Here is a 144,179-nt window from a genome sequence, read left to right on the forward strand (position 1 = left end):
ATTACTATATCAATTATTCTGATATTAAGATCTTTTCTTTTGATAAACAATAATTTTGTATTGAGAAAGAATTTTTTTTCCCCCTAAATAGATGAAATAAGAAAAAGCATAATAATAATAATGCAAGTTACACTTAACAAGTTGCAAGACAACTCCACAGCCCCAAAGACCAACCATTGAAAAGTTAGTCTACAGGAGATAAGGAAACAACACATGCAACCAATTCTATCGTAACCATCAGAAAACTTCTCTTTTCTTTCTAATGATCATACAAATGAAAGATGTTATTTCACATGCATAGACAGCAAATGCAATGTAAACTTGTTCATTCCCAAAAAGGAAAAGTCAGAGAAGCTTACCTTTGGGAACCCCATGGTGAAGGGAACTGTAAGAACAGCAAGACCCCTAGAGACATTTTTCATGGTACCAGCCACAGGATTTCCTTCCAAGCCTTCTTGCATATTACACTAAGGAACAACATAAATTTCACTTAAATTGCAACCTGAACAGTTTTCTTACTAACTTCATTCAAAAATTATCTTTTGCAGTTGTTTAAGTGGCCCTTTTTACTTTTTATTTCCAAGAAGAAAAGAAAGGCACACACTTACACAATTTAAGCGGTCAAACTGGAAATAGAATTAAAATGTTAGTTGCAAGAATGGTTTTTGAAAAAAAAAATGCTCACCTCAACTGTTATTAAGAACGACAATGCAGTCAAAACAGGAAGAACATATAAAGCATCTGGAGTAGTGAGATCAGTAAACCAGTAGGTTCCACCATGCTTAAATGATGGCACCTTTTCAGCCATGTTTGATATCTATCATTAAACAAGGGAATGTTAATGGATAGAATAACATAAAGGTTCCTTAGCCTTGATTAAGCAAGAGAAATCAAATCGGTAGTCACCTTACCGCAAGAAAAAAGCTAATAAAGATAGGAGCTTGAACAAAGAGTCCCATCAAAGGTGTAAACGGATTCACACCATATCTGTATCATCAAAATCAGGGAGAAAATGATATGGCATTCCATACTGAATGTAGCAACTAAGTTCAGACTGGGCCACTGGGGGAATCTAAAATGCTATTAGCAGTTATGAAAGAAACCGTGAACTGTCAATGATATCTTTCACCAACAAAATCAGAAACCACTTACTCCTTAAACAGCTGCTTCATCTTCTTTTGATTTTCAGCTGCAGCTACCGGATCCATAGCCTGAAATTAATATATGAAGGACAAAAATGTTTCTTAAAGTCAAATTCAAAGATTGAATGTTGAATCCCAATTCCACTCTGCTAATTTAGTCTTAAAGAAATAAAATTAGCTTGGGCTTTCCGACTTTCTTTAATTATTCTTGTTTTTCAATATTTTCCTCCCATTCTCTATACTATTTTAGTCTTCTGTCTAAACAAATTTAGTCAAAATATATAGTGTAAAGAGCACATGACAGGAGATAGGTTTATAAGAATTGCTTATTTCGATCCAAAAATATTCTTGCAAGACATAGTTCAGGTCAGATAATTAACGGGTGAACTAAATCTTAAGAAAATTTATCAATTCAAACTAAAACTTTCGGATACAGTTAGTAGGCAGCAGCAATTGTGGGTCTCTCATCTGCTTGACATGGCTAGATAGATATCAATATAACAGCAAAGCAGAACATCTACCATTATTGCCAATATAAAAAATAATTTGACGACATACAATACAGTTACCTTATATTCCATCTCAGCCCGTATCGCTTCCATGTGCGGCCTCAGCAACTGCAATAGACATGATATAGTAAGCTCAGGCAACCTCTTGATTAGAGTATAGAAAATTCATTACCGATAAAACAACCAGACCAAGCTTGGCAACATCTCTCAATATAACAGAGTGGAGTAGCAACAGAAATAACCCTCCACAATCTTAACTCAGATAAAAGAGAGAAAACAAGCATATTCCTTCCTCAATGCATTTAAATTTTGGCCATTCCAACTAGGACACATGGAGAGAGAGAGAGAGAGAGAGAGAGAGAGAGAGAGAGAGAGAGAGAGAGAGAGAGAGAGAGAGATTTCCATTAATCTATTTTTGCAGGAAACAAATATGTACGGATGAATGTATAAGCAGCAACAACATACTGTAAGCTTAGATGTAGCCTTAAGTTGGTAGATTAAGAACGGAACTGTTGCGCTTCGAATCACAAGGGTTGCCAAAGCAATGGCGGCCCACCTGAAAGAAAAAGGGAAATGAAATGGCAACAAATACATGTCAAAATATGGATAATCAAGCCATTGGATAGTCAATTCCCAGAGTAGGTGTCATGTACTACGGTGTAAAGTGCAAGAACAGTTTGGATTAGCGTGGTCTCAAAAACCTAATATATTCAACTAAATGTTGAACAATCATAATAGAAGCCAATTCATATATTTTTTTTGCCATGAATAAAACGCATTCCTACCTAAAATGACGATCTGTAAATCACAATGCAAGAAGAAGCTCTACCATATACACCAGAAAGTGTATTCTTCACCCAGGTAGAAAAATCTTAAAATCATAAGATTGTTTGGGTAAATCAATTACATCAGCAATTATGTGTAGCAAGTTAAACTTAGCAACCAACAAACTAAAAGAATTGACATTTCTAAGTTCAAACCTCTAACTCATGGTAAAACCCAGAAACCTACCAATGGCAACTTTAACAACAAGAGTACCAATTTTATCAGAATGTTCGGAAAGTCAAGGGATCCAATCCATTCAAGAAACTGAATTCGTCGATTCCTTGGTTTGAAACTAAATAAAAAACATGAAATTAAAATTGAAGAGGGAGTCGATTCTTGCAAATAGGGCAAAAGTAAATAAGAAAAATATGGTTCATATTTGCAAACCACACTCAATAAACTTTGGCTTAAAAATAGAAAAATCAAAATAGCATTTCACCCTAACCTTAAGAAAGGAAAAGAAAAAATGACTCAATTCATTTTTGTACACGTTCCTAACAGTATAAATTAAATTCAATTCTTTGATTCACTGGTTACTTTAAACATAGGAATTCAAATCAATTTAATTTTACCTCACCATATGATACCAAATAAGCAGTAAAATATGAACTACTTAGGAATTTGATCTGAATTCAAGAAGCGAGACAAGACAAGTACAAACTCACCAGTTTAACCCGGTATAAGTATGCACAGCATCGATCCCATACTGCAGCAACTTCACAGGCAAATACGAATCAGCAGCAGCAATGGCAACCTCGTTAACAACAGGAGCCTGAGAAGCTATGGTCTCAACGGCCTTGTCAGTAAGTACATCTGCAATGTCGGACATCAACTCAATCTTATCTGATCCATCATTCACAGTCGACATATATCGGCAGAAACTATATCCAGAGCACGGGGAAAGGAATGTGTTGGAAAGCGCTCTAGAAGAGGCACCAAACCCCATTGACCCATTAAGGGAACTCCCGAAGAACCTTGTTTGGACAAAATTACTGATTGCTGCAGAGGATGATTTTTCTTCTGGGCGCTTGTGTTTCCCATCATCGCTGTAGAGTACATAACTGAAAGACGGGTGACACTTCCAGTCTACAAGGTTCCCTCTTTTCAAGAGGCATCGTCTATAAGCCATTGGTATCCTTAGGAAGTTCTATCATGCAGCATCAAATAACCAACAAAATTCCGACAAAAAAAAAGATAGATTCAAAACGTTGAGGCTTTTCATCAAACAGGTTGCAAGCAATCACAAATATACACTGATTAACTATAATGTAACATCCCAAAGAGTGGGAGAAATAATACGCATGAAGAATAGTATAATGGGAATTACTACATGATCACCAATGTTATATACGTATACAAACATACAAGAGCACGAATTATTGATTGGAGGAAATGAGGGAAACGAAGCAGAGAAGAATACGAACCGGCGGCGGACCAACGGTGGCGGAAGAATACGACACCGATGGTGGAACAGCGATCGGAGTTGGGGCAACTGTGGGAGGTGACGGCAGTTAGGGTTGAGAGTTGGTTGGTGTGGAAGTGCCGCCGGGACCTGAAAGCGAGCTAGTGTCGAAGTAAGCTAGCTGAGAAAAGCTGACATTTGTTGCGAAGGGAACAAAACATGAAACAAGGAAACATCCAAACGACGTAGTTTTTTTACACCGCCCTTCAAGAAACCCAAAAATGAATTATGGATGCAAATCATGTCATCTTTTTTCTTTTTTGTCAGTTTTGGGCTGGAATGCAATCTAAACTGATGTCCGTTTCTTTTATATGTAATCCCAATACCTAAAAACATATATGGCCCAAATTAAAAAGACCCAAGATACTGGATGCAAATTTTTAAGAAAATAATAATACCACTTTATAGTTTAGGAAAATTTTAAGTGTATCGGGAACACCGATATTCTAATTGTTTTAACCATTGATCTGAGTTATAAAAAATATATAAAATATATATTAATTGAAATCAACGGTTAAAACAATTGGAACACCGGTGTTCCTGATATACTTGAAACTCTTCCGTTTAGTTTATACATAATTTTTTTAGTCCAGTTACACATCCAAGTAATTTTACAGTTCATCCAAGTCATTTCTTTATGCTGCAGGACTTTGTCGTCTTTTTCTTCTTCTTCTTTCTCCTCCTCCTCCTATTTCTTCTTCTTCTCCTTCTCCTTTTTCTTCATCTTTTTTTCATTTTTATTATCGTCACCACCACATCCATCTCTTCCTCCTCCTATTTCTTTTTTATTTGAATTTATTTAATCTCTTCCTTCTTTTCCTTCTTCTTCCTCCATCATCATTATCGTCATCACCAACAACACCAACATTTTACTAACATCTTTATTGATTCTGATTCTCTATGGTGATCAAATGAACCGAAAATATTATCAAAACGAAATCATTGTATAATACCAAATAAACAGAAAATTGTCCATTATATAAATTCGAATTTAGAAACATTTGTGTCTCAAATGTATCAAAAATTGGCTCAAAACGAAACCATTGTATAATACCAAATCAACCGAAAATTGTCCATTATATAAATTCAAATTCAAATATAACAATAACGACGATATGTATTAGAAGAAGACAATGACGATAACGATGATGATTATAATGATGATGATGATGGCGGAGAATGATAAAAAAAAGGAGGAGACGAAATTCCAATAGGAAGAGGAGGAGGTGGAGGTTTTGTTGTTTGCGGCGAGGAGAAGAAGAAGATGACGTAGCATCTGGAGTGAAGAAGAAGCAGCAGCACAAAGAGGAAAGAAAACAAAAAAAAATGCATAACTCAAATCACTTGGATATAAAATTGCTTGGACGTGAAAAATTAGGAAAAGTCTAGGGACCAACAACTTTGTTAAATTCTGGCCAGCATGTAACCAGTAAAGAAAAGTGGGCCATTGGATAAAATCTCACATCAATCTCACACCATTAAAACCATCATTAATAGCTATTTGATGGCTACAAATCACAAAGTTGCTGCCCCTAACACTCCTCGAAAAATTATTTTAAATTTTTTACTCTTTCACCAATTTTTACTGTAAATAAAAGGAGTTATCAGCTTGTCATAGTTCAACATTTTCTTTATCATATACATACAAGATTGGTTACAAAAGTGGGAGAAATCAAATTTAATAATTTATAAAAAATAAAAAAGACTGATTTTTAAAAAAGTTATAAAACATTGAATTTCAATATTCTGACATCCATAACATAAACAAATGGATGTTACATCTTATATATAATGTGCTCGAATAATTAATTTTAATATCTCAAAAACTATAGGGACGCGCATTTGCGAATTCGAGCCATCGCTTATTTTGCAGGGAACAACAAAGTTTTACAAAATTGGGTGTATTCTGTATAGATATTGATTATAGTTCAAACTTCCAACTTCTTTGCCAACGAGCCGTAGCAAAATTTGCATACATCCCCCTCCCTGTTTAGAGATTTTGGATTCGAGTCTCAGCTGATATAACTTAGCCTTAAAAAAAAAAAAAACTTACAACTTCCTCGGCAAAATTCCTAGACATCGTCATTCTTCGAAGAAGAAAATTTTGCTCACTTGAGGATGATAAAATGGTGTATAGATTTTCATCACCGCTTGTTTTTTACTTTCTTCCTTTCTCTTGCATTAATTCTCTAAGCTTCTAACTCTTAAGCCTTTGACTGATGGATACAGAAGAAAAAACCCTTTTATTTGAATGTTTTGATGTTCTACCGGTAAATGATCTTTGAAATATGTCGCTGATGCAGCTTGTTTTAGCGCTGGGATTCTGGAGCATCGGCAGGTGCTGAATCAACGACTATTACAGGAATACCTAAGCTTTTCTTTACGCTGGGAACTCTAATAACTGTAAAGTTCCAAGAGAGAACAAAGGGATTAGAGAATAACAAATAACAAAATAAATGAATAATAAGACCATATACTAGAAGTTTGAAAATCGAAATCAAAATCCTTATGTAGTAGTAGCATTCAGCCCCAGCAGTAAAACTTTGGGGCATATAAGACTAAGTTCGTCTTGGAGGGTTTTAGACTATCATGGGAAGATAACCAATTAAACCAACATTACAAGAATACTAAGATGCTGATGAAATCAGTTCACTTGTCGAAACACCAGTATCATTCTACAGTGCTAAATGCAATATGAATCACACAGTGGAATCAATACCCTAAGCAATATGTATTTCATGAAAGAAAATCCAACTTCTGTCAATGAAGTGGTGAATAATGGAAAAGAGAGAAGTAATATTATTATAAATGAAAATTTTGAAATGACTTACCAAGTCCATAAATAATTGAAAACAAATTTGATGTAAGCCAGAAACAAAATATAGCCTGCACAAGTACAAACACAATCAGATATTACAGAAAAACTACAAACAAATTATAAATAGAATTCGTAAGCAAAATGATAATCTATAATCTATTACCTATCCATGTCTATATTATATATAAACATGCATGGCGTAAGCTGTTGCTAAACTTTTTGCTTCAACGGAAGATACCCTAAAACATTCTCCTAAAAAAAGGCCCTTAAACTCAACAATAATTACAATATTTCTGTTCATAATTATGAAAAATCTCTTGTTGGTATAGAAAATAGAATAACACTTTTTTTCTCCTTTTAAAGTTTTCTAATGACTAGAATACAATCTTACTTTGCTTTGTTTTGACTTTTGAGTCAAGAGAACATTCTTCATGTTTCCTAGCAAGTTTCAAACATTCAATAATTATATTAATTTTCAAATTATTAGGTCATTTCAAATAAAAAGGTACTCATTAAGAAGTATAAAGGATGAGGCGCTAAAAAGATTATTTATAATTCTATGAAAGCAAGTGTGTAGTGGCATTTGAAAAAAATAGTCTGATTTACAATAATAATAATAATAAGACCACTAGTACCATTTGCCAAAAAAATTTTCAATTGATCTTCTGTCACACTAACAAAGTTGATAGTCAATTCCCTAGCACATTTCACAAGGAAAGTTCGTCAACCCAGGAAATCTCCTGTTTCTTTCCAAGTTAATATAATAAATTATCTCAAGCACAGAGATGTGTGGTGGCGTAGGGAAGTAATTCCTTCAGAAAAGAGCCAAGCCAAAAAAGTTTACCTTTGGAAGTTCCATGGCGAAAGGGACTACAAGAACAGAAGCAGCCCTAGAGAGATTTCTCATGGTAGTACTGCTCTCCACAAGCGTACCATCAGAGCCTTCTTGAATATTATGCTGAGGAACAGGATACAAGTATAAAACCAATAGAATATGAACCGGAATAAAACAAATAACAACACTCTTGGTAACTCCAAAACTACGTTTCTCATGACTTATGAAGTGACTGGTCTTAAAGTGGATTGATGGCATAGAACTTAAAACAGAAATGTAAAGCAAATATTGACAAGAATTCAAGAAGCGACAAAGAAAGACAACAGAAATGAAAGTTGAAAGAGAAGCTCTGGAAATAGGATGCTGACCTCTACTATTACCAAGAATGACAATGCAGTCAAAACAGGAAAAATGTATAAGGAATCTGGAGTTGTGAGATCAGTAAACCAGTAGGCTCCACCATGCTTGAGTGATGGCATTTTTTCTGCCATGTTTAATATCTGTCATTACACAAGATAATGTGAATCAATAGAAAAATATTAAGGATCCTGAGACTCTCATAATTAGGGAGAATATCAAATTTAAATTAAGCTTACTGCAATGAAGAAACTGATCAAGATAGGAGCTTGAATAAAGACCCCCTGCAATGATGGAAATGGACTCACACCATATCTGCATTATTAGAATCAGAGAAAAAAGGATATAAAGTGAAACAGAAGATCTAAGAAGTTTAATTTACTAGTTGGGTTCTTGATATATACCGCAGTCCAGCAGTTGTGCTTGCTAATTTATATGTTCAAAGAAGTTCTTAAATATTAATAATAACTAGTCCAACTTACATTCTGGAGAGAGGGATGGAAAAAAAAAAAGAAAAAAAAGAAAGTTTTAAAACATATACTTATCTGCAAGCAAGCCAATGATACACTTACTCCTTAAATAGCTTCTCAATTTGTTTCTGACCTTCGGCAACAGCTGCAGGATCCGATGCCTGAAATCATTATTGCAATCACTCTTTTTATCAAAAAGAGAAATGTTATGGCAATCACAACCAAAATTGTTTCTATTGTCCAATTCCATTTCCAAGGCTGAATGATGGTCGGATTCCAATCCGAAAGAACGACCATATTGCTCATTTCCATCATTTGCTCCCATTCTTTCTACACTACTTTAGTCCTTTATGACCTCTCATACAAAACACTTCAAATAGTGGTATATGGAGAAAAAGAGACTAGTTATGCAGAGTTGTTTGTTTTGATTGCCAAAGTAGCTCTCAAAAAAAACAAAAAAACAAAAAAAAAACCCGACAGAACCCTAGGACGGATACTTAATAATTGAACTAAACTAATCTTCAAAAATCTATTGATTCAAATAAAAATTTGAAGATACAAAGCAATGGAACTGTGAGGTTTCATTAACTTTAACACACTTGCATATCACACAAAAACCACCATTACCTTGTCTTCCATCTGTGCCTTTATTTCATCTACTTTAAGCCTCAATACCTGCATCAGAAATGAAAATGGTAAGCCTAGCAACACAGTTGATCAGAGCATGGAAAAAGCTAATTTTGATATAACAAATTAACAACTACAATAGCTGCAGGGATTATTCTGACTGCACCTAAAAAGAAACTGTGGGAAGCAAGGGAATTAACCCTCAAACCCATGTTAGGGGAGATCTTAAGAGGAGTAAAGAGAAGAAAAGGGAAGCTGGAAACCTCCTTCCCTCCAAATTTTTACCAAGAAATAAAGATGAATGAAAGAAGCTATGAGCAGCACAACGTACAGTGAATCTGGAATTAGCCTTAAGTTGATTTACTAAAAATGGAATTGTTGCGATTCGAACCAAGAAGGTTGTCAAAACTATGGCCGCCCACCTGAAAGGAAGAAAGAGGAAAAAAGAACCCATTCGAGAACTGAATTCCATAACATCTATCTTGTAACAATGTAATGATAAAAGAACAATCTTGCTAAGACAATCTCAAGAGCCCTAAATTACAAATAAACCTTTAATTGTCGCAAAAGCTAAAAGAGTTCCGCATAATGGCAACTTCAAATACACAATTAACCAATTCTTAACGATGAAAAACTACAAAATTTTCACAGAACTCAGCAATAATGTTTTACACTCACCAGTTCATGCCAGTGAAGGAATGCACATAGTCGATGGCATACTGCACCATCTTCGCCGGTAAAAGAGAATCAGCGGCGGCAATAGCAACTTCGTCGACGACGGAACCAGCCTGAGAAGCTACGGTATCAATGGTCGTTTCGGCGAGCACATCTGCCACGTCGATCCCGAAATTGATCTTATCGGAATCATCATTCAACGTAGACATGTATCGGCACAAACTATATCCAGAAAACGTGTTATTGAAAATCGTTCTTCGTTTAGAAGAAGCACCGAACCCCGTTGTTCCATTGAGGAAGCTCCCGAAGGACCGCGCTTGGATCAAACTAGTTATTGCCGCTGGAACCGGTTTTTCTTGTTGCCGTTGGTTGGGTTCGTCGATGGTGTGGTGGAGAACGTAGCTGAAAGAAGGATGGAAGTTGCAGTTTGAGAGGTTGGTTCTTCGCAGGAGGTAGCGTCGATAAGCCATTGGTGAGAACTGAAAGGAGGTGAGAATTAGGTTAAAGCAAGAAAAAGCGTAGAACGAAATTGGGCAATTCAGAACGTAGGAATGTTGATTTGTTTGGCATGAAACGTGATCGGTGGATGGTGGCGTTACGGCGTTACCTTGAATTTGAGTACGGTGGATCAGTGCAGCTGGGTGGCGGAAGAGCCTAATGCTGCTGGACTGCTGTTTACTGGTAGTGGTAGCTTAGCGTTTGTTTCTCCAAATCAAAAACGCTGTCGTTTCATATTTTGGAGTTTTTTTTTTTTTTTTACTTAAAAAAAAAGACATATTTTTATTATAAATAAAAAGAGTAAATAGCCAAAATCGTCCCTGAAAGATACCCGATCTTCATTTTAGTCCTCGAAAGATAAAGTTAATCAAAATCGTCTCTGAAAAATATCTCGATCTTCATTTTGGTCCTCGAAAGATAAAGTTAATCAAAATCGTCCCCGAAACATATACGATTGGTCATGTTAGTCTTTCTGTCAGTTGGATGAGGTCACATGTCACGTTAAGTGTCACGTGGCATATGATGACGTGGAGGGCTAATGCCACGTGTCACAAGATGATTGGTTGACGTGTCAGATCAGTGACACGTGGCATGCCACGTGGCACTTGAGATGTAAAAAAATTATTTATAATCAAAATAGTCCTTGAAAGTTTAAACGTAAGTCATTTTCATCTCTAAAATAGTAAAATTTTAAAAATTAATCAAATTAGTTCTTATATAATTTTTTTTATTTTTTATTTATAATATTAAATTTAAAATATTTTTTGATACTATTAATTTTAATAGAAATGTAATTGACAATCAAAAAATTAGTAATTGTATCTTTTCTTTTTAAAAATTTTTTCAATAAAAATATCTCTCTCCTTTAATTCTTGTCAAAATCTCTCTTATTTTTTTCTATTCTAAAATTTTTTTCTTATATTATTACATTTTGCTGGAATATAGGTATTTGTTAACCTAAACAAAGTTATATGCTCAAAATCAAAATTTATGTATATTAACCTAAATGAAAGTAATACCGTAATAAAAGAAAAAGATGTATAAATTTTTATTAACTTTGTTTAGGTTAACAAATACATACATTTCAATTTTGAGAATATATATATATATATATATTCCAGCAAAATGTAATAATGTAAGAAAAAAGTTTTAGAATAGAAAAGAATAAGAGAGATTTTGACAAGAATTAAAGGAGAGAGATAATTTTATTGAAAAAAATTTAAGAAAAAAAGATACAATTACTAATTTTTTGATTGTCAATTACATTTCTATTAAAATTAGTAGTATCAAAAAATATTTTAAATTTAATATTATCAAGAAAAAATAAAAAAAAAATTATATAAGGACTAATTTGATTAATTTTTAAAATTTTAGGGATGAAAATGACTTACGTCTGAACTTTCAAGGACTATTTTGATTATAAATAACTTTTTTACATGTCAAGTGTCACGTGTCACTGGCCTGACACGTGGCATGCCAGGTGTCACTGATCTGACACGTCAACAATCATCTTGTGACACGTGGCATTAGCCCTCCACGTCATCATCCAACTGACGGAAGGACTAACGTGACCAATCGTGTATCTTTCGGAGACGATTTTGATTAACTTTATCTTCCGAGAACCAAAATAAAGATCGGAGTATCTTTCAAAGATGATTTTGGCTATTTACTCTAAATAAAAAATACTTTTATATTAACATAAAAAGCTTACACAGACAAATTTTTAATTTAAAACTAATACACCAATAAATTATTAAATTTAGTTGTTGTTGTAAAATAAATAAATAAAAATAAATAAATATAAAATAAAGAGGCATAACTAGAAGATTTTAGTATTAATATTTATTATTATTATTATCTCAATATAATAGAAATGATTATATATATATATTGATTGTCGCTGGCCAATGGGTTGCTGCTTGCACAAGGCGAGATTCAAACCTCCGACACTTGTTTAAACGGACTAACAAGCTAACTATTAGATCAACCCAACTTGATTTTTGCTTCCTCTATTTATACACACAAAATTATCTCTTTCAACCATCATTAAATCTATTCTTTGTCTCCAACATTGGAAAATATGAATGGCTCATATTAAATAGATATCTATATCGTAACACTTTCTTTTTACTATTCATTTTGGATTATGCCTCGTTAAAATCTTACTAAAAAAAATCTAATGAAAAAAATTTCTGTGAAAAAAAATTTAGTGAAGAAAAAAGAGTACAATATCATTTGTGATGAAAACTGTCTCATTAAAAACTTTGTAAAAAAATCAATAAAAAAATTTTGACCAAAGAAAAAAAAGTACAGTCTCTCCCTCTTGTCAACATTATTTTATATCTCGAAATCTGATGTACCAATCTTTTAAAGGAGGATTTTAGAAGTGACTTTGTAAATAAATCTGTCAGATTATCGTTTGAGCGGATCTGTTGGACATCAATTGTTCCTTGATTTTGAATGTCATGAGTGAAAAAAAATTTGGGATAAATATACTTTGTTCTATCACATTTGATGTATCCACCCTTAAATTGAACAATACGTGCTGTATTATATTCAAACAGAACCGTTTGAGCCATTTTTCTATCGGTTAGTCCACATAATGATAGAATATATTGGATTAAACTCCTGACCTTAAAACACTCGCGACTAGCTTCATGTATCGCTAGTATTTCAACATGATTAGAAGATATTACTGCAATCGCCTGTTTTGTGGACCTCCATGATATAACTGTACCACCATATGTAAATATATATCCTGTTTTTGTGTGGATCAAACAAGTATTCTGCATCTGTATAGCCATCACGTTGTGACTTGGATTCATATGGATAAAACAATACCATATCAACCGTTCCATGAAAATATCAAAAGATTTGTTTGATTTCATTCCAATATTTTCTAATTGGAGAAAAACTATACATTGCTAGTAAATTCACAGCAGATGATATATCGGGTCGTGTATTATTAGCAAAATACATTAGCGCCCAAATGATACTGAGATATGTTACTTCAGAACCAAGAATATCTTCATTTTTTTCTTTAGGATGGTATTGATCATTTTCTACATCTAAAAACCTTATGATTATTAGGGTACTTAATAGATGTGACTTATCCATATAAAATCTCTTCAAGATCTTTTTTGTGTATGTTGTTTGATGAATAAAGATCCTATTTTTGTATGCTTGATCTGTAAGTTAAGACAAAATTTAATCTTTTCAAGATCTTTCATCTCAAACTCTTCTTTTAGAGTTTTTATAATTGTTGGAATCTCTTTAAGGGTTCCAATAATATTTAAATTATCAACGTACACAGCAATTATAATGAATCCAGATGCAGATTCTTTATGAAAACACATGGGTAGATATCTTTTTTAAATTCATTTTTTGTCAGATACTTAGTAAGACGATTATACTACATTCGTCCATATTGCTTTAGACCATCTAAAGATATTTGCAATTTACTGAGTATAACCTTGCGAATATTCATTGGATGGCTTAGTTATCTTTAATTCTTCAAGGACTTTCATATAAATATCACGACCTAATGATTCGGACAAATAGGTTGTTACTACATCCATTAGATGTATATGTAGTTTATGGTATCCGGATAAACTGACCAAATAACCCAATATTATTGCATATACTACAGAGGAATATATTTCTTCATAATCTATACAGGACTTTTGTGAAAAATCTTACGCCACAAGTCGAGCTTTGTAGCGTACAGCTTCATTTTTCTCATTTCGTTTTCTCACAAATATCCATCTATATCCAACAGGTTTTACATCTTCTGGTGTATGGACTACAGATAAAAAAACTTCACGTTTTTCAAGTAAGTCTAACTCAACCTTCATAATTTCTTCCCATTTTAGCCAACCATTCATTTGTCGACATTCTTTGGCTGTTTTTGGCTCAAGATCCTTACTTTCATGCATGATGTGTAATGTCACATTATATGCAAATATTTCATCGATAATTATTTTATTTCGATTCCATTTTCTCCTATAAATGCATAATTTATCGAGATCCTATTATTTTCACAATTTTTAGTATTTTTCAAGTACCTGAACGTCTTTTGCCGTCAAAACTATATCAGAATTTTGGACAATTGCAAGTATTTTTATTATACTTTTATCTTTTCCAACAGAAATAGTATTTACCTTTTTTCTTTTTCGAGGATTTTTGTCTTTGAAATCGACAGGCCTACTGCACTTCTGATGTGAATTTGTTTCAGTTGTCATTTGTCTGACTTGGACATCAATTCGGATTGGAGCATTTTCAGCTGGTATATAGGATTTAGTAATCCTTTTCATATCAGAAAATGCATTAGACAACTCATTTGCTATTCTTTGCAAACGTATAATCTTTTAAACTTTTAGTTCACATTGTCCTGATTGAGGATCTAAATGATGCATTTCAATTAAGTTCATTTTCAAGAGACTTATTTTTTTTTCCTAATGTTAAAAATTTTGATTCATCAAAATGATAATCTACAAATCGAGCTTTAAACACATCTCCTAATTGTATCTCAAGATACATTCCTATAAAAGGAGAATCATATCCCACGTAAATTTTTTATTTTCTTTGGGGTCCCATTTTGGTGCGAGAAGGTTGGGCAATTTGAACATATATTGCACACCCAAATATCCTCAAATGAAAAATATTTGGCTGCTAGCCAAAAGCTAATTGTAGAGGAGAGAATTGATAGTAACTTGTTGGCCTCTATCGAATAAGTACTGCAGCATGTAAAATTGTATGCCCCAAACAGAGATTGGAAGATTTGTTCTCATAAGTAAGGGTCTAGCAATCAATTGGAGACGTTTTAATAAGTGATTCTACTAACCCATTTTGCGTGTGGACATGAGCTACTGGATGTTCAACGCTTATTCTATTAGCCATATAATAAGCATCAAAGGTTTGGGAAGTGAATTCACCAGCATTATCAAGACAAATTGTTTTAATTATATTTTTTGAAAACTGTACTTTTAATCGAATAATTTGAGAAAGTAATCTCACAAATGCCAAGTTGCGAAAAGACAATAAGTACACATATGACCATCTCGAATATGCGTTTTTATTAAAACCATAAAATATCTAAAAGATCCACATGGTGGATAAATAGGTCCACATATATCGTGTTGAATCCTTTCAAGAAATTTAGGAGACTCAAATCCAATCTTTACTAATTACTAATAATGGCCTTAAAATTATTTTTCCCTTAAAACATGCAGCTCAGTAAAATTCACTAGATTTAAAAATTTTCTAGTTCTTTAGTGAATGTCCATCGAAGTTTTCAATAATTCTCTGCATCATTGTTGTTCCAGGATGCTTCAATCAATTATGTCAAATTATGAATTTATTTTGGCTTGTAAACTTCTAGTTCACAATGACATGTGATTCAATTGTACTAATTTTAGTATAATATAACCCAGATAAAAATGAGGATAACTTTTTTAATATAATATTTTTATTTGAATCAGAGTTGTGATACAAAAGTACTCATGATTTTCGTCATTCATTGTTTCAATATGATATCCATTTCGACGAATATCTTTAAAATTTAATAAGTTCCTTAGAGACTTACTAGATAATAGGCATTATTTATTATGAATTTTGTTCCTCTGAGAAACAAAATTATAGCTCTTTCGGAGCCTTCTATTATATTGTCTGAGCCAATAATGATATTAACACATTCTTCTTTTGGTACAAGATGAGTAAAATATATATTACGTTTGAGAATGGTATGCGAACTTGCACTATCCGCAAGACAAACATCTTCATTATATATCCTTATCATTTTCTTCAAAGCATAGTTGTCAGAATTGAACCGGTAATCGAACCAGTCAAGTTACTGGATCACTGGGTTACTAGTTCAATCGGTGAGTTACTGGTTGAATCGATTGACTCGGTTCTATGTAAATAAAAAATAAAAAAGAATAAAAAAATTAAAATTAAAATTAAAATTTTAAAATTTAATATACATATTTCACTAATATTTTAAGAATATCTTGCTATTCTAAAATAATATGAAACATGAACAATGAGTATTTTGTTAATTTTACACTATCATAAATATTTTTATTTTATTTTTATATTAAAATAAATATTATTTTCAAATTTTAATAATTTATTAATTAGTTTATATCTATTATACTATTATATACTACAAGTATTTATTAAAAAATAATATTAATAGATATTATATAATTATAAAAAGAAAAAAAATAAGTGAGTTTATAATTATTATTATTTTAATAAAAATATAATTAATTTAAGAATGAATGAGTTTATAACTAAAATTAAAATCTATTAAATAAAAGTAAATTATTTGATGAAAGATATTTATATGTATTATAGTTTGCATGTATATTAACAAAAAGCATGACGATTTGGTGGCTGCGAAGGATATTTCTCTTATTGAGGATAGGGATGAAGGCAATAAATTAGTTCAAAATATTTTTTAAATTCTTTTTCTTGATACTGCTGCTGCAAGAGTACGTTCGTAACATGGAAGTATCACTGTCTTTTAATAATTATATCATTCTTCAAATTTCTTCCACAGATCTGCAAGATCTTTTAGTATGAGATATTTATTTTTCAATCCTTCGCCAAGACGACAACGAAAGAAGATCATGACTTTGGTTTTATCCTTTTGAGATGCATTATTTTCAGTCTTAATGGTATTTTCAAGATCCATTGAATCAAAATAAATTTCGGCATCTAATATTCATGATAAGTAGTTGTTTCCAAATATATCAAAACTATTAAATTCAAAATGAGAGAATTTTGACATAATAAAAATTTATTACCTGAGTCTTCCTAAAACTTGATCAGAGTTTCTTGCTGATAACGTGTTATAAAATAAATAAATAAAAAAGATGAAATAAATATAAAATAAAGACGTATAGATAGAAGATTATAGTATTAATATTTACCAATATTATCATCTCGATATAATAAAAATGATTCATATATATTTATATATTGCAGCGTGCATAGAGGGACAAAGAAAGAGGAGTATTTTATATTCTTAGGGTCGTTTGAAAAGTTTCAAAAGTAATTTTTTTGAGCTTTTGACTTATAAAAAGTAGCAGTATTAATGTCTGGTGCAATTTTCAAAACCAAATTGCAGCTTTCTAAAAAGTTATTTAGGAACTTATAGAGAAGTTTAAAAAAATTGACTTCTCTCATAATACTACTACTTTTTTATCACATTTCTATAAAATAAATATTTTTAGAACTAAAAATCCAAATACAAAATAACTTATTTATAAGTTATTTTTAATATAGTCATTTATTATTTAAACTATTTTTTTAAAAGTATCTTAATTAAGTTGTTTGAAAGTAGCTTATAAATAAGTTATTTTATATTTGGATTTTTAGTTCTAAAAGTCCTTATTTTATAAAAATGTGGTAAAAAGTAGTAGTATTATGAGAGAAGTCATTTTTTTAAACTTCTTTATAAGTTCCTCAATAGCTTCTTAAAAAACCGTAATTTAATTTTAAAAATTGTATCAGACATTAATACTACTACTTTTTATAAGTCAAAAACTCAAAAAAATTACGTTTAAAACTTCCCAAACAGACCTAATGTGTGTAGTTTCAGACTTTTGCTTCATTTATTTATACACACAAAGTCTTTTCTTTCAACCATCATTAAATCCATTCTTTTTTGAATTTTGATAACTTGAACCTCCAATATTTGCACGAATTAAAAAAAAAAAGAACGATATTATAAATAAAAGAGAGACAGTATCCATTTTCAAATTTTTATTATATTTATATTAAATATTTGATTATTATAAATAAATTCTAGGCGTGTGCGAAATCTACATTTTTAAACTATAAGTAATGATATAACCTAATTTGTAAACTAGAAAAGTATTCAAATACATTTTATATCTTTAAAAAAGTTTAAAAATTTTGTTCATATTTAATTAAGAAGATTACGAAAAAAATGTTAAGAGAATATGTTATTGATTCAATAAATAAAGTTTGATCTTAAATCTAAAAGTGGTAGCTCATTTTAATTCGATATTTTTACTCTTTTACTACTTTTTACTGTAAACAAAAAGAGTTGTCAGCTTGTCATAGTTCAACATGTTCTTTATCATATACATACAAGAATGGTTATAAAAGTGGGAGAAATCAAAATTTAATAATTTATAAAAAATAAAAAAGACTGAATTTAAAAAAAGTTATAAAACACTAATTTTTAATATTCTGACGTCGAAAAGTTGGCCAATGTTACAGTGAAGAAAGTAATTTTTTTCTCACCTGCTGAAATGTATTGGAGGAAAAAGAAGAGAACATGTGAAATGTTGGTCCGTTATTGTCCAACAAATGCTATAGTGATATGAAATGGAGGTCAGATATAAGTTATAAAAGCTAATTTTTTTTCTTTCTTTATGAATATGTGGGGCTAACAAAAAAAATTAATAATAAAAATTATTACAAAAATACCATGAATAATAATAATAATAATAATAATAATAATAATAATAATAATAATAATAATAATAATAATTTCAAGCGTTTTCTCACCGTTTTCTCAATTTTTTTTAAATAAACTTTTGATACCGTGAAATTACTCCCATTGGATATATTTCATTCTTTATATATATTTTATATTAGTGTGAATAGTAAAAAATATTATATTTTTATTATTGATTTTTCAATTTCTTACGTTAAATATAATTAAAAGTCTATATGTTTAATTTTAATATTCTATTGTTATTGTATGTTGACGTAACAGAATTTTTTTTTGTATTTTTTAAATTAAAATATTCATGGTTGGTGTTATTAATAAATATATTGAGTTGTTAAGTTGATATTGTTATTGCTACTGATGCTAATAAGAACAATTTTATTTTTGCAGATAATAATAATCAAATTATTTTGGTCTATTTAATATTATGATTTTAATAATAATAATAATAATAATAATAATAATAATATATTTGATCTTTAAAAGATTAATTAAAGTCATGTTTAATGCTATAATATTTGTTAATAATAATAATAATAATAATAATAATAATTTTTGTTTTAATAATAATAAACAAGTAAGAATATTTCCAGTTTTAATAAAATTAAATATAATAATAATTCTTAAGCTCATTTTTCTGTTAAATAAAAAACTCTCATTTTTTATTTACTATTTTTGTTGTTCTATTTATTATCATGATAAATTCCATAAAATTTTGAAGCTAACACCATTTTTTATTCAAAAAATGAGTTCAAGAATTATTATTATATGCAAAATTAACTCCAATTAATAAACTACAGTTTTATCTACATTTCATATAACTCTACAAATATGACAGTAACTGCCCAGAAAGAAAAAACTAACATTCCACGTATTCCCTTCTCCTTCCTCCAACACATTTCAAATGGTGAAGAAAAAAATCACTTTCTTCACCGTAGCATTGCCCCGAAAAGTTAGCCATAACATACACAAATAGATGTTGCATCTTATATATCGTGTTTAAATAATTAATTTAAGAGAAAGTATCTCAAAAACTATAGTGACGCGCATGTGCATTCAAGCCATCGCTTATTTTAAGGGCATTCGGGCAACATCAGAGTTTTACAAAAGAGAACTTAGATTACCCATAAATAATGTGTATTCTGTACAGATATTCATTAAGCAAACTTCCAACTTCCAACTTTCCTGCCAACGAGCCGTAGCTAGGATGGCATATGTCCTCCCTCCCTACCTAGAGATTTCGGATTCGAATCTCACCTGATGTAACTTGGCCGAAAAAAAACTTCATTCTTTCGAAGAAGAAAATTTTGCTCACTTGATGATAAAATGGTGCATAGATTTTCATCACCTCTTGTTTTTACTTTCTTCCTTTCTCTTGCATTAATTCTCTAAGCTTCTGACTCTTAAGCCTTTGACTGATGGATACAGAAGAAAAATCCCTTTTATTTGAATGTTTTGATGTTCTACCGGTAAATGATCTTAGAAATATGTCGCTGATGCAGCTTGTTTTAGCGCTGGGATTTCGGAGCATCGGCAGGTGCTGAATCCACGACTATTACAGGAATACCTAAACTTTTCTTTACGCTGGGAACGCTAATAACTGTAAAGTTCCAAGAGAGAACAAAGGGATTAGAAAATAACAAATAATAAAATAAATGAATAATAAGAGCATATACTAGAAGTTCGTCTTGGAGGGTTTTAGACTATCATGGGAAGATAACCAATTAACCACCATTACAAGAATACCAAGATGCTGATGAAATCGGTTCACTTCTTGATACACCAGTATCATTCTACAGTGTCTAAATGCAATATGAATCACACAGTGGAATCAATACCCTAAGCAATATGTATTTCATGAGGAAAATCCAACTTCCGCCAATGAAGTGGTGAATAAAGGAAAAGAGAGAATTAATATTATAAAGGAAATTTTGAAATGACTTACCAAGTCCATAAATAATTAAAAACAAATTTGATGTAAGCCAGAAACATAATATAGCCTGCACAAGTAGAAACACGATCTGATATTAAAGAAAAACTACAAACAAATTATAAATAGAATTCATAAGTAAAAAGATAATCAATAATCTATTACCTATCCATGTCTATATTATATATAAACATGCATGGCATAAGCCGTTGCTAAACTTTTTGCTTCACTGAAGATACCCTAAAACATTCTCTTAAAAAAAGGCCCTTAAACTCAACAATAATTACAATATTTCTGTTCATAATTATGAAAAATCTCTTGTTGGTATAGAAAATAGAATAGCAGCTTTTTTCCCGTTTTAAAGTTTTCTAATGACTAGAATACAATCTTACTTTGCTTTGTTTTGACTTTTGAGTCAAGAGAACATTTTTTCATGTTTCCTAGTAAGTTTCAAACATTCAATAATTATATTAATTTTCAAATTATTAGGACATTTTCAATAAAAAGGTACTCATTAAGAAGTACAAAGGATGAGACGCTAAAAAGATTATTTATAATTCTATGAAAGTAAGTGTGAAGTGCCATTTGAAAAAAAGTCTGACAATAACAATAACAATAACAACAACAATAATAATAATAAAAATAGAGACCACTAGTACCATTTGCCAAAAGAAACTTTCGATTGATCTTCTGTCACACTAACAAAGTTGATAGTCTCTAGGGCTCTTTCCAAGTTCATATAATAAATTATCTCAACCACACAGATGTGTGGCGGCACAGAGACGTAATTCCTTCAAAAAAGAGCCAAGCCAAAAAAGTTTACCTTTGGAAGTTCCATGGCACAAGGGACTACAAGAACAGAAACAGCCCTAGAGAGATTTTTCATGGTAGTACTGCTCTCCACAACCGTACCATAAGAGGCTTCTTGAACAATATGCTGAGGAACAGGATAAAAGTATAAAACCAATATAATATGAACCGGAATAAAACAAAGAACAACACTCTTGGTAACTCCAAAACTACGTTTCTCATGACTTATTAAGTAACTGGTCTAAAAGTGGATTGATGGCATAGAACTTAAAACAGAAATCTAAAACAAATATTGACAAGAATTAAAGAAGCAACAAAGAAAGACAACAGAAATGAAAGTTGAAAGAGAAGCTCTGGAAACAGGATGCTGACCTCTACTATTACCAAGAATGACAATGCAGTCAAAACAGGAAAAATGTATAAGGAATCTGGAGTTGTGAGATCAGTAAACCAGTAGGCTCCACCATGCTTGAATGATGGCATTTTTTCTGCCATGTTTGATATCTGTCATTAAACAAGATAATGTGAATCAATAGAAAAATATTAAGGATCCTGAATCCTCAGACTCTTATAATTAGGGAGAATATCAAATTTAAATTCTACTTACTGCACAGAAGAAGCTGATCAAGATAGAAGCTTGAATAAAGAACCCCTGCAATGATGGAAATCGACTCGCACCAAATCTGCATTATTAGAATCAAAGAAAAAAGGATATAAAGGGAAACAGAAGATCTAAGAAGTTTAATTTACTAGTTGGGCTCTTGATATATACCGCAGTCCAGCAGTTGTGCTTGCTAGTTTATATGTTCAAAGAAGTTCTTAAATATTAATAATAACTAGTCCAACTTACATTCTGGAGAGAGGGATGGAAAAAATAGAAAACAAAAAGTTTTAAAACATATACTTATCTGCAAGCAAACCAATGATACACTTACTCCTTAAATAGCTTCGCAATTTGTTTCTGACCTTCCGCAACAGCTGCAGGATCCGATTCCTAAAATCATTATTGCAATCGCTCTTTTTATCGAAAAGAGAAATGTTATGGCAACCACAACCAAAATTGTTTCTATGGTCCAATTCCATTTCAAAGGCTGAATGATGGTCGGATTCCAATCCAAAAGAACGACCTTATTGCTCATTTTCCATCCTTTGTTCCCATTCTATCTACACCATTTTAGTCCTTTATGACCTCTTATACAAAACACTTCAAATAGTGGTAGATGGAGAAAAAGAGTCTAGTTATGCAGAGTTGTTTGTTTTGATTGCCAAAGTAGCTCTCAAAAAAAAAAAAAAATGACAGAACCCCAGGACAGATACTTAATAATTGAACTAAATCAATCTTCAGAAAGTCTATTGAGTAAAACAAATATTTGAAGATAAAAAGCAATGGAACTGTGAGGTTTCATTAACTTTAACACACTTGCATATCTCAAAAAATCCACCATTACCTTGTCTTCCATCTGTGCCTTTATTTCATCTACTTTAAGCCTCAATACCTGCATCAGAAATGAAAATGGTAAGCCTAGCAACGCAGTTGATCAGAGCACGGAGAAAGCTAATTTTGATATAACAAATTAACAACTACGATAGCTGCAGGGATTATTCTGAATGCACCTAAAAAGAAACTGTGGGAAGCAAGGGATTAATTAATCCTCAAACCCATCTGAGGAGGGATCTTATGAGGAGTAAAGAGAAGAAAAGGGAAGCTGAAACCTCCTTCCCTCCAACTGTTCAAAACTTTAAATCAAATTTATTCCAAAGAGGACATAGATGGCCATTATTTTTACCAAGAAATAAAGATGAATGAAAGAAGCTATGAGCAGCACAACGTACATGGAATCTGGAATTAGCCTTAAGTTGATTTACTAAGGATGGAATTGTTGCGATTCGAACCAAGAAGGTTGTCATAACTATGGCTGCCCACCTGAAAGGAAGAAAGAGGAAAAAAGAAGCCATTGGAGAACTGAATTCCGTAACATCTATCTAGTAACAATGTAATGATAAAAGAACAATCTTGCTAAGACAATCTCAAGAGCCCTAAATTACAAATAAACCTTTAATTCTGGCAAAAGCTAAAAAAATTCCACATAATGGCAACTTCAAATACACAATTAACCAATTCTTAACGATGAAAAACTACAAAATTTTCTCAAAACTCAGCAATAATGTTTTACACTCACCAGTTCATGCCAGTGAAGGAATGCACATAGTCGATGGCATACTGTACCATCTTCACCGGTAAAAGAGAATCAGCGGCGGCAATCGCAACTTCGTCGACGACGGAACCAGCCTGAGAAGCTACGGTATCAATGGTCGTTTCGGCGAGCACATCTGCCACGTCGATCCCGAAATTGATCTTATCGGAATCATCATTCAACGTAGACATGTATCGGCACAAACTATATCCAGAAAACGTGTTATTGAAAATCGTTCTTCGTTTAGAAGAAGCACCGAACCCCGTTGATCCCTTGAGGAAGCTCCCGAAGGACCGCGCTTGGATCAAACTAGTTATTGCCGCTGGAACCGGTTTTTCTTGTTGCCGTTGGTTGGGTTCGTCGATGGTGTGGTGGAGAACGTAGCTGAAAGAAGGGCGGAAGTTGCAGTTTGAGAGGTTGGTTCTTCGCAGGAGGTAGCGTCGATAAGCCATTGGTGAGAACTGAAAGGAGGTGAGAATTAGGTTAAAGCATGAACAAGCGTAGAACGAAATTGAGCAATTCAGAACGTAGGAATGTTGATATGTTTGGCATGAAACGTGATTGGTGGAAGGTGGCGTTACGGCGTCACTTGAATTTGAGTACGGTGGATCAGTGCAGCTGCGGGGTGGCAGAGCCTAATGCTGCTGGACTGCTGTTTACTGGTAGTGGTAGCTCAGCGTTTGTTTCTCCGGCTCAAAAACGCTATCGTTTCATATTTTGGAGGTTTTTTTTTTCTAAATTTACTTAAAAATAAAAGATGTTTTTATATTAACTTTTATATTAACGCAAAAGCTTACACAGACAAATTTTTAATTTAAAACTAATACACCAATAAATTATTAGATTTAGTTAAAAATGGGTTTTATAAGTATTTGTCACACAACAAGTAAGATTTTTTTTATATACTCAATGTATTAAACTTTTTTCTTTTAAGACATTCTTTTATCTTTTTATTGTTTTTAACTAGTATCTTCTGTTTTAATTTAAAAAAAAAAAGTATATTTTGTCAAAATAAATTGATGACCAATACTTTTCTTTTATAATCTATTTTGCATTTAAATTAATGGCAACCAAATACCTATTTTTATATTTAGAATGTTAGCTCTAGCATTTCTTAAAAAAAATAAAAATGATTATAAAAGTGGGAAAAATCAAATTTTAATATTTTATAAAAAAATAAAAAAGACTGATTTTTAAAGAGTTATAAAACACTAATTTTCAATATTCTGACGTCGAAAAGTTAGCCATAACATACACAAATCATAGATGTTGCATATAGGGATGGCAAAATTTCCCGAGATGCGGGGATCCCTGCGGGGACTGCCTCGAATGGAGATTTGATTGTGGAGAATTTTTTTCGCGAAGATGAGGATGGAGGACAAAATTCCCCCGAAGTAGGCGCGGGGACCCGAGCGGGGATCCCCACCCCGTTCCCGCTATTCCCCGAAATTTATAAACTCCTTAAATTATTCTTAATAGTTTATTTCTCATACATGTTTTTTAGTCATTTCTCACACACATATATATAGAAACACAAAACTCCTAATCTTTATTTGCATAACTCCTCTTCAATTCAGAGATCTTAAGGTTGTCCATATTCCATTCAACCTCTCTGCAGTCACCCCCTCGTCACCTTTCTCATCGCATCGTCACACCTCACCGTGTCATCAACCTTACCGCGTCGTAATTTCTATTTGCGGCGTTCCTTTTCGTAACTCTGCCATCGTGTCTATTCTCCTCTCTGTTGCCGCGTCTCCTATCTCGTCCACTGCTTTTTCCTTTGGCTCGTCGTTGCGTTCCCCGCGTTATTTCGAAAGAAGTCACCGTCGTGTCATTTAGACTTTTTGTATAAAATCTTGCAGTTTTTGTATAAGATAGATACTTGTAGCTCTATTCATATAGAAATTAATAATTAATTAGAACTATTATGTAGATGGAAAATGGGGTCCTCGCGGGGAATGGGACCCCGTGGGAAATGGGGATGGGGAACAAATATGAGGGCGGGGACGGGGAGCAGGGAGGCATCCCCCGCCCCCGCCCTGCCCGATTGACATCCCTAGTTGCATTTTATATATCGTGTTCAAATAATTAATTTAAGGACTATGTTATGTGTATATTAAAGTCAATCACCAGTATAAAATACTTGTTAGAATATAAATATACATTAAAAATAAATTAAATTACACAAATATTTATACACAAATACATTGATGACTAATTTAGTGTACAAATAGTATTTTTGTTAATTTAAATATCTCAGTGATAGGGGTGTTCGCGGTGCAGTTTGATTCGGTTTTAAGGAAAAAAGTCATCCGATCCGAACGCTTAACCTATGTGCGGTGCGGTTTGGATTGGATGGAATTTTTTTGGAATCTGATCCAATCCGATCCAATTACAAGCGGTTTGGATTGCGATTTTTAAATAAAAAAAATTAAATACATATAACAAGTCTCAATATCAAATTTTAAATAATCAACAATGACATAACAAGTCTTAACAATATCTTAAAAAGCCAACGATAACATAATAATAGAAATAAAATTATAAGTTGGTTAAAATAAATAAATAAATAAGATTTTCAACATAAAATATTTATTAAATAATAATAATACATGAATAATAGAAAAATGTATAACAAATTGAACATATTATAAGTATAATTGTAAATATAATAATAAAATAATAATATTATAGCACATTGTGCGGTTTGGATTGGATTGGATCGGTTATGAAAAGTAGATCCAAAATCCGATCCAATCCAGCTGTTTGCAAAAAATAAAATCCAATCAAATACGAATTAGTGCGGTTTTAATCGATTTTCGATTTGAATCGAATTGGATGAGCGGTTTAATTTAGATCGGTTTGAATTTGAACACCACTACTCAGTGACACACATTTGCAAATTCGAGCCATCGCTTATTTTGCGGGCATTCAGGCATCATCAAACTTAGATTATCCATAAAAAGAGTGTATTCTGTATAGATATTCATTAAGCAAAAGTTCAAACTTCCAACTTCTCCGCCAACGAGCCATAGCTCAGATGGCATATGTCCTTTCTCCCTACCTAGAAGTTTTGGATTCGAACCTAGAGGTTTTGGATTTGAATCTCACTTGGTTTAAAAAAAACTTCATTCTTCGAAGAAGAAAAATTTGCTCACTTGATGATAAAATGGAGCATAGATTTTCACTGTATTAATTCTCTAAGCTTCTGACTCTTAAGCCTTTGACTGATGGATACAGAAGAAAAAACCCTATCATTTAAATGTCTCGATGTTCTACCGGTAAATGATCTTTCAAATATGTCGCTGATGCAGCTTGTTTTAGCGCTGGGATTTTGGAGCATCGGCAGGTGCTGAATCCACGACTATTACAGGAATACCTAAACTTTTCTTTACGCTGGGAACGCTAATAACTGTAAAGTTCCAAGAGAGAACAAAGGGATTAGAAAATAACAAATAATAAACTAAATGATTAATAAGAGCATATACTAGAAGTTTGAAAATCGAAATCAAAATCCTGATGTAGGCTATTCAGCCCCAGTAAAACTTGAAGCATATAAGACTATAAGTTCGTCTTGGAGGTTTTTAGACTATCATGGGAAGATAACCAATTAACCAACATTACAAGAATACCAAGATGCTGATGAAATCGGATCACTTCTTGATACACCAGTATCATTCTACAGTGTCTAAATGCAATATGAATCACACAGTGGAATCAATATTCAAAGCAATATGTATTTCATGAGGAAAATCCAACTTCTGCCAATGAAGTGGTGAATAAAGGAAAAGAGAGAATTAATATTATAAAGGAAATTTTGAAATGACTTACCAAGTCTATAAATAATTGAAAACAAATTTGATGCAAGCCAGAAACATAATATAGCCTGCACAAGTAGAAACTCGATCAGATATTAAAGAAAAACAACTACAAACAAAATATAAATAGAATTCATAAGTAAAATGATAATCAATAATCTATTACCTATCCACGTCTATATTATATATAAACATGCATGGCATAAGCCGTTGCCAAACTTTTTGCTTCACTGAAGATACCCTAAAACATTCTCTTAAAAAAAGACCCTTAAACTCGACAATGATTACAATATTTCTGTTCATAATTATGAAAAATCTCTTCTTGGTATAGAAAATAGAATAGCAGTTTTTTTCCCCTTTTAAAATTTTCTAATGACTAGAATACAATCATACTTTGCTTTGTTTTGACTTTTGGGTCAAGAGAACATTTTTCATGATTCCTAGTAAGTTTCAAACATTCAATAATTATATTAATTTTCAAATTATTAGGACATTTTCAATAAAAAGGTACTCATTAAGAAGTACAAAGGATGAGGTGGTAAAAAGATTATTTATAATTCTATGAAAGCAAGTGTGAAGTGCCATTTGACGAACCCATTTGGCAAAAAAGTCTGATAATAATAAGACCACTAGTACCATTTGGCAAAAAAAATTTTCAATTGATCTTCTGTCTCACTAACAAAGTTGATAGTCTCTAGGTCTCTTTCCAAGTTCATATAATAAATTATCTCAAACACACAGATGTGTGGGGGCATAGGGAAGTAATTCCTTCAAAAAAGAGCCAAGCCAAAAAAGTTTACCTTTGGAAGTTCCATGGCAAAAGGGACTACAAGAACAGAAACAGCCCTAGCGAGATTTTTCATGGTAGTACGGGTCTCCACAAGCATACAATGAGAGCCTTCATGAACATTATGCTGGGGAACAGGATAAAAGTATAAACCCAATACAATATGAACGGGAATAAAACAAATAACAACACTCTTGGTGACTCCAAAACTACGTTTCTCATGACTTATTAAGTGACCGGTCATAAAGTGGATTGATGGCATAGAACTTAAAACAGAAATCTAAAACAAATATTGACAAGAATTCAAGAAGCAACAAAGAAAGACAATAGAAATGAAAGTTGAAAGAGAAGCTCTGGAAACAGGATGCTGACCTCTACTATTACCAAGAATGACAATGCAGTCAAAACAGGAAAAATGTATAAGGAATCTGGAGTTGTGAGATCAGTAAACCAGTAGGCTCCACCATGCTTGAATGATGGCATTTTTTCTGCCATGTTTGATATCTTCCATTAAACAAGATAATGTGAATCAATAGAAACAGATTAAGGATCCTGAATCCTCAGACTCTTACAATTAGGGAGAATATCAAATTTAAATTCAACTTACTGCACAGAAGAAACTGATCAAGATAGAAGCTTGAATAATTAGCCCATGAAATAATGGAAGTGGACTCACACCAAATCTGCATTATTAGATCAAAGAAAAAAGGATATAAAGTGAAACAGAAAATCTTAGAAGTTTAATTTACTAGTTGGGCTCTTGATATATACCACAGTCCAGCAGTTGTGCTTGCTAGTTTGTATGTTCAAAGAAGTTCTTAAATATTGATAATAACTAGTCCAACTTACATTCTGGAGAGAGGGATGGAAAAAAAAAAAAAGAAAACAAAGAAAGTTTTGAAACATATACTTATCTGCAAGCAAACCAATGATACACTTACTCCTTATATAGCTTTGTAATTTGTTTCTGACCTTCGGCAACAGCTGCAGGACCCGATGCCTGAAATCATTATTGCAATCACTCTTTTTATCAAAAAGAGAAATGTTATGGCAATCACAACCAAAATTGTTTCTATGGTCCAATTCCATTTCAAAGGCTGAATGATGGTCGGATTCCAATCCAAAAGAACAACCTTATTGCTCATTTCCATCCTTTGTTCCCATTCTTTCTACACTATTTAGTCCTCTATGACCTCTTATACAAATTACAAAACACTTCAAATAGTGGTAGATGGAGAAAAAGAGTCTAGTTATGCAGAGTTGTTTGTTTTGATTGCCAAAGTAGCTCTAAAAAAAAAAAAAAACATGACAGAACCCCAGGACGGATACTTAATAATTGAACTAAATCAATCTTCAGAAAGTCTATTGATTCAAACAAAAATTTGGAGATACAAAGCAATGGAACTGTGATGTTTCATTAACTTTAACACACTTGCATATCACAAAAAATCCACCATTACCTTGTCTTCCAACTGTGCGATTATTTCATCTACTTTAAGCCTCAATACCTGCATCAGAAATGAAAATGGTAAGCCTAGCAACGCAGTTGATCAGAGCACGGAGAAATCTAATTTTGATATAACAAATTAACAACTACAATAGCTGCAGGGATTATTCTGAATGCACCTAAAAAGAAACTGTGGGAAGCAAGGGAATTAACCCTCAAACCCATGTTAGAGGGGGATCTTATGAGGAGTAAAGAGAAGAAAAGGGAAGCTGAAACCTCCTTCCCTCCAACTGTTTAAATCAAATTTATTCCGAAGAGGACATAGATTGCCATTATTTTTTACCAAGAAATAAAGATGAATGAAAGAAGCTATGAGCAGCATAACGTACACGGAATCTGGAATTAGCCTTAAGTTGATTTACTAAAAATGGAACTGTTGCGATTCGAACCAAGAAGGTTGTCATAACTATGGCTGCCCACCTGAAAGGAAGAAAGAGGAAAAAAGAATCCATTGGAGAAATGAATTCCGTAACATCTATCTTGTAACAATGTAATGATAAAAGAACAATCTTGCTAAGAAAATCTCAAGAACCCTAAATTACAAATAAACCTTTAATTCTGGCAAAAGCTAAAAAAATTCCACATAATGGCAACTTCAAATACACAATTAACCAATTCTTAACGATGAAAAACTACAAAATTTTCACAGAACTCAGCAATAATGGTTTACACTCACCAGTTCATGCCAGTTAAGAAATGCACATAGTCGATGGCATACTGCACCATCTTTATCGGTAAAAGAGAATCAGCGGCGGCAATCGCAACTTCGTCGACGACGGAACCAGCCTGAGAAGCTACGGTATCAATGGTCGTTTCGGCGAGCACATCTGCCACGTCGATCCCGAAGTTGATCTTATCGGAATCATCATTCAACGTAGACAGGTATCGGCACAAACTATATCCAGAAAACGTGTTATTGAAAATCGTTCTTCGTTTAGAAGAAGCACCGAACCCCGTTGTTCCATTGAGGAAGCTCCCGAAGGACCGCGCTTGGATCAAACTAGTTATTGCCGCTGGAACCGGTTTTTCTTGTTGCCGTTGGTTGGGTTCGTCGATGGTGTGGTGGAGAACGTAGCTGAAAGAAGGGTGGAAGTTGCAGTTTGAGAGGTTGGTTCTTCGCAGGAGGTAGCGTCGATAAGCCATTGGTGAGAACTGAAAGGAGGTGAGAATTAGGTTAAAGCATGAAAATGCGTAGAACGAAATTGAGCAATTCAGAACGCAGGAACGTTGATATGTTTGGCATGAAACGTGATCGGTGGATGGTGGCGTTACGGCGTTGCCTTGAATTTGAGTACGGTGGATCAGTGCAGCTGCTGGACTGCTGTTTACTGGTAGTGGTAGCTCAGCGTTTGTTTCTCCAGCTTAAAAACGCTGTCGTTTCATATTTTGGAGGGGTTTTTTTTTTGTTTTAATTTTTAAACAAGTATATTTTGTCAAAATAAATTGATGACCAATACTTTTTTTTTTAATCTATTTTGCATTTAAATTAATGCTAGCCAAATACCTATTTTTATATTTAGAATGTTAGCTCTACCATTTCTTAAAAAAAATGAAAATAAACAAGCATATTAATATTTTACTTATTTTGATATTTGTCTTACCATTACAGATACTATTTATATTTAAATCAACAAATAATTTATTAATAAATTCTTATTATGGATAATTGATTAAAGTAAAAATAAAAATAAGCATTTTATATAAAAATAATTTAAAATTAATGTTACCCAATATGAAGTGACTTTGCGACGATACAGTATACTGGTGTGTTGAGCTACATACTGTGTGAATCAAATTGACTTTCTACATTGTATATGTTACCTCAGCCAGTTTGAATAGTTTTATAAGTGATTTTTTTTTTTAATTTTTAACTTATGAAAAGATGTAATATTAATATCTGGTATAATTTTTAAAATAAAATTATAATTTTTTAAAAAGTTATTTTAGTACTTAAAGAGAAGTTAAAAAAATAACTTCTTTTATAATAAAAAGTTTTTCTTATTATTTTTTTTTTAAAATAAATACTTTTAGAACTAAAAAACAAATACAAAATAATTTATTTATAAGTTACTTTTAATATAAATATTTATTATTTAAACTATTTTTTCAAAAATAACTTAATTAAGTTGTTTATCCAAACTAGCCGTCTTTTAAAGCATTTGGATTTTGAAGTAAATTTATTCAATTTTTTAATTTATTTTATAAACTATAAAATTTAAGTGAGACTAAGAAAAAATATAAAAATAAATATATTTTATGATACGCCTAATAATTAAAAAAAAATAAGTGCAAGTTAGCTAATAGAAAAAAATTAGGGAATTAACTACATGTGCAGTCAACTTAAATAATTTTAAAAAAATTAATTTTAAAAAAAATACTAATAAAAAAAGAAAAAAAAAGTTGTATTAGATAAAAAAGTACTAATAAAATTAATTATATGATTTTTTTTTGTGTTATTGAATTTTTTGTTGCGGCTCCTTTTATAATTAGCTGGAGTTGGCTAATACCTTAATTAATTACTTAGCAAAATGTATTTGATATGGTTTCAATTGGTCATTTGGTCCATTTAAAGTTGGTTTGAACCGACGTGTCATATGACTTTTCCTAGTGCCATATAATGCACAGATTCCCCTAGCTTTGATCTGTTACTGTTAGCAAGGTTATCCTGTGACTGGTGTCCTCTACTATCCTTCTCCTTCACATACAGGTTTTCCAATCCATGAGAAGCAAATGATTACAAACACGAAGATAAGCATTTACCTATGATCATGCACCACAGTGCTCTTACAAGTTACAACGTGTCAATCAATAGCTACTGAAAAAGATGATGGACTTATGTTTAATTAAGCCTTTGCATATTAGTTAGGGCATAGATTATTAGGTGACTAAAAAAATGTATATTAGTACCCGTAACGCAAAATTAGAGTTAATTACAATATAGGCAGCGTAAAGTTGCGGCAGCTTCAAAGTGCACTATAGAAAGAGAGCTGAGTGTGTGCCATGTGGTAATCATTTTTTTAATGCATTCCCTTCTCGTACAAGGAAAATCTCCCTCATCCAAACCAAGAGCCCTACGGCTTCTTCTGCTGTTGACTCTTCGTTCTTCGTGTTTCTTCCAATCTCTGGGCTTATTTAATTATTTATTTATTTATTAGTTTCTGTGGGTAAATATTTATACGGAGAGTAAGGAAGGTGGTGTTGTGGGGGGTTTTTACTTTTGAGCCGCTATGGCTTCGTCTCTGTTGCTCGCTGTCGTCTTTGTCTTTGATCTCATTGCTTTTGCTCTTGCTGTTGCTGCAGAACAGAGGAGGAACACTGTAAGACTCTCTCTCTCTCTCTCTCTCTCTCTCTCTCTCTCGTTGCTCTAGGGCTTATGACATAATTGAAAAATCTTGGGTTGGAAAGGTCATAAAAATTATGACTATTCTGTTGATTATTTATTTATTTATTGGCAAAATATGATTTTATTATATTCTATGTTTGCTTAATTTTCTTTGACTTCTCGTTGAAATTGAACTGACCAAATCCTAATCCTGCAAAGTAGAAGCCTCTAGGTCTTTATGTTTTGGGGAAGGGGGAATAAGATTTAGCTTTTATGTAGCTATATTAGCTTCTAGGAATCACTGTATATACTTGTGTATAGTATACAAACTTTCATAGAATCCTCATGTGCTCGTTGTAAAGATTTATCCATTATGTTGAAACATCTAAGACCTAGAGATCCTCATAAAAGACTTGATATGAAGAGATTCATAGGGAGATGCTGGGATATAAGTGTTTCAGCAAGGCAAGAAGGAACTATAGGGTTAAAAATATACAAACTTTTATTTTATTTTTAACATTTTAGGAACAAGCTTTTCAATACTTCATGATTCATCATCACATTGGAAACCATACAAATTTAGAATACTTGTTAGTAAAACCCATTAAGCTTCTATACCGTTATGCAGAACTCAATAATATTGTCATACATTACCATTTGATGGGGGAAAACATGTACATGGCATTTAAGAAGTGAATTTCAAGGAAACAAAGATACCATGGTATAGAATTATAACAGCTTATCCACAACTAGTTATACACACATGATGATGCCGTTGAAGCCTCAGAAGCAAAGCATTAAACAAATGTTTTGCGTTGCTGTAATGGATTCCTTTAATGTATGTATATGTTGATAATACAGGCCAAGCTAGTTGTTGATGCTAATGGTAGAAAGTACTGCCAATATGATTCTGACATTGCAACTGGCCTTGGCGTGGGTTCGTTCTTCATCCTAGTCGCGAGTCAAGTGATCATAATGATTGTAACTAGATGCCTCTGCTGTGGAAAAGCTATGAGACCAAGTGGTTCCAGATCTTGGGCAATTTGCTTATTCATAACTAGCTGGTACACTTGCTTCCAATTGTTTTCCTTTTCTTTTCTTATTGATTTCACCTATAAAGTTCCAAGACCAACTTTTTAACCAGGACAATGATAATTGAACAACACAGATCTAACATGATTATGCACAATAATTTCTCTTGGACTTATACTATTATTCGCCAAGTTTAACTTGGTGCATTTAAGACTTGAACTGACATGGCTATGTTGTTGATTCAGGGTAATGTTTATTATTGCTGCGGCATGCCTGCTGGCCGGTTCTGTGAGGAATGCTTACCACACCAAGTACAGAGATCTCTTGAAACAGAGTGCACCATCGTGCGAGACAATGAGGAAGGGTGTCTTTGGAGCCGGAGCTGCATTCATCGTTCTCACAGGCATAGCCTCTGAGATTTATTATGTTAGTTTTTCCAAAGCTAACAATGGTCCTCCCCCCTATGCCAGGGACACTGGTGTGAGGATGGGAAACTTATAGAACTTTTTCTTACTTAGTTAGTAGTTGGGAACATGTTTGTGTGGAAAACTGGCTAATATCATTCATGTGAAAAAAGCTATTTGTAAATTATGAAGACTGGTTGTGATTCTGATGTTTAAACTATACCACATGTCTATTGATTCTGCTGATATGCTGATCTAGGAATGAAAATGTTCTTGCTCTGTATGATTAAACAGTTAATTTTAAGTTAATAGTCATATTGATATTTAATTATTTATACATGAAGGAACTTTCTACCTTTACAAGGGATCCACATCCACTTACGTAATTACATTTGTTGTTGTTGGTAAAAGCGTAGAATTTGAAACACATTTAGTTTTAGAATAAAATCCTATTATAATTAGACTAGTCCTATCAATCCATGTCGTATTGTTGTTTCATTTTCTACCTGTGGAACTATGATTCCTATCACAAATAGTGATGTGCTTTTCCTTGAGACTGATGGAGAGAACATTCAAGTTAATAAAGTGATATGGATTCAGCCTAGTTGCTTCCAGATATCTCCTATTCATAGCTGGTGACTTCAATATATATGCAGTGTTGCAATCTGTTATTTATTTTATGCTTCAATTAATTGTATATGTTACATTACTGTACTTGAGTTTGTGTGGTTGGAGTGGTTATTGTAGTGTATTCTTTATGATACCATACACTTCTTCTGATGCATTAAAGAAAATCTGTGGCTCTCACATTTGTTCACTTAAACCTTCAAATGCCATTCCTCTACCTTCACAAGTTGCGATCTACCTTTTACTTATGTATATACAAATGTGATCAATATAAGGATATTTTTTAAGCCAATTTCTGAATTGACAAATTTACAAATATTAAGCGACTAACATTTTTTTTACATTTGAGCCAATACTAGTCTATTCTTTTTATTTTAAAACTAAAAATGTTGGTCTAGAATTTTGTCTTTTTTTATTCCTTCTTCAATTCTTTTCTTGATGATAAATAGAAATTAAAGAAGTTCATTCGCGTAGGAAGGAAGAGATGATTGACTTGTAGTTTTGTTTGCTATTGAAAGCCAACTTCTATCAAATTAGTTAACCACTTAGCCTTTTTTAATTATTTAATTAAATATTTATTAAACTAATAAAATAAAGAGTTTAATTTTGATATATTGACAGTGTAAAACATTTTATCTAGTTATGCAATCACAATCGTTTTTTTGGATGATCATTTATGCAGTGAATATAAATAATAGTTATTTTTATTAATGTGTCTGTTATGTGATTAGATGCACATGTAAAACGGTTTTATTCTAAGAGTGTATCAAAATTAAAATTAAATTCTAAAATTAAACGCTCATATCACATGATACATAATATAATTTCTTATAGGGCGAGGTGGTCTAAACCGTTGATCCTGGTCCTGCTCCCCTTATGGGACATCTTTCATATATAGCCGCAGCAACTACCATGAGAGGAACAATAATGAGAAATGGCTATGGATAAATAATAGACATCCCCAACCTCTATATCTATAATGCATGCAATTAAAGCTTCGGGACAACCTAGACTGGACACTACTACTACATTGTAAATGATGCCTTTTCTTTTCTTTTTCAGGGTTACACTAATGGTTCATCATGTTCTCAATCTCATTGTGGTCCTAACAGCTCCCCCAATTAAATACTCACTCCTATTTCTTTTATTTCTCGGTATGGTTAACATTAGATCAATAATGTATCTAAATTCATACATTGATGAGAGGGAATTGTACACTCTTACTATGTCAATGTAAGCGCATTATTTTTATTTATTAGGTACTACATAATACTGCCTCAACTTGCAAGGTGCCTCAACATTTGAGGTAGTAGGTACATAACATTTAGGTGTCAAAGTAATTTATATATGTGAAATTGTAAAACCAATGCGTACTACCTCATCACCAAAGATGATACCGATTGTGGCAGTTTGTGAATTCTGAAAGGGGGCATCCTCACATGCATAAAGGAAAGAAAAGCTGCTAGTCTCTTCAGTCTTCACCCCCATTTGCTAGGATTATTCTAATTCAAATAAGTACAGTTATTGAATAAATAATTTATTTTAAGGCAACAATTAATACTCATTTTTTTGTAATCTTGATGAAATTTAACTTAATTCCTTATATTTTCAAAGAAATGTATAATGATTAACATTATATATAATGACATTTTTTGAAATATATGATGCCCTTATAAATATAAGTATATACAATAGTAAAAACAAGTTAATATATTACTTGAACAAATAGAGAAAGTATCAATAAATTTCATTGAATTTTACATTTAAAACCTGTACTTTGACAATATATGCTAAACTTGTATAAAAGGGGCTACCGTAGGTTATAGGTTTGGTACATAAGGCTAAATGTTTTACATATGGGATATTTTTGTGTTTTGAATTGTTATGATGGTAATATAATTCTTAACTAATGTAAGATGTAATAAAAAAAATGTTACTGATATTTTATAATAAAAAAATTTTTAAGGTAATTTTTAACCAATTCTTTTTCAAATAAAAGATTAGTTACTCTCTATATATGTTTAAAGCTAATTGATAGAAATTCATTCATAATTACCACTAACCATTCCTTTAAATTAAGTTTCGCAAACCACATAAATCATCTATAATGAAACCATCTCTACAAATTTCAAGAGTTTTTGAAATAGTCTCACTTTACAATTTTCGTCATTTTTTTTTAAATAACTCAAATTTTGTTCAAGTAAAAAAAAAAAAAAATCAAAAGTTAAATAAAAATAAAGAATATTCAAAGTAAAGGTGAAGATATTTGTCTTGGTGTTCAAAAAGTACCTCTTTTTAGCTTTCATTTCATGCTTATTGGTGTGGAAATTAGCCACATAGCGACAATTTATTTAGACTTCGTTTGACGCTTACTTAGTTGTTTGCCTAAAGTGGTTGCGATGCATTCTATGTATAGATTGCTTTCGACCAAGGTCTCTAGTGCAAGTATCATGAACGAATAATAACAATTAAAAGTATAAAATTAGTCCGAGAAAATTTACACTGTTTGAGCCAATTCTGTTGATACTGAGAAAAATATTACGCTATTCATGGTGAAATGGGGTTATTATAATTCACTAACTTGGTCTGCTAAGTTCAGGTTAAAAGAATATTTTTTTTTTTTTGTGACTGGTTAAAAGAATAGTTAATGGTAATCATGATAATTCAATGAATTTCTATCAATTAGTTTTAAATATGTCATGAAAAGTAACTAATTTTTTAAGGAAAAGTATAGGTAATTAACAATATTTTTGAACATTGTGTGAACAATGTGAATTAATAGAGTTCAAAGAGTAAATTAATCTTAAATTCAATGAGACAATTCTTGTGGAAAGGCCAAGCGACTGGAAAAGGACTGCCTCTGGTCAGGTGGGAGGTCGCCATAACTCCTAAAAAGGCAGGAGGATTGGGTATTAGGGATACTTCCTGTGCTAACATGGCGCTTCTGGGAAAGTTGGTATGGGATTGTCTAAATAATAGTGAGAAGTTATGGGTGCAGGTTCTGAAGCATAAATATCTCAGGAATCAATCTGGTATGAACGGAAACAGTAGAAATTCTTCATCGGCTACCTGGAAGAACATTGTTAGTGCCTATGAGCATCTCAAGGAAGGGCTTCATTGGAATATTGGAGATGTCCACAAATCAGTTTGGTATGATGAGTGGACTCCTTTTGGTAAGCTTTGCAACCTTGTTCCTTATGTACATATTTCTGAATCAGATTTCATGGTGGCTGACTTGTGGAAAGGGGTGTCTTGGGAGGTTGATAGTCTTACCACGCCTATTCCGCATGAGATTAAGCAGTTTATTTATGGTCTGAGATATCCTAGTTTGACTGAGTTGGAGCCACAGTGGGAGTGGTGGCCTGCAGCAACAAAAAAGTATAGTGCAAGGGAGGGTTACAGATGGTTATTAAAGAAAACATTAAATTGGAATGCCAACAGTAATTGGAACTGGTTGTGGAACACAAACATTCCAGAGAAGTTCAAATTTACTATGTGGCTTAGCTTACATGATGCTCTACCAACTGAGACCTTTCGATTCAAGCGGCATTTAGCTTCTTCAGATATGTGTAAGAGATGTAACAAGGCGCAGGAGACTATGGAGCATTGCCTTAGAGACTGTGAACGATCAAAGGCAATCTGGTATATGTTGGATCCTAGTATCCTGGACTCGACGGCTGGTACTGCTCTTGAAGAGTGGTTTCGGAAAGCCTTGGCTAACAATGAGGCGTCCTTTGGTGCAGGGCTTTGGTGGGTATGGAGACATAGGTGCAATGACATATTCAACACTGACAACCCTTGGACAGACCATAAGGTTGTTGCCTTGGCCAGAATTACCGCCAAGGACTTACAGGTTTACAGGAATCGAAGCAATGCCTTTAGGTCTCTCCGAAATTGCCTGTGTTGGGAACCACCGGTAGGCAATAGTTTTAAAGTTAATTGTGATGCAAGCTTGTATATGGATTCAAATTTAGCGGGATTTGGGTGTATTATTAGAGATTCTAAGGGAGATTGGATCTCGGGCTGCTCTGGAAGCATTCCCCCTTGGTCTATAATCAGATGTGAATTATTTGCTGCTTGGAGGGGGCTGGTTTTAGCTTGAGATTGCGGTTTGAGGGATATTATATGTGAAACAGATTGCCTTGACATTCTGCCCATCATGCATGAGCTTACAAGTGGGTATCCATCTGAAGTAACAGATTTGGTTCACAAGATTCAGGAGCTTTTATCTCGTCCTTGGCTTGTTCACGTGGAATGGGTGTCCCGAGAAGCAAATAGAGCTGCGGATTGGATGGCTAAATATGGTGCCAAGAGTAACTCTAATCATGTTATTTGGTCTGAGCCTAGTGTTGATCTCCAACGAATCATCCGCTCGGATTTAGAATAGTTTTTGCTTTGTTTCTTTCCTTGTTTAGTCACCAAAAAAAAAATTAGGATGTAGTGTATTTGTATTTGATTGGTGATTGTTTATATTGTTCAAGATGGTCATTGTTTACCTAATACTCCCCATTTTTTAAAGATTAATGTTTTGTAATTAAAGACCTATGACCATGCATAGTTTAAATATTTTTTAGGAATTCTCCCATATTGACTCAATATGTGTTTGTTTGAGTCTCATTATTTTGATTAAAAAAAATTATTGAAATTTTTTATTTTTTATTTTTTAGCGTGTTTGATAATTTTTTAATAGTAAGAGTCAAAACAAAAAAAATAACTTTTTTTAAAAGATTTTTTTCTTAAAAAAAGATGTTTTTCAATGTAATAAATAAACAAAAAAGTATTTTTATATTGTTATACCCAAACATAATTGATAAATAAAAAGATCCTTTTACATGAGATACCCAGACATAAAATTACTTTTACTTTTTTATAAGATCTTTTAAAAAAAGATAACTCGAAAAAATATATTTTTCTTAGAAGTTCACCCAAATAAACCCATAGAAAAAAAGAAATTCTGATAAAACAATCATTTGTACTTATAAATTTTACCAATACTAAGAAAAGTACCTATAAAAAAAATTAACCTTATCTTCATAACAAATGGATTCTGTTCCGGCCCAGCCAACAAGCAACTCGGATTCGGGTGCTCTCCGAGAGCCGACCCGACGTGTTTTCTGACTCGCCAACTCACCTTACTCCCCTACCTCATCAGAACCCCTGGATAGCTGGAAAGGAAACTTTCAGGAAAGAGGGTCTGCACATATGGGACCCACTCTAGTACAAACTATATAAAGGGAGGGCCCCAGGGACGTCACTCACATTACCCTAATTGCCGCCTGGAGTCCTTGCAGGTGGCATCCCCCTCCTCGTCAGCTCGAAAGAGTCTCGCTCACGCCTGCCCTCCGGAGCTCGCCCAAGCCAGGCATCCAACCACCTACCAACTCTCGAATTCCGTAGAACCAGATTCACTTCGGATCCGAGCAACCAAACAGATTCTATGTGATAAAAATATGAAATTCTAAATTTTTGTTGATTTTTTAATAAAATTTATAAAGTATTCCGTCTTTTATCTTTAACTTCATCTCTACCTCTATCTCTTTTTTCTAGTATTTTAAATTTTCATAATCTTGTATTGCCATAATTTTAACTACATTTTCTCTTCTTTACTACTCCACCACTACCATCATGACGACATCAACATCAACTACATCAATTTTTTCACCTCATCAGCTCCACCTTCCTCTCTCTCTACTGTCACAATCATAATCACATCATCCTTTAACAATAACAACAAGGTGGGTACTCCCATGAAGATATTATAATTGTCTTCATGTGATGATTTTTCTTTTTGACCCTTAGATGATGGAGTGTAGGGTTAGATTTTGATATGTTATAAAAGTGTTGTTTCTATTTGAAGTGTGGCCAAATCAATAAATCACACTTTTATACAAAGCATCTTCATAAAAAGATGTTTTTTGCATCTTTATTTGAGTAGCTCCCTAACAACAATATATAACTGCAAATAATTAAACCACAAAAATATTCAAATTTTCTTCAAAAAAAAAAAATTCAAGAGAAGAATAATAGAGAGAAATCGAAGAATCTTGAATATCTTGAAGAAGGTGGTGCCATTGACGATGTTAGCGTTAATAGAGGAGGAATCGACGCCGATTGTGCCGCAAAAAACAAAAATAGTGATCATGTCACAAAAGTTAAGAGTGACAGTCCACAGCCACCGCCACTTCTCCGATCCCTCCCTCCTCCTTTGGAGTGTTCTCTCTCACACACACCCCTCCATTGTTGTCTCTCTTTCTCACTTCAATTTGGCTTTTTTTTTTATTGCTCTCATCTCTATTGTTATTGTTAGTGAATGTGTATGGACCGTAGCAATGATGAGATAGTGCGGTAGATAATAACGAACAATGTTAAGGTTGATGTAGAGATAGTTGTGGTAGAAGTGACGAAAAAAATGATAAGAACATATTGTATGGGATAATGGAAAGAAAATGAAATTTTGGTGAAAAAGAAGAGACTTGATTTAGAGCTCTAAGTAATGATAATTAAGGTGGTAATAATAGAAGAATGTAAAAACTTAAAATTTTGATAATAGAGTTGAGGTTGAAATTAGAATATGAAATAATTTAAAAATTTTATCAAAAAATTAACAAAAATTTAAAATTCAAATATTTTTATTGAGCAGAACTAATTTTTTATAAATATAATATAAATATTTTTTATTAATATTAACAAAATCTATGAGTACAAATAATTATTTTTTGGGAGAAAAAGACAAGCATAAACAAATGTTGAAAATGATGTGGAGGCAGGCCCTATACATGTGTTCCGTACACTGTTCTATTAAACAGGACCAATGAAGATGAAAAAATAAATAAATAAAAAAAGCCCCAGCAGACAAAATGATCGTAGGAATAAAAATAGATAATATGAAGGAGCAACTATACACTGAACATATACACCACAGAATTCTCAACAGTCAGTCACAGCATCAAAGAATGATTCTCAAGAAGTGGTATATAGTGGTGGTGATGAATCATGAGCAATAAAAATCAATGAGATGATATATCATTCCATAACTCCTAACATATATATATATACAAAATCTACAAGAATCTTCGATCACATTCTGTCAGTTTGGCAGTGCTGGATCAGACCCCATTTAACAACAACTATCCTTGTCACAAAGCACTCACAATTCACAAAACCTTAAAAAAGAAAAGCAAAATATCCAAAACACTGATGAATAATTCTCTATAGCTGGATTCTCTAGATACAACATCAGTATATGGCACACCATTTTATTTTATTTATTTAGAGACTAGAGAGAAAATGATAGAGATCAGATCAGAGAGATAAAGAACAAAGAGGACGAAATAATCAAAGTGGGTTACATCTAATAAATTGGGATCCAATTTTTGAAAGCCTGGAGCTGAAGCTAAAACATAACAGCTCCAAAATACTGCTCTTTGTAACAATAATAATCACTCCATCTGAAAAACAAGAACACTCACTAATCTGTAAGGAAACACAAAATTAAAAATAAAAAAAACACCCCCAATTAAATCAAATAAAACAAAACTAACTAATCTATGAACACCACTGCCATGTGTCATGTTGCTGCTTCTGTAGTTGATTTTATTTTCTTTTTTGGTCTCTCAGGGTTTGATATCAGAATCATCCCAAGGATGATTGTTGTTCGGATCAGTAGAGACCAAAGAATCAATGTCCTCCCAACCCCAATAGTTTGACATTTCCATTGTTGCTGCTGGTATCTCCCATGGTTGTGTAGAAGTAGTGGTAGCCATTATGCTGTGCATGCTTGGTTCCTCTATTGCTTTAAACTCTTCACCACCACAGTTATTATAAACATTGGTGGATTGCAAAGAGGTTGAAACTGAAACTAAACATGGGTTTGTGTCAAAATTAGAGCTTGATGCAGTTGAGAAGGGGAAAAGCAAGCCTTGATTCTGAGGAAGAGACAAAGCTGATGAACCAAGAAAGATGCCATTGGTATTATTGTTATTATTACCAATACCATAACCTTTACTTTCTGATGTTATGCCTCTGGTAATAATATTATTCATCAGATTCTGATGTAGTAGGAAAGGTGGTGGACGAATCAGACCTTGATAGAGGGAAGAAGAGGAAGAAGGAGAAGGAGAAGCTATGTTTTTGTGATCATCCATTGCAAGAGAAGGAGCTTGAATTCTGATGCTTGTGGTGCAAGTAGAGGTGGTGGCGGTGGCTGTGGCGGTTGCAGTGGCAGTTGACTTTTTTACCCTTTTGTTCTTTCTTCCACCACCAACTGGAACATTGCGCAAAGTTCCACCTTTGGTCCAGTGCCTCTTGCAAGTTCTACATAAATAGCGAGGCTGAGACTTGTTGTAATTGTTGTAGTAACAGAACTTTGTGTTGGTAGATTCACATCTTGGACACTTCATTGGCTCTGATGATGATGACGATGATTGATTATTCTGTTGTTGTTTCTTCATGATATGATGAGGCTTTGGAATTGGAAGCTCCAAGTTCTGTGATTCCAATAAGGCTTGGTTCCAATCAAGTCCACTACTACTCCTTGAAACCTGCTTGGAACTCAAACCCATAACAAAAAATAACACAATCCAATAAGATATATAATTAAAGCAGAAAAAAGGTGCAAGATTTTGATGATGATGATGAATAGCTATCAGCCCTTTGATCTAGGCGCTAGAAGAGGGATGATGAATCTGAAGGATAGCAAGAGTAACAGTATGAGATTGGTGCTGATGCTTATAGCACAAACCGCGTTTTGTAATAAAGATTTGTTTAATGGAATAAGGAAAGTCCTTGGAAATTGAGAAGAAGTGAGCATGATCTTTTATCTTCTGCTGTCTATATCTAATGACCTTTATTATCTATCTGTAAAAGGACCAATAATTATAACTATGTATAGATATAGATATATAAATTGAAGAATCTCTTGTTGAAGTTGAGCGTGGTGGTGAAGGTAGTAGTGGTTGTGATTAGTGATAGTAACAAGTAACAACTACTATACACCTTGGGATATCACTTTTAATTTCCTATGCCTTCTTTACACACAAGGAGAGTATTATAGACAACAGAAACTTAACCATGAAGTTCTATACACCTTGGGTGCTTGACACGTGGAACGTTTTTGGCCCTTGATAGTGCTCTCTAATTCTGAAATAATCAACGTAGATATATGGCCAAGCTACACATATAGACTTGACCACCAAGCAACCAATGCAAACTACAAAGTTGGCAAACTACGGTCCATAGCCTAGGTTTTTCCATTTTTCATTAAAATTGAGATCATAAAATATATTCTTAAAAAAACAATAATAATATTATAAAAAAGGAATAATCAAACGGAGTGTATATATAATAAGATTATGTGAAATTTGAATTTGAGATCATCCATTCTCAAATATATATATAATAATAGTGGGGCATAAGATTCTTAGTGAGGTTAATAACAGTTGTCAAAAGCATGGTTTGTAGTGGGACACAATTGAGGTGGTGGTGATTAGTGGTCCTATCCTATGTCATGTGATTTACATGTAGCAAGATGGGGATATCTATATGTGTTGCATGCACGTGTTAAGTTTCATCTTCTCTATGGATATACTATGTTTATGTCTCTAGATTCAATCATGCATCCACCATCTATCATACATGTAATTTAATTAACTAACATTAATTAATTTCTTTTATTCTAAACTTTTTTTTTTCCGACTCTCACGTGTATTTTTAAAGGTTTAAGATAATTTAGGGTTAGAATTTATGTTTTAGAAATATAAAAAATTAGAATTCAAAAATTTAGAATTAAAAAAATAATGAATATAAAGATAAAAACTGTAGTAGTTGATTGGATGATAGATGCACATACCTACCATAGCACAACAGAATTTGATGGTCAGACTCAAGAGACATCGCAACCACCCTTGGTCAAATAATTTAAATCTTGTGGATAATATTATACTTACATATAGCTTTTAATTAATAATAGACTCCTTTCATGATAAACTCCTTATTTGACAAATATTGAAGTTGGAAAGGTGTTAAAGAAATCATCAATATGACCTTCCTTAGCAATGAAGAGTGAAAAGGTGTGTGCTCTTTGTGTTGTTGATGGCTATGCCGGAGATGACATGAAAAGTTTTTAAGTTGTATTATTTTAGGTGTTGTTCGCCTTTTTGTCTTTAAATTTGCTCCACTCTATTGTGTTGAGCTACTTTATTTCAAAAAAAAAAAGTTGGAGCCTAATTCTCTTATTAAATTAAATGAGAGATAAATTAACTATGTTTAAGAAATTATTAATAAAAATAAATTTTAAAACTTGGATTGATGAAACTTGTACACAAGAGATAGAGAGAATATAACAAAGATATGGTTTGAGATATTGGGTAAACAATGGGATCGTTATTATAGACAATTTATATAACTAGGAGTTGTCAAATTTTGAATGTGTATATGAACACACAAATTCAGGTATAATGGATAGCAGCCAATTGGTCAAACAATAACCAAAGCGTTACAAAGAAGCATTTGATTTTGATTTTCACATGTATGATAGTAACGTTGTCAGGAATGTGAATTTCAGTATTTCAAGTTGCTCGATCTACCATAAGTGATTTAATCTAATGGAAAAGTACGAGAAGTCAATGTATGTTTTATACGATATGTACAATTGGGTTAAATTGAAATTAGAATTAAATTAGAAGTAATTAATCAATTTTGAGTAATTTTCAATTTAAAATTTGAATTAAATTATGATTCCTGTTAGTTATGGCAATTAATTAATTTTGAATAGTTTTTCATTTAAAATTTGAATTAAATCATGATTTCCGTCAGAATCAAATTAGGATTATCTCCCTCTCTAAATAGTAAATACAGTGCAAATTTTTCTCTCACAGTCTCACTCTCTCCTCAAAGCAAAAACTGGTACAATGCCGCCACAGTTACCGGTCGCCGTTGGACATCGCGCCGACATTCTTCCGACTGGTGCCGTCGTCCGCACAGGGCACCGTACATAGGGAGGACACGCATATTATGAGTCGAGCTCACAACACCGCAGCAACCCGGACGTCTAGCGCCTCCATCACAGCCGGTTTGTGCCTTCTTCCTGTCGCCGGATGTTCACTTTCTTGGGTGCTTAGTTGTAGACGATGATTGCTGGTTATGATTTATACACGTTCACATTGGATGTTCGTTTTTGTATGATTTTGGATGTTCACCTTCTCAATTTTCGTGGATATTTATTCTTCGAGTAATTCAACAAGACTCCGGCAGCAGCGCTGGGATGATGCGAGCACGGGATTCGGGGCTGCAACTCATCACCTCGACGACGCTGACAGTTGCAGGTCACAGATGTTCGGCCGCGTGAGGAGTGACGGAGGTTCTTCTGGTGAGGGCGTTGGCGCAAGGAGGCGGAGCGCGACAGTTCCGGTCGGCAGGAACGGAAGCTACACGTCACGCAGACTGCGCATACGGCAGGGCGGCGAAGAAAGGGAGTTTTTCTGTTGAACAAAAAATAGAGTTTTTTGGAGGGTAGGTAATGGTGGATGATGAAGGGTTAATGTGAAAGAATTTAGAGTAAATTGGGAGTAGAAATCATAAAAAGCAACTAAAAATTAGGAATAATGATGTTTACTTTACATTATTAATACATATTAGGCCAAATAAACAGCCCATTGTATAAATACCTCATTGTCTCTTTAGCGGGACTCTAATCTAATGACAAATTTAGAATAAAATTAAGGTAAATGTTATGGTGTCTATCATTTTGTATTTAAGTTACTAAAAAAAATAAATAATTTTGGGTAAAGTATATTTTTTGTCCCTGAAGTTTGACAAAATTTTCAAAAATATCTCTAAGTTTTATTTTGTTTCAATTTTGTCCCAAAAATTTTCGATTTGCATCAAATATACCCTGACAGCTAATTTTTCAAAAAATTAAAGACCAATTCAACAACAATTTCATAAGAACAACCCTCAACACAAAAAAATCAAGCATAATTTTCATGCATTATTGTTAGATTGATCTTAATTATTTTAAAAAATTAGCCGTCAAGAGTATATTTGATGCAAATCGAAAACTTTTGGGACAAAATTAAAACAAAATAAAACTTAAGGGTATTTTTAAAATTTTTGCCAAACTTCAAGGACAAAAAATATACTTTACCCAATAAATAAATAATATTTAATAAATTTTATATGATTTATTTTTTATTTTAAATATTTTATTTTTTATTTAAAAAAAATTAGGTAATTTAAATATTATAACAAAAACATCGTAGAACTCACCTAAAATTAGACGGTGCCATTCTTTTCATCGTTTAATTACTAATTACTATATATGTTAGCCGTCAAAAAAAAAAAAAAACTATATATTTTTCTATCTCTATTGTTCCCGAAATATCATATTGCATTAACGAAATAAAAACACACTTATTTCTACTTTTTTTTTCTTTTTGTGTGAATAGTAATTAATTCATATCCAATATAATTTGACAAATATTTAGAAAATAATAAAAAATTAATCTAAAATTATTTAAATATTTTTTTTGTATTTTTTATTTATTACTTACTTTAATTTATATTTTTAATTATAATTAAAATAATTAAATAATATTAAATATATAAAATTAAAAAATAAAATAAAATAATTCTAAATTATTATCTCTCTGACGTTATCCATAATTTGGAGAGTTGTATTCTATGATGCACGGACACGGAACACGACACGATACGGGACACGCCGACACGCGAATTTTAAAATTTTACATGACACGAGAACACGAATACATATAAAATATAAAGTATTTTTTAGAGAATTTGAATTCTCTAAAGTTTGAATTTCACTTTAGAGAGTAAGGTGTGATCTCTCACCATTTATTTTATAGGTGAAACCAAGAATAAATATGAGAGAGAAACTATTTAAGGATAGAAGATCACACTTTACCCTCTAAAGTACAAATTTAAAATTTAGAGGATCCAAATTCTTTTTAGATAAATCGTAATGATATTTTGATATTTTATTGATATTAAAATATAAATTAATTTTTTTAATTATTTTTAATGTCTTATTTTAATTATGTCAAGTATTTAAAATATTTTTTTATTTTAATAAATAATAATATATATTATATCTAAATTTATTTTAAGAATATATGTTAAGAATAAGATTGGATACGCTGACACGTGATGGTATTTAGATGTGTCCAGACGTATTCGGAGAAGAATTTTTTCTTCTTTATTAAGACACGGTTGGACACAATAGACACGCGTGTTAGACGAATATTAATGAATGTCGTGTCCAAAATGTGTCCAACACGCGAACACGGTAACTCAGCAAAGTGTCCGTACTTCATAGATTGTATTAGAAATGGATGTGTTTGACACACTACTACTTTCTCATGAATGATTAAATTCATCAATTTCATCATATATGCATTTATGTCTATATACAATGAAAATTATTTCTTGTAACCAAAATGTATAATAACCAAAAGTAGTTAGCCAAAAATAGTCAAAATTTATCTTATTTAATATTTTTATTATAATAATTAATAAATATTAAATAAGATATTTTTTTTTCTTCTTAACATTACGTCTTGTAACCAATCTTTTCTTAATTTATATATAATTACATCATATTTATACAAACTTTTAAAAATAATTTTAAAATTGTTATATTGGAAAATTAAATTGATAATTTCATTATATAAGATATTTTTTAAGTTTATTCTTAAAAAGATTACGAATTAATTATATTTGTCCTCTAGTCACTCTATTAATAATTTTTTTTAAAATTGTGTTGTAAAATATTAATTGATAACATATATAATACCTAAAATGTCTAATTGGATAATGACCAAATATGTTTATGAAAATTTATTAATTTAGTCATTTTTTTAATTACAAAATATCCTATTCTTAATAGTTAATATGATCTAGTGATTAAATTGATAGATTTTCATAAACATATTTAGTTAACGTCTAATTGAACATATTATATGTCATGTATGCTATCAGTTAACATTTTACATCATCAATCGTTAATAAAAATTGTGAGTGAAGTAAGTGAAGGACATATATGAGTAATTCATAATCTTTAAAAAACCAATTTTATTGAAAAAAAATTTTAAAGACAAATTTAAAAAATATCTTACCTTTCAAAAACTAATTTAACTATATATTAGCCCGTAGATTTATATTTAAAAGTATGACTTGAGTATTCATACAATGAACGACTTAAGAATTTGATAACATTTCTTTTAAATCATATATATATAGCGATGTATATATGACTTGAATTAGAAATTATCACGCCATAATTTCACCAACTTGACCGCTACAAGGATTAAAATTTCAGGACCACAGAAAGCACATGCAAATATATAATGAAGGCACGATTAGGATAATTAAGAACACAATTAAAAAAACATTTGATTAAACTGGAGGCCAGTTTAAAATACGTTGATATATGATATGAAGATTGAAGAGTGGAGAATGTGCATGGAAAATCAATCTTGGTCGGTTGGTTAGGTAAAGGGGTCTACTATATCAAATTGAAGAGGACAAAACAAGGAATGTTTGTTGCCAGTTTTGAAAGTGACTCATTGAATTAATTAAATAATATCCAAGTTGTATTCTCCAGTAAGGCAATATATAGTCTATTATGTCCGACTAAGATGCCACTTATGTCCATCAAATAACTTTACATTAATAATAACACTATACCACTTATTAATTAATTATTATTAGCCCTTAAAAATATCGATTAAGAATCTAAAAAACAGATTCGCGTGCTGACTCTCGCTGTTGCTGGTGGAGCCATGTATGTTTCTAATTAGTTTCATAATTAACTATTAGTCATTCCAATCAATTTATTTAATTTGTGGTGTTCAATTGTTGCCGTTGCTTAATTGGGGGTAATAAGAATCGGAATAATATTTTCATTATTACAATCACAATTCACAAGTGTACACATGTCACAGAATCACTGGATGAGTTGGGGCCCACCTGATGAACCGATTTGGCAAATGATGTTTCCAGCTTGGAGTATTGAATTGTGGCATTCATTTTTTGGTATTGATTATCTTATTGACTATTTTATTTTATTGTGTTATTTTATACTTTGCATGAGTGATAGTACTTTTTTGTGTCAAATTCTTTTATATAGGGGGCGTTTAATACTGAGTTCTTTAGAAGTTTACTAGAATATGAAAACAAATGTTAAAAAAAATCGCGGGGGCAGTTTAGAGAGATCGCTAGGTGTAATTTATGATTTTTTTTAAATAAATAATAAAAATGAGTGGGTGCGATTTCTAACTTTTTTTTTTTTTTTGAAAAAATAATTACATAATACAAATTAATGATACAATTTTTGCACATCACCATACATAGCTCAAAAAAATTGGTGTCATTAATTTTTACACATTACTATCATACTCTTGTCATATACACATGTCTTATTATATTGAAAATAATTTGCGTAAATTTATTCTCTTAATAAATAATTTTAAGTTTAGATTTCCAAAATAATAAAATCTTTGTAACCGGCACCACATGTGAAGTTGATTAAAATAATAAATATTTTACTAATTAAAAGATTTTAGATTCAGATAATAAATTTTTAATGTATTTCATATATATATACACACGTTAATAAATTGATTAAAGATTAAAATTACATAAATATTCTGAATAAAAATTAGTTATATGTCTGTCCTAAATAAATTTACATAAATCGAATTAGGTAAACTTCATATATATATATAAGCATATGCATATAAATTGAATCAACTCAATTCAATTTATGCACAAAAATAAAGAATCCATGTAAATCAAATTAGCCTACTAAATAGATTGCTTTGTTTCTGGGAATTTTTTCTTTTTTTTTTTTTTGTGATAAATCGATATAGATCAATTCGATTTATGTGTATAGAAAATATATTATAAATCGAAGCAGGTTAATTTAATTTTGTCTTGTATTATTTATTTAGGATTTGATTTTTCATCATGTAATTTATTTCATATCGTTTTAACGAGCAACAAAGAGCATATTAATACGTACTGGTTTGGATCAATTTAATAAAAATATTATTATATTTAAATAGTATTCAAAAATTAATATATTTAAATACTGGTTTGAATTAAATATGTTTATGTTTTATTCACAAATAGCTCCTTCATAATTTTAATATATATATTTAATCAGTATTCTAAATTTTTAAAATAAATTTAAACTATACTCCAAAATTTTTAAAATAGAGTATATAATATAGAATAATTAATAGGAGTAAAATATATCACTCTAATACTCTCATCAACTATATTGTATTATATATCGTATGAAAAGAATAAATAAAATTCTATAAAAATTAGGTTGGTTCAATTTATGTGTATAAATTTAAATCGAATTTGTCCATATATTTGTTTAAAATATACCAATTTCTATTTAAAATATCTACTTAATTTTGATCACCAATTAATTTATTAACCTAAACTTTATATATATACATAACAAATTAAAAAATATATATATATACATCAAATCTCTCTCCATTCTATAGGTCTCAATGAAAGCCATTATTTCTCTACATATCTAGAATAAAACTGTAGTGGGTTATATATTGATGTCATTTTCTTAGGAATCCCCATAATGTTTGTTTGGGTTAAAATAGCTGACTCTGAAAGGACCCTCCACCCAATTGAGAAGAGATGCATGCATGCCCCCCATGATGCCCCAGAGAGGGCTGCATCATGCATGTCACATTACTCATATGTGACACACAAAGCATCACCATCACCATCAGTGGCGTAACTTGAAACAAAATTTTGGGGGCCAGATAGAGGATAATTGTCAAGATGTTTTTGATATGGACTTAATTTAAGATAAGCTCGTTTAATCTTATCTCTCGGATTTGGATAATATTGCCAAATTTAAAGCCGTTTTCTAGGTTCTCGTTCCAAAAGGTTAAAGTTAAACTCATGACTTTTTTCGTGATTCATTAAAGTAGAAGAACTATCTACAGGTGTTGATATTGTAAAAGTTATATGTTCTCTTTTTTAAATATTAGTCTTCCTCTTAAAAAATGCATCAATTATTTAATTTTTCATTATTATTTTATATAAAATTTGAATATATATCCTATAAAATATTGAAAGAAGAAGTTAGAAGGATAAATATTAAAATTTATAATATTTATTAAATTTTTTTATTAATTTATACAAATATAATATTATTAATACTTATTGAATATTCTATTTTTTTTATTATATAAAAAATTAAATTAAATAAATAATAAAATATAAAATAATATTAAATTAAATAAATAAAAATATCTAATTTTTTATATTTGAACTTAAAAATAGAGAGAATATTATTTATTAAATTTATTGGATACTTTAAGTCATATTAAAGTATTTAAATCAATTAAACTATTTTTTATCTTTTAAAAAAATACTACTAATTTTTTTATAAAAAATTTGGGACCATGAACCCCCTTATCTGAACTAAGCTTCGTCCCGATCGCCATCAATTTACCCTTTATTTTGCCCCAAGATACCTTCGTTACTGCCCATTAGGGTTCACACTCAGTGCTAGATGACTCCAAATGTATCACATAAATATATGCTTTTTATTGTTGTTAAATTTATTATTGATCTCACAAATCATATTCTATTCGTTCTCAAATTAAATTTTATTTTGTATATTAAATTCTTATAGAACATTTGTTAATTAAATATATAAAATAATAATTTTATGACATGATTTAAAGAGAGAATTTTGTTATTGTACTGGTTTAAAGGATAATTATTATATAAGTTTATTTTTAATTTCAAGAATGAAAGAAGGTTCAATATGAGTGGCCGCATATTTCACACATGATACGTACCATACATGGTGGGGAAAAGGCATCAACCGATGTGGGTCTAAATGTAGAAAATTTTTGACACCACAGCATGACATGACCAATAATGGGCTAAGGCTTCCCATTTATGTCCCTTTTATAGGTTCATAATTTTGTAGGCAAGTGCAAATAAAGGAGTAACTAGTCACACCCCAAATGAGCACGAATAAATTAAATTGAAATCATCATCATCAATGCAAGTTACATGTATAATGTTACAACATGCACTACCCATTTGCGTTGTTCAAAATTAAAGGGCCGAAACCAATGAGAACCCTCCATTTGAAGTGTTGGCGGTGGTGGCGGTGGGACAAGAAAGAATATGATAGCACAAAGACGTATATATAGTTCTAACAATGGATGGAACCTAACTGAGTATAGAAGAAGTAAATTGAGATTTGATTGAAAGTGGAGCCCATAGCCTATATAGCTCGCTCACTTGCCATGAGAATAATAATAATATTGTCAAACAAAAACATGTTATACACACTCTATATATATTATATAGTATATATTTTCTTTCCCTTAAGTTGACTCATTGTATTTATTTATTATTGGATATATAGGATGAGACCTATGTTATATGAGTTTCTTTTTATTTTTTAATTCATCATTGATTATTTTTATTAAAAAAGTTCTACAACCAAACAAAATACTTAATCAATAATACCTAAAAAGTTCTCTCATTAGTAGAGAGTTGGAGTATATCTATCACGTTTTCACTAATAAAATTGATTTTTATTGAATTTAAATCAATTTAATTAGATTTAATTACCAAAAAACTTAAATGTATAACAAAATTATATTGTTGTCTCTTTATTAATTTTTATTTTTATATTTTTTATTTTTCATTTTTCATATTAGTAGTTTTAATTTATTCGTGTCTGAATATTTCAATTACAGTTTAGTTAACATTTTACTTGTAAAATACTTAAGTGTCGGTTTAAATTATATTATTTGATTGAAAGAATGATTTTTTAAATAAAATTACTTTATTAAATTTTAAACATCTTTAGATATATTCTTTTTAAAAATTATTATAAAATAAATTATATATTTTTTCTAAATATTAATAATATTTTATTTAAAAAATAGAAGTGAAAATATTTTTAATATTTAAAAATTATTTTAAAAAATACATAATAATACTTCCTGGAAGAATAATAATGAAATATGCAGAAGCCACTGTAACTGGATTGAACTTGGACGGCTAGCTTCTAAACAATTTGTAGGACGATGCCTCACCACCAATAATAAATTGTTGGAACAGAGTGTCAGAGTAATCGTTTCTTTCTCGAGAGGTGCTGTTGTTTGGTCTAGTCTAGAATCTATGCAAGAACAAATTATTTTGTACACTCATCAGATTGACATTCATCTTTCGAATTGCATTAAACTAATAATATAATCTGATACATCAATATAAACTACTAATTCAGTCCTCAAAAAATATAGTCGCTGACACAAAAAACCATTAAAAGATATTATCGATAAAATAATTTTAAATAATTTAAAAATATGATAAACATAACTAATAAATATTATATCTTTTATAAGTAATAATTTTTTTATATTTTATAAATAATTTATTTATTTAATTTAAATTTTTGTGATAATATTAAAATAAATATTTAAAATATGTATAAAAAATTTTGGAATAAAATTTTATCTTTAAATTTTTTTATTAAAAAAATATATAGTCATTCATAATAATTTTTTTAAAAAAATTCACTTTTGACATAAAATTACCAAATATTAGAGATAAAAATCTCATTTTTTAATAATAATTATAAAAATTTACATCAAATTTAATCTTTAAAGTCTTGTGTTTTTCAATATTTTAGATGCTTATTTGTCGTTAGTATTTTTTGAAATTTATTTTAAGAATTTTGTAGTACTATTTTAATAGTTTACTTTATTAATATATAGCTTATGATCTCAACCATTAGATTACAACAAGGGTATGTCTTCGTGTTTAACTGTATCTTAATAATAAATAATTTTTGTTAATACTTCATGTACAAAAATTTTGTAACAAAAATCTAATTAAGTTGGCATAAGTCTGGCAAAAAATATTATTATTTTTTCTTTTTCATGTTTTTGCAGTACAAAATTTTTTTCACATAGTACAAATTTATTGGTATAATTTTTATATTTTTACATGTAACACATAAATATTTGTACATTAATTTATTCCAACAACTTGTTGGAATAAATTAATTTTGTTAACCCAAATCATCTATATTGAGTCATCAAAAATATATCATAATGCGGAAGCGTACCTGAATTCATAAATATGAATTATATGATCGGAAGAGTTTGGATCTTGTGGTTCTTTCGATCTTCTTCAACCAAAATCTTCTGTATCCCTAGGCGGCTGAATTGTGACTCTTTTGATGGGAAAAGAGCAACAAAGGTGACTTTGGTATATTGGGGACCGAAACCCTGAATGCCTATTTATATTTGAGCATGACACCCATTAAACCCTAAAACCCAAATAAAATAGTATCTAAAGTCCAAAAGATAATATATCTAAAATCCAAAAGATAATTATCTAAAGAACAAAAGATAATATCTGGTTTTATTCTCATTTAATTCCAAATCAAAAGTAATAATGACTTATTCAATTTAGCATTTATAACAATAAATTATATCACCATTATATAAGTAATTTAATTTGAAATAGCATAATTTGTTATTATAATTAATATATGTATTGCCCACAAACAAATTAGGAAATTAAAATAATTTCCTAATAATCTCCCACTTGAGCTATACATATATTCTTTCTTGATATAATCACATCTTATAAACTTTATGTGCGCATCTGAATGCTATTTCTCTCATTACTTTAACAATCTGGTTCGTCTCATACATTAGATATGGAACTACCGCAGCTTTTATCACATTAATGTCGTGACTAAACCACGACAATCACCATCCTAACATACTTAACGACATAGATCAAATTTGGATGAGTAATATGGAAATTACATGCCAAGTGATCTCATGCATGTCTATTTCTAGTTGATCCAACTTTAAAACTTTATTGAGATCAAACACAAAATAAATGTTGCAAAATGAACATTTCACATAAAATGAAATAAACCATTAATTTAATTCTGCAGAAAAAATAACTCAATCATCTGTCATAGGACATATAGCATAAAATAAACTCCCACTAAATCAAGGCATCACAAATATTGACTCCCATCCGAGCAGTGTGCTTATGAAAGACTTTTAGGTAGCGTTTGTTTTGAGGTACTGAGACAGAGACTGAGAGACTGAGACTCAGTATCGTGTTTGTTAGTTCAGAGACTGATACTAAAATTTCTATCTCTGTCTCTAAAATTTCAGTATTTTAGTACCTCCAAAACGTAGGGACACAGGGGACTGAAATTTTTAGAGATGGAGATTGAAACTTTAATAACATTTTATACCTAAAATACTTTCATTTCAATTAAATAATTCCAATTTTACCCTTTGTGCAAATTAAATTAGAATTTCATTCTTGTTTCAATTCCTGTCTCTCATTTTGCACCAAACAGAATACTGAGATTTATTTCAATCCCTGTCTCTTAGTCTCTGTCTCTCAGTCTCAGTATTTCTGTCTCTGTCTCTCCATCAAACGCTACCTTAGGGATCAATTTATTGGTTAATGAGTCTGCTAGCATATACTCTGTTCCTATATGTCCTATGGAAATCTATTTTTCTTAACATTTCTCCTTGACAACTAAGAACTTGATCTCTGTATGCTTCGATTTTGTCAAGCTCTTATTGTTGTTGGAGTATAGTACTGCTGACTTATTGTCACAAAATATCTTCAATGACCTTTCCATGTCATCTATTATACGAAATTCAGTGACAAAGTTTCGCAACCATATGCCATGAAATTGGAATCAGAGTACCTAATGATCTCCAAATTTTTTGATCTCCGATAAATAAGCATGTAATCCTTTGTTCTCTTTAAATAACGCATTACGCGTTTAATAGCTATCCAATGGTCCATGTCCAGATTGCTCAAGTATCTACCCAACACTCCCACTATAAATGATATATCAAAATGTGTGCAGACTTGAGCATACATTAAATTCCCTAGTGTTGATGCATAAGGTTTATCATGCATTGCTGTCTTCTTAAGATCATTTTGGGGCATTGCTTGAGACTAAACTTGTCTCCTTTAGCTACGGGTATGTCCATTGGTCTACAACTTTCTATGACATATCTACTTAAAATCTTTTCAATATAGTTATTTTGTGATAATCCAAGAATACCTTGAGAATGATCTCTTAGTATCTCGATTCTTAATATAAAAGAGACATCACCAAGATCTTTCATTTCAAATTTGTTCGATAGAAATTTCTTAGTTTCATGCAACAAGCATATATCGTTAATGGCAAGTAGAATGTCATCAACATATAAGACCAAAAAGATGTATTTACTCCCACTGAACTTGCGGTATACACGCTCATCTATGATATTCACCTCAAAATCGTATGAGGTAATGACTTGATGAAACTTGTGATACCATTGACGGGAAGCTTATTTGAGACCATAGATGAATTTCTTCAACTTACAAACCATAGATTTTGAATCACTTGATACAAAATTTTCTGGTTGTACCATGTACATCGTTTTATCAATGTCACCATTGAGAAACGTTGTCTTTACATCCATCTGATGTAGCTCCAAGTCAAAATGAGCCACTAGTGCCATTATGGTTCTAAAAGAGTCTTTCGATGATACTGGAGAGAAAGTCTCTTTATAGTCTATGCCCTCTTTTTTTAGTAAAGCCTTTAGCGACTAGACGAGCTTTATATTTCTCGACATTACCCTTAGAATCCCTTTTGGTTTTAAATATCCATTTACAACCAATTAGTTTCACACCTTCAGGTAATTCTACGAGATCCTAAACGTCATTGTTTTTCATAGACTTCATCTCTTCTTTCATGGCATCGATCCACTTTTCAGAGTTCGAACTTTGCATGGCTTGAAAAAAATTGATTGGGTCATTTTTTGTCAAACCAATGCCATCCTCATGTTTTTGGAGATAGACTACATATTCATCCGAAATTGTACTTCTCCTTTCTCTTATGGATCTCCTTAATGGCACTTCTTGAGGTTGTTGAGCTTGCTGTATGGGTTGGGGTTGAGGAGGATTCTCATTGTGCTCTTGTACTATAACTGTATCTTGAACAATAATAGGCACAAGGACCTGATCATTGTCAGCTACAGAATCCTCATCAAAAGCAACATTCCTAATATTTTCTTCCCTCCAAACTCAACATCCTCAAGAAATCTCACATTTTCCATTTCAAAAATAGACCTTGATACAGGATTGTAAAACTTATATCCATGTGAACGCTCAACGTAACCAACAAAGTAGCAACTAATTGTCCTTGAGTCCAATTTTCTTTCATGCGGCCTATAAGATTGCGCCTCAGTTGGACATCCCCAAATATGCAAATGCTTTATACTAGGTATTTTTTCAGTCCAAATTTCATATGGGGTTTTGTTAACTGCTTTGCTTGGCACCCTATTAAGGATGTACACTGCGGTCTTTAAGGCTTCTCCCCAGAGTGATTCAGGCAAGGAAGAATGACTAATCATACTTCTCACCATGTCCTTAAGAGTTTAGTTCCTTCGCTCTGCAACACCATTCATGCTAGGTTTGCCTGGCATTGTGTATTGCGGAATAATACCACACTTCTCTAGAAAAAGAGCAAAAGGCCTGGGACGTTGCTCACCTGAACCATCATATCTTCCGTAGTATTCACCACCACGATCAGATTTGACAGCTTTAATTTTCTTTCCAAATTGAAGTTCAACTTCAGCCTTGAAAGACTTGAAAACATCCAAGACTTTGGACTTTTCATGAATTAAATATAGATACCCGTAACGAGAGTAATCATCTATGAACGTAATAAAGTACCATTATCCATTTCAAGAGACAGTAGGGAATGGGCCACATATATCGGTATGTATCAGTTCTAAGACATCTTTAGCTCTATTGGCACCTAATTTCCTTTCGTTTGTCCTTTTTCCCTTTATGCACTCAATGCAGACTTCAAAGTCTGCCAAATTTAGGGGTCCAAGAATTCCATCCGACACGATCCTCTGAATTCTCTGTTTAGAGATGTGACCTAGGCGTTTGTGCCATAATGATGCCGAATTCTCATTTAGTTTTCGTTTTGTACTAGTTTGCAGTATTTCATTATTATAGGAATTTAAGTCAAACCTATATAGATTATCCACCAAATGACCAGAGCAAATATTATTTGAATTATAGAAGAGATTGACTTTATTGTCTCCGAACGAACAAAAATAACCTAATTTGTCCAAATGAGAAACAGAAATCAATGTTGTCAGTATATTTTTTTAGTTTGGTGAGTCAATATTTTGGGTATGTGGTACTTCAAAAATTTTTATGCTGCATACCGAAATTTCTATGCTGTGCGTATTTTGTTAGTTGAGTGTTAATATTTTAAGCAAGTCGTCTTTCAAAAATTTTATACGGTGCACCAAAATTTCAGTATTTTACATTAAAATTTATATGTTCATATTTTTTTAATATATATACAAGAATAAGAAGATGAAGAAGACAATAAAAGAGGATGAAAAAAATTAAACTTAAAAAGAAATGAAGAGGAGAAAACACATAAAGTGAAAAAAACGTGAAGAGGAAGAAGATATTCACACATTAAAAAGCGTGGAATACACATTGGTAGAAAATTGGAGTGTGCCTAATACGTCCTCACTAATGAAATTAGTAACCTAATTGAATTTAGTTGCCAAAAAATTTTGAATGTGTAATGAGACTGTTTTTAAATAAATTTAAAAACAATATATATGCTATTATTTATTGAAGCAAATGATTATTTTAAATGTTTCATATAATTAAAAATTACATTAAAAATATTTTTTAAATGATTATTTATTTTTAATATCAATAGATACTATTATGATTTATCAAAACATATTTTATATTTTATATATGTTATATTCTTATATTTCAAAAAAGATTGAAAGTATTCTATACTTATATTTTATAATGTATAAGATGCACTCAAGCCGAAGTCGTCAATTTTAATTTGATCCAATTATATTAGTTAAATTATTAATATAGTTGAGGTCAATGCAATATAAATAGTAAATGAGAAGAAATAGAAGGAAACAAATCTTTGTAAATTAATAGTATATATCACCCAAATGAAATTATTTATTAGCATATTAAAATATTTAAAAATAATCACACGTGATGCCTTGTGCTTAATTAGATTTAGTCCTATATGGGTAATGTTAGGTAGACAAAAAAAACAGTCAGAACTTGTCTTATTTAACATAAATTAATTGTCGTAACAATTAATGAATGCTAAATAAGACAAGTTATAACTGTTTTTTTATTGATTTTTTTTCGTTACCAAACATTTCCGGTCTCATATTAGGTATTGTCTCCATGATTTCTTTAATTTTTCTCTTATTATATTCTTTTAGATTAGGAGCCCAACCCTTCTATAAACACTGCTTACGGTTTTATCATTTTCATCACATCATATCAGATATCCTATAACACAGTCTCTTACATCAAGAGATAAAAAAGAAGTCCATTATTGAAAGTTGAAACTAAAACATGAAGGGGCATATGAGGGCAATGCAATCTTTGCATGTGTTTTTGCTTATGATTATCGTTATTGTAGAAGGACAGGTTCATTCTGCTGAACCTTGTTACAATGAATGTGTAAAAGAATGTGAAGCGAATCCGTACGGGCAAGATTTCTGTCAAGAAAAATGTTGTCCTCCTCATTCTCCCTTTGAAAAATGCACCCGTAATTGTGTACATTTCTCACATGGTATACATACATCAAAGTGATGAAACTCTTAGTCATTATCATCATTATTATTATTCTAAAACTTTTATTCTTTAAGAGGATCGAATAAACATAAAATATTTACTTTCATACTCCCATAAACACTTCTACATGTATTTATACTTCTAGAAGCACTCTTGGAATACATTTGTTTACAAAATCTAATTATTGATTTTGTTGATAATATAATGATTCGATCTTGTAAATAATTTCCGTCCAATAAAATAAGATATAACTTTTTAAGGTCTAATTATGTTTTTTTATGTTACAGGTGGAGTTTATGGGAAGAGATCATGGGATCTTTGCCAGAAAAAGTGCAAGACACTGCTCAACTTGTAATAGATCATTGGTGGAATGTATTCCTCAATATGTGACTCAAATAAAATATATATTTTCCATTCAGAGCGTTAGTTATTATTATTATTATTATAGTTATCCTTATAAGCATATACTTTTTATGCCTCGATAACATCTATTCATGGAATATGTGTAAACTCTCAACTTTGAATTATATTTGCAAGCAGAAATAGTGACATGTGCAAATCAATTACCGGATTCAACTTGCCAATAAACGATACTAAGCTGGAGTATTTGTAAACAGAAGATTGGGCTATTAAATTTGTAATCAAAGAGCTATTTTTGTAATTATTAGTTGTGATCAAATTAGCATTAGTAAATAAACAATTTAATCTTGTTGGAACAAAGTTTGTTCCTTTCTCCAGAGATGCGATTCTGTTGTTTGGTCCATTGCAAGGGACATCGCTGTTTAGTCTGTATGCATGACCAAACTCTATTGGTATACTCATCGTATTGATATTTCATTATTATAAGAGAAGATAAATTATATTCATTTTTATCCCTAATATTAGACCTCATTTTAGTTTGGATTCATGTATAAAATACCCAGATACGATCAATTAAGAGTTCATATTTGTATTGTATTAAATAATTTTGTTTTCTGCATGTTTTAGAAAGGTTAAAAGTAGTGCTATATGTTTCTATTGTGTTTTGGAAGTGCTACTTACTTAGAATCTTCTTTTAATTTTTGTTTTATAAAGGTATCATTCGAAATAATTTAGGTATGAATTGAACTTTATATATTTTGTATCAGTATGAGATCAAATATACTGATGTAGTTACTATATATTTGCATTGCCGCGAGTGCATCCTGCAACCACAATATCCTAAACAAGAAAACTGAGAGTAAGAAAATTTAAAAGATGGTTAAGATTCAACAAACGTATTTATTATTTTAAATAAACACTTTCTCACAAAACCTGATTTTTCTGTGCAATTCATCATTTAATCTGTCTTTAACTAAGAAATTATCAAATTTCGTTTAGGCACTTTCATGTGAAGTTCAATTAAAATAGTAAAGACACAGCATTATTGGAGTCAATACAAACCATCCATGGCTTTATGGCACCGTGGAACTTACCTCACTGGCATAATACTTAAAAGGTCAAAGAAGTCCTCTCCTCCTTTTGTAATCGCTCACCGTCAGTGTTAGCGCATGCCTCCGGCCGTCATTTTCCAGGACTCGAAATCCAACGCTAGCTTCAATTCTTTGTTTTCTTGCCATGAATCCTGCCTGAGCTCCTTGAGCTCCACCAAACTTTTGAAGCAATGCTAAAGAGATTGGAAGCTCAAAATTGTGCAGCACATTCGACGATGTCCCTTGATCCACCGGAGCACTTGTGTCCACCAACTTCCCTGCATCAGCAGCCGCTTCCAAGGCTGCAGCAGTAGCCACCATGCCCGCTGCTCCATTGCTACCTGCACCAGCCACTACGCCATTGGCACTATCATTTCCAGCCTCAGCCTTTTCACCTGGTTTCGAAGCGTAGTAGTTCCTTGATCTAGTCCATCTCCTTGAGAACGGATCATAGCCTGCCTCCCCTGCTCTCAATCCTGTATTCACCGGCTTCAACTCGGAAGCATTCTTGAAATTCTCAAACCTGTTTTTTCTGTTCATCTCAGCCAGCCTCAGAGCCTTGGTATCCTTCACCTTTGATTTCCTGGATGCCTCTAATTCTTGCAGCCTTTTCTTGATCCTCTCCACTTCCGTTTCATCATTCTTACTTTGTGCTATTTCCATTTCCCTCCTCAGCCGGTCCTTCTCCGCCGCAACATTCAGTGGTCTTGCTGTGGCTGATTTTTTCTCCTGTAACATTTGCTTCACAGTAGCAGCTGAGTAGACAAATGTGAGGGCCTTTTGTATGGCTTGTTTTTTGTCCAAGATATCTTGTTTCGTTGGCATCCGGCCACCGCTTCGATCAACTTCCTTAATCCACTGTTTGAACTCCTCTTCAAGCGGACCAGAGTCACTAACCATAGCCATTTGCCACCTAGCAGCTGAACTTTCGTTCCCCCAAACAACATTCAAATACTTGTGCGTAATTTTGTTCTCCAATTTATAGTGTCTATCTGGTTCTGAAGCATCGACATTTTTCACCATGCAGAGCCTGTAGATAGGTCCAGTTTTTGATCTACCAATTCCAACTCTTACAAAGCAACCAACTATTAACTCCTCAAAGAAAGGCTCCATAAACCATCTTGCAAGTTTCGACCTGCGAATAGTTATTTCCTTTATATCCTGAAATGATAGCCCATCGGAACCTGCCAACGCCCTATCATCATCACTGTCACCGATTCCTCCATCACCAGTTGAACCTTCATCATCACTGTGAGACCTACTTTCACTATCACTATGGCTTGAACTGCTGAGACTTGCTGCAGTGAAAGCTTTGCGCTTTGGTGGAGTAAAATGCTGGGAGCCTGAAACTCTTGATGCCTCCCTCAATCTGCGGTGAGCTTCTGGATCTTGCTGCTTCAATCTCTTAGCACGCAATTCATTCAATGCATCATTCTTGGCTGCCCTGTCAGCAGATCTGGCTGCTGCTCGCATTCGCGACGATGACAACGGTGGAGATTGCTTTCTAGGAACTGTTATCTTTCCTTTAATATCACGCTTGGATGCTATCTTCCCCAATAAATTCTTGTCATCCTTTTTGGTGGCCCTATCTGACAAGATCATCTCTCTTTGAAGTTCAGTCATCTCAGAAAGCTTGCGTCTATCATCTTCATCCTTGTAGAGATCATCACCAATGTTGGATTCATCACTGCTTTCGCCTGGGCGATCACTGTGACCATCATCTTCTTGTTCTTCTTGACTTCCCATATCTTCCTCTCTTTCTGCTGGATCCAATCTCTTCTTCAGAGGAACTTGTGATGCAGAGGGCTTTCTGTTGCCATAATTAAGCTCATCATCAGAATCATCTTCCCTCGAATCACTCCCTCCATCCGAATAAGAACCCTCTTGCGCCCTCCTCGACGATGGCAGAGAATGTCGGCTTCTCCCTCCATTACCAGTTCTTCCTGCAGCCTCCAATAGCAAATTTTCTAAATCCGCCATAATTTCACCAATCCAACTTCAAATGTATCCTGTATACATCACAAATTGTCTTTAACACAATCTAATTCCGCAGCTTCAAACAAAATCATAGACAAGTACACACACAATAAATTTCAGTGTAGCCTTGAAAATATAAGATTGATCAGGATAACAAATCCAGTTCTCAGAAAATTGAGAAAAACGTTATAAACAAAATCAATAAGCATAAGCACAGAACTGTTCCCTGGTCTAAATTTGTAAAGCAAATTCATTTCTTTCCTACTTCCTACAACAGTCAAATCATACGCTCATCAAAAACATTCATGAGGAAGCTGCAAAATAATCAAATCCGGAAATCAAAGTCAAACCAGGGTTAGAGAGAGAGAAGCAGCAAGATCTGGGTAGGTACTGGAATCAATAATTTTCTCTTTTTTTTTTCGAATGAAGTTGATAGATCAAGAAGCTTACTAGTAAGGAAGGATGGTAGGTGAGGCGAATTTGATCCCAACCTTGGGGGTATGCAAGATGATGAAGTCAGCTCCAGAGTCAAAATTGAGGACTAGTAGCGTTGTTTGATTGATGATTGATGACAGTTAAAGGAAGATTACAAAGTTTGGGATCATGTGTTGTTACAACTATAATAATTAATAAGGAAACTTACTAGGAAGGAAAAACTATAATAATTCCATTAAAAGCAGAGAAACAGAGAAAGAGAGTAGAGATGACAAAAGCTATTGGTTATGGCATCTGACGAGGAAACTACTATAGATTCTTCTATGCCAATAAATTTACCGCATCATATTTGACTATACATTTCATATATATAAATACACTCTTTTACTTTCGTTCGGGGTTGGAAGCTTCCTCTCTAAGCGCCTCATTTCTTTTTTCTTTCTTACTTCTATCCTTTTTTTTTTTTTTTTTTGGGAGTCGCATCTTAAGTGAAACTGTGAAAGAGTGCTTTTTTTAGTTTTTTTTTTTTTTTTTCCAAAATTAAGAATGAGATTCGAATCCGCGACTATGCCATTTGAGTTATAGCTCGTTGGTCAGTGCTTTTTTAGTTTGGTTAAAGTAAAATTTGATGAAGACTAATTCTCTCTTAAAATATTTACTGCTGTATTAAATTGTAGGAAAATGATGAAAGAAAAAAAAAAAAATATATATATATATATATATATATAGTTAACGTATTAAAATGTGAGTAAAGCAAATGAATCTCTTTTTAATCTTCTTTTATTTTAAGAATATTAAAAGTTTCTCAAATTTGTTAACAATGAAGGCCACTGATGAGCAATAAGGCAATAACAAAATCTCTTTCTACACGAAATAGTTTGCTTTGATGAAAGTTTGTAGCCAAAAAAATTGATTACTCCATTGATGTTTCCAATTCCAATAACCGTTCTAAGTTGCTAACATTTTTTCCTTTAACTATTCTTCTGATAGCTGAATTCAGATTAGTCAACAAACAAAAGCTAAAGGATTCAACAAAATGATGTACCACGCTCCTCATAATCTGTCATTTTCTTTTTTCCCGCAAGATCTATCCATCATATTTGTATGGAAAATAACATCTGGAACCACCTCAATATTATCTGCTGGCTAATAATGATAAAAAAAAAAAACATAAAAAGGTAAAGCAAAAAATAAATTGAATAAGGAGTATATGTTTGACATAGCAAATAACACTAGCCTACCTGCCATAGTTCTAGCAGATGCCATAGCAAAAAACTCAAGATCATAACCAAGCAAAAGAGCTTCCCTGCCCATGCTCCACATGAGAGGTGTCTAAAACAATACAGACAATCAACATTCAGCAGTCACTTGAAGTAACATTTGTGTCTTTAAGCTCCAAATTAATAAAGCAGAAAATCTATTAATGATGATGATATTCAAATGAAGATTCCAAAATACCTTGATTTAGTATAGCTAACTTATGTTACAAGCAAATGAAAGAATTTTGTGCTCAAGTGATGATTAGGAAAATCACAACATTAAACTGAATGGTTAAGGGAGTTCCTTTTACAACTATGTTGCAATCCTGTGAAATTGTGTACCTTGAGAGATGCTCTAGGAGATCTTGATGGGGGCATTTTAAGGCACGACTGTATACAATTTCAGTCCTTCTCGCAACGTCGTGCCAGTTGTAGAGTTCCTTCATCTACAAGGGAAAAAAAAGAGTTACTAGTTTCTCACTGAAAGCATTAGACGAAGGCTGCTTAAAATTTTGAACTTCCATCTTACTCGATTGTGCATGACTTGCGGATCAATTTTTGGCAGCATAATTATCGCCTTTTGGATTGCACGCACCATATCAGTGGGATTAGGTTCTGCCAAAACAATCATGTCATCTGGTAATACCTATATGAATCAACATTAACCTTCAAATTACATGATGGAATTGCAAAGTTGTTGAATTGGTCTAAAAAAATAAAAAATAGAAGATAAGAAAACTTAACGCCAAACAGGTATAGAAAGAATATTTATGATACCAACCTCAGGAACACCTCCCACACGTGTGCTAACTGTTAACAATCCACAACTAGCAGCCTCCAATATCGCGATACAAAAAGCTTCGGTTAAGGAACTGTGTTCAGCAGAATTTCAAACACAGAAAACATAGCAGCCACTTAATATGATTCAAAACTGAGTTAGTAACTTAATATATAAAAGATTCAACCTCTTAAAATGACTCAATTGAACCCTTTGCTTTTAGGCAAAAATTTATGGAAGATTTTATTTTATTTTTTTTACGTCCTGTCAAATAAAGTGAATGTTGTGCAGTTAAGTACCAACAACAGCTAACATACATTTAGAAAAATATGACCAGTCATTACAACTTAAGACAGAACTATAACTTCATCAACTGAAGAACTTAAGGAAAATGGAATTTAGGAAGCTATACCTGTTTAAGAAGATATGCCCAGATATTAGAACAGAACGGACTTCCGTATGTGGTACAGCTCCCAACATTTCAATTCGATCTTGAAGAGAATGATGTTCTCTCATCTCTTCCAATAGCACACGCTTAGGTCCATCACCTCCAATAATGAAACGAACCTTCAAATGCATATATAAGTTAGGCCGTTGAAAGTCTACAACCAACTACAAATCTATAATTTCTAACTCACTGCAGCACCTGAATATATTGCTGATACATTATTTATACAGCCTCTGAATATGGAACCAATAAAACAGTAACGCTAATAGATGCCGAATCATCAATAATCACTTCAATCACTGGTGTAAACACAATGTCAGAAGGATAAAAAAATGGTGTCTTGTCAAGTCTCTGGAAGAGGGAATTTTTTTTTCTTCTTAACACTAAAGATTGTAAGAATATACTAGAAAAAAAATTACTTTTTAGCATCAATATCTATACTCTTAGAATTTATTTCAGAAATATTGAAAACATATGCTCTCTCTAATGTTGATGCTATTTGTTTGTAAAAATCAGGAGAAGAAAAATGAGCAACTATTACATCACAGGAAGCACCAAAAGGAAAAAGTAACAACCCTGTCAAAGAAGGGGGCCTTAGCTAAATAGTGGCATCAACTCCATATTAGACATAACTCTTAATCCGAATTTCCTAAACTGAGTTCTGCAAGACAGACAAATAAACAGTCTTTTTATCAACTCACATTAGGACATAGCCGGCACAGTTCTGGAATGACTTCAACAAGCAAATCCGCACCCTTCCGGTAAACTAATCGACTGATAACAACAATAACAACCTCTGATCTGCTGGGAGGTTCAAATGCTGGTTTGAACATTTCGGTGTCAACAGCATTGGGTATTACGAAAACCTTATCTGCTGACAAACCTGACCTCAAGACAGTGTTCTCCTTGCTTGTGTGGGAAACACATATAGCTTGACTCACATCTGCCAAGGTAAACTGCAACACCTTGTTCATGTGGATGCTTCCGGCATCACTAAAACCATTCAGCGAATGATCCGTAAACACAACCTTGTATCCCATGATTCTCGAATTCAGAAGGGCGTGATGAGAAAGTGTTGAAAAAGTTTGATGTCCATGAACTATAGTAATTCTCTCCCGAATAAGAATTGTTCTTATAATTGGCAGCATCCCTAACAAGGTGGGAAATGTACTTTGATTAAAGAATGGTTTCCATGGAATGTAATAGACTTTTAGACCACCAGTCATATATCTAACCCCAGAGCGGTTTCCATAGGCATGAGTTACAACCACCACCTGAATATTCATATACATGTTTTTCAGTTCAAAATATATGAAATTACACACAGAACAATCATTTCTCAGATAGGAGAGTATGTGAAACTCTTGCATGCTCTTGGAAAAAACAATTACAATCATTCATTTCATTCAAAATAATTAGAAGTTATATGAAAAATCAAGAATGGTGACTGATTACTCAATCTTCATGCGAAAATGATAGTTGATGAGAATCGTCGGATGATCATATTCACTCAACTGTTATAATAGCTTTTCAATATCTAAATGATCAGTTCCACATGAAACACCGCCACCAAGAATGATCTAATTGCTTTCGAAAACGCACATTAAATATCCTTGAAAATAATACAAGTATTTCTATCCTACTATATTCTAAGTGTTTTGCACGAGCAACAATAAGTGTATTTATTTTGCATGGTAGGCTAGCCAACTCCCACCTCCAACATTATTAAATTAGGCGTTCGTGCATACATCGGCAAGTGTCACTCAAGCATTTCTATATGAAAATCTATGCAAACGCTACCCTAAGTATAAATTGAAAGAAGTAAAGATAACATTTTTGATATAAAGGTGTAACTGGACGACCTTGTGGCCTAACTCGAGCAAGCATTGTGAGAGGTAGTAAACGTGATTCTCGACTCCACCAACGTTGGGATAGAAAAAATCCGACACCATCATGATTCGATGCCTTTGATGATCACCCATCTCAAGATTTAAGATACCACAGGAGCTGCACCACAGAAGCACGAAAAATGAAACCAAAAACGAAATGGTGAAAGAGCAGAATGGTGAATTAAATGATAAGAGGGTCAAGCCGCGAAGAAATGAAAGTGAACGGTGTACAGTCTACTACTACTACTACTGACAGTGACACGTGTCAGAATCAGCAGCAGAGAGTGAGAGAGGCAAACACGGACGCGTAACACACTGTAGTCTCTCTCCGCGTCAATCCACTCCGCATTAATATTTGGTTTACATATTGAGAGAGAGAGAGAGAACGTTGTTTAGCACTCAGATCAGAATATATAAAAATGAAATATGATGTATCAATTGATTTTATTGTATTATCCTAATAATTCATTAAATTAAATATAATGCCTAATGCAGTAATGCTGTTGAAGCCGGAATAAAAATTTCAAAATTAACACAAAAATAAAAACTTTATAGTAACGATCAAGAGAGTCAGTGATTGATTAGAATAAGAGGTGTTACGTTTCCAAGTAGAGTGTAGCGTTGACCGTTGAATTAAGCTGACTTGTTAAGAAACGAACAGAGCAGAAGAGAGAGTGTGAGCCAAAGTCATGGATGAAATCCAGCAAAAGTTCATCAAAGTTGACGGTCTCAACCTCCACATCGCTGAAATCGGAACAGGTCATAATCCACTGTGCTCACATGCATTCCGTTTTCTTATGCTTCTGATTTCTTAACCCCTTCCCCTTCTTCAAACTCTCTCCCTGGTTTCTTATTTTCAGGTCAAAACGTCGTCGTATTCCTACACGGGTTCCCTGAGATATGGTACTCGTGGCGCCACCAGATGATTGCCCTCGCCAATGCGGGTTTCAGAGCCATCGCCCCCGATTTCAGAGGCTACGGTCTCTCCGATCCCTCGCCAAACGCCACCTTCTCTCATCTTCTCACTGACCTCCTTGCAATTCTTGATTCTCTTGCTATTCCCAAGGTACACCATTTTCTCTCCTGCTTTTTTAAGTTTCATATATATAATGCATCATGATCTTAGTGCAAAGAACACTTTTCTTGATGAATATCGCAATGGAAACTTGCATAACTGAATTTTGACATTTACTTGAAGTTGAAATAACACCATTGGACTTCGATTGGAGTGTTTATCCCACTATGAAGTATGAAAGTGTAACATTTCCCTATTATATAATAACTAGGGCCTGTCAAAGCCGCAATTTTATTGGTTATTTTTCATATAACACAATAAATACAATAGAATATAGCTCTTAAGCAAATCAATGATTCACAGTCTCAAATGTGATGTTGATCTTTGATGCCTTCACTGGCTCACTCTGTTCTATTGCAATGTTATTTGCCACATAGAAGGAATAAGCTTTAATTTAATACCCTAGCTGATTTGACCATATGCTTAATTAATCTGTTGCCTAATTGATTCAACTCCTCAATCTCAATGTACCTATATAAGGTTTTTCTTGTTGGGAAAGATTTTGGAGGCCGTCCTGCATATTTGTTTTCCATTTTACACCCCGAAAGGGTACTGGGAGTTATCACATTGGGAGTTCCTTATGTTCCACCAGGCCCCTTACATTTCTCTAAGCTCCTTCCTGAAGGTTTCTACATTTTGAGATGGCAGGTAACCTCGAATTCCTTTGATTCTCATCCATAATTGCAGTCTTGCCAATGAAATAATAATAATAGTAATCATGCCTTTGTTTCTGCCTATATCAGGAACCAGGGAGGGCTGAGGCCGATTTCGGACGCTTTGATGCAAAGACTGTTGTGCGGAAGATTTACACCCTCTTTTCAAGAAGTGAAATACCAATAGCTCAAGAAAACCAGGAGATCTTGGATTTGGTTGATTCATCTACTCCTCTTCCCCCTTGGTTCACAGAGGAAGATCTTGCAACATATGGGGCCTTGTATGAGAAATCTGGATTCCAAACTGCGTTGAAGGTTCCATATAGGTGCTGCTATTATTAACCTTCATTGCTTTTTTATTTCTTTTTATTTTAGTTTTGTTCAATGAAATAGCCTATCAGATTGAGTTCTTATTCATTGTGGATTTGTTTGCATTTTGTGTCGTAGGTCCCTTGGTGAAAAAATTAACTTGCCATCAGAAGCTATAGTCAAAGTTCCAGCACTTCTGATAATGGGTGGGAAGGACTATACTCTGAAGTTTCCGGGCATTGAGGATTCGACAAAGGCTGAAAAGGCGAAAAAGCTTGTTCCGAATCAGGAGATAACATTCATCCCTGAGGGGACACATTTTGTTCAAGAACAATTCCCTGCACAAGTCAATCAGCTTATCCTTGCTTTCCTTGCCAAGCACACTTGATCTTGGGAAGTTAGTCATGAATGGTGTATGAAGAGTTTAATCTTCAAAATAATTTCAGGGCATCCTCAAAAATATTGGCATAACAATCGTGGCCCTTGTTAATGCATTAGTATTTAAAGAAAGACTTCTTGTTCAATAATATGGCTCTATAAATATTAGTACAAGTTCAAAAACTATACCCCGTGTAAAGTATTGTGATTTGGCTAATTAGAGTATCACTTTAGTTAACATTTGAATTAAATTTGATGAATTCAAAAATAATATTTTTTTATATCTTTTCATTGATTTAAAGCTATGAACATACTGCTTTGTAACAATCCTAAAGCTTACTTGTAGGTTATCAAATCAGTTTGAGCAAATCCAATTTCAAATAAGACGGCGCTAGTTGGTATAGTGAGTGTCTCATAAAATGAGTGCAACAACATTTCCTTGATAAGAAAAAATAAGAAAATAATTTCATTTAACATTGTACTATTCTCACTTTAAAATATCAATCAATTTAAAAATTTGATACATTCATAATTTAATATATTAAAATTTGCAATTAAAAACATTGAATTATCAATACATTAAGCATACTACTTGTGATAGATGTTCTAGAAGAGAGGAAGTATATAACTTCATTCTCATTTTGTGAAATTTTTAGAAGACTTGAAGTAATTATGTAATATTCGACAGTAAGTAATATGCACAAAGAAACACAAATATGAACGAAAAATAAAATCCTCTATTTCTCCACCAAACTTTTGAGTGACCCGTGCGGGAACAAACCTACTTGGTGGAGGAGGTTTCCGAGTATGAGTAGTTCTAGAGGTGAAGGAGGTGAATTTTTATTTATGGGTTTGGAATACTGCCATTTCATGATGAGTAGGATAATAAACAAAGATGGTAACATAACGATGGTGAACAGATCCACAGTGGCAAAAATAGAGAGTATTCAAGTGGTGGCAAAAACAGAAAATACTCAAATTTTTAGGAACCGCCAGAAGGTTTCTAAGCTGTTATAGAGGGTGAGAAAGAATGCTACACTCCTTTTATGTGAGGTTTTTTTTTTTTTTTTTTACAAAAGATATGAGACTCGAATCCGCAACCTCTTAATTGAGTATGGGGAGATTATGCCATTTGAACTATTACTCATTGGTTTTTATGTGAGGTTTTTAGTCTGAAATAACGGATAAGTTTTATAAAAAATTTTATTTTATTTTAGATTTTAATTTTGATGAGAGGGTATAAAGTTTTATATGATTATTTAATTATATTTTTATATCTTAAATACATTTTTAAATAATAAATTTAAAATAATTGTATAAAATTCTTTTAGTACATAGAAATTCAAATTTTTTGTTTTATTTCAAGAAGCTGTTGATGAGATCGTTTGTAACTCATATAAAGATTACATTACATGTATTTTTGTGAAGTGAAATAATATCACGGATATTTTATAGACCATGTAGTTAGTTTATTCTTCATTTATCAACGTGTATATTAATTAATCTTTTTAAGTTTAGGTTCACAACTCATAAGATATAGTTACAATTAGAGAACAGTAAAATTTATTTTTTTATTAATACTTTTAATTATTATTTTAATTTTTTTTTAAATTATACCCCGTGTAAAGTATTGTGATTTAGTTAATTAGAATATTATTTTGGTTAACATTTGAATTAAATTCGATGAATTCAAAAATAATATTTTTTATATTTTTTATTGATTTATAGCTATGAACATATTGCTTTGTGATAACCCTGCACCTTATTTATAGATTATCAATTCAGTTTGAGCAAATCCAATTTCAAATAAGACTACGCTAGTTATTACAGTGAACGCAACAAATATTTATATTTTTTTAATAAAAAAATAAAAAAATAATTTCATTAAACATTGTATATTACTGATCTCACCTTAAAATATCAGTCAATTTAAAAATTTGATATATTCATAATTTAATATATTAAAAATTTGTAATTAAATACATTGAAGTATCATTACATTAAGCATACTACTTGTGATAGATGTTCTAGAAGAGAGGAAGTATATAACTTCATTCTCATCTTGTGAAATTTTGAGAAGACTTAAAGTAATTCTGTAATATTCTGCAGTAAGTAATATGCACAAAGAAACACAAATATGAACGAAAAATAAAATCCTCTATTATGACTTATCATTCCCTCTTACAGTAGATACAGAAGTTCTTATATAGACAATCTCATACCAAGCTACACAATTTACACACTCAATATTCTAAATCCAACTTACCACTAACAGAATTATAATTACCACTTTATTCATTATCACTTACTGACTTTTTTGTAACTTATCTTTATCATTTACACATTTTTGCCCAAGATTTTCTTTCTCTCTTGTCATAACTTACTGAATTCAATTCAATTCATTCATAATAAGGGGTTGCTATAGCCAAGAGAGGTGATTTCAAATGCAGGGCTAGTCCACAAGTTTCAGACATGTCCACTTCCTTAGAAGCAGCAGGCGAATCCCAATCAAAGTGATGAACAAGGGTAGCCAGCACAATCTCATCAACAGCAGTGGCAAACTGCACCCCAGGGCACCCTCTCCTCCCTGCACCAAAAGGAATAAACTGAAAATCACACCCTTTGAAATCCACCGAACTGTTTAAGAACCTCTCTGGCTTGAACTCAAGTGGCTGGTCCCAACACTTTGGGTCCGTTGCAACGGCCCATGCATTCACCAACACCTGTGTTCCAGCTTCAATGTCATACCCATTCAGCTTGACGCCTTTGGTGGATTCTCTAGGAACTAGAATTGGAATTGGAGGGTGCAACCGAAGTGTTTCTTTGATCACAGCTTTCACGTAGTTCATGTGAACTAAATCCTGTTCAGTTATGTTACTTCTGTTTCCAACAACAGTTCTCACTTCATCTTGAAGTTTGTGCATAACCGCCGGCCGTTTTAACAGTTCCGCCATTGCCCATTCTAGCACAGTGTACGTAGTGTCCGTACCTGCCGCAAACATGTCCTGCATAAATAATTCACATTAAATATGTATTAATAATTTAAAATTTTACTTAATCAAAGTTTATAATAATTAGCAATTATATTAACAAGTTTCAACAAAATTGAAGTCAAAATTAATTAAGTTTGACCGCCGTATTTAATATGCAGACCATTAAAAATTAGAAAAAAAAATCTTAAATAACCCTTCACAATTACTTCGAAAAATAAAAAAGTTCTAAACAAAAAAAACATCATTTTCGGCTTCTAATCTTTATTTTTATGGGATTGATTAATTTCTATATCAATATTTTTTTTGACATAAAAACTAATTAGTCCCATAAAAATAAAAATAAAAAATAAAAAAATATTTTTTTTGTTTGGAATCTTTAATTTTTTAATTGTCAAAGTGGAATTGGGTATCCACTCTTAAAATAAAATGATCTTCGTAAAAAGTGAGTGCTATTTATAATAGTAGGCATAAAATCAAATATTTTCGACAAATGAAGAAAAGAAAAGGGTTAAAAGAAGAAAACATAATCCTTGATTTACTGTTGAATACTTGAAAGCTTCTAGGGTGGTTGAAGTATTTTTAAGGTCCTTAAAAAACCAGGATATATTACAGAATTGTGAAAAATTTAGGAATCAGTTTGTAAATATGCCAATTTAGCATCAGCCTCCATTATTGTTGATGTGGACCCAAATACTGAAATATAACTGGAAAGGAAAACGTGCTTAATGGAGTCCTAGAAGAATATATTGATGCCGACAAACTATACATGTGCTTCTCATCCACTCATATATGCATTTGAATTTTATTGATGCCGATCCAAATGGATTCTCTCCATTTTTTTTCACTTAAAAGAATAAAGTGTGATCTCTCACCTTTAATTTTATAAGTGAAACCAAATATAAATAAAAAAAATAATGAATAATTAGATTAAACACTTGACACTGTAAATTTTTTTTTTTTCATACTGAAAAAATTCCACTCTCGATGCCAACCAGCATATTGCTGGTTAACTGTACTAACTTTGGCACTATCTATCGGAGACAACTCTTTCTAAAACAAAAAAGTCGATTTAAAAAAAAAAAGTCTGATAATCACCTTCTCTCTCATCCTAGAAGAATTCTTTTTTTTTTCCACAAAAACCACTACTTTAAGAGGAGGGTCACGGGTCGCACAGACGCACACTAGTAAGATACTTACAACAAAAAAAACAAACCTGTACTATATAATTATTAAGAGTAAATAACTAAATACATTTTTCGGTCCCTATCTTTTTTTTTTTTAATTGACAAGTTGCTCCCTAATTTTTAAAAAATGACAAATTAGTTCTTGTCTATTTCTTTCATTAGATACGTCGATTTTCTGAGTCCAATAGACAGAGATTAATGTGTCTAACGGAAGAAATAGATAAGGATCGATTTATCTAACGAAAGAGTTGTGTCTCACGAAAAGAATAGACAGAAGCTGATTTATCATTTTTTAAACGTTGAAGAACGATTTGTCAATTTTTAAAAAAGACAGAAACCAAAAAAGATATTTACTCTATAATTAACAAAATATAAGAGTATGATAATTAACAGGATATATAATAACTATTCTTCATTTTGTAAAATAAATCTCAGTATCATTATTGTGAAAAATAATTTACTAGAGAATAAGATAGCAATTGCCTAAATGTTAATATATATCAAACTCAAATATTTCTTACCAGGAGTATTGCCTTCATTGTTATTGTGTCAAACTCGAATCCAACAGCGCTACTGGTCTTGACAGAAAGCAAAACATCCACAAAATCATCAACATTATCAGTAAGTCCCTCTTGTTCTTTCCTTTTCCAAGAACTAACATGCTCCGCAATCACTTGATCCAAAAACTCATCGAGACGCTTGGCCACTCTTGATGCTCTTTTATAAGAACCATCAACCTTGTTCAACCAACTAAGCCATGGAATATAATCCCCTATTGATATTGTACCCAACAACTCTCCAAACTCCAACAACAGCTCCTGAAACTTGTTGCACCCTTCTCCTCCTCCACGGTATCTCCTCCCTAGAGCAATTCTACACACTATGTCATTTGTAACACCGGAGAATATCTCAGACAAGTTTAACGGCACAGAAGAAGAAGCAAACTCTTTGATGGTTTCAACCATTCTTGCAGCTTCTTCTTCCCTAACACGACTGTACGATTGAACCCTTTTGTTGCTCAGAAGGTGCAACACGGCTAGGCTCCTCATCTGCCTCCAGTATTCACCTGCGTTACATAAAATACAAGAATAAGATCTTTTAGAGGGTAATCATTTTTAAAAAAATAGATACGAGGAGTGTTAGGAGGCCAGCAACTTTTGTGTTTTGTAATCATCAAGTGGCCATTAATAATCTTTTTAATGGTGTGAGATTACATCAAATGGTGAGAGATTGCTCACTTTTCTTTTGATAGTTAAGTGCTGACCACAAAACATAAAAATTACTGTCACTCTATACTTTTCCAATAGATATATATAAAAATTAGTCACTAAATATATATATTTGTGTTATTTTGTATAACTTTAATGTATACTTTATATTTATACCGGTAACTAATATTCTAACTAAAAAATTTTGAATTCAAATTTTTGAAATAATAAAAATGTATATTTATATGCTATATATAATGAATAATATATTAATATCAAATTTATCTATCAATATGCCGTTTATATAAATATAAATAATATATATTTAATTTTAATTTATTATTAATATAAAATAATCTTATACATACATTTAATTACATAATATTATATTATAAAAATAATTATTTTTAATATTAACTACATAAATAATTATCTAAAAAAATAAATATAATTAAATAATTATATATAAAAATTTACATTATCAATACATATATATATATATATATACCATGGGTGCTTAAATAAAAAATAATAATAAAAAATTAATGTGTTATTAATTATTTTTATATACAATTAATATTTTAAATTTATTAAATAATTTAATTTATTTAATTAATATATTATATAATAAATTCTAATTATTAATTTCACAGAAAAATATTTATCTTGAAAAAAATACTCCGTGTCTTATTTATCTAAAATTACAAGATTCTCTCTCTTTTTTTAATATAACTTTTGAAATTTTACTTTTTCATGTAACACCATTTTCAACATTTCACTTTCTAAATTGAAATTTTGGCGGTGCTATCTCTTTCTATATAAATATTTATCTCTCCCTCTAGGAATTTTTTTTAATTTAACAAAAATAAAATACGAAATATTATCCTTAAAAAAAAGTTAATTAAAAGATTAAATTTTAAAAAATAAATAATATTTTTCATAATAATAAATTCTTCAAAAAATTAATTAAAGACTAAATTTTAAAAAATAAATAATATTTTTAAGTACTATTTGTATTTTAAAATTTAGTTTTTAGTCAATTTTTTAAAAATTTATTATTATTTAATTAATTTAAATATCTTTTTTTACGTATCAATTATTCAAAAATTCAGAAAATTTATTTATTTTTTTTATTTTTTTTCTTCTCTAAAACTGAATAAAAGATAATAATTAAAATATATCTAGTTGTACTGTTTTTTATATTATTATTAATTAGAGTAAAAAAAATTTTTATCCTTGATCATTTATTAATTCAGTCCTACGTATCAGGTAATTATGTCTATCATAGCTTTGTCTTTTTTACAACGGGACAAATAGCCCCTTTGAACTCTTCAACCATCTCCCTCTCCTTCTTCACCTGCGTCCTTTGTGCCACCGCCTCTTCTCTCTCCCTCCAAAACTCTGTCTCCCTTCTCTTTTTCCTTTTTCCATCACTTCTCTCAACTCTAAAATTCTAACTCTCGACCCAATCCGTTTCACCTCCTCCCCAAAATCATTATCAAAATTATCATTACTGCAATCATAATCAAAACCACTGTATTCACTCATCTTCATCCTCATCACAATAATTATTGTCATCAATAATATTATGAACAAAATTCAAAATTTAAAAATAAAAAATATAATCACACAAAAAAAATATATTGAGTACTTGAAGGAAAAAATTCATTTATTTTTCGAAAAAATTACAAAAAATAAAGACAAAAAAATAAATTTTGGGTGTTAAAATAAACTAAACTTACGATATTATTGTGACAGTGGTGGTAACGAAGAATGACAAATAAAAATAAAAAAAATACAAAGAAACGACAGAAAAAAAAGAGTTTAAAAAAATATAAATTTTTTATTAATCATCATGCATAAACAGTGATAAATGATATTATTAATGACGATGACGATGATTGTGAGTCGGTGCCACTGATGAACAAGAGGATTGGAGAGAGAGAAATGTAAGTATGGTGGCGGTAGAAAAAAAAGGGAGGAGAAGAGGAAGAAATAATTTTGGAAAATGGAAATAGTTAAAGAGTTCAGTAGATTATTTATCCCTACTATACAAAGAGAAATTACCTGACATTTCAGCATTAACATATTATCAATTGATTTTAAAGGTTATATTGAACAAATACAAAAATAAATAAAATCAATTTGTATTTTTATAATTGGTAAGAGTCGTTAATCAAATAAATAATTTAAAATAAAAAAAATTTATTCTTATAATTATTAGACATGAACTGAGTTAGATAACCTCACTCACCATAAGCAGAATTGGCTATGTCTTTAGAATCGTACAAGAGTATGTCACTCATCTTACGCCGTGGCCTGTTGGAGAACACCAAGTCGTGCGTCTTCATCACCTCTTCTGCCGTGTTGGCCGAAGACACCACCAGCACCGGAACGTTTCCAAAGTGAAGGAGCATTAAGGGGCCATGTTTCTCAGCCAAATTTTTCAGTGACCGGTGCGGGAACAAACCGACTTGGTGGAGGTTTCCGAGTATGGGTAGTCTTGGAGGTGAAGGGGGTGAATTTTTATTTGTAGGTTTAGAATACTGCCATTTAATGATGAGTAGAATAATGAACAAAGATTGTAACATGATTATGGTGAATAGATCCATAGTGACAAAAACAGAAAGTACTAAGTGGTGGCAAAAACAGAGAATACTCAAGTTTTTAAGAACGGCTGGAAGGTTTCCAAGCGGTTAAGAAAGGTAAGAAAGAATGAAATTTTTTTTATGTGACGCTTAGTTCGAAATAATGGATTAATTTTGTAAAAATTTTTATTTTATTTTATATTTTAATTTTAATGAGAGGGTATAAAATTTTATATAATTATTTAATTATATTTTTATATCTTAAATACATTTTTAAATAATAAATTTAAAATTATTGTATAAAATTCTTTTAGTATATAAAAATTTAATTTGTTTGTTTTATTTCAACGAGTTGTTGATCGGTGGTTTGTATGTACTTATATAAAGAGTACTTAAATGTATTTTCGTGAAGTAAAATAATATCACATGTATTTTATACATCATATAATTACTTTATTTTTCATTTATCTAATGTGTATATAAATTAATCTTTAAGTTTAGGTTATAACCCATGAGATATAGTTATAATTAGAGAACAGTAAAATTTATTTTTTTATTGATATTTTTAATTATCAGTTTAATTTTTTTAAAAATTATACCCATGTAAAGTATTGTGATTTAGCTAATTAGAATATCATTTTGGTTAACATTTGAATTAAATTTGATGAATTCAAAAACTATATTTTTATATCTTTTATTGATTTATAGTTATAAATATACTGTTTTGTGATAATCCTGCACCATACTTATAGATTATAAATTCAATTCGCTCAAATCAAATTTCAAATAAGACGGGCGCTCGTTGGTTCAGTGCACAACAAATATCTACATTTTCTTGGCAAAAAAAATAAGAAAATAATTTCATTGAACATTGTATATTACTATTAGGGTTGGAACTTGGAAGTGAGTCAAGTCGGCTCATGAGTTAGCTCAAACTCGACTCGTTAATCACTTGATAAGTTAAGTTTGTGAGCTAGTGAGCCAAACTTGAACTTGAAATTGAGCTCATAAATTAAATTAAATAAGCCAAACTTGAGCCTGAATAAACTCAACTCGTGAGTTGGCTCGATTATATATATATATATATATATATATATATATATATATATATATATATAATTATTAATACATATATCCTGTATGCGTTCTATACTTTTAATATTATATATATACATATAAAATAATAATATATAATTATATATATTAATGATTTTAATTATTTAAAATTTTATATTTATTTTTTACGTATAATTTTAATGTATGACATAAATAAAAAATTTATAATTTATTGATAGATAACAATATATAAAATTGATTTTTAAAATTTTTTTAAAATATATAAGTTATAATTATTGATATAAAATTATAGATTATATATTTATGTTTATATTATTTGAACAAACTCGTAAGTTCGAACCATCTCGTAAATTTTTGATGAATCAAACTACTTGAGTTTAAGAAATAGCTCTTGCAGCTTCTTCTTCCCTAACACGACTGTAGGATTGAACCCTTTTGTTGCTCAGAAGGTGCAACACGGCTAACTCCTCATCTGCCTCCAGTTTTCACGTGTGTTACATAAAATACGAGAATAAGATATTTTAGAGGATAATAATTCTTTAAAAAATACATATATAAAAATTAGTCACTAAATATAGATATTTATGTATTATTTTATATAACTTTAATATATACTTTATATTTGTACCGATAGTTGATTAGTGATTAACCGATTATTTTTAGTCCATATATATATATATATATATAACACTACTTTGGGTAAACATCTTTTATATACCTTTTACTTTTGATATTAAAAATAATTATAAAAAGTAAACAAATTATTTTTTATATCATAAAAGAATATAACAAAATAAACATCATTTCTCTAATTTATATTCACATTATGATACACTAGCGTAAATACTAATAATGCATCTATTAGCTTATTATTTTATGAATTAAATATATATAATAATTATAAATATGATATTAGCTAAGACTTAAGATGGTAACTAATATTCTAACTAAAAAATTTTGAATTCAAATTTTTGAAATAATAAAAATGTATATTTATAAGCTATATATAATGAATAATATATTAATATCAAATTTATCTTTCAATATGCCTTTTATATAAATATAAATAATATATATTTAATGTTAATTCATTATTAATATAAAATAATCTTATATGTACATTTAATTACATAATATTATACTATAAAAATAATTATTTTTAATATTAACTACGTAAAAAATTATCTAAAAAAATAAATATAATTAAATAATTATGTAAAAAAATTTTCATTATATATATATACCATCGGTGCCTATATCAAAATAATGATAAAAAAATTAATGTGTTATTAATTATTTTTATATAAAATTAATATTTTAAATTTATTAAATAATTTAATTTATTTAATTAATATATTATATAATAATTTTTAATTATTAATTTTACAAAAAAATATTTATCTTGAAAAAAATACTTCATGCCTTATTTATCTAAAATGACAAGATTCTCTCTCCCTTTTCTATAACTTTTGATATTTTATTTTTTCATGTAACACAATTTCCAACGTCTAACTTTCTAAATTGAAATTTTGACGGTGCTGTCTCTCTCAATATAAATATTTATCTCCCTCTTCTGCTTCACTTGCGCCCTCTCTGCCACGGCTTCTTTTCTCTCTCCTTCCGAAACTCTGTCTCCCTTCTCTTTTCCCTCTTCTTTATCCTCTCTCAACTCTATCCTCGTCACAATAATTATCGTTATCAATCATGTTATCAAGATTTAAAATTTAAAAACAAAAAAATATAATCACATTAAAAGAGTACAATGATTATTTGAAAAAAAATTCATTTATCTTTAAAAAAAATTATAAAAAAACAAAAACAGAAAAATAAAATTTGAGTGTTAAAATAAATTAGGAATGCTTCCATAAAGACGCGAAAAACATCTTTTTATAAAGACACTCATATGTTATATTATTATTGGACGTATTAATGAACCGGTTATTTTTTAATATTTTAACAAACTAAAATAAAATCGATTTTTTTATAACAATAACAATAAATTCGATTGTTATCAGATCCGATCGAACTGAACTTACATAACCCATTGGATCATGATTTTTTTTGTTTTTTTTAAACAAACATCAAGGATATATTTGTCTTTTTATTAAAAAATTTAAACATGATTCGGTTTAGATGGTGTAAATCGATCAGATCAAATCGGATCTAATAATTATAACACGCACAATTTATTATTATTGCTGTAATAAACCGATTTTATTCTGACTTATTAAAAAATAAATTATTAATCATAACACATGCAAACTTCTTAAAAAAATATTTTTAGTATCTTTATCGAAGTGGTTTCAATAAATTAAACTTACGATGTTAGTTGCAACAGATTCAACAAATACGAGAATAAATGAGACTAATTTGTATTGTTGTAATTGTTAAGAGACGTTAATCAAATAAATAATTTAAGACTGAAAAAGACTTTTACTCATATAATTATTAGACATAAACTGAGTTAGATAGCCCCATTCACCAAGTCGTGCGTCTTCATCACCTCCTCAGCCGTGTCGGCTGAAGACACCACCAGCACCGGAACGTTGTCAAAGTGAAGGAGCATCAAAGGACCATGTTTCTCAGCCAAACTTTTGAGTGATCGGTGCGGGAACAAACCTACTTGGTGGAGGTTTTCGAGCATAGATAGTTTTGGAGGTGAATTTTTATTTATGGGTTTGGAATACTGCCATTTCATGATGAGTAGGATAACGAACAAAGATGGTGAACATATCCATAGTGGCAAAAACAGAGAATAAAGTGGTGACAAAAATAGAGAATACTCAAGTTTTTAGAAACCGCGAGAAGGTTTCCAAACTGTTATGGAGGATGAGAAAGAATGCTAAACTCTTTTTATGTGAGGTTTTTAATCCGAAATAATGAATAAGTTTTGCAAAAATTTTTATTTTATTTTATTTTAGATTATAATTTTGAAGAGATGGTATAAAATTTTATATAATTATCTAATTATATTTTTATATCTTAAATATAATTTTAAATAATTTTATAAAATTATTTTAGTATATAGAAATTTAATTTTTTTTGCTTTATTTCAAGAAGCTGTTGTTGATGGTATCGTTTGTATGTACTCATACAAAGAGTACATTACAAAAAATATAAAAAGTACATTATATGTATGATGGTTATCAGTGGCTAAGAGAATGGGGGTTGAATCTTAGTCCCTTTTTGCTTGATAAGACTTGCTGATCTTTGAAACCAATTTTGAAAACTTCTTGTCTTTTTGTCTCGTGACTAGCCACGAGACTTTTTCTTTTGTCTCGTCTCTGGCCACGAGACTTTTTCTTTTGTCTCGTCTCTGGCCACGAGACTTTTCTTTTTGTCTCGTCACTTGACACGAGATATTTTCGGTTTTTACTCCTGTGCAGTAGAAATAGAAATGGAGTAGAGAAGAGAGAAAATTACACCCGGATATATCCTAGTTTAGCTGCTAAGTGCAGTGCAGCCTACATCCAGTCTCCATCACAAACATGATGGAATTTCACTATAATCTTCCTGATTACAAACTGTAAAGTGCTAACCCAACTTACAAGGGGATTCCCACAGAATCATGAAACACAACATATATGAACAAAGGAACTCTAAGGACATCTATGACTTTTTCTTTTAATTTTGTACTCTCTGCCTTTTTTCGCTCTATGGCTTTTTCATACAAACCTCACTGTTTTCCTTTTTCCATGAGACTCAAGACATGACAAAATTAAACAGAAAAATTACAAAACAGAATACATTGAAGGAGAAGAGAAATCTGTTAGTTCAGGTAGCTCTGAAAACTCTGTGCCTTGCACTCTCACACTTTCTCCTTGCTCCAAACAGTGGTTGTTCTCTCTTTTTATAGAAGAGGGAAGCCTCCACTTTTGAAGTCAAAAACCAAGCCAACTTCTTCTTCTCCAAGAACAAAACCGGTTCGGCCAGAGAGAGAGAAGAGATAATCCATGCAATAATCAACATGCAATTACCTCTAGTCCTTTCTTGGTCATCACTCTTCATCAATCCGAGCTCTCCATCCTTGGCTTGCTCTCCAAGATGGATTTATGGCCCTTGATGCTTCATGATGATGATGACTTCTTCTGCTCTACTTTTGCTTCCTTCCTCACGCAGCCACTCTAGCTACCTTCTGTGATGAGTGAACTCAAAAGTGGTGACAAGCCATCTCCTCCAAGATCTTCTTTCCTGCTGGCCGAATCTCCTTAACCATTTTTGGTATGGAGAGGCTGAGATCTCATCACCATATCTTTCCTTTCATGGTTTAAAGATCTTAGCCACTGCATTTTTTATGTTTTCTTGCCATCATTGAGATGGTCTTGTAGCTTGCCTTCCCTTCTTTTTGATAGCTCAAAGTCTCCATTGTTTGCTGTGTAAGGACCGAAGAGAAGGAAAGAGATGAGAGAGAAAGAGATATGAAGAAAAAGCAATCAAGTGAGTTTGAGTAAATTAATTAATGTGAGTTGTTTTTACTTCCCTTAGGTGGAGTAGCGTGTAGCATTGCTAATCACCATCAAATCAATTTGTCAATTTCTCTCTCATAGTTTTCATGCAATAAATGATAATTGAATGAATTTAAAATCCATCACATGGTTAGTGTTGAGATCCGTTGGAAGGCATAGGCAAATATCAACATTTGCTTTTCTGATGAAATATTTTCGGATCAAGCATTGGAGTATCCAACCAAGATTTTGAGTTGGGCTAGTGATAGTATGAATTGAATTTGGCCCATTCAAAATATTTCAGCCACACTTCTTTGATTATTTATATCAAAGCTAATGATAAGATCAATTGGGCTTAATTCATCAATTCTGGCCCAACTAACACAACCATTATTTTAGCCATATAAATTCAATTCCAAGGCTGAGTATATGAATTGGGCTGGCTAATATTTTTCGGCCCAACACTAAAATTCTGCATTGCAAAAATATTTAAATCAATATATGAAAATTAAAATTAATCACATTAATAATGTTTGATCATCACTAATTTAGAAATAGAGTTTTCCAAACTCATCAATCTCCCCCTTGATGACAAACATTATTTAAATTGAAATGGAAAGAAATTTAAAAATTAGAGTATAGAGTACTCCCTTTGAAGATTTGTTTTTCTCCCCCTTTCAAATTATCACAAGACTCCCCCTTAATATATGCTATTCTTATCAAGGGAAGCACTAACCTGTAACAGTTTTAATCAAGCTTCAAGTAACAATGTTATTTAGCATATTCATTACATGATGCTAAATGCTTGATTTATGAGCAGATTTAAATTGATAATCAAAATTTATTTGTTATCATAAATTGATTTTCTGCTCAAACCTTACACACATCAATTGAGTACAAAGAAAAATGATGTTCAAAAGATTTTCAAATATTTTTCAGTCAAGATATCAGAGCAATATTATTGTGGTAAAGAAAATAAATTTTGAAACACACATGATCGCATCAAACATGGCAGCTGTTATATTTTACACAGTTTAAATGAACTGCCAAAAATAAGTTATCAAGCCAGCATATTTACCAAGATGAGTCAGAATATTCTTATTTCAATAGAGGCATGCATATTCATCAAGATAACTTAACAACTAGGCATTCATATAATCAAAACAACTGCATTGCCAAACATCATAACCAAATGCATTTCCAGCAGCAGTAATCACAGTGAAACAAATCAAATATTATCAACATGCATCAAATATTATCAACATGTATCCTTTTAATAAGGGTGATCATGAATTTTCAAACGAAAATTTCATCCCCTGTTTTTCATTTCAATTTTCAGCACTTTCTCCCCCTTTTGTCATCAAAGGGGCACCTGCAAGAAGATTTAATCATGGAAACAGAATATGCAAAATATAACCAAAAAGTGTCTACAAAGTATCACAGAGTTATTGTTCCAACAGAAACAAGCCAAAACAAAGTACCAAATTGAGCCTAAGTGTGCCAATATCAAACAGTAAACATAAGTTTAATCATCAGAGAGATTAAAGTCAGATCCCTCGGCCCCTGCTTCACTACCCACTTCATCATCAAGGCTTTCCAGCATTAGACCGACCCTTTCTTGGCATTTCTTTCAGGCCGACTCATTTTCATATGCAAGTTTGCGAGCAGACTTATGAAATTGAACCATGAGATCGGACATATTTGAGAATTCTGTGAGAATGTCTCTGAGGGAATCGGTCGCCTTTGAGGATTCTGGCCAGCTTTCAAAATCATCATCCGAAGCCATAGATTTATTTCCCTTTTTAACAGCGCCGCCTCCTTTGATCAAAGAGACTTTGTTTTCTACATCCTCATTTGTTAAATCTACCTTAAAGTACTCAAAGATACATGTGAGAAACATTCCATAAGGTAAATTAGCCTTTTTTGTACTCTTTACAGACTCCCACATATGTCTAATCATGAGATAACTAAATGAAATAGAAGATGAAGTAACGAGAGAAAATATTATGAGACAATCAGATACAGTTACCCTGTTATGAGAGCTACTCTGTGGAGTAAGAATGTGAGTTATGATGCGGTGCAGTAGTGAGTTGGTTGGTCCAAGAGCCTTGTGAGTAGGAACGGTGCCGTCTAGTCCAGACAGATTTTCACAAATTTGATGAAGAACTTGCTTGTATGCGACCCCAACGTGCGCATCCCATTTGTCAGTCATATAAACCATCGGCCCTTCATCATTGTAACCAAGGGCAGAGCCAATGGTCTCAGCATTCAGAGTAATATGCACATGCTTCACGTAGGAGTGAAGACTACCATCAATCAATTTCAGATTCGCATAAAACTGTCTTACCAACCCTGGGTAAACCATTTTGTGAATGAAGAGCAATGGAGACCATTTGAGATTGTCAAACAGAGGATGTAAATCAATCCCTTTGGAAGCCAGAGAATCAAGATTCACCAAGTATGAGGAACACAGATGCCGCTTTTCCAAAACCTCTTTGTGGAATTCATAGAATGCACATGTAGAAAACCTTGAAGGATCAAAATGAGAATGTGGCTTATGAAATTTGTTCTTGAAATCCATTGATCCAAGGTTTGCGGGTTTCCGGGTCTCATGAAGCACGAAATCTTTGGTTTTCTGAGATCTTTTTCCAGACGTATGAGGGGTGGACTTCTTCGGTGGTGATGGATGAGGTGATGTATGAGATTCCTCTTCCTCTTCCTCCATGCTTGGTTCCTTGTTCTTGTCACTTTTTCTCCTTCCAGAAGATTTTTGGGCTATAACTTTGCGCCTCATTGATTCATTTTTCTTGGTGGGAGGTGAAGGAGAAGATGAAGAAGTGGAGTGAATGTGTATGTGTGAATGTGTTTGGGAGTGGAAGGCTTTTGAGAGAGACGAATTCTTTCGCTCTTTCTTGGTGCTATTTTCTTCTTCATTAGAAAGAAGATGAAGGGTGATAGAAGTTGGAGAGAGAGAGAGGGGGGGCTGAAGGTTGAGGTGAGTGGAGGGAGGTTAGAGGTACATTAAATGCTGATTGGAAAGAGATAGTGGAGGGAGTTATTAACCATTAAGGGCGCAGTTATTAACCAGAGAAGTTTTAAAAAAAAAAACTGAAAAGGAGTTTCCTTGAATCAAGGGATTAGTTGGAAGGAAAGATCTGATTTGACAACATGCTTCTTCCAACAAGATTTGATAAGACAACCAAGAGATTTTCTGATTTTATTTTTCAAAAAAATAAGGAACTAACAAAACTGTCATGGTGGGATCAAATATATTTGGTAGGGCCCATGAAAATTGAATACTGCGTTGCCTCCCCCTTGATTATAGCTCTTCCATCATGCTCTCATTTTTATCTCGTCCAAACCTACGAGACAAAACTGAACAGAGTCAAATATTCACAAGTTATCAATAGAACTTAAATCAAACATTTCCAAATTTTTTCTCAAGGTGCAGAATCTATCTTCACAGAGGGGTTTTGTAAAAATATCAGCAACTTGGTCTTCAGATTTTACAAATTGAATATCAATAGTACCCTTTTGCACATGTTCTCTAATAAAATGATATTTTATCTCAATGTGCTTGGTTCTTGAGTGCAGAACAGGATTTTTTGAAATGTTTATAGCACTCATATTATCACAAAATAAGGGTATACTATTGATCTTTAATTTGTAATCTTCCAATTGTGTTTTTAACCAAATTAATTGAGAGCAACATGCAAATGCGAAAATGTATTCTGCTTCAGCCGTGGATAAAGCCACTGTGGCTTGCTTCTTGCTTGACCACATGTTGAGTGAGCTTCCAAGGAAGCAACACATGCCGGATGTGCTCCGTCTATCCACTCTATCTCCCGCATAATCTGCATCACAAAACCCTACTACACAAAAGTCATCAGATTTAGGATACCATAATCCAAAATTACTAGTTCCCTTAATGTATCTAATGATGCGCTTAATGGCCGTAAGATGGGATTCTTTTGGGTGATATTGAAACCTTGAACATACACCCACACTTTGAACAATATCCGGTCTAGAGGAGGTAAGGTACATAAGTGAACATATCATTCTTCTATACCTTGTTTCATCCACATCTTGACCATCATCATCCTTTTCAAGTTTTGTGTTAGAATGCATTGGTGTACCCATTAGTTTGGAGTTTTCTAGGACAAACTTTTTCAAAAAGTTCTTTTACATACTTTCCTTAGTGAATAAAGGTACCACTAGGAGTTTGTTTAATTTGGAGGCCAAGAAAGAACGTAAGCTCTCCCATTAAACTCATCTCAAACTCACTAGTCATGAGTTTTCCAAACTCTTCACACAAGGACACATTGGCGATCCAAATATAATGTCATCAACATAAACTTGAACTAGAAGAATATCATCATTAGATGCTTTAATAAATAAAGTAGTGTCGGTGGTACCCCTTTGAAATTGATTTTCCAACAAGAAGGCACTAAGCCTTTCATACCAAGCTCTTGGAGCTTGTCTAAGACCATAAAGAGCCTTAGATAGTTTAAAAACATGATTTGGGAAATCTTTATGTTCAAAACTGGGGGGTTGTGCCACATACACTTCTCTATCAATAAAGTCATTAAGGAAAGCACATTTAACATCCATTTGAAACATTTTGAAACCTTTATGGGCAGCATAGGCAAGAAGAAACCTAATTGCTTCCATTCTAGCTACCGGAGCAAAAGACTCATCAAAATCTATACCCTCTTCTTGATCGTAACCTTGGGCCACTAATCTAGCCTTGTTACAAACAACCTGTCCATCCTCACCAAGTTTATTTTTAAACAACCACTTAGTACTCGTAACTTTCTTACCATCCGGATGAGGTACAAGTGTCCAAACCTCATTCTTGTCGAATTGAGCAAGCTCTTCTTGCATTGCTTTGACCCAAGATGGATCTTCAAGAGCTTGTTTGACATTGTTGGGCTCCATTTGTGACAAGAGGACAAAATTGCTTGGTTCGGATTGCCTTTTGGTGGAGGATCTTGTTGTTACTCCTTGAGAGGGATCACCTATTATGAAGTCATGAGGATAACCCCTCATAGACTTCCATTCTCTAGGCTTTCTAAGTGGTGTTGAGCTTTGATGAGTTTCTGGTGGTCTCACTATGTCAATTTCTCGTGTCTGCTCAGGAGATAAAATGGAAATGTCTCCTCCAATCTGACGAGATAAAACTGGACTGGCAGATTCTTCATTTTGAGCAGATTTGGGATTTTCTTTACTTGTTCCAGCCTCTTCACCATCTGAATCATTATCTATCACAGCACTGGGAATTAAATTAGAATCACAAAAAGTAACATGTATGGATTCATCTATGATTCTATGCTCTTTGAGATAAACTCTATAGGCCTTACTTGTGGTGGAATATCCAACAAACATTCCTTCATAGGATTTTGGATCAAATTTTCCAAGGTTTTCTTTATTGTTAAGTACAAAGCATTTGCATCCAAAAAATATGAAAGTACTTAAGATTTGGAGGGGTTCCTTTCCATAGCTCATAAGGGGTTTTCTTCAACCCTTTTCTAATGATTGTCCTATTCAAAATGTAACAAGCTGTATTCACAGCTTCGGCCCATAAAAATTTAGGAATCTCATTTTCACAAAGCATGGCCCTAGTAATCTCTTGAAGGCTTCTATTCCTTCTCTCAACCACCCCATTTTGTTGAGGTGTTCTAGGGCATGAAAAGTTATGAGAAATTCCTAAGTCATCACAGAATTTTTCAAAATCTTGGTTTTCAAATTCTCTTCCGTGATCACTTCTTAAATGGGCAATTTTTAAATCCTTTTCATTTTGAATTTTCTTGCAAAGAGTGGAGAAGGCATGAAAAGCATCATTTTTATGAGTAAGAAAAAGTACCCAACCAAATCTAGAGTAATCATCTACCACCACAAGTCCATAGTATTTGCCTCCTAAGCTTTGGGTTCTTGTTGGTCCAAAAAGATCAATATGTAACATCTCTAATGACCTTTTGGTTGAGATTCCATCTTTAGATTTAAAAGAGGATTTTACTTGTTTGCCCAATTGGCAAGCATCACAAGTAAGATCCTTATCAAATTTGATATTTGGAATTCCTCTAACCAGATTTTTCTTAACAAGCTTAGAAATTTGGTACATGCTTGCATGACCCAACTTTCTATGCCATAGCCATTTTTCAGATTCAAGAGATGTAAAACATGTCACATTTTGTTCTTTTAGGTCCTCAAGAGTCAATCCATACACATTATTGTATCTTTTAGCTTCAAATAAAATATCCCCAATTTTCTCACAAACAACCAAACATACAAACTTCCTAAAAATAACTTCAAAACCTAAATCACACAATTGGCTAACACTAAGTAAATTATGTTTCAAACCATTCACAAGAAGGACATCATTTATACAAGATAAAATTTTTTTACCAACTTTCCCAACAGCCACTATTTTTCCTTTTGCATCATCACCGAAAGTGACAAGTCCTCCATCATATTCATCAAGCTTTATGAAGAAGGTTACCTTTCCGGTCATATGCCTAGAGCATCCACTATCCATATACCACATATTCTCTTTCCGTTTGGATGCTAGGCATACCTACAAAACAAGCTCAAGTGACCTTAGGTATCCAAATTTTCTTGGATCCTTTCACGTTAAACCATCTCTTATGTCCTAAGCCATTATAATAAAAAACAACTTTACAAACTTTATCACCAATTATTCTTTCACCAAAAAAACATTGAATAGGAAAGTGTCCATTTCGATTGCATAGTCTACAAAATCTTGGAGTTGCTGTTTTGTTAAAGTAGGTGGGGTTTTGAAATCTTGTATCATTAGAAGATGAAGCAAAGTTTTCAAAATGAGATTTTTCAGCAGATTTATAAAACCCCAGCCCAGCCTTATCATAAAGAGGTTTTTAACTAGCCAAGATTTGATTCAGATTTTCAGAACTTTGAGTGAACTTGGCTAAGTCTTCCTTAAACCTTTTAACCTCATTAAGCAACTCTTCATTTCTTTTAAAACAATCTACATATGCAAGAACGAAATGATCACTTTCACAGCTCTTAATTTGGGCTTTTAACTGCTTATTTTCTTCAACAAGATCACAAGTAGTTTCGGCCTCCCTTACTTTTTCCTTAAGAAAACTGTTTTCAGCTTTAAGAATGGTGATTTGTTGTTCAAGTTCTTGATTTTCTAGCAGAAAGCATCTTATTTTTTCAGAAAGGTGGTCTATCATTAGATGAAGATCTTCAGTGTTAGGGTTATGAAAGACTACCTGATCTATGTGATCTGCCATGAGACAAGGTTGTGACTTGGTCTCGGATTCCTCATCATCATCATCCGAGTCATTTTCCAAATCTTCCCATGAAGCCATCAGTCCTTTCTTCTTTCCTCTTTTTGGCTTCTCTTCCTTCTTTAACTTGGGACAATCAGATTTGAAATGCCCCATTTCCTTGCAGTTGTAACAAGTTACTTTGCTAAGGTCTTTCTTCATTTTCCTTGAGCTGCTGCCTTTGCCTTTGAGCTTTACCATTTTTCTGAATTTTTTTGCAAACAACACAAATTCATTTTCAGATGAGTTATCACTGGATTCATCATCCAGAGGGTTAGTGACAGATGAAAAAGCTATTCCTTTCTTTTTTGAATCTTTTTTCAAGTAGGTGTTTTCAAAAGCAAGTAAATTTCCTCTCAAATCATCATAAGTCATAGAGTCAAGACCACTACTCTCAGAGATAATTAAAGCTTTTGTTTCCCACTCTTTTGTGAGACATCTCAACACTCTTCTCACTAGCACAGATTCAGGATACTTGATTTCTATAGCATTCAAGCCAACAATAATGGTGTTGAAGCGTTCAAACATCTCATCAATGGATTCTTCTTCCTTCATTGCAAACATTTCGTGCTCTCTGTTCAACATATCAATCCTGGTCTTTTTCACAATGGTTGTTCCTTCATGAGTGACTAGGAGTTTATCCCAGATTTCCTTTGCTGTTGTGCAACGTGATACCCGTCGGTACTCCTCAAAGCTGATAGCACAGTTGAGCAGATTGATGGCCTTGGCGTTGAGCTCCACCTTTTTTCTATCTTCATCCGTCCAACTTGCTTCTGGTTTAAGAGAGACAACTCCTTCGGCACTTGTAACAGTTGGATATTGAGGGCCTTCCAGGATGATCTTTCAAAGTCTGTAATCCACTGCTTGTACAAATATCTTCATCCTCTCCTTCCAATATGTATAGTTTTTCCCATTGAAAAGAGGAGGTCTGTTGCTTGATTGTCCTTCGGTCAGATTGTAGGACACCACATTTGAGCCACTGTTTTCTGCCATGAGGATCTTTACTCCAAGCTGCAAAGCTTGATCTCTTTGAGACCAAGTTCTGATACCAATTGATGGTTATCAGTGGCTAAGAGAAGGGGGGTTGAATCTTAGCCCCCTTTTTGCTTGATAAGACTTGCTGACCTTTGAAACCAATTTTGGAAACTTCTTGTCTTTTTGTCTCGTGACTAGCCACGAGACTTTTTCTTTTGTCTCGTCCCCGGCCACAAGACTTTTCTTTTTGTCTCGTCACTTGACACGAGATATTTTTGGTTTTTGCTCCTGTGCAATAGAAACAGAAATGGAGTAGAGAAGAGAGAAAATTACACCCAGATATATCCTGGTTCAGCTGCTAAGTGTAGTGCAGCCTACATCCAGTCTCCATCACAAACATGATGGAATTTCACTATAATCTTCCTGATTACAAACTGTAAAGTGCTACCCCAACTTACAAGGGGATTCCCACAGAACCATGAAACACAACATAGATGAACAAAGGAACTCTAAAGACATCTATGGCTTTTTCTTTTAATTTTGCACTCTCTGCCTTTTTTCGCTCTATGAATTTTTCATACAAACCTCACTGTTTGCTTTTTTTCATGAGACTCAAGACATGACAAAATTAAACAGAAAAATTACAAAACAAAATACATTAAAGGAGAAGAAAAATCTGTTAGCTCAGGTAGCTCTGAGAACTCTGTGCCTTGCACTCTCACACTTTCTCCTTGCTCCAAACAGTGATTGTTCTCTCTTTTTATAGAAGAGGGAAGCCTCCACTTTTGAAGCCAAAAACCAAGCCAACTTCTTTTTCTCCAAGAACAAAACCGGTTCGGCCAGAGAGAGAGAAGAGATAATCCATGCAATAACCAACATGCAATTACCTCTAGTCCTTTCTTGGTCATCACTCTTCATCAATCCGAGCTCTCCATCCTTGGCTTGCTCTCCAAGATGGATTTATGGCCCTTGATGCTTCATGATGATGATGACTTCTTCTGCTCCACTTTTGCTTCCTTCCTCACGCAGCCACCCTAACTACCTTCTGTGATGAGTGAACTCAAAAGTGGTGACAAGCCATCTCCTCCAAGATCTTCTTTCCTGCTGGCCAAATCTCCTTAACCATTTTTGGTATGGAGAGGCTGAGATCTCATCACCATATCTTTTCTTTCATGGTTTAAAGATCTTAGCCACTGCATTTTTTATGTTTTCTTGCCATCATTGAGATGGTCTTGTAGCTTGCCTTTCCTTCTTTTTGATAGCTCAAAGTCTCCATTGTTTGCTGTGTAAGGACCGAAGAGAAGGAAAGAGATGAGAGAGAAAGAGATATGAAGAAAAAGCAATCAAGTGAGTTTGAGTAAATTAATTAATGTGGGTTGCTTTTACTTCCCTTAGGTGGAGTAGCGTGTAGCATTGCTAATCACCATCAAATCAATTTGTCAATTTCTCTCTCATAGTTCCCATGCAATAAATGATAATTGAATGAATTTGAAATCCATCACATGGTTAGTGTTGAGATCCGTTGGAAGGCATAGGCAAATATCAACATTTGCTTTCCTGATGAAATATTTTCGGATCAAGCATTGGAGTATCCAACCAAGATTTTGAGTTGGACTAGTGATAGTATGAATTGAATCTGGCTCATTCAAAATATTTCAGCCACACTTCTTTGATTATTTATATCAAAGCTAATGATAAGATCAATTGGGCTTAATTCATCAATTCTGGCCCAACTAACACAACCATTATTTTAGCCATATAAATTCAATTCCAAGGCTGAGTATATGAATTGGGCTGGCTAATGTTTTTCGGCCCAACACTAAAATTCTGTATTGCAAAACTATTTAAATCAATATATGAAAATTAAAATTAATCACATTAATAATGTTTGATCATCACTAATTTAGAAATAGAGTTTTCCAAACTCATCAATGTATTTTCGTGAAGTGAAATAATATCACATATGTTTTATAGATCATATAGTTAGTTTATTCATTTATCTAATATGTATATTAATTAATCTTTTAAGTTTATGTTCACAACTCATAAGATATAGTTACAATTAGAGAATAGTAAAATTTATTTTTTTAATTAATATTTTTAATTATTAATTTAATTTTTTAAAAAATTATATCCCGTGTAAAGTATTGTGATTTAGCTAACTAGAATATCATTTTAGTTAATATTTGAATTAAATTTAATAAATTCAAAAATAATATTTTTTATATTTTTTATTGATTTATAACTATCAACATACTACTTTGTGATAACCTTACACCTTACTTGTAGGTTATCAATTCAGTTCGAGCAAATCTAATTTCAAATAAGACGGCATTAATTGATAAAGTGAACGCAATAAATATCTATATTTTTTTGATAAAAAAAATAAGAAAATATATAATTTTATTGAACATTATATATTCCTGTTCTCACTTTAAAATATCAGTCAATTTAAAAATTTGATACATTCATAATTTAATATATTAAAATTTGCAATTAAATACATTGAAGTATCAATACATTAAGTATACTACTTGTGATAGTTGTTCTAGAAGAGAGGAAGTATATAACTTCATTGTCAATTTTGTCCAAGATTTTCTTTCTCTCGTCATAACTTATTCAATTCAATTCATTCATAATAAGGGGTTGGTATAGCCAAGAGAGTTGATTTCAAATGCAGGACTAGTCCATAAAATTTAGACAAGTCCAATTCCTTAGAACCAGCAGGCAAATCCCAATCAAAGTGATAAACAAGGTTAGCCAGCACAATTTCATCAAGAGCAGTGGCAAACTGCATCCCAGGGCACCCTCTCCTTCCTGCACCAAAAGGAATAAACTGAAAATCACGCCCTTTGAAATCCACCGAACTGTTTAAGAACCTCTCTGGCTTGAACTCAAGTGGCTGGTCCCAACACTTTGGGTCCGTTGCAACGGCCCATGCATTCACCAACACCTGTGTTCCAGCTTCAATGTCATATCCATTCAACTTGATGCCTTTGGTGGATTCTCTAGGAACTAGAACTGGAAGTGAAGGGTGCAACCGAAGTGTTTCTTTGATCACAGCTTTCAAGTAGTTCATGTGAACCAAATCTTGTTCGGTTATGTTGCTTCTGTTTCCAACAACAGTTCTCACTTCATCTTGAAGTTTGTGCATAACCGCTGGCCGTTTTAACAGTTCCGCCATTGCCCATTCTAGCACAGTGTACGTAGGGTCCGTACCTGCCGTAAACATGTCCTGCATAAATAATTCGCATTAAATATGTATTAATAATTTAAAATTTTACTTAATCAACAGTTACAATAATTAATAATCATATTAACAAGTTTCAACAAAATTGAAGTCAAAATTAATTAAGTTGGAAAAAAGGAACGCTCATCCACCGTTAATGATAGAACTATTTTAAAAAATAATTATCTATTTTGTTATAAATATACTGATATCCTAATATATATTCGGAACTCAATTACTAAAAAGCCTATTAAAATTCTTACGTTCAGTGTAAATTCATCCGTTTTAAGTAATCCTTGAAACACACAAATCATTAAAATTAAATTATTCTCTTAGAAAATATGTAGTATTTAAACGACTGCAATTAATAAGATACTAACAACAACAAAAAAAACATTTATTATGAAATTAACAAAATTTAAGAGTATGATAATTAACAAGATATATGATAAGTTGATGACTATTCCTCATTTTGTAAAATAAATCTCAGTATCGTTATTGTGAAAAATAATTTACTAGAGAATAAGATAGCAATTGCCTAAATAATATATATATCAAACTCAAATATTTCTTACCACGAGTATTGCCTTCATTGTTATTGTGTCAAACTCAAATCCAACAGCGTTACTGGTCTTGACAGAAAGCAAAACATCCACAAAATCATCAACACTATCAGTAAGTCCCTCTTGTTCTTTCCTTTTCCCAGAACTAACATGCTCCGCAATCACTTGATCCAAAAACTCATCAAGACGCTTGGCCACTCTTGATGCTCTTCTATAAGAACCATCAACCTTGTTCAACCAACTAAGCCATGGAATATAGTCTCCTATTGATGTTGTACCCAACAAGTCTCCAAACTCCAAAACCAGCTCCTGAAACTTGCACCCTTCTCCTCCTCCACGATATCTCCTCCCTAGAGCACTTCTACACAGTATGTCATTTGTAACACCGAAGAATATGTCAGACAAGTTTAAGGGCATAGAAGAAGAAGAAGCAAACTCTTTGATGGTTTCAACCATTCTTGCAGCTTCTTCCTCCCTAATAAGGCCGTACGATTGAACCCTTTTGTTGCTCAGAAGGTGCAACACGGCTAGGCTCCTTATCTGCCTCCAGTATTCACCTGCGTTACGTAACGTAAGAGAATGAGATATTTTAGAGGGTATATATATATATATATATATATATATATATATATATATATAATTTTGCCTATGCTACACTTGCGGTATATAGTCGGTCTCAAGCCCGATAAAAGAAGAGGGCTATGTTATACCTTGACAACTATGCATAAAAACTTAGTCAAATTTTTATGACATATATCAAAGACGTTATTGCGCTAAAGTTATGTCGTTGTTCGGAAACAACGCAATGTATAGCTCGTGTATAGTGTCAAATGAATAAGAGCCGTTGCATCGGTGCTCGAGTGTAGCGTTAAATGAGTAAGGATTCCCGTGTTTTCGTGAACAGACGAAGGTAAATAAGTTAGTTTACAAAGAAAAAGCTAAAGATAAAGATAAGAGCGATAGAAGGTTGAAATTTGAGACATGGAACATAAGCACTCTAATAAGAAAATCTATAGAGGTGGTAATAGATACTATGACAAGAAGAAAGATTAACATCATGTGCTTACAAGAAACAAAATGGGTCAGCGCAAAAGTTAGGGAGTTGGATACTTTCGGGTTCAAATTTTAGTCTACAGAAAAGGTGAAAAATAAGAATGGAGTAGGTATTATCGTGGTTAAGCAATAGAAGAAGGAGGTAGTGGATGTCAAGAGAGTGGACAAAAGGATCATCTCTATCAAACTTATGGTGAAATGAGATATTTTTCATGTGATTAGCGCATATGCACCGCAAGTGGGTTCGGACGAGCAACACAAAATAAGATTTTGGGATGATTTAGAGAGTTTAGTCTAAGACATATCTTCGAGAGATAAGATTTTCTTACGAAGAGACTTAAATGGCCATGATGGAAAAGAAATAATTGGGTATGAAAGTATTCACGGAGGCCATAATTTCGGGATGGTCAATACAGATGGTAAAATTATTTTAGACTTTTTTCTCGATCTTTGACCTCCTCATCATAAATATATGTTTTAAAAAGAGAGACAAACATATTATAATTTATAGGAATGACATGATAAACTCTTAAATCGACTTCTTCCTGTTGAGGAGAGTTGACCAAAAATTTTGCATTAATTATAAAATTATTCCAAAAGAGAGTTTAACAACACAACATAAGATGCTTGTCATGAATTTTTGCGTTGAGTAAAAATTGAGAAAAAGACATTATACGAAGAACCAAGAACAAGATGGTGACGGAGGAAAGGTGAGGAACAAAGAAGTTTCATAAGACGGATAGGAGAAAAGGCAAAGTGGGAATAGGATAGAAGCACAGAGGAGATGTAGAGGGGGATAATGGAAGTTATTAGAAGAACAATAAAAGAAAATTTTGGTGAATTTAGAAAGATAGGGCCAAGAGACAACGAGTTCTAGTAGTAGAATGCGAGTGTACAAGAAAAGATAAAGGCAAAAAGAGAATGCTTTAAAGAGTGATTTTTGTGTTGCAATACAAATAATTGAAAAAAAATATAAGATGGCTAAGAAAGAGATAAAAGTGGATGTAAGTGAAGTAAGAATAAGAGCATATGAAGATCTCTACCAGTATTTAGGTACAAAAAAAGAAGAAAAATGTATATATAGAATTGCAAAGAGTCTTGAAAGAAAACGAAAGACTTGTATCAGGTTAAGTGCATAAATAATAAAGACAAAGATTTTGGCTCAAGATGAGAAGATCAATGATAGGTGGAAGAGCTACTTCTACGAGTTATTTAATAAATAACAGAAAATTCTTCAGAATCTTGGTCGGTTATGCACGACGGAAGAATATCAAAACTTCAACTATTATCGAAGGGTTCGAGATTTCGAGGTAAAAGAGGTTCTAAAGTGGAAGACAAAAATAGTAGGGCAGTAGGACCCGATAATATTCCGATTGAAGTTTGGAAGGGCATTGGAGAGAAAGGCATAAGTTGGTTAACCAAGTTTTTTAATGAGATTTTAAAGTTAAAGAAGATGTCAGATGAGTGAAGAAAGAGCACATTGGTACCTATATACAAAAATAAAGGGGATATGCAGAGTTGCAAAAACTGTAGAGGGATCAAGTTCATGAGGCATACCATGAAGTTATGGAAAATAGTGATAAAACGGAGGCTAAGACAAGAGACATAAATAACAGAAAACAAATTTTATTTTATGCCAGACATTGAAGCTACATACTTATTAAGAAGGATGATGGAGAGGTAACGTAATAATAAAAGTGATCTACATATAGTGTTTATTGATTTAGAAAAAGCGTACGCTAAGGTGCCAATAAAGGTCTTATGGAAGATTTTGAAAAGGAAGAGAGTAAGGATCGCATATATTCGTACAATTAAAGACATGTATGATGGGGTTACAAGTAGTGTAAAGACTCAAGGTGGCGTGACAGAGAAATTTTCTATTGGCATACAGTTACACTAGGGATCATCCTTAAGTCAATATATTTTCACATTTGTCTTGGAAGTGCTCATAGAGCATATCCAAGAGCCTGTGTCATGATGCATATTTTTTACCGATGATATCGTCCTTATAGTAGAGTTAAGGAAAGACCTAAATAAGAAGTTGGATTTACGGAGAGAAGCTCTAAAAGTGTATGGTTTGCGCATAAACCGTAGTAAGACGGAATATATGGAATGTAAGTTTGGCTGCCAAAGAAAAAATCCTAATGCAAATGTGAATATTGGAGAAAACATCCTACGAAATTTGTGATAAAAAAAAGTACCTTTAAAATTTAAAAGTAAATTCTATCGCACTGCTATCACACTGGTTATGCTTTATGATATAGAGTGTTGGGCAGTCAACGGGGATAGGGGTGGCAGGAGTACCCGAACCCGCGGGTACCCGACCCGTCCCTACCCGCCCGGGGCGGGTTTAAACCCGGCCCGAAGCGAGGCGGGTCCTGAGCAGGGCGGCTGTGGATCGGGGCGGGACGGGGTCGGGTTCATGGTAAACCCGCCCCGGAGTGTACATATACTCCCTCATATATATATACTCTTTTAGCAATTAGGGTTGCTCCCTCCCCTCCCTCATACAGACATACCCACCTACCCACATACCCAAATCCCAGAAACACACACAGCACTCACTTACCCATATCCTAGAAACCCACACAGGCAGCCACCTTGCTCACCGCCGCTATTGCTTGCTTTGCTCAGTCGCTCACCGCCGTCGTCGCGTAGTCACTCACCTTGCCGCTCTCTCTCACCGTACTCGCTCGCACTTCTCTCGTTGTCGTCACTCTCCTCGCCGCTCTTCTCTTCGATTTGCAATCTCCAGTCCCTCCTTCCTCTGTTGTCGTCTCACTGGTAAGTAGCAAGCACACCTCCTTTACTCACTACTTACAGTTTACTGGCTTGCTCTCTGCTTCTTGCCTTCTCCAGATTTATTTTCTGTGAGTAGATTTTATAATTTATTTTTTTTATGTTAAAACAGTTAAACTTGCCTTTTCATTAATATTATGTAAATTGTTGACGGAGGACTTTTTTGAGTACAATAATTATTGATCTTGAAAAATTCCTAGATGACGATATAAAGAATGATGTCCTCATCCCTCAAGAACTTGTTGGCCCTGCCAAGGTCCTCTCTTTTTTAAAGAAATTAACATTTGCTAAGCTGAGTTGATTTATGTACTTCTTTAAAGCATGAGCTTTGCAATTTGTTTGAGTAATAATTATTGGTTTTCTTACTAGCTAATAAGAATCGGCCTAATTTATATGTGTTGGCCTTATGTATCTTTATTTTTTTAAATCAAAGTATGTTTGGAAACTGAAATTATCTATTACTTCTCATTTTTTATGTTAAATATATATCATATGGCTTTCCTGTCTAAGCATTGTTTATGGCTTTCCTGATTAATATTTCCTATGAATCAAGATACTTGTGGTAGTTATAAAATTGAAGGCTGATTATCCATAATGCCATGTATTCTTTTGGAGATGATTCAGAGTCAGTCAATGGATGTTATCCTTTTGTATATTCTTGTGATTTGTGCTTGATTAGTTATAATTGATTTCAATCTAACACCATCAAGTCATCATGCTTGCTATGTATACACATGAAACTCATTTAAGTAATGAGTGATTCACTTGCTGCTTATAATGAGATATGAGGTCCACTAACTCTTTAAATACAGAATATGATCTTTCTTCTCTCTAGCTGTTTAGTGCTTATTATTTTTCTTTTTCCTTTCCCTTGGTCTCTTGTTTCAGAGTTGGTGATGTTACAGCTTATATTTAGCATTGTTGTATCAAATTTGCTTATTAATCCCTTGGTCCCTTGGTCTCTTATTTTATACAATGAATTTTATTAGAATTAACATTGAATAAACTTAAATTTTTTTAAAAAGTTAGTTCTTGTCAAGCTGGTTTAAGTATTTAGAGAAGAGACTACAGTGTGATATTATTGTGTTAGTCATAAAAATTTTCGATAGCATAAAGATGAGTTAATTTGTTGTACTTGTCACAAAGAGTGAGTGTCTATTATTGTTATCTTTTTTATGATTGATAATTCGATTTTGTGTTGTGAATTGTTGATTTTGAGTTGTTGATTGTTGATGGCTGATTAATAATCTGATTTTATGATATTATTTATCATTTTTTATGTCTTTTTCAATAGCATTCTATATGTTAACTTTTTACTTAATACTAATTAACTTATTAATTGTTATCTCTTTGAATTTCAGGTTTGAATCTTGACTTCCAAACCTTTAATGATGATGAAGATGTTGAAAGTGATCAAGAATAAGGATTGAAGACTCTTATATTTAATTATGTAATATTTTTATTATGGTGTTAAATTTGTAGTCCTCAAACATTAACTTTTTTTACTTTCAAGTTATTTGAAGTTGTATGAATTTTATGTTTGTATTTTAATTTAAATATGAACTTTAAATTTTTATCTTAATTTATATATGAATATTTAAAAATTAAAATGTTAGTTAATTTTGATCGGAGCGGGTAGGAACGGGACGGGTACCCGCAGGGGCGGGTTAGGGTAGAATAGTTTACTACCCGTGGGTAGGGGTGGGGCGGGTAGTAGTAGGGTCAAAGGAGGGCGGGGCGGGGTCGAGTAGGACAAAAACCCGCCCCTACCTGCCCCACTGCCACCCCTAAACGGGGAGCACGAATATAAGTTAAGTGTGGCACAGATGAAAATGTTGATATGGATGAGTGATCATATGCAATTGGATAGAATAAAGAACAAACATATAAGAGGAAGAGAGTTGGAGTAGCACTTATTGTGAAAAAGATGGTAGAATTGTGTCTCAAGTGATTTGGATATGTGAGAAAAAGATCAACAGAGTACCCAGTAAGGAAGGTAGATGAGATGGAAGATGGACAAAGGGTAAAAGGTAGAGGACGATATAGGAAGACTGGAAGACCATCCATGAGGTGGTCAAACAAAATCTACATATAAACGGTCTCTTTGTAGACATGATATATGATAGAGTTCAATGACATCATTTGATCCATGTAGTCGATCCCACCTAATGGGACAAGACTTGAGCAGTAAAAAAATAGTTTGTATGTATTTAAGTTGTGTCAAATGATATAGTATTGAAGGATATTTATAAATACTAAAATAATCAAAATATTAAATACGTAATATTGTATAATAAATATTCAGATATACTAAATAATTCTTATAGAAACTAGTTGATCATGATATATTCTAGCATCTCCCATCAATCTCAAATGACAACATGAGTTTGAAAGTTATTTAAAACAACAAAATAAAAAGGAATGCATAAATTGATGGAACAGATGCAGACGAAACTGTCGCAAAAAAACACAGACGAAACTGGCGAAAGGAAACATAAACGGACCTGCCACAAGAAAAACACAGACAGAACTATCGAAAGGAAGCACAAACGGAACTATCGCAAAAAAAGCGCAGATACAGCTGCCGAAAAAAAAGCCAGCAAGGGAAGCACAAACAAAACTGTCGCAACGAAAGTGCAGACGAAACTACCACAAAAGAAGCACAAACAAAATTGTCGAAAAGATGGCGAACTGCTCAAAAATTGCCGAAAGCCCGAAAAGGTGGCAAACTGTGAAGAGATGGTAAAATGTCAGAGGATAACGAACTGTCGGAAGGTGACTGAAAAATATATAATTTATCCATAAGAATAAATAATCAGATAATAATAGTATTTGATTTATTAGACTCGAAAAAACACAAAACGAAGAGAATAGGTTAATCTGTAAGGTGAAAAAACATCAAAAGAGTGACAAAAGAAAAAAAAAAAAAAAGACATAAAAAAAGTGTAAAAAATACGATAATTTCATAAAAAAAATAACATATTCTCTTCAAGAAAGATACTATAATTCTAATATCGTGTTAGAGAGATAAGAAAATATTAAAAAAAATTATATGTATTTAAATTTATAGATATTAAAAGAATAAAAATAATAAATATTTAATATTCTATAATAAATATTTAAATATATTAAATAATTCTAATAAAAAATAATTCTTCCTCCTATATTTTATGCAGCCCTACTCACCATACGGAGAGGTGGCTATGTCCTTGGAATCATACAAGAGTATGTCACTCATCTTACGCGGTGGCCGGTTGGAGAACACCAAGTCGTGGGTCTTCATCACCTCTTCCGCCATGTTGGCCGAAGATACCACCAACACTGGAACGTTGCCAAAGTGAAGGAGCATCAAGGGGCCATGTTTCTCAGCCAAGCTTTTGAGTGACAGGTGCGGGAACAAACCTACTTGGTGCAAGTTTCCGAGTATGGGTAGTTTTGGAGGTGAAGGGGGTGAGTTTTTGTTTGTGGGTTTGGAATACTGCCATTTCATGATGATGAGTAGGATAATGAATAAAGATGGTAACATGATGGTGGTGAACAGATCCATGGTGGTATAAACAGAGAGTGCTCAAGTTTCTAGTACCGGCGAAAAGTTTTCCAAGCTGTTGTGGAGGATGAGAAAGAATGCTAAACCCATGATCCAATGTTTGGACTATTAATTTTTTCCCTCGAGTTTCTGTATTCGTTTTACACCAAATTTAAAACTTAAAACAGCATCACTATTATCAATTCTTTGTTTTGTGGACTCAAAAAGTCAAATATGCCCAACCACATGTTCACATGTGTTGAGCTTATCGTAAGGAGTTTTGAATAGTTATGATAATTTATTTTAGAGTTTAAATATTAAATAGTGTTTTGGATATTTTTTGGTTAAATTTGATATTGCTGGGGATCGTGAGAAAGTCATTCTTGGTGGCCCGTGGTTGATAGACGGTCACTATGTTGCAGTAAAGCCATGGGATGTGGATTTTAGGCCATGCGAAAAATCCTTTGGATCAACGCTGGTATGGATTCGAGTCTCGGGACTTCCAATTTGGTGCTACCAGGAACAAGCAATGCTGCGAATTGCTTCTGCAATTGGGATTCCGGTGAAAGTAGATTTGGCTACTAAGCTTGCAGAAAGAGGAAAATATGCCCGAGCTTGTGTTCAAATTAATCTTGAGTTGCCTGTAATCAAACATATTATAGTGGAGGGTGTGACTTATGAAGTGGAGTACGAGAGTTTACAGTTGATTTGTGCTACTTGTGCACGGTATGGGCATGATAAATCGTTGTGCATGGAGAAGGAGTCCTTGGAAGGAAACATAAATTCCTTTGGTGATGGAAAAAATAATGAAGCCCCAACACTAGTGCCACACAACAATCATGAGATTCAAAAAGAGGCTGAATCAGAAGCTCGTGATTTAGGTGAGAAATTAGGAGTTGTTAAAGGGAAGGATGTGGTTACGGAATCATTGGCTCCTCACGTGCCTGATGGTCTTGTTAATGAGGCATGCATGGATGATGGAGAAGGCTGGCAACAAGTGCTGCGTAAGAAAAAATTTACAATGGGCCAGTCATCAGGTTTGAAGGACCAAGATGGAAAGCAGCACAAGTTTGGTTCGAGAAGGGTTCCAAGGCCCAATTTGCATGGTGATGGAGGCAAATCAACTGGCATTAGGATGGGGAAGCAAGAAAAACATGAAATTGCGCCATCTCCATTGCGCAGAACTCCTGCACGTCGTGGAATTTCTCTACGGAAGCGTCCTCGGCCTTCCTCCTTGCAGAACTCGCCAGTTGATAAAAATGGTGGCACAACGGAGGAAACCTTAGTAGATGGAAGCATGGCAAGTGCAGTGTCAGGGGGTCCAAAGGTGGCAATTATTGAGGATCAGAGTGTGCCAGTACCGCAGGACAAACCACCTATTGAGGTTGGTGATTCTGTTTAGAGTTTATGTTCTTATTTATTCTGTCCCTATTATTTATGGATAGTTTAAATATGATTGTTTGGAATATTAGGGGTGCTTCTAATAAGTTAGCCCGGGTGCATTGTAAGGAACTTGTTAGGAAATTTAGACCTGTTTTCTTTATTGTGGTTGAAACTCACTCCCCTTTTCAGCATTTAAAATTATTTTGGGAAAGATTGGGGTATCACTCTGTTGGTATAGTAGAGGCAGAGGGGCATAAGGGAGGTATTTGGTTTCTATCCTCTATGAAGGGTGTTTGTTGTAAGTTCATTGATGCTTTTGATCAGGGTGTTACTGTTGAGGTTCACTTTGATAATTTAATTTGGAGGTGTAGTGGTATTTATGGCAGTCCTCAATTTAATAAAAGGGTTCTCCTTTGGGATTATCTTGTTGCACAATCCATGGTTTTTCAAGGACCTTGGATTGTTCTTGGTGATTTTAATGAAGTCAAATTTTCTCATGAATCTAAGGGCTGTCAATTTTCTCATCAAAGAGCAGACATGTTTGCTACTTCATTAGGGGATAGTGGTTTGTTTGATCTGAAGACTATCGGGAGGCAGTTTTCTTGGTACAGGAGGGTGAAAAATTATGTTGACGTGGCAAAAAAGCTTGATCGAGTCTGTATAAATAGTAGTTGGTTATCTATCTTTCCAGAGGCTTATGCAGAAGTTTTAAATAGGCTTCAGTCTGATCATTGCCCTATTCTGGTGCGTTGTAAAGGTCGTCCTCAGCCTAAAGGGAATCGACCTTTCCGATTTGTTGCTGCTTGGGCTACTCATCCTGGGTATAAAGATATTGTGAACCAGTCATGGTGGTCTGGTAATAGAGGAATTCATGGCAAGCTTTCAGAAGTACAGAAGAATTCACTAGAGTTTAACTCGAAGGTATTTGGTAACATTTTTGTTAAGAAATGTGAATTAGAGCAGCAGATTAATTATTTACAAAAGCGTTTGGAAGTGGTGGATAGTATTTATTTGCGTCAGAAAGAGCAACAGTTGCTTGATGATTATAATAATACTCTAGTGCAAGAAGAGCTCCTATGGTTCCAAAAGTCCAGAGAGCAGTGGGTAAGGTTCGGGGATAGGAATACAAGATTCTTTCATATTCAAACTCTTGCGCGAAGGAAGCATAATAAGATTCATGGCCTTTTTCTCAAGGATGGAGTGTGGGAAACTGATCCAGAGGTTCTGAGTCAAGAAGCAGAGTCTTTCTATAAAAGCTTATTCTGTCATTTGGATGATGTTGATTTGGGTTGCCTTGGTGATGTGCCTCTTCCTTCTCTGAATGAGAAAGCTTGCAATAATCTTACGGCACCAGTTACTATGGAGGAAGTCAAAACAGCTGTTTTTCACATGAACTCTTTTAAAGCTCCAGGTCCGGATGGGTTTCAAGCTTTCTTCTTCAAAGAATATTGGGAGATCATTGGTCTTGATGTTTGGAAGATGGTTAAGCAGGCATTCTCCGGTGTTACTCTTGATCCGAGAATGTTGGAGACTTTACTGGTTCTCATTCCAAAGGTTGAATCACCGGTATCTATGAAAGATTTCAGGCCGATTAGTCTCTGCAATGTAGTTTACAAGATCATCACGAAGGTCCTTGTTAATAGGCTTCGTCCTCATCTTGCGGAGATTGTTGGCCCGCTTCAAGGAGGATTTATTCCGGGACGAGGAACTCCTGACAACATCATTATTGCTCAAGAAGTCCTCCACTTTATGAAGAAGACTAAATCAAAGAAAGGCACACTGGCCTTTAAGATTGATCTGGAGAAAGCTTATGACAGAGTTGACTGGAGGTTTTTAGCTCATACCCTTAAGAGCTTTGGTTTTCCTATTCCTACACTTAATTTGATTATGAATTGTGTCACTGCTTCTTCCTTATCTATTCTTTGGAATGGGAGTCGTCTGAATGGCTTTACTCCTAGCCGAGGTCTTAGACAAGGAGACCCTATGTCACCCTATCTTTTTGTGTTGTGTATGGAGCAACTGGCATGCTTTATTAGTCATCAGGTTGATTTGGGCTTGTGGGAGCCGGTTGCTATTTCTAGAGGGGGACCAAGAATATCCCATTTAATGTTTGCGGATGACTTGCTTCTATTCTGTAAAGCTACAAAGAGACAAGTGCAAAATGTGATGTTGGTTTTAGAGACTTTTTGCAAAGCATCTGGGATGAAAATTAATGTGGAGAAGTCTAAAGCGCTTTGCTCCAAGAATGTCTCTGCAACAAGGAAAGAGGTTTTCACTGGGGTATCCTCTATCAGATTTGTCCAGGATTTGGGCAAGTATCTTGGAGTTACCCTTAGCCATTCTAGGGTGACTCGTTCAGCTTTCAATGGTGTCCTGGATAAGATTCGGAGTAGGCTAGCAAGCTGGAAAGGGAGTTTACTCAATCGGGCTGGTAGACTCTGCTTGGTTAATTCTGTTGCCGCTGCTATTCCCACGTACCAGATGCAGGTCTCTATTTTTCCCAAAGGAATCATTAGTAAATTGGAGTCTATGATGAGGAATTTTCTCTGGAAAGGACAAGTTGATGGAAGAGGATTGAATATTGTTAGTTGGAAGGTACTGGTTACTCCAAAAAAATATGGAGGTTTGGGGATTAGAGATCCTTATTGTGTAAATATTGCTCTTCTTGGGAAGCTAGTTTGGACTTTTTTCCAGCAGCCAAACAAGCTATGGGTCCAATTATTGGATGCCAAATACCGATCATCTCTATATGACTGTTTTAGTTATCCTAAGAACAAGGACTCTCCCATTTGGAGGTGTCTTTGCAAGGCTTGGAAAGTGTTGAAGGATGGGTTTGCTTGGTGTATTGGAGATTTGAACCAGAATTTTTGGTTTTCTAGCTGGAGGAGAGAAGGACGGTTATCTAATGAGATGGATTATGTCCACATTTCTGATTCGAATCTCCGGATACAGGATATTTGGTCGGTTGATGAACAAGCAGGTCCGGAAGCGGGTTGGTATTGGAGTGGGTCTGCTGCCAAAGTCTATGACTCACGCAATGGTTACTTGTGGTTGTGTAAGCAGCTGTTTGGTTGGGAGGAGAAGGAGAATTGGCTTTGGCTTTGGCGTCAGCTTGTTCCGGAAAAGCATAAGTTTTTGGCTTGGTTGTGTCTTAAGGAGGCTCTTCCTACTGCAAGTTTTCGCTTTAGAAGAGGGATGTCGTCATCGGATAGGTGTCCAAGATGTCTTTCTAGCCAGGAATCGGTTATACATTGTATTCGGGATTGTCCAAAAGCTCAGCTTGTCTGGCAAAGGTTGGATATTCCTTGTCATCCTTTGGATTTGAAGAACTGGTTCTTGTATCATAGCAGAGAGCACCCGTTCAAATTCTTTTCGGGACTTTGGTGGATATGGCGAGCAAGGAATAACGACATCTTTAATCCCCATGAAACTTGGCCTCCGGAAAAAGTCATTTGTCTGGCATTAACTTCAGAAAAGGAGCTTAGAAATATTTTTGAATTACAACGTATGTCCCTTTCCTCTACTCTAAATGGTTTTTGGAATCCCCCATCCATTGGTACTTTTAAGATTAATTGTGATGCTAGTTATTTTGGTTCGGGTGATAGTGTTGGTTTTGCTTGTGTTATTAGAGATTGTAATGGGAGCTGGCAAAGGGGGTGTTTGGGAATGATTGAGAGTAATAGTATTCTTCAAGGAGAATTGTTTGCTATTTGGAGAGGATATCTCTTAGCTTGGGATGTGGGTCAACGAGATGTTATTTGTGAGACAGATTGTGTGGAAGCATTTAATCTTGTTACTCAAGATGGTTTTGGGTTTATTGATCCACTGGTGCTCAAAATAAGAGATATCATGCATTGGAATTGGCGTGTTGACTTTCGTTTGATTATGAGAGATGCAAACACGGTGGCAGATACTATGGCAAAGATGGCGATGAAGTTACAACTTTCGCATGTGGAGCTTCTTTCACCTTGGGAGGAGTTTAAGAGTAGTTTTAAACGGGACTGTCCCTCTATTTAAGCAGTTCCTTGTTTTGTTTCTTTTGTTTTTCTTTGTTTAATTTATTTCAGTCACCAAAAAAAAAAAAATATTAAATAGTGTTAAGTATTTACACAGTTGTACAATTATATTCGTTCTTTGGATGATTATTTATGTAATTAATATAAAAAATAATTATTTTTATTGATATAATATTTATAGTTAAATGCATATATAAAACTATTTTATACTGAATACATTAAAATTAAATTCTTTATTTTATTCGAAGTTTCAAACTAAAAAGCAAGCACCACGTTTGCATTATTTACTGCTCTGAATCTTACAAGCTGAAAGGACCCGGTAATTACAACTTGAAAAATTAAAGCATTAAAATTACAACTTTACCCACCATGGACAAGAGAAGAAGACTGATATAGGGAATAAGTTTAATTATATACATAGTAAAATATAGGGTAAAGTATTAAATTGGTCTCTATGTTTCAGCATAATTCTGTTTTGGTATTTAAGGTTTAAAGTGTTCTATTTAAATCTAAAAAAGTTTCATTTAGCTTCAATTTTGTCCCACTGTGAGGTCAAAGTTAAATAATTAACGAAATGTCTTATATTACACTAGTACAAGAAGAAGGTCAATAATTTAGAGAATAAATACAAGCTCTAAAAGTACAAAATTAACTGTGGATGCATCAATACATTTATTTATCATTCTCTTTAGTTCTATAGAAAATATTTCATTTAAATTGTAAGAAGACTGATAAATAAATGTTTGATGCATCCACAGTTGATTTTGTGCCTCTCGAGCTTGTAATTGTTCTCCAGATTATCGATCTTGTTTTTATACTACTGTCATATAGGACATTCCGTTAATTATTTAACTTTGACCTTATCGTGGGACTACATTAAAACTAAATAAAACTTTTTTGGATTCAAATAGGACACTTTAAACCTTAAGGACTAAAATAGAATTACGCCCAAATGTAGGATATGCCGACACGTTTTTTTATAAAAAATTATATACGACATGTTTAGGATACGTTGTGAATTAAAATTTAAATAATATATTAAATTAATAAAACATCATATTGTAAATATAAGAGTAAATATAGTTGCACAAAAAAGTCTTAAAATTATGCAATTATTAAAAAAAATAAAAAACTTTAATCTATTCTTACCATCTCGCTAATAGAAAATGTTTCAATTTCTTCTCTTCCAAGTCCATCATCCACAAACACCTCAGCTTCAAGTCCATCATCCTCTGTATCTTCTATTTTTCTTCTTATATAACACAGAGAACTAAGAACGGTTAAGCTAGTGAGTAAATAAGCTACCAAAGACAAACAGTAAGTAGATTTAGGTTTTGATTTATTAATTATTTTATTTTTAAATTTAAATTTTGATTTGTTTTTATTTTAAAATTAAAAAGGAAAAATTAGTTAATCGGGCCATAAAATCACAAAATCAATTGCAGATTTGCAGCCCAACGAAAAAGATTCGTCTCATGAACATCTGAATCGGGTTGGACTCGTTCCAATTCGTGACCGCTTTACCAAAATTCTGTACCGCAAGAAGATACGCCACTCGTTCGAATTCGTGACCGCTTTACCAAAATTCTGTACCGCAAGAAGATACGCCGCTGATACGCTCGTTTAACGTATCCACCGCGTGTCGGCGTTGGATTGGCACCATAAGCGAATCCGTGCTTCATAGCTGAAAACTGGTTCAGCAGCCACAGTTTTAAAAATTAATTTTCCTTCTCTTCTTTGAGTAGTTTAGATAATAATAGAAATAAATAAATAATATATTGCTTCCGCCGTCGGGCATTGACTCTAATCCAAATTGTAATAAGATATTCATCATGAAGGTTCATCTGCTATTTCACCTTCTAATCCAAATTTCTAATTTATATTTTCAGGTTTCATCAATTTCATTGGCATGTTAGTAAACACGTCAGGGAAAGAGACATTGAAATTTAATAATTTACGGCACCTTCAAACTCATAGGCTTACGCTTTCGAGTAACCTAATCTTATTTCATAATGCTGTAAACACATCATGCTGAATTCCTTTATATTCTTTCTGTTCTTGGCTTATTAATTTATCAAAGTCAATACGTGAAAGTTTCGGTTATGCATCAAACGAAATCATCTTGTGCCCATGTAGGTTTAAAACCAATATTTGATTACAGAACATAAGGAGCAACGATCAATGAAATACTAATTGGAAAGAACCAGAAATCATTTGTGTTTGTAAAATGTAAACTGACATATGATTAATGCACAGATATCTACTTAAATATTATGATTATTTAACACTGATTCAATCTCGGCTTATGTCAAGTTGCCGAAAATATGAAGAAAAAGGTCGCGGCTATTCTACATGAGCATTTATAACAAAATATATAAGCTTCTGATACACGAAAAATGAATGAATAAACAAAAAATATTGAAAAAATTACTACCATTGATTACACACACAACTATGCTAATAATAATGCAACCCACTATTAATTTTCTGTATACATCATCACCAGCATGGTGATACAAATATAGGACATGGTATAGCATTCATAAAGTATATGTATCTTGGTCAGACTCTGTAATGAACTAAGCTGCAGCAGTCCCATTTTGTGTTGAGTAATAAAAACCTAACTTACGCTGTGGCTGTACAGAGTTTTCCGATGTGCTGGGCTTTCATCGAATTCTGCACGATTCAATGACTTCACTAACTGCTTTATGAGTCTCTGGTGAAATCATGTTCAATGACAGATGAAATTCCTGCAGAAAGAGATACCATCATGAGCTAAGAAAAGTATCAAAGGTGCAAAGTCGGATTTTTGTTTGAAGTGGTAAAGTCGCAAGCCCTAGGCATAAGATGTAGGCATCTCCATTGAAGCATATAATTCAAAAGATCCTCACATGAAACTCAATCATAGAAATCTGATGACTTCTGGTCAAAAAGCATTCTAGCAACTAAGTTTTAGAAAGTATTCCTTCTGAGATCTGATATGCAGCAAGCTCAAACTAGACTTTTGAAGATTATATTCTCATTTTATGCAAACTCCAAACTAAATATGATAGTTGGCACACTCAGATTAAAGTTCCCAAACTCTAGTTACCCTTCCCAAAAAAAAGGATAACAAATTATACTATTTTTCACTAGTTCCCCAATTTTATCTCAATGGTTAGAGCAACATACCACAAATCTGTCCAACACAGGCACAAGAATAGATAAGTTGTGATCTGGGAGATGGTCAGCAATTGCTGCTCGGATGCTCTTACTGTAGACCAAAAAGGAAATTGCAAGCCTTGATGTAAGCAAGAGAAGTTAAAGAGTAAATAGAGGGAGGGGGTGGGGGGTGGTGAATTAAAATTGATTAGGTATGGACCTTTCAGTAGAAAGAAACGCTAGAAGCAGGGCAGAATAAGCTTCCACAATCATTTTCTCAGCTTCTTTTTCACCCTGGAGAACAACTTCTTCAGCATCCTGCAAGATGAAACACAAGATTATTGATGCTACATCATCCGCAATCAAATTTCACATCCTTTCACACCCTACGTTGAGCTGGTCCTACTAAACAGGTTGAATTGGCACATCAGATAAGACCTAGATGAAAAGATCAATATCTTAGGAGTTTTAAGTCCTCATCCAGTTATTTACTTATTTATGTATGTCAGAATTCAATGAAGTCAAGAAAGACTCCAACCATTCTTTTAGTCTTTCTCGTACATCTGAAATAACTAATTTACCCTTAACCGTGGCCTCATAATTGCACGACAAAATTGACTTTTCTTTTTTTTTTTTTTTGGGGGGGGGGGGGGTGTTGTTGTTTAAGCACAATACAAACCAAGAAATTAGAAAGATTGGGAAATTTCTGGAATTCCACTTTAAAAGTATAATATGCCAATCCAAAACAATAATCCACTCTCTTTAAGAGGAAACAAGAATATGCAACCTACCAGTGCCGAATGTTTATCTTCCCCATCTCCCTCAATTCCACCCTGGTTAGCCAAGAAAATAGAGCATAATAATTGAATAACATCCCCCCGAGCCTCATGATCCAAGCCCCGGGATGAAGGAAGCAGAACACTGGCAGCTGCAAGGCGTGATCTGCAAAAAAACCAGCAACAAAATTAAAAGGTGTCAAAAGACATTAATGAAGTACATATCACATATGATAACACTAAACCAATTTTAGACATCTAGTTTCTCCTTGTCAAGTTGTCAATTGTAGTTTATATGAACAAAAAAGAAAATACAATGATATTAGAATTGGTGAGTAGTTTATTATATTCTTTTTCTTTAGATAAAACAAAAATAAATCACATTGATTAAAAAATGGGTAGTTTTTCAACTTCTATTCTTAATTAAGTGGTTTGCTATATAAATCAAATGACGATATTAGTGTTTCATCATAAAATAATCTTTTAAAAATGTTAGCTATGTCACTACAATGTGTCGTATGTTGCAACAAAAGAATGGTCTTTATGCTACATTATAATTCTGAAGATATGAGCAATGCATTTAGAAACAAGCCAAGACTTAATTAGCAAATTCCTAAGAGTGAACGTTGAAAATAGACAAATGCATCATTACAATAGCATAGTATGAAAATACTACAAAATAACATGACGAGGCATGTGTAACAATTCAACCATGTATGCATCGAAATCATTCTTTCTCATGGTAAATTGTTCAAATTTAAAACTTAAAATAGTAGAACATAAAACATAAAGCAGTAGAACACTTACCTGTTGTGGTCATCCTTCTCTACCAGGTTTACAAGCAAGCCCAGAATGGCCACAAGAAAATCTAATTCATGATCAGTGAGATGCTTATCATATTGATGGTCTTCAGCACTTGAAGTATTTTCTTTCATTTGACCAAAGGACATCGAAGAGCTGAAGCAAGGGAAATGACCAGCAATCAGCTTAGACATAGTTTCCAGTCCTCCATAGGCCGCAATTTGCTGGCAGCCAACAGGATTGTCATTAGTCAAATTCATCAACACCTACAGTAGCAAGACAACCTTAGTTAGTGCACAAGCCTTAAGTGACATATCGGGTGCTGTAAGACATAAACCCAGATAGGAGTTCTGCTTAAAATAAAATAAAAAGAGAGATCAAGTGAATAACAGAGACATAGGCCTACTGGAGTATATATAAAACAAAGAAAGAATTGTATTCAGCTGACATTTAAAGCACAAATTAAATGTAAGTAACTGCCAAATGATCTGATTCTGGCAGGTAAAAACCCTTGATTCAGTCATCCAAATCCAAATTCCATAGACTATGAAATGAATATGAATGATATACGGAAAGAGCAAATGCTGGAAATACCTTAACAGCAGTTAGAAGGCAATCACTTAGAAGGATGGAACCTTCTTCATCACCAACAACAGAACTGGAACAATTGATGTCAACATCATTCAATTCTTGTTGGATCTCTATCTCTTTAGTCTGAGATTGACATACATACTCAAATTCTCTGCTTGGCACCTCGTATTTTCTTTTAGAATGAGATTTCTTCTGTTTCCCTGATAATATGTCCCACTTAGTGGGTGCAAAGTCATCCTCATCAAATGCAAAAGGATCTTGGCTATCATCCGAGATTACAATTGGGCTATTTTCAGTAAACCGTACATTCTTCCTTGAACTATTATGGATTGTGGATGCTTTGTAGCCTGAACTCTTTGATGCACCACTGCAAGATTCAGATGTTGAAGAACTAACTCTCATCTTTAGCGAATAAATATCACTAGTTGAAGTGCTGGGAGTTTCAGAAATGGATTGTGAACATTCCATCTGACTACATGTCAAAAGTCGGCTGTTCCGTGAAACATCAGAATTCTTAGCAGAAGAAGCTCTATTCATACCAAACAACTTGCTGATAGAACTTTTGAATAAAGGTTCATTATCTGAAATTCAAATGAAAGCATTCAAAAATTTTAAGACAAACTTATTTCAACATTAGTAAGCAACAACAACAACAACAAAGTCTTGTCCCACTAGGTGGGGTCGGCTACATGAATCAAACGACGCCATGGAGCTCTATCACGTATCATGCAAACAAACAAATTGGTTACCACCGAATTATCTTGCAGAACATGACAACAACAAAGCATAAATAAAATACCAACTAAAATCAATGGCTTTTCTCACTTTTCTTTCAGATTAGAACAATTTTTTTATCCACAGTTCAGAAAACATCATCTAATTAAGGATTAAGATATGACATCTTTCAAGTAAGTAGCTCAATAACAAAGGAAAAGAATCTTTCTTGGGGGGTTACATTCATTTGGGTTAAAAATAAAACCCTTGATCTACATCCCCTCCCCCCCCCCCCCTTTTTTTTTCCCTTTTGTCAGTAAAAAAACAGAGAAACAGATAATTGGTATTGATATATCCTCTAACAAGAGGGGAAGCAGTTCAAGCAATATTTCCTGTCTAGAGAAAACGAATGATTGTATAATGGTTTGATTATAACAATTTGGCAGCTCTTCATACATAGTCCAGCATATATAACTATAATCAATAAACATGAATGTAGCAACAACAAAATAGCAATATAGTACTTTTTTCTTCTATCCCCATATCACTCCCCCCCCCCCCCCCCCCAAACAAAAAAAAAACACAAAACAAAACATAGTACCTTTATGGTCTCTGAACAGATCTGGTTCAGAATCATCACTGACCATAGAGAGCAAACCATAAGCCTTTTTCTCATTGGATGCAGCAGAGGCACTTTGACATAAACATATGTCTAGAAGAATATTGGCATGAATTAGGGGAGAGAAGAAAAGGCACCAACCATTAGAAATGAAAACTAATATGTTGAGTGAAAAGAATGAAAAAATGAACAGAAGCAGGAATTTATGCCTTTGTGTGATCATTACCTGAAAGGATCCTTATAACAGTTATGATCAGCTCCGTAAAAGAAAAAGAAGTTGCCTGAGGATTTAATCTTCCTTTCAATTCAAGCAAATGAGTCTATTATGGCAAAGTAAATGTAAGTTAGATAAATTAGAAAGGTAATCAAGCAAAAAAGCAACAAATCGTGCAGTATCCATCATGTAAGACAAATGGGAAGTGACACGGAAATGGATCCTCTCCAGTTTTTTCAACACTTGACAAAATACAGTGCAATCTCTCACCTTTGATTTTAATAGTGGGACCAGAAATAAATAAGAGAGAGAATGTGGTGAATGGTTAGATTAAACACTGCACACCATCCAGTTTTTTATTCACTGGAGAGGATCCACTCCCGAAGTGACACAAGCAAAACCCAAAACAATAAAACATAGCAATCAACATTTACAATACAACAGGCAAAGTGCATATGTTCACCTGATTATCTGTGCTTAGAAAAGTAGCATTCTCCATTATCTTCAGGCATTTGAGAAGTAGGGTTAGATTCTTCAGATGTTTGTTATTTCTCAGATCCTTGGTAGAGAGAGAACTATCATCCTCCACCCATTTCTGAAAGGCAAAGTCACGGTTCAAGGTAATAATTACCACAAATTGAATTCATCTACACTCCTATTGCTAGAGCATTTGTAAAATAGAAATCAACAAAAACAAGTAATCAAAATGTAAAGCCCAATACATCACATGGAAACTGCACTCATTACATAAGGCATACATATTGAACTAACATACAAGCTCACACCTCCAAATCTAAATGACAATTCATGGTGACTTCAAAGACCGCATCAAGTCCTCCATACTCCCTTAGTTTCTCCTTAAAATTTCCACCAGCCTTCCGTACAGCACCAGTGGTTTCTGGACAGACATAGTCGTCATATGTGTCAGTACAACGGGTAATAATTAATTCCATGAAGAAGTATGTCGATACTCAGTGGGACCACATACAGCTACACATTCTGTTTAGTTCAGCATTAAATACAAGATAATCATGTTTTACATGTGACACCTGTCAACTATTTATTAATTTGGAATAGAAAGACACATGACAAAAGCACTAACACCCGTATATCACAATAATATAGTAATTTGTAGGTAATGTTGGCATCTTCCAACAAATTCAGTACCACTGAACTGACAAGTGAAAAATAATTAGTTTGTAGCTACATATAAATATGCCATTTTCGGAAATTGAAAGAATAAAGCTAGTCACATAAAGATTGGCAAAATAAACTATTCATGTCTTCATTAAGTTCTAAACAGTAAACATTATTACAGATGAACAGATTCAATGATCTATTGGTATGTTTGCATAAGAAAATCATCATCAGGAATTAAAGAATCAAACAGTCAAATCTATAACAATGAAAGGAACACCTTCAGACAATAATACAAAATGTGGAAGTTGATATTCTTTACGATACCATCAAGAGAAATGGCAGATAAACAAGCCTTCTCCATGGTCAACAATGCTAACCATTTTGGGCATAACTCTGGCCTCTCCACCACACTGTCATTCTGACAAGATGTTTTTAGTCCTTTGCAATTTACTAGAACTTCTTGAACTCTAGAAAAAACTGTGACCAAACTGGAATCCATTCTTCCCATTGAAGTTTTGAACATGTCATCACTCTGACGCAAGGATAGAAGCTTAGAACCAAGTTTTGGTACCTTGTCCGCGATAGATGTTGAGACAATTGGTCTCAACAACTTTATAAGAAATTGAATACAACCAGATGATTCAAGTAGATTATCATCTTGACCCTGAAGCAAAAGCATATTATAGATAATTAGAGAACACCTTGATTTACAGTCCAAACTATCAGAATGGAAGTATAGGTCACTGAATAATCACTGCTGTCCATATAAGATGGGAATCAAAGCCATTGCATGTGAAGCTTCCTTTATTGATTATAAAACAAATACTGAAAAATCTGTCATAAATGAGGTGCCAAGTTCACAATGCTCAGGCATATTCTTAAGCCAAGTCATGAAAGATATTTGATGACCTGCCTTCCAAATAAGGGGGAAATATTGTTTCTAATGGATATGTACAGAACTAGAAAAGGTAAACAATATAACATAGCAAAGTGCCAAATATGTAATGATGGAAGGTGCCTAAATACATTAGTTGGGCTTAGTTTTCTTTAAGTCTGGAATGAACTACAAAGGAAACATATAGAGTTCCACAAAGGAAACATATAGAGTTCCACATCTAGAGGTTATTTGTAAACATCATGCCAAAAAAAATGTTTCCATTGCTCAAATAGTAGTGCTAACACATAGAAGCCTCTACTGGATTTCTTCTTTTCTTCCAACTTAGAACAAAAATGGGAATACACACACGTGCTTAGCATTTCCTTTTGGTATTAAAGATCTATTTGAAAGTGCGATCAAATAATTAACAACAGGAATTGAGCTCTAATAAAATCTTACTATGTAGAAAATAGTGCATCATTACAGCAGCATTACAAGAGAGTTCTATCTTTCCACCAATAGCAGCTTATAAGAACTTTGGCAATGGAATAAATTTCTCATACATAACATTAATGACTTTATGTTTATAAGCCCAAAGTTTCCTCCATAATTACAACTGCAAATTCTAAAACAAAACAAGACTTACATCACAGGTTAAAACGTATAGAAGAGTTGCAGCTGCAAGATTGCTGGGAGAATCATCGAGACTGAGGCCCAAAATAGCTTCAGTTATCGTCTTTGCCATCCTATAGAGTATAAAAATCAGGGACTAATCAGCTAAACATTCATACTGGTGTATTTTTCGATGTGACAATGAGTTCAATTCATATACTCAGTTTAAAATTCCAAACTAAATCTTAATAATGTCAATTGGGTAAAAGTAAACTTAACACGCCTTTTCTAGGGAAATTAAGTAATAGTGCAAACGGTAAATCAATATTATGAATCTATTTAATTGTGAAATCTAGTATCGAACCATAGCTATCATTCGCATCCTGTTGAATGGCAAGAAAGTGACCAAGGGGTGAATCAAACTAAAATCTAGCTTGCGCTAAGTGGTTAAATGTATTCTTCAATCTGCATATCATAGGTTCAAGTTCAAGACAAAGCACCTATTTGCCTATAGGCTGTGGGAAGGGGCAGCCCATACAGACTTACAGCCTGAGCAAGGATTCTCACACCCACCAGATGTGAACAAACTTTTTATAAGACTTAAAAAGGTGAAAAATTAAATAAACCACCAGCAATAGACTTCATTAAACGATATAGTATAAACACATATCTAAGCTCCCATTAACGTCACATTTCTACGTGGAAAATAACCATAGAGACCATAGAGATCTACCAGTTGAATCTAACTAACTCTAATGGGAATTGCATATCAGACTCACAAATGGATTAAAACACTAATAAGCCTTTTTGTTCTACTTCTCCTCCTCGTGAAGCACCCCCAAATATTCGTATCCAAGAACAAGATTTATATCACAACCCAACTTCAAAATTTTTTAAGATAATCCAAAGACCTAGCCAATAAATACAAAAACCACATCTCAAACCACATCAAAATCAACCCAAGACTCCATCCACTCCAATTTCGAAACTTTGAACTATCTCCTCACAAACAAAATGTAATAGTGACAATAACAATAACAATTTCCAATATCTGCAACAGATATATTTCAGATTCAAATCCTACATTGAGTTTTCAGGAAATTAAAAATAAAAAATAAAAAATTTGCATACCCCTGACTCCTGAGAAGCCTCCGCTGCTGCGTGGTGCCACAAATACCCAACAGTGACACCAAGCTCGCTCTCCTGATCCGCAAAGGCTGCCCCTTGCGGAGCCCATCGAGAGCGAAATTCACCTCATCAACATGCTCCATCATCTCCCCAAACTCCTGCGCCTCCATAAGCGTCGATGTCGCAGGTATCGCCACGTGGCAACTCCCGTTAGCTGCCGCCGCCTTCTTCTCCCCCTTCCTCGCCCTCTTCGGCTCCCTGCAGCCGCCGCCGAAATCGTCTACTAAATTAGGATCCGAATCGAAGAGGGACCAATGCGAGGACGAATCCTGGGACGAGTACGCGAATCCGTAGATGTTGTTGTCGTGGTTCTGTGAACTCTCCTGCGAGAGTGGGTCCAAAACGTCGTCGTTGAGAGAAGAAGCTGAGCAGGTCCTCGAGAGGGGTCTGTTTCGGCGACCGTATGTGCGAACGATCATCTTACTTCACTGGTGGACCAGATCGACGGAATTTCGTAACGGTGGTGGTTGGTGGCGGCGGCTATTTGGTCATTTTTTGAGGTTGAAAGGGCTTTTTTGGAAGAAGAGGGTCTAAAGAATTGTCTGTGTGAACCAATTAGGGGAGAATTGAAGACGGAGAAAGGTGAGGTCTTTATGAATTTTCAGGTTGGGGGTGAGCTGAAGAAGAAGGAGAAGAAGACACCGATGGAGTGGACTGAGAGAAGGAGGAGGAGGATGAAGGGAATTGAATTAAGGTTTTTGAATTTTTGTGTGTATGTGGGTTTTTTTTTTGTTAATTGGATTATTAAATTCCGTGCGATTTTGAATTCAATGGGCCAGTGTAACTTTATCTTATGTTATCTTATTAATTTTGCATTCCCCGAGTGAATATCAGTAGAGGCTAATTTGGTAATTTTATTTGCGTATTTCTGTTTCCCAATAATACAAATATTTTCTTTTTATGCAAAACGGGGCAACAGCTAAAAGAAAATTACATAGAAATATAGGACTTGTATTGTTGCGGGAAAAAAATAATTCCCAGGGAGAGAGGGGTGTTTTCCACAAAATGGTCATTTTTTCAATTTTGTAATTTTTTATTTTTAAAAAATAAAAATTTCTGTTCACGATCTTACTTTTAAGATTTTTTTTTAAAAATAAAAACTACTACCAACGACTCACGATTATACTTATTTTATATTTTAAAAATAAAAATCATTACCAATGATTTCATCTTATCTTCATATTTCGACAATACCCAAAAATCCCAATATTTTTGTGTTTTACTTTTAAAAGAAATTAACATTTAAGATTAAAATTTAGGTCTAAAATTTAAAATAAAAGATAATTTTAAAAATAACAGATGATGTTAGTTGAAAAAGTTAATTTTTAATTCAATTTTTTAAAATATAATATTATTATCCCAATAAAATTGGTGAAAGAAATGTACTTTAATTAAAACGAACCAAGTTGAATTACTTATAAAATATGAGTCTATGTAACTATTGGAATTATCATTTTAAAGGATACATGATTTTGGAATTTAGAGCTTCTTCTCTTTTCAAAATAGTTTCTATAAGCTCGCTCAGAAATTACTATATTTCTACTTCCACTAAACTAATTTTCTTTTGGTCCAATAAATATAATTTTTAAAGAGTATAAAAATGGGAGAGAAAATATGTCCGAGATAAAGTTTTCATAATATATTTAGAGTTTAGTCTTAAAGGAATAATTTTGTTGGGTTAAGTTATTTTTAAAATTTTGAATGAAAATCAAAATTGTTTTCAAATTTTTTTATCATTTTTATCTTTAAGATTAGAGATCATTTTAAAATCTTTTTTTTTAAATTAATTTTTATACAATTTTGTCCTTAACAAATAATAAAACACTATATTCTATCATTTTTACCATTAATTACTCTCTATTATTATCTACTCATCAATATCTCTATTATCACTTTGTGTTCTTTCTTTTTCTCCTTCTCTTTTTCTTTTTTTAATTTTTTTAGCAACTAAATTGGTCTAAATTCAACAAAAACCAGATTCATTAGTAAGAGCGTAAATGCACACTTTAACTATTTTCGCTAACGTGAATGTTCGTATCCTGCATTTCTTTTTCTTCTTAACGTTCCTTCTTCTTCTTTTGTGTTTCTTCTTCATTGTCGTTTTTTTATTGCTACTATTGTTGCTGCATTTTTTTTTCTTCCTCCGATCCTCTCTTGGTAATTTTGCAACATTATATATTTATTTTTCTTCTTTATTTTATTTTTTTCTTGTTTTTATTCTTATTAAAAGGGTAAAATAAGAATGATTATGAAAAGGTAAAATAAGAAGGAGAATATAAATAAGAAAAGAAGAAAAAGATAATGATGATGATGATGATAATAAAGAGGAGGAGGAGAAGTTTTCAGTTATGCAGAATTTATCAAGAAATAATACCGAAATTTTTAATCGTGACACAAAAATTTTTTTATTTTGACACCAAGATTTCTTAGCCGTTACACAAGTTCTTGTTAAGAGGATGAAACAAGAATTATGAGTAATATATTGATGATTTTTTTGGATTTAAATTTTACATGTACGTGTTTTTTGTGTTTGATTGAGAGTTTGTTTGGGTGAACTTCTAAAAAAATATCTTTTTTCGAGTTATTTTTTTTTTTAAGATCTTATGGAAAAATAAAAGTAATTTTATGTTTGGGTATCTCATGTAAAAAGATCTTTTTATCTATCAATTATGTTTGGATATAACAATATAAAATACTTTTTTGTTTATTTATTACGTAAAAAATATTTTTTTTTAAGAAAAAAATATCTTTTAAAAAAAAGATGAAAGTTACAGCTTCTCAAAAAATATGTTTTTTTTTTTTATTTTTCTAGTGCTTTTATTTTTACTACTAGAAATTTGTCAAACACACTAAAAAATAAAAATATATATATTTTTTCATTGAAAAAAGATCTTTTTTATCAAGATGATGACGCCCAAACAAGCAATGAGTCTTGTTTATGTGCTTGTTCTGAATCGATAATGGATAATACCGGTAAATCTTAGATGAACTTAGCAATGCTAATGTTTTATCATATATATTTTATCCTCATAATTATCATGTTACTAGTATCATTTATACTAGTAAAGCTCATGCTTATCCTTTAGTAGTGTAATCTGATGTATCTGGTTTTAGTAATTATCTTCAGAATGATATTTTATTATTAAAATCTGATGACTCAACACCCTATGACACCTGGCTCTCCCAGGGATAGCCACCACATATTTTCTTTCTTGCTCTCCAAACAAAAGTTTCTTAAGGAAAAAGTAAGAAACACTTGTATTCTAATACATCTAGCTTTAGTAATTATCCTTTCTTAAGATATTTTTATATCAAACTTTAGGATAATCTCTATCCTAACCCACGGATCCTTAGGCTCATCATTACCATCAACTTTTCTTCCAAACAAGCTAGAATTTCGAAAATCTCAAGAAACAAAAATGGAAGAACTTCCATGAAAATTTCCATGAGCACTTGAACTTCAACTTTCGTTCTTTCTCAAACTAAAATTCCTATCAAAAATCTAATCCGACCAAAGTGTTCACTTCTTCTTTCTCTTCATTTCTATGTCAATTTTCAAGGAGTAAATCAAGGTATGATGGCTGCTCCTCCTCCTTGTAGTTTCAGCCATGGTAGAAACTTACTTAAGCTGATGATGTTTTCTTCATATTTTCTCTTAGGATCTCTTGTTCAATCACCATAGGCTCTAAGAAAACATGATTTCTAGCTGCCTTGAGGTGAGAAAAACCTTCTTTTCATCATCATGAAGCTTCAGCCTTCATGGTTCATATGGTTCTAAAGTTGTCTTTAATGTTAAAATAGGCGTAAAAGTACTTTTGGAGGCTTGTTATTGGTTCAGTTCTTGGCAACTGCAAAGAAGATAAGGTTTGGTAAATTAATCAATTATTGATTGTGTTCTTGAAGTGTGAAATCAGATCTTATTGCTTGAAGCTTGATTTTGGTGTTTGTGTGATGATTTGATCATGAGATCTTGTTGTTTTAATGCTTGAAATTCAAGTTATTGAAGGTTGTGTTGTTGATGTTGTTGCTTATAGAAAACGTGGCTTTCAAACCATGATCTTCAATAGATTTTATGTGTTTTTTATGTGTATTTGATGGCTGAAACGTTGCTCTTTAGTTTGGAAAAAATCAGATAAAAATCGGTTACTGAAAATATTGAAAAACTGGTTGAAAATCAAGTTAAAATTTTGAAAAAGTGTTTTTGGTTTTTGGAGGACAAGGAAAACGTTTGGTTTTGAGGTCAAATCATAATTATTAAAAAGTTTGAGGTTGAAAGTTAATTAAAAAAATTGAAGAGCCAAAGTACAAATATTAAAAGTTAAGGGGGTTAAAATGCAATTTCCAAAAAGTTTGGGAGTCAAAATGTAATTTTTGAAAGTTGAATAAAATATTATTATTTTATTAATAATAATAAAATATTGATCAGAAGGCAGTTTTTCCTAAAAGTCTCAAGAAGGTAGTTTTAAGTCCAGAATTCCCTAATTCTCTTTATTAAACACCTAAGAAAAGGTATAGAGGTATGTAAGGTAATGAAACAAGTTTTAAAATGTAAGAACCGGCATAACCGTTTTAATAAAATAATAATTTTTAAGTGTCCGAAGTAGATTCAAAATTTAAAGTTTTAATTTGAAAATATAAATGTGAAATTTGAATTTAATGATTTTTCTGAATGGAAAAATGTATCTTTTACGGAAAATTTTTGTAAAATCGTGTACCAGTGCTTAAGTCAGCAGTATCGACACTAGTCTGTCTGATACCGTGTATTTTGAGAAAAATAAGATTTTGAAAATTGAATTTATTATTTTGAAAGGACAAAAATAATTTAGAATTGAAAACCGGGCACTAATCTTAAAGGTTTTGGCCTAAAGTAGACCAAACGGACTAAAAACGCTAACGGATTGGACTGGACATAAAGCCAGGCCTAAGGCTCAACATATATATGCTCATTAAATGAGCATTTCAGCTCATTTCACCCTAAATTCAAGAAAGGAGGCGCAGCCTGAGAGGGAAGAGAGGTGAGGGTTGGTCACTATTCACTCCTCTCTTCCGGTGACCATAACTTGAGCTACGGAACTCCGATTTACGAGCCGTTTACGGCCACGCGAAGCTTTTGTCAAGCTCTTCGATTGTATCTAGGTTTTATGGTGATTATTTTTTCTGTACTTTTCCCAATTTTTGTTTTTCCCTTTGAACTCAAAAATAGCTTTGGATTTTTGAGTTTCCTTGTGTTTTGGTAGTTTAGAGGTGATCTAGCATTGGAGTATTGTTAGATTTTGCTGCTAATCTTATTGGGTAAGGTAAGGTATTACTAAACCCTTGTGTTTAGTGTTTTTGGTAAATCTTAAGCTTGATGTTGGCATGTTATATGTGTATGGCTTGATAGTTGGTGAGTCTTGGAGGTGGTGTTGGTGCTTCAAGCTTGTTGATCTTGTTGGAATCAAGCTTTTGGTGTTTTTCGCATATTGGGAATCAGCCAAGGTATGGTTTCGGTTTCCTTTATGTAATATGTAATGTTTTTGGACACTTAGGTTAGTGGATCGTAGGATAGGTTTGAAATTGATTGTTGATAATTGTGAAGTATAATGATTTTGATGATTGTGATGATGTTGGTGAATGATGATGTTGGATAATGATGATTGTGTGGAAGGATAATAACTATGATGTTGTTGATATTGATATTGGATTATTGTGATTATGTGAAATTATGATGAGGTATGGTAGGTGATGCTTATTGTAAGAACCGGCACTAATTAATCGTTTAAGTAATTAATTAATATTACCCAAAATAGGATCCAAAAATTTAGAATGAGAATTTGAGAATTTAAATATGATTTTTGGACTCAGTAGATTTTTCTGAGTCAGAAAATGTATTTTCTGCGAAAAATCGAGTAAAACCGCAAACCGGCAGCTGAACCAGTCGAACCGGTTTAAGTTTGTTCGGTACTGTGCGAGAAAAATTAAAAACAGTAGAAAACCTCAGGAAAATATTTAAAGTCGAAAACCGGGTATTAATTTTAAAGGTTTGGCCCAAAGTTGGGCCAAACGAGCTAAAAACGCTAACGGGTTGGACCGATCCCAAGTTGGGTCCAAGCCCAACATATAAGACCCTTTTTAATGAGCCACACTCAGCTCATTCACCATCAAACATAACACAACACAGCTGAAGTGAGAAGAGAGTGAGGTTCCATTGTTACTATTCATGTTCATCTTCCCAAGCTCATAACTTGAGCTACGGAACTCCGATCGCCGCACCATTTATGGCCACGCGATCACCACGAAGAGCTCTACAAAACTCACCCAAGAAACTGGTAAGAAAATCACGAAATCCCTCTCAATTTTTCCTTCCAAAATTTCAAATTTTTAGGATTTTGTATTGAGTAAAATTTTGTGATTTTGGGTGTTTAGGTACACTCTAGCACTTGATTACTATTAGGTTTTTGCCCCAATCATCATGGGATAAGGTGAGCAATTCAAATCTCTTGTGATTTTATGGGTTTGATGAACCCTAGGTTGAATTGTTGTAAATTATGTGTATATAGATTGAGATTGTGATTGTTGGCGCTTAATTGGAGCTTTGGAGTAATTGTTGATGCTTGTTGGAGTTGGTTAGTGACTTGGTTGTAGTTGAAAGCTTAAATTGCACTCAATTTGAGTTTTTTTTCATATTGAGAATCGGCCAATGTATGGTTTCGGTTTTCTCTATGTAATATATAATATTTCTGGACACTTAGGCTAGTGACTCATAGGATAGGATTGAACTAAATTGGTTGTTGGAATTGTTGTATGATGATATATGATGAATTGATGATTTAGGTTATTGATTAATTGAAATGTTGATGTTGATAGTATGGTATTGAAGATTGAGATTGGAATTGATTATGATGATTGTTGGTAATGGTGGAATGAAATTTGATTAATGTGTGGGTTGAAAAATCAATGTATTGTTATGTATTTGATAATGGGGATTGATGATTGCATAAGTTGGAGTGGTGAATTGACGTATGGGTAGTGTGAAATCTGATGTGTTTTGGGAGTTGATGAGATGGTGGTTTAGTTTTGGTTGTAAAATTGGAAAATTGAGAATTTTGTTAAAATTTGGTAAAAACAGATTTTTGGTGAACTTTGACGGATCATAACTTGAGCCTCAGTTTTCAAAATTTGTTGAAATTCATTTTAAATTAAATTTCATTGAAAAATATTTAAATGGATATAAAGTTTGTAAAAATTGGATTTTTGTAGTGGAAGTTATGATCATTCAAAGTTTGGTATCAAAATCTGAATTTTGTGAATGCTGCAGAATTTGTGATTTTTGGTTTGTGTGCGCACGCACACCCCGTGAATTTTTGAACCTGTGCGCACGCACACACGGGGACATGGCTACTGATGGGAGCGCTAGCACGCCCTGTGTGCACACATAACCAACGAAGTTTGACAAGCTGTGCGCACGCACACGTTGGAAGGTGCATTCTGTTGAGGGCGTTCGCACGCCTTGTGCGAGCGAACAGAATTGGAAATTTTTACACCTGTGTGTACGCATGCATTTTGAAAATCTTCCTGGGCGTGCGCACGCACACCCTTGTGCGTACGCACATGCCCTGTTTTTCAACTAAATTCTTGTTTTTAACAAGGGGTGTGCATGGCCCGGCCTGGCCCGAAGACCCGGCCCGGCCCCGAACACTTTAGGAGCTATTTTGGTGTGATTTCACCGGGTCTAGGACCGGGTAAGGGTCTCAAAAATAGATCCGTTCATTATTTCGGATCGGGTCCGGGCCATGGTTCGGGTCACCTGAAGTCGGCCCGGTGACCCGGTCATCATACACAATTAATATTTTGTGTTATTAGTGATGGATGATGGCTATTCTTATGTGGAATTTAAGTATTGTAAACCTTAATATTTTGTGTTATTAGTTATTATAAGACTATAAGTTAATGTTTTATGTTTAAAATGCATAAGATTTTAGACTAATGCATAAGATTGTGTTATTTATATTGATTTAAAATTTGGTGTTATTAGACAATATTAGTATTGATTTTGGTTATGCTTTAATTTTAGAGAAGAGTTGGTTCTTGTTATATTTTTCTAAGTGAATTTTACCATGTCAAATAATGGTTGGAGTCTTGAAAATTTGGATATTTTCACATGCTAGCTTATAAGAAAGTATCAAGGTAATGTAATGTTAACGGCCCGGTTTTCACCCGATTTTTATCCGGTATAATCGTGGCCCAAAAGTGTATAGGTTTCATCGGGTTTAGAACCGGGTTCAGGTCTAATAAATAGGCTCGATATATATTTCGGGCCGAGTCTGGGTCACATCAAACCCGGTTTCACCCGGCCCATGCACACTCCTATTTTTAACTGTTTAACCTTTCCAACAAGCTTGTGAACTTCTGTGACTCCTATTTAAGACTACTTGGCTTTTTTCGGGTATCAAAATATGGGAAAAGGTCCTAGAAGATTTAATTTAGTTATACCTTAAAAAGTTAGAGAATGGAGGCTTAGGTTTCTAGTGTACTGAGGATGGATTTGGTGGAGTGAGAAGGGAGAAAGATATATGAATTGAGAACTGATGAACTAATGAGTTCGAAAAGGAAATTGTGAGTTGACAGTGATTGAGATGAATCAAGGACTCGAAGTTTGAAATGATGAATTATTGATATAATGAAATAATAAATTTTTTTCAAAACCACAGATGTAACATTTTTAAGTTGAGATTGTTGAGACGCTATGCGCCCGGTAAGGACGGCGGTTGGATCCCGCCTGTCGAGGTACCTGCGGCAGCATAAGGGCAGTGGTTCATCCCGCTTGCATTGAGATGTGAGGTCCGTGGCAAGAGTATCCCACTCTCATCCCTTCGGATCACTAGAGTGTGCAGGCACAAAATCCTGGACGGTATTTCGAGCACCATATCTTGGGGGTTCCCATTATGATTCCGAAGGGCGACATCTCCATGGAGATGTGTCGGGTTGGCATTTGAACCGACGATGTGATATCACAGCCAGTAGGACAGGCATTCATCATATGCATCTTTTATCCGTTTGTATGCTTTGTCGACTTGAAATTGTTTGCCTAATTGTATAACATGCCTAATTGCCTATTTGAATTTCTTGATATATATGCCTATACTTGTGTTTTACTTGCATTGTAATTAATTGTGCTTTCTACTGGGATTGAGAAGGTTTGGAAGGCGGTGGCGATGGGATCGCATGGAGGATAGGTTGGTGAAGGCTGTGGGACAGCGGAGAGTTGTTAGTTAGAAAATCCACTAAGATAAATTACCCCTTTTAAATATGTTAAGGTTTTAAGTTATGCTTTACTGTTTTAGTTATGCTTTAAGATGAATCTTGTGATGGATATAAAGTTCTAGGGTTGCCTCTGGCGTTCCGAAGTCTTATATCTTACATCACTGGGCACTGTTACCATACTGCGAACCTCTGGTTCTCATACCATATTCTGTTGTTATTTTTCAAATGCAGGTCGCAACACACCTCGGTGAGTTGCTTCAATGGTGACAGAGCGGAGGATCCTGGATATATTTTGGAGTCTTTTTGCTTATTTTTTTTATATCTCTCACTTTTGAATTTATTTTTGCCTAGAGGCTTACTTTGAGAGAAAAACTTGTATAAGCTATTTTAACTTTCAGACTTCTGTATTGTCTGTATATAGCTAGCTGGCTTAAACTCCGTGAGCCGTGGCTAGATCTTTACATTATTATACTATGATATTTTACTATATTACATCTATATCTTGTGCGTTAAGTTTGTAGTTTTGTGTGTACGTTTTGCGCTTTTCAAATCCTATTTTCTAGAATATATTACTTCTTCTATATATAAATATGTATAAGCTTTAGAATTGTTGTAACCTTTGATTAACATTTGCTTTACGACGCGAGGTAAGGTTTAGGCTAATTAGAGTGTTACACTTATGAGTATTGAGATTGTGTTAAAGTTGATTATGTTGGATTATTGATGTAGAAATTGTGTAAATTATTGAAAATTGAGATCTTGATTGAGGATTATGGTTTTGTGTTGATTTATGGTGGAAAGGTTGAGTGAATTAGGTGTGGAAGTGATGGAAGTGCAATGTAATGTTAAGGTGTAGTGTGTAGTAGTATTTTACAATGTTTGGGTATGTTTTGGTTTGTTTTTGTTATGGAATTTGGAAATTTGAGAACTTTGATATTTTTGTGTAAAATTTTATTTTTGGTGAACTTTGACGGATCATAATTTGAGTATCGGTTTTCGAAATTGATTGAAACTTATTTTAAATTAAAGATGATTTCAAGGGCTTTAAAACGATATAAAGTTTGAGGAAAATGGATTTTTGTAGAGAAAGTTATGGATGTTTAAAGTTTGGTGTTTAAAACTGATTTCTGCAACTTTACAAAATTCTGCAAGTCTGGAGGGGTATGCGTACGCGAACCACCCATACGCGAGCATGCCATTCTGTTTGGCACCTATGCGTACGCATACATTGTGCATGCGTACGCGAAATGGGCTAAATTGTATGTATGCGTACGCATATACCCTGTTTTGCTGAAAATTATTTTTCTTCACTTTTCAAGGGTTCTCTAGCTTTCCAAACTTCTTTATCTATGGTTTAAGATTGCTAACTAGTAATTAGGCCTTAATAATATTAAAGATGAGTTAGATACTTAAATAGATGAATTTCTATATGAGTTTAGAAGATGGAGACTTAGGTTTCTGAAGTTGTGGTTGAGCGGGCGGAGTATTATATTGGTGATAATTCAGAGAACTTAAGAGGTGATGATAGTTGATAATAAATTGAGAAATTGGACCAGTGATGGTTATGATGAGTCGAGAACTGAAAAGAAATGATGAACTTTTTGGATTATATAGGAGTGTGCGGAGCCTATATCTCCGGCGTGGCAGTTTTTCTACTGCATGAGTGTGCGGAGCCTATATCTCCAGCGTGGCAGTCTTTCTGCTGCAAGATTGTGCCCAACACTATATCTTTGGAATGAGTTATGATGAGACAGTTGTTGTTGTTTCCTTCCTTGCTGCATGAGTGTGCAGAGCCTATATCTCTGGCGTAGCAGACTCCCTGCTGCATGAGTGTGCGGAGCCTATATCTTTGGGCGTGGCAGATTTCTCTGCTACATGAGTGTGCAGAGCCTATATCTCTAAGGCGTGGCAAGAAGGCTACATCCAGAAGGATATGTCGGGTTGGCATTTTACGGACCGACAAGTGCTATCACGAGCCAATAAGACAGACATTCATCATATGCATCTCTTATGTGCTTGTTTGCTTTAATTACTTGAGTTTGCCTAATCGTGTAATATGCCTACTTGCTTCTTGAATTACTTGTTATATATGATTACTACCTGTATTTTACTTGCTTGCATTATCTGTGATTGTCTGGTGCTGAGGAGGTTAGGTAGGCGGTGGCGATGGGATCGCTCAGGGTAGGTTGGTGAAGGCTGTGGGACAGCGGTGACTAGTTTTAGTTAGAAATTTTCTAAGTTTAGATACCTTTGTTTATTATTTACAGTTTAAGTTATTTATTTCATTAAGCTTGAATATCTGTTTAGTGTGAAGTTCTAGGATTGCCTTCGGCGTCCCAGAACTTTACATCTTACATTATTGGGCACTGTTACCATACTGAGAACCTCCGGTTCTCATTCCATATTTTGTTGTTATTTTTCAGATGCAGGTCGTAACCCACCTCGGTGAGTTGCGGGATGGTGACAGAGCGGAGGATCTTTTGTTATTTTTTCGGTATTTTTTATTATTTTGCCCTAGCACTTTCTCTCACCTTTATATTTTAGACTTTATGGCCTTAGATGCTTGATTTGAGAGATAAATTGTATAAGCTGTTTTAAACTTCAAAAACTCCTTGTATTTCAGTTTGACTCGCCGGCCTAAACTCCGCAGGCTGTGAATAGTTCTCTTTTTGGTATTTCATACTATATATATATATATATATATATCTTGTTAATTTGATTATTACCTTGTGCATCCTAGAGTTATCTACAAGGTTTATATGTATTATGTCTTGTCCTGCTCGCGCTTACGCGTTTAGTTATCGTGTGTGAACGCTTCGCGTTTTGTATTTTCGCTTTACGCGACTTTGAGCTTTATTTCTTCATCGGGCTTCTAATTATATCTATTTTTGGACATATATTATATATTAGGTTTAATTACTCTATTGGTCCCTATAGTTTTGCGAAATTTTTAATTAGGTCCCTACACTTTTTTTTTCCTTTTAATTGAGTCCCTGCACCAAATTTGTTTTTTCAATTGAGTCCCTACACTTTTTTTCCTTTTATTTGAGTCCATGCACCAATTTTTTTTAGATGGTCCCTATATAATGAAGTCAATTACTACTAGGAGGGACCTAATTGAAAAAAAATTTGGTGCAGGGACCCAATTAAAAAGAAAAAAAGTTTAGGGACCTAACTGAAAATTTTGCGAAACTATAGAGACCAACAGAGTAATTAAACCTATATATTATAAGCTTTAGAACTGTCGTGGCACTTTGTTATTCTTTGCTTTACGGCTAGAGGTAAGGCTTAGGGTAACAGGGTGTTACATAAAAACTCGTAAACATGTTAGAAAGAAATGGAGTTAAAAGCTATGTAGCAGTGTGCTTGACCTTACAGAGTAAGCAAAAAATTGTGAAATGAGATCATTGTGAAATTGTGATTCTTGATTTACGATTGTGGAAAGATGATAGATTTGTGAAATGAGCTCATTGTGATATTGTGATGCTTGATTTATGATTGTGGAAAGATGATGAAGATGATTGCTAAGTGATGGAAAGTATTGGTTATATGTGAAATATGAGCCTTCGGATGATGTTGTGAATATTGTGCGGGAAAACCCGTATTGTGTTGTTGCTTCCTAGACATGCTGTGATAAAGAGAGTACCAGCCCTGCAAGCTGAATGCTTGGTAGAGGCCTGACTCACATACCTGCGGTATATTGAGATTTTAATAAATACCAGCCCTGCAAGTCGAGAGTACTTGGTAGAGGGTATGCGGTACTTAATCTGGGATTAAGTTCTGGGAAGGCCTTATCTGACTTGGAGGGTCGGATTGCGTCGGGTGCGGGTTCAAACTGACAAATGAGCTCATTACCTGCAGTAGGACCAGACATACATCATACTTGTTTGTACATATTGTACTTGGTTTGCCTATGTGAATGATTATGTTTAATTGCTAATTGCTATACTTGACGTAACTGCTCTTGATTGTGTTTGAACCTCATTACTTGTGTTTGTAACTGATATATTGGATTGTGGTGATTGGATGTTGATTGAGTTGTTTGGGCCTGAGACCATGGCTGGTATGTTTGAGGTCTAGTTCTGTATAAAGTATCTGACTGGTTTAACATAGACTTAATGAACCTATGTTTAGAATATGATGATCATTTATACCGCATTGGTAACTTCTTTTATGTTTATGATCTAGTAAAGTATGAAAAATCAAACTCTTACAGCATAAATTTAATTGAACCTATGCTTGGGATAAGTTGGTCATTCATACCATTAGGAAACATTTAAGATTCTTTTATCTAGAAAAGGAGATTGGATTTCTGGTTAATTAACTGATTTTTTTTAAAAAGGTTTTAAATTTTTTATGGTTAAACCATCGATTTTCAAAGGATTTAGAAACTTGCAAACGGACATTATAAATGAACTTAACTATAAACCCCGACCTTACTAAGAACTCCCCAGTTCTTACCCCTTACACCTCTTCAGATGGACACGGGAGTCCTACTCTATGAGATTAATCATCCATATATCCACGACGACCCAGTGTGCGACGAGCATTACATCTATTGTGCGGCACCTCTTGTAGGTAATTATGCAGTACATGGTAGACCTTTTTAGCGTCCTATTACTACACCTTTCTTTGATCCTAATATGCCCTCTGACTTTCCTCTTTCTCAGATGCAACCTGAGGAGGACTCCGAGATCATAAATATCTCTTCTGGCAGTGATAATCCAGATGAGGCACCAGCGAGTAGACATCATCACCTGCCCAATGATTTTTTGTAAGGGGCTTTTGGATCAGAGACGAGGAGACTTTTGAGACGTCTAGTCTAACTCCAGTACCTTAGAGTGTCTCCCTCACTTTTGCTAGCATGCTCAGAGAGAATAGACATGTCATAGAGTTAGGCTAGCCTGGGTGTCAGTTTAAGGACTTTTGGATAGGCCAGGCCCGAGACATCTTATGTACATATATGTATATATTATATGAGTTACTAACTGAGAGATGCTATATCTTAGTCCTGTATTTGTATGACTGAACTACTTCTGTATCACGATGTATATTATGGTGTGATGTTCTATGTATTCCCTTATATTATTTTCTGAATGTGTGTACTCATGTTTCCTTGTTATATTATGTGTATGCGACTCTATACTACTATTGTTTTTTTTTTAAATTACTCAAAAATTCGCGAGGTTTTAACAACGAACAGGCTTATATTTATTAAATATTACTTAAGTTGGGAAAACAAGTTGGTAACGTTCAGCTTCTAGTATGATCATGACATGTTGGGAGTTGGGTCGTTACAGTAGTGGTTTCTAATGTCATTTAAGTCATATTCTTGACTTTTTCTTATCCAAAATTGATTTGAATGTGTTTTTGTGGTTGATTGAGCCTTGTTTTTGTGCTTATTCTGAATTGAGTTTCTATGTCTTCATCATTAAGTAATTTTAGTGTCGTTCTAATTTAAATGAGGTGCACTCGGTCTTATTAACTTGTATTTGATGTAATAGATCATATAAGAGAGTTATAGTAGTTCTGTTATCATTTAGGGTATATTCGTTACTTTTTCTTAATTTGATTTTTCTTTATATTTGCGTTCCTTATTTTAGTAGAAAAATCTGCACGCTTAGAATAATATTTATATAAATTTTCAAATTTTTCGATGTGTTGAAAGTCATCATAACCTTTAGCACAAATTGCTCATTAACATCACATAAAAACAATAAAAATACAAGAAAGCTATAAGCATGACACCATTATAAACTAACAACAACACTAAAATTGTTCATATTCGTAATTAAAAGAATTTCATCATCTCATTGCTAAATAGAAATCACATAAAAATAAAAAACACAATAATTAATTTACATTTAGTACCAAATGTATAATATAAGAACGAACAACATCAATCACAAAATCATATATCAAAATAGTCACAACAAAATGCACAACACCAAAATTAATTCTACCTTGCATCAAATTATGTTTTAGACAATACCAAAACTATTATTAAATGTAACAAAAATAGATTAATCGAAAAAACAATTCAAATGTCCTAAATTCCATTCAAATCCAAATCTTTAATCATCAATACTGACTTTCACAAAAAAAAAGGAAATTATTCAACTCGTATATAAAACTATTACACGAGCATCAACTACTCATGAATTACATTAATCAATAGAAACGAATCAAACCTCGTCGAGTTGATTCGATTCAAAACAACGATCCAATTTATCTTGGTTCAACTGATCAAATCTTGCATCATAAATTATTTTCAAAAACAAATCTGCTATACGTATAACGATAACGATAACGATGATGATGGAGGAGGAGGATGAGGAAAGGAAGGAGGAAAAGAAATTCAAATGAAAAAACGAGGAGGAGGAGAAGAAATTCAAATGAGAAAATAAGGAGGAGGAGATGGAGATGGTGGCGGTGGTGACGACTAGGGCTGGAAGTGAACCGAGTTGAGCCGAGCTATACCAAGCTCAAGCTCGGCTCACAAAAATTGAACTTGACTCACGACTTGACTCATTAACAATCGTGCCTATTTCTTAAGCTTAACCTCGACTCATCGAAAGCTCACGAGCTGACTCGAATAATAGGAACATAATCGATAATTCTATATCAATAAATTATAACTTATATATTTTCAAAAATATTTAAAAAGATCAATTTTATATATTATTTATCTATCAATAAATTATAAATATTTATGTCCTATTCCAAAATTATATATAAAAAATAAATATAAAATTTTAAGTAATTAAGATCATTAATATAATTATATATATCCTACATGCATTTAATATATACTTTTAATGTTATATATATACATATGAAATAGTAATATATAATTATATATATAATCAAGTCAGCTCACGAGCTAATGAGTTGAGTTTATCCAAATTCAAGTTCGACTCATTTAATTAATGAGCTCAATTCCAAACTCAAGATTGGCTCACTATCTCACGAATTTAGCTTATCAAGCTATTAACGACTCGAGCTGGCTCATGAGGTGCCTTGACTCATTTCCAGCCCTAGTGACGACGACAATAACAAATGAGAAAGATGTGGAAAAAGGAGGAGAAGAAGAAGTCAAGTGTACGCTGTGATGTGAAAACAGTTTGGTTGAATTTGATTAAATATCTTGCTTAGTTGTAGAGCTTTACTCTTTTTCTTTTTTTAAAATTAAAAGTGAGAATCGAACCCAAGATCTTTAAGTGAGAATGAAAAGATTATGTCATTTTTTTTACTAAAAATTATGCCATTTAAATTACAACTCATTGGTGTAGAACTTTATTCTTAGTCTAAATTATTTTATATATATATAAGTTCTTAGTAAATCATGTGTTTAAAAAGATTTATTATGATCCTATATTTAAATCGTTTTAATTCATATCAATTTATACGGAAATATTTACTAAACAAAAGTCAAAATAGGATAATCGTGTTGTGATAAGTTTAAAGTACGTGGATGCCCATTCAATATATGGGCGGTTTGAAGCTTCCAAGCCAAAATGAAAATAAATGAAATGTTGAATGCTTGGACCTTTGTATCTATAAATAGGATGCTAAAGCCTCAGGAAACACACAGCAATAATAAAACTAATATATTCTCTCTCTCTCCCTTTATACACATAGCAATAATAAAAGCAAATGCTATTATCTCTTTCTTTACTTTTGATACTCCTTTCTATCTTTATATATATATTTATGCAATTCTCTCTCTCTTTACTTTTTATACTCCTTTCTATCTTTGTATATATATATACTTTACAACATATAATATTATTGTATATATACAAATTATTATTGAGCTAATTATTTTAATACTAGAGTCTTCTATTTATATATCTTTTATTTTACAACAAATCGAATAATATTAAAATAAAAACAATTTAAAAACAATGATTTATCCAAAAAAAAAAAAATTAGCCATTATATTTTACCTTGTATCGCATATCATATCGACATATCATATGGTATATTATATATTATATTGTTATACATCTTACATAGATATAAATGTATGGGTCTATCTACTGTAAAGATGCCTTCTTGTACAGATTTACAGATTTTGATTTAAAAGCGTATCGCTAAAAGTGTTGCTTAAAGAGAAAGTGTTACCCTTAATCGTTAACTTGGCTCTGATACCAAATTTTTTACTAGTCCTTGATGTATATTGTGATTTCATTTTCAATCTTGTTTTAGTTTATAATATTCTTTTTTGCATGGATTATTGTATATAAAATCTTTTATCTGTTTGTCTTTTTCTTTAATATAATTTCTCAAATCCTCAAAAACTTCTTTTATTTCTACACTTTCTGTTGTTTCTAAATACCTTCTTAATTTTTCAACTTCATTCTCCATTTTTTCTTTCAACAGCTTTAATTCTTTTAAGTCATAATATGGTTTTCCAGGCATTTATAAATTTTTTAAATTTAATTCCAACTTGTTTATATTTATTCTTATTTCTATCCTTTTTATTATAAGGTCATCAATTTCGATCTGAAGGTTATTTAATTCCCTTTTATACTCTTTTATTTTACTTTTTAATTTTTCCGCCCTTTTTCTTTTTATTTTATTTTCTGGTTTTTCAATCTTTTTATGCTTCATTATTTATTTTAAAATTTCTGCAAACTCTATTATTGATTCATCACTATTTTCTAGAGATTCTATTAATTTTTCTAGCTCTTCAACTTCTCTTTTTAACTTGTCATAGATTATTTTTAGAGCTTCAAATGCTCTTTGATTTATTTCAGAAAACTGTAAATAATTTAAACGATTTTCTCTTTCAAAGAGCTCTTGTTTCTTGTCTTGATAAGTTACGTATATTTCTTCTTTATTTATTGTCATAATTTAGTGTTTAGGGTTTCATTTAATTTTTCGACCTTTTTTGTTAATTCTTTTATTTCTGAATTTTCTTCTTTAATCTTTAACTTAGATAAACTTAAAGGGCTATTAATTTTAGATTCTCTTATTTGAAAATTCGATGAAAATAATTTTCCTGATGGTTCTTTTAATAATAGAAGTGGGTTTTCAATAGCTTTATATTTTGGTATTTCTGTTTTTACAATTTTCTGAAATAATTCATCGACATAAATTCTTTCTCTGTTTTTAAATATTATACTATGATGGCTATTTGTTAAAGCATAATTTATTGCATATGTAATTGAAAATGGTTCATCATCTTGTTCCATTAGATTCTTTCTGTGAAATTTATAAGCCAAACTTATAGATCTTCCAAGATTTTCAGTTGATAAAGATATAGCATATCCAAGATGGGCATTGAATTTAACATTTACGTTTGCCAAGTTTCCATGAACAATTCCAATTATTTGATCTATTGGGTCATCAGTAATTCTTTTGTCACAGATTGCTAAGCTTATTGGTGAATTAATTCCTTTCATATATGTAGATTTGACTAAGACTTGTATAGTACTAATATGAATCCATCCAACTTTAGATCTTTTTTGTTGATCCTTAATTTTCTCAATCTGTTTACTTAATTCTTCATCATTTATCAAAGCTATTTCAAGTTTTTCATTGGCGGATTTTATCTTTATAGGGGCTTCAAGTTGAATTTTTTCATAGTATATTATATTTTTTCTATTAAAAACTTCTTTTAAAAGGTTCTGTTTATTAAAATTTTCATTTGATTTGAGATTTAATTCTGTTTTTAGAACAGCCTGTTTTTCATTATCTAATAAAGCAGTTAATTTATAATAATCAGATTCTTCTGTTAATTCTAAACTTTCTAAATAATTCATAATTGAAAGACTAGGATGAAGATGTACCTTTCTGGAGAAAAACTTCCTTTATTTAGTACATTTTACATAAGGTGTTTTTATCTCTAGAGGGGAGATTGTAAATACTAACTCCAGAGGGGAGTTTTAGAACTATTTTTCCTAAAGGAATTCTTCCTCAGACCATAGAATCGCCTCGGCAGCTTCCTCCTTGCTCTCCTAGCATGTGAGTACTCTTTGCCTCCTGCTTTCTATTTTCTGATGCTTCTACAATTGCCTAAGCAGCCTATTTATAATAGTTGGGTTTGATGGACAATTCCTATCCTTACCCTTCTTATGACGTCATTGCTTACGTCATTGTTTGTTCTTTTGCACCAGCTACATTGTTGGTGCTCTATGACCTAAGCGCTTACGTCACTATGCAATAATGTTAAGTGATGCTTCAGATGCACTGTCCTCTTCTTTTATCATGTGACCCTCAGATGCATTGTCCTCTTCTTTCATCATGTGAGTTGATTCCGTTTCATTATTGCTTTCTTCAGATAACTCTGAGGCACATAGCTGGCACTTGTGGTCTTCTCTGTTTTTTATCAAATAGCAGAGATTCCTCTTTATCCCTTCAGGGAGCTTTTCTAAAAGTCCGGATAAGTTGTAGAATGCTGATTCAAATTCCACCAAGAGTCTCATCTCTCTTTCTTCAATTTCATTTCTTTTACTGGACACCAGCAGAGTGTTTCTGCTTTTATAATTAATCCTTGTGTGAGATTCCTTCGTTATTTTTTGAGTTCTTTCAAAGACCCTTGCTAAGGTGCTAGCTAGCCTTCCTTCATGACTATAAATTGTTAAGTCTTGAATCTGATCAATTGGTTGAAAATTTCCTGGGAAGACGGACATGAATATTACTTGGTGTGCTGGAACCAAGCATTCTTCTTCTTCATTAAAAATAGGTTGACTATTTGTAAATTTTAGGGATATATCCCTTAGATTTACATTGTCAATCATATTTTTAAATCTTTTTACTGCATCAACGAATCCTGCAGGAAACTCACTAATAATTTTTAGATCATTAAAAATTAAAATTGTATCAATTAATCCATACTGGAAAAACTGATAGGTGTCAGATGGGGAAGCATCTGGAAATATAACCAGCTTTGTTAGCTGTTCTTTGGCAATAGGATAATATCCCAAAATTGCCCTTTTTTCTTCAGTCCAATTTAGGACTATGTACAGACCCTTTTCTTTTCCTTGATTTCAGCCCTTGTAGGAATGTTTCTTATTATCCCTGTTCTCTGGGTTTGAATTGGAGCTTTATCTGCTCTTTTTAGAGTTTGTTCTGGATGGAGAGTTTCATATTCCCTGAAGGATTCCTTTGCCTCTTCCAGTGTTAGAAACCCTCCTTTATGAATTATCCTTGATTGATGTGTGAATGGTGCTGCTTTTTCCCAGGCATCATATACTCCTTTCATGGGGCCATTATAAATTACATAATATTTTTTTATCTTGGGTGGATTTTTTAATGATTTCAGCAATTGTTTTATTTTCTGAAATTTTTTCTTCACCTGATTTGTCCACCACGCTCAGCTGGCTGAACTCTGATGGTTTTGTTTGTTGTGTTGATTTCATTGCTTCGATGGCCTTCTTGAGAGATTGGATCTGTGTCCTTATTTGCTGACAATGCTTGCATTTTTCGAGTTCTTGCTCATATTTTTGAATTTCTTGATCTAACGCGTTGTAGACGAACTCCATTCTCTTGTTAATGTATCTGCAATAACATTTTTGTCACCCTTAATATATTCAATTTTTATTGGATATTGTAACAAAAATAATTGCCATCTTACCAATCGTCCATGATTATAATCAACTTTTAAATTATATCGTATGAAACCTGTTAGGTAACTTGAATCTGTCCTTAATGTAAATTCTCTAGGTAGTAAATCAATTTTCCATTTCTTAAGAGATTTAATTGCTGCTAGAGTTTCCTTTTCATGCGTGGTATATCTCTGTTCTGTTGGAGTAAAAGTCTCTGAAATATACCTGCAAAGTAATTCCTTTGGGGAACCTTTAGAATCTAGTGATTCTTTTTCTTGTTCCAAATTTTTTATAGTTTTCTTAGCTTTTAGACATCCTGACCAGGTTATGTCTGAAGCATCTGTTTCTACTATTAAGTAGTCATTTTCTTCTGGAATATAAAGTTCTGGAAGTTTTTCACATAATTCTTTAATCCTTTGAATTTGCATATTATCTTTTTCATCCCATTTCCATTCTTTTTTAGTACTTATTTTTGGAAATAAGCTTTTAGTGTATTCTGTTATATTCTTTAAAAATCCTTGATCAGAAATATAATTTATACACCCTAAAAATCTTTGTAATTGTTTTCTATCTTCTATTTTATTAGGAAATAAATTTACCTTTTCTAGGACATTTGGCTGAAGTTTTAGCTTTCCTTGAGTGGATAGAATTAATCCAAGAAACTCTATTTCTTGTTTTGCTATTCTTGCTTTCTTTTTGCTAAGAACTAATCCTTTTTCTTTACATCTTTCTAAAACTATTAATAATTTTTGAAGATGATCTTCTCTATCCTGTTTTGTAAAAATTAGTATATCATCAATATACACTAAAATAAATTCATTTAACTCTTTTAGATTTTCTTCCATAAATCTTTGATAAATACCTGGGGCTTGTTTTAATCCGAATGGTAATACATTCCATTCATAGAGCAACACACTTGTTGATTCTTTTGTTGGGCAAGTAAAGGCAGTTAATTTCTTTGTTTCTTCGTCTAAACGAAGTTGCCAATATCCTGATTTTGCATCAAGAGATGAAAACCAAGTTGCTCCTTTGATTTTTTTTTAAATAGAATCTTTTCTTGGAAGTTTATGAGCATCACCAATAGTTGCTTCATTCATCTTCTTATAGTTAATAACCATTCTTCGTTTTCCCCTTTTAATTTCATTATTGTTTTCGACATAAAAGGCTGGAGCCGCATGAGGACTTTTACTTAATCTTATAATTCCTTTTTCCAAAAGATCTCTACATTCTAGTGAAAACTCTTCTCTATCTCTTGCGGAATAAGGAATTTTATTTGGAACATTTATCTCTTTTGTAGGATCTTTTAACTTAATACTTACTAATTCGTTATTTGTATTTTTAATATCTAAAGGATTTTCAGCACAAACTTCATCCAAAAGTTCTTCTATCTTTATTTCAAGATTATTTTTTGGGATATTTATCTGAAAGTATAAATTTAAATAACATGTCTCTAATATAGAAAATATTTTAAATTTTAAGATCTTATCTATAGTAGTAGTCGGTATTTTTATACGTTTTGATTTTTGATTTATTGAAGAATCGTGTGGAGCTTTTAAAACTATATATGTTAATTCTTGAATGAATGGATGATATAGCTTTAAAAAGTTATTTCCTATGATAAAATCCATTCCAGAATCTAACATATATATAGATGGAACAATGAACCTATAATTTTGAATAAAAATTTCAACCATTTCTGCTTTTTGGTCAATTTTATGTATTGATTTGTCAGCTATTCTAACTCTTAATGGTTTCTTTAATTTTTTCCAATCAAGTTTTATATTTGAACTAGCAAAGCATTGTGTTGCTCCAGAATTCTATGAAAGCATTTATAAACTTTTCTGTTATTTTTATAGTAATAAATGTAGCATTATTACTCAATCTCTGAGTCTGTTTCCGAGATATATTCAAAAATATAGTCTAAGTTATCATCAGATTCCTCTAAAGGTTCCATGAAACAAGACTTAGCAATTTCTATTTGTTTAGTAAGATCCTTTTTATCCTTCTTTTTCGGACATTCATTTGCATAGTGTCCTTCTTCTTGACAATACCAACATTTACAATTTTTTTTTATTCGGGCAATAGTTATTTCTTTGTCTTTTATTTTTATTATTATGTTCCTTTCTAAAATATCTCTTTTTTCTCCAGTTTGGATAGTATTTTCTTTTTCTAAATTGATATTTTCTTTTTCTTTGAAAATTTTTATTAAGACCATATTTTTGAGGTATCTCTTCATTATCTTGACAGCAAATTCTAATTATATTTGCAAATCTTTTTTGAGTTGCTTCTTGCATACAACGTTCCTTTATTTCCTCTCTTATTACAGAGGTTGCTCCACCAAAGTTATTTTCAATTGTTCCTCTATTTATTTCTCTTATAAATCTTCCCATTATAAATTCATTAGCAGGATATGGAAGTTTTGTTATATACATACTAAGATAATAATTTTTATCTTCTTCTTTTAATTTGTAATAATGTATTCTATATTCACATATATAAGACTCCACATTACATAGATCATATATCTGAATATTAGCTAAATGGTTTTTTGCTTCTTGATATTCTTTATTATAAACTTCTTGTCTATGATCTATAATATTTTTTCCAAAAAATTCTTTATATAGAATCATCATTATATATAATATCTTATCATAAGCTGTGGTTTTTGTTGCTAACTCTTCTATTATTTGGTTTTCTATTGATGTCATATAATCTCTTATAGTTCCTTTAGTATGAAACCCTATGTAGTTTCAAATATCTCTTCCAGACAATTCACTAAATTTTGGATTAGTAAATGCTTCTAATAAAAAGGAATTCAACCAATTTTCGAAAATTTCTTTT

General features: G+C 32.8%; 12 protein-coding genes across 17 annotated transcripts in view; 2 read left to right on the plus strand and 10 right to left on the minus strand.

The window, feature by feature from the left end:
- LOC107631014 (mitochondrial inner membrane protein OXA1) overlaps window positions 1–4,172 on the minus strand; it is a 5,521-nt gene extending 1,349 nt beyond the window's left edge. The window contains exons 1-8 of the mRNA XM_016334320.3: window positions 3,901–4,172; window positions 3,142–3,623; window positions 2,117–2,207; window positions 1,712–1,759; window positions 1,153–1,211; window positions 912–987; window positions 686–817; window positions 360–467 (exon numbers count right to left, since the gene is read on the minus strand). Coding sequence (XP_016189806.2) covers window positions 360–467; window positions 686–817; window positions 912–987; window positions 1,153–1,211; window positions 1,712–1,759; window positions 2,117–2,207; window positions 3,142–3,605 — 978 coding nt within the window. The 5' untranslated portion in view covers window positions 3,606–3,623; window positions 3,901–4,172. The remainder of the gene's footprint in view (window positions 1–359; window positions 468–685; window positions 818–911; window positions 988–1,152; window positions 1,212–1,711; window positions 1,760–2,116; window positions 2,208–3,141; window positions 3,624–3,900) is intronic.
- Window positions 4,173–5,823: 1,651 nt separating this feature from the next.
- Window positions 5,824–10,456, minus strand: LOC107631013 (mitochondrial inner membrane protein OXA1-like). Of its 3 annotated transcripts, XR_002359775.2 has the most exons (12): window positions 10,328–10,456; window positions 9,724–10,199; window positions 9,377–9,467; window positions 9,046–9,093; window positions 8,521–8,579; window positions 8,188–8,263; window positions 7,960–8,091; window positions 7,601–7,714; window positions 7,148–7,194; window positions 6,920–7,008; window positions 6,770–6,824; window positions 6,180–6,339 (listed from the first exon to the last, which is right to left on the minus strand). XR_002359775.2 is itself a non-coding variant. In XM_016334318.3 (10 exons), the coding sequence occupies exons 2-10, from the start codon at window positions 10,188–10,190 to the stop codon at window positions 6,248–6,250; spliced, it is 1,134 nt and encodes a 377-aa protein (XP_016189804.1). In that variant the 5' UTR covers window positions 10,191–10,199; window positions 10,328–10,456; the 3' UTR covers window positions 5,824–6,247. The 3 variants fall into 3 exon arrangements, 1 of the variants encoding a protein (XP_016189804.1); XR_001618464.3 differs by lacking the exon at window positions 6,920–7,008 and having other exon boundaries at window positions 5,824–6,339; XM_016334318.3 differs by lacking the exons at window positions 6,920–7,008; window positions 7,148–7,194 and having other exon boundaries at window positions 5,824–6,339.
- A 9,301-nt stretch (window positions 10,457–19,757) lies between these two features.
- LOC107631010 (mitochondrial inner membrane protein OXA1-like) lies at window positions 19,758–24,387 on the minus strand. Of its 3 annotated transcripts, none has more exons than XM_016334316.3 (10): window positions 24,223–24,387; window positions 23,627–24,102; window positions 23,280–23,370; window positions 22,895–22,942; window positions 22,382–22,440; window positions 22,054–22,129; window positions 21,819–21,950; window positions 21,460–21,573; window positions 20,652–20,706; window positions 19,758–20,306 (listed from the first exon to the last, which is right to left on the minus strand). In XM_016334316.3, exons 2-10 carry the CDS (start codon window positions 24,091–24,093, stop codon window positions 20,215–20,217), a joined length of 1,134 nt encoding a protein of 377 aa, XP_016189802.1. In that variant the 5' UTR covers window positions 24,094–24,102; window positions 24,223–24,387; the 3' UTR covers window positions 19,758–20,214. The 3 variants fall into 3 exon arrangements, with proteins under 3 accessions (XP_016189802.1, XP_088366163.1, XP_016189801.1); XM_088510037.1 differs by having other exon boundaries at window positions 24,231–24,345; XM_016334315.3 differs by having other exon boundaries at window positions 23,627–24,230.
- Window positions 24,388–26,593: 2,206 nt separating this feature from the next.
- Window positions 26,594–31,110, minus strand: LOC107631011 (mitochondrial inner membrane protein OXA1-like). The gene is made up of 9 exons (XM_016334317.3): window positions 30,430–31,110; window positions 30,083–30,173; window positions 29,707–29,754; window positions 29,188–29,246; window positions 28,854–28,929; window positions 28,619–28,750; window positions 28,260–28,373; window positions 27,473–27,527; window positions 26,594–27,053 (listed from the first exon to the last, which is right to left on the minus strand). The coding sequence occupies exons 1-9, from the start codon at window positions 30,894–30,896 to the stop codon at window positions 26,962–26,964; spliced, it is 1,134 nt and encodes a 377-aa protein (XP_016189803.1). The 5' UTR covers window positions 30,897–31,110; the 3' UTR covers window positions 26,594–26,961.
- A 1,239-nt stretch (window positions 31,111–32,349) lies between these two features.
- LOC107631009 (uncharacterized) lies at window positions 32,350–34,871 on the plus strand. Its single transcript, XM_016334314.3, has 3 exons — window positions 32,350–33,070; window positions 33,937–34,139; window positions 34,353–34,871. Exons 1-3 carry the CDS (start codon window positions 32,981–32,983, stop codon window positions 34,606–34,608), a joined length of 549 nt encoding a protein of 182 aa, XP_016189800.1. The 5' UTR covers window positions 32,350–32,980; the 3' UTR covers window positions 34,609–34,871.
- A 7,578-nt stretch (window positions 34,872–42,449) lies between these two features.
- Window positions 42,450–44,282, minus strand: LOC107631008 (uncharacterized). Its single transcript, XM_016334313.3, has one exon. The coding sequence runs from the start codon at window positions 43,697–43,699 to the stop codon at window positions 42,752–42,754; it is 948 nt and encodes a 315-aa protein (XP_016189799.1). The 5' UTR covers window positions 43,700–44,282; the 3' UTR covers window positions 42,450–42,751.
- Window positions 44,283–62,095: 17,813 nt separating this feature from the next.
- On the minus strand, window positions 62,096–65,210 carry LOC107631007 (protein RTF1 homolog). 2 transcript variants are annotated; one of them, XM_016334312.3, is made up of 2 exons: window positions 64,745–65,210; window positions 62,096–64,326 (listed from the first exon to the last, which is right to left on the minus strand). In XM_016334312.3, the coding sequence occupies exon 2, from the start codon at window positions 64,295–64,297 to the stop codon at window positions 62,345–62,347; it is 1,953 nt and encodes a 650-aa protein (XP_016189798.1). In that variant the 5' UTR covers window positions 64,298–64,326; window positions 64,745–65,210; the 3' UTR covers window positions 62,096–62,344. The 2 variants fall into 2 exon arrangements, with proteins under 2 accessions (XP_016189798.1, XP_020975114.1); XM_021119455.2 differs by having other exon boundaries at window positions 64,645–64,765.
- Window positions 65,211–65,501: 291 nt separating this feature from the next.
- Window positions 65,502–69,300, minus strand: LOC107634639 (phosphatidylinositol N-acetylglucosaminyltransferase subunit A-like). The gene is made up of 8 exons (XM_016338060.3): window positions 69,077–69,300; window positions 67,916–68,488; window positions 67,179–67,333; window positions 66,770–66,860; window positions 66,518–66,634; window positions 66,331–66,434; window positions 65,971–66,061; window positions 65,502–65,875 (listed from the first exon to the last, which is right to left on the minus strand). Exons 1-8 carry the CDS (start codon window positions 69,194–69,196, stop codon window positions 65,783–65,785), a joined length of 1,344 nt encoding a protein of 447 aa, XP_016193546.1. The 5' UTR covers window positions 69,197–69,300; the 3' UTR covers window positions 65,502–65,782.
- Window positions 69,301–69,490: 190 nt separating this feature from the next.
- LOC107631006 (epoxide hydrolase 2) lies at window positions 69,491–71,784 on the plus strand. The gene is made up of 5 exons (XM_016334311.3): window positions 69,491–69,862; window positions 69,964–70,169; window positions 70,659–70,826; window positions 70,922–71,157; window positions 71,279–71,784. Exons 1-5 carry the CDS (start codon window positions 69,793–69,795, stop codon window positions 71,526–71,528), a joined length of 930 nt encoding a protein of 309 aa, XP_016189797.1. The 5' UTR covers window positions 69,491–69,792; the 3' UTR covers window positions 71,529–71,784.
- Window positions 71,785–73,651: 1,867 nt separating this feature from the next.
- LOC107631005 (cytochrome P450 736A117-like) lies at window positions 73,652–79,840 on the minus strand. Its single transcript, XM_016334309.3, has 3 exons — window positions 79,158–79,840; window positions 76,217–76,761; window positions 73,652–74,523 (listed from the first exon to the last, which is right to left on the minus strand). The coding sequence occupies exons 1-3, from the start codon at window positions 79,513–79,515 to the stop codon at window positions 73,918–73,920; spliced, it is 1,509 nt and encodes a 502-aa protein (XP_016189795.1). The 5' UTR covers window positions 79,516–79,840; the 3' UTR covers window positions 73,652–73,917.
- Window positions 79,841–95,763: 15,923 nt separating this feature from the next.
- On the minus strand, window positions 95,764–104,489 carry LOC107631004 (cytochrome P450 736A117). The gene is made up of 3 exons (XM_016334308.3): window positions 104,129–104,489; window positions 97,103–97,647; window positions 95,764–96,533 (listed from the first exon to the last, which is right to left on the minus strand). The coding sequence occupies exons 1-3, from the start codon at window positions 104,487–104,489 to the stop codon at window positions 95,928–95,930; spliced, it is 1,512 nt and encodes a 503-aa protein (XP_016189794.1). The 3' UTR covers window positions 95,764–95,927.
- A 7,639-nt stretch (window positions 104,490–112,128) lies between these two features.
- On the minus strand, window positions 112,129–121,323 carry LOC107631003 (wings apart-like protein 1). Its single transcript, XM_016334307.3, has 13 exons — window positions 120,484–121,323; window positions 119,387–119,486; window positions 118,188–118,527; window positions 117,509–117,621; window positions 117,187–117,318; window positions 116,736–116,829; window positions 116,492–116,602; window positions 115,180–115,757; window positions 114,592–114,851; window positions 113,800–113,950; window positions 113,229–113,326; window positions 113,039–113,120; window positions 112,129–112,617 (listed from the first exon to the last, which is right to left on the minus strand). Exons 1-13 carry the CDS (start codon window positions 120,957–120,959, stop codon window positions 112,534–112,536), a joined length of 2,619 nt encoding a protein of 872 aa, XP_016189793.1. The 5' UTR covers window positions 120,960–121,323; the 3' UTR covers window positions 112,129–112,533.
- Between the last annotated feature and the right edge of the window lie 22,856 nt (window positions 121,324–144,179).

The sequence above is a fragment of the Arachis ipaensis genome, chromosome B3 (assembly GCF_059453495.1).
Source record: "Arachis ipaensis isolate K30076 ecotype BB chromosome B3, ASM5945349v1, whole genome shotgun sequence".
NCBI classification, from domain to species: Eukaryota; Viridiplantae; Streptophyta; class Magnoliopsida; order Fabales; family Fabaceae; genus Arachis; species Arachis ipaensis.

Bases quoted from the DNA above. Each gene is read 5' to 3' on its own strand.
- LOC107631006 (XM_016334311.3), top strand. From the start codon at position 69,793: ATGGATGAAATCCAGCAAAAGTTCATCAAAGTTGACGGTCTCAACCTC. The intron at 70,170-70,658 runs GTACACCATTTT...TACCTATATAAG, and splicing joins ATTCTCTTGCTATTCCCAAG to GTTTTTCTTGTTGGGAAAGA. The intron at 70,827-70,921 runs GTAACCTCGAAT...TGCCTATATCAG, and splicing joins TCTACATTTTGAGATGGCAG to GAACCAGGGAGGGCTGAGGC.
- LOC107631003 (XM_016334307.3), bottom strand. From the start codon at position 120,959: ATGATCGTTCGCACATACGGTCGCCGAAACAGACCCCTCTCGAGGACC. The intron at 116,830-117,186 runs GTGAACATATGC...TTGCCATAATAG, and splicing joins TTCTAAGCACAGATAATCAG to ACTCATTTGCTTGAATTGAA. The intron at 116,603-116,735 runs GTAATGATCACA...ATATTCTTCTAG, and splicing joins TGTTATAAGGATCCTTTCAG to ACATATGTTTATGTCAAAGT.
- LOC107631008 (XM_016334313.3), bottom strand. From the start codon at position 43,699: ATGGGTTTGAGTTCCAAGCAGGTTTCAAGGAGTAGTAGTGGACTTGAT.
- LOC107631004 (XM_016334308.3), bottom strand. From the start codon at position 104,489: ATGGATCTGTTCACCACCATCATGTTACCATCTTTATTCATTATCCTA. The intron at 97,648-104,128 runs GTGAGTAGGGCT...TACGTAACGCAG, and splicing joins CATAGCCACCTCTCCGTATG to GTGAATACTGGAGGCAGATA. The intron at 96,534-97,102 runs GTAAGAAATATT...TTATTTATGCAG, and splicing joins CAATGAAGGCAATACTCGTG to GACATGTTTACGGCAGGTAC.
- LOC107631007 (XM_016334312.3), bottom strand. From the start codon at position 64,297: ATGGCGGATTTAGAAAATTTGCTATTGGAGGCTGCAGGAAGAACTGGT.
- LOC107631010 (XM_016334316.3), bottom strand. From the start codon at position 24,093: ATGGCTTATCGACGCTACCTCCTGCGAAGAACCAACCTCTCAAACTGC. The intron at 22,943-23,279 runs GTACGTTGTGCT...TTTCTGATGCAG, and splicing joins AGGCTAATTCCAGATTCCAT to GTATTGAGGCTTAAAGTAGA. The intron at 22,441-22,894 runs GTAATGGTGGAT...TAATGATTTTAG, and splicing joins AGGCACAGATGGAAGACAAG to GAATCGGATCCTGCAGCTGT.
- LOC107631011 (XM_016334317.3), bottom strand. From the start codon at position 30,896: ATGGCTTATCGACGCTACCTCCTGCGAAGAACCAACCTCTCAAACTGC. The intron at 28,374-28,618 runs GTCAGCATCCTG...CCTGTTCCCCAG, and splicing joins CATTCTTGGTAATAGTAGAG to CATAATGTTCATGAAGGCTC. The intron at 27,528-28,259 runs GTAAACTTTTTT...CTACTTGTGCAG, and splicing joins TTGCCATGGAACTTCCAAAG to GCTATATTATGTTTCTGGCT.
- LOC107631009 (XM_016334314.3), top strand. From the start codon at position 32,981: ATGGCTTCGTCTCTGTTGCTCGCTGTCGTCTTTGTCTTTGATCTCATT. The intron at 33,071-33,936 runs GTAAGACTCTCT...TTGATAATACAG, and splicing joins CAGAACAGAGGAGGAACACT to GCCAAGCTAGTTGTTGATGC. The intron at 34,140-34,352 runs GTACACTTGCTT...TTGTTGATTCAG, and splicing joins TGCTTATTCATAACTAGCTG to GGTAATGTTTATTATTGCTG.
- LOC107631013 (XM_016334318.3), bottom strand. From the start codon at position 10,190: ATGGCTTATCGACGCTACCTCCTGCGAAGAACCAACCTCTCAAACTGC. The intron at 9,094-9,376 runs GTACGTTGTGCT...TTTCTGATGCAG, and splicing joins AGGCTAATTCCAGATTCACT to GTATTGAGGCTTAAAGTAGA. The intron at 8,580-9,045 runs GTAATGGTGGTT...TAATGATTTCAG, and splicing joins AGGCACAGATGGAAGACAAG to GCATCGGATCCTGCAGCTGT.
- LOC107634639 (XM_016338060.3), bottom strand. From the start codon at position 69,196: ATGGGTGATCATCAAAGGCATCGAATCATGATGGTGTCGGATTTTTTC. The intron at 66,861-67,178 runs GTATAGCTTCCT...TGCTGAACACAG, and splicing joins GGGCATATCTTCTTAAACAG to TTCCTTAACCGAAGCTTTTT. The intron at 65,876-65,970 runs GTAGGCTAGTGT...TATCATTATTAG, and splicing joins ATCTGCTAGAACTATGGCAG to CCAGCAGATAATATTGAGGT.
- LOC107631005 (XM_016334309.3), bottom strand. From the start codon at position 79,515: ATGGATCTATTCACCATAATCATGTTACAATCTTTGTTCATTATTCTA. The intron at 76,762-79,157 runs GTGAGTGAGGTT...TATGTAACGCAG, and splicing joins CATAGCCAATTCTGCTTATG to GTGAATACTGGAGGCAGATG. The intron at 74,524-76,216 runs GTAAGAAATATT...TTATTTATGCAG, and splicing joins CAATGAAGGCAATACTCCTG to GACATGTTTGCGGCAGGTAC.